At 44.3% G+C, this 144,179-nt stretch overlaps 4 protein-coding genes and 2 long non-coding RNA genes across 9 annotated transcripts; 5 read left to right on the top strand and 1 right to left on the bottom strand.

The window, feature by feature from the left end:
- The first annotated feature begins 50,415 nt into the window (after positions 1-50,415).
- Positions 50,416-51,680, top strand: LOC133901351 (uncharacterized). The gene is made up of 3 exons (XR_009906714.1): positions 50,416-50,432; positions 51,431-51,497; positions 51,586-51,680. It is a non-coding gene; the product is annotated as an uncharacterized LOC133901351 (long non-coding RNA).
- Positions 51,681-53,191: 1,511 nt separating this feature from the next.
- On the top strand, positions 53,192-56,710 carry LOC133901533 (uncharacterized). Its single transcript, XM_062342879.1, has 7 exons — positions 53,192-53,417; positions 53,908-53,976; positions 54,054-54,661; positions 54,764-54,995; positions 55,093-55,538; positions 55,584-56,397; positions 56,439-56,710. Exons 1-7 carry the CDS (start codon positions 53,192-53,194, stop codon positions 56,708-56,710), a joined length of 2,667 nt encoding a protein of 888 aa, XP_062198863.1.
- Positions 56,711-56,815: 105 nt separating this feature from the next.
- Positions 56,816-57,343, top strand: LOC133901532 (uncharacterized). The gene has a single exon (XM_062342878.1). The coding sequence runs from the start codon at positions 56,816-56,818 to the stop codon at positions 57,341-57,343; it is 528 nt and encodes a 175-aa protein (XP_062198862.1).
- Positions 57,344-61,337: 3,994 nt separating this feature from the next.
- Positions 61,338-63,495, top strand: LOC133901251 (uncharacterized). Its single transcript, XR_009906696.1, has 3 exons — positions 61,338-61,476; positions 63,030-63,303; positions 63,399-63,495. It is a non-coding gene; the product is annotated as an uncharacterized LOC133901251 (long non-coding RNA).
- A 5,932-nt stretch (positions 63,496-69,427) lies between these two features.
- On the top strand, positions 69,428-100,314 carry LOC133902491 (structural maintenance of chromosomes protein 6A-like). Of its 3 annotated transcripts, none has more exons than XR_009906869.1 (28): positions 69,429-69,626; positions 69,748-69,853; positions 71,970-72,103; positions 72,887-72,942; positions 76,867-76,953; positions 77,467-77,787; positions 82,635-82,754; positions 83,440-83,574; positions 84,698-84,774; positions 84,856-84,931; positions 89,905-89,979; positions 90,106-90,210; positions 91,258-91,424; positions 91,506-91,608; positions 91,740-91,852; positions 95,165-95,369; positions 95,435-95,563; positions 95,656-95,770; positions 96,564-96,649; positions 98,000-98,095; positions 98,493-98,629; positions 98,712-98,814; positions 99,049-99,128; positions 99,241-99,319; positions 99,421-99,478; positions 99,620-99,717; positions 99,835-99,922; positions 100,013-100,050. XR_009906869.1 is itself a non-coding variant. In XM_062344095.1 (28 exons), exons 1-28 carry the CDS (start codon positions 69,521-69,523, stop codon positions 100,068-100,070), a joined length of 3,120 nt encoding a protein of 1,039 aa, XP_062200079.1. In that variant the 5' UTR covers positions 69,430-69,520; the 3' UTR covers positions 100,071-100,314. The 3 variants fall into 3 exon arrangements, 2 of the variants coding, with proteins under 2 accessions (XP_062200080.1, XP_062200079.1); XM_062344095.1 differs by having other exon boundaries at positions 69,430-69,626; positions 99,828-99,922; positions 100,013-100,314; XM_062344096.1 differs by lacking the exons at positions 99,241-99,319; positions 99,421-99,478; positions 99,620-99,717; positions 99,835-99,922; positions 100,013-100,050 and having other exon boundaries at positions 69,428-69,626; positions 99,029-99,116.
- Positions 78,579-81,326, bottom strand: LOC133902492 (uncharacterized). 2 transcript variants are annotated; one of them, XM_062344097.1, is made up of 3 exons: positions 79,440-81,326; positions 79,242-79,360; positions 78,579-79,152 (listed from the first exon to the last, which is right to left on the bottom strand). In XM_062344097.1, exons 1-3 carry the CDS (start codon positions 81,301-81,303, stop codon positions 78,664-78,666), a joined length of 2,472 nt encoding a protein of 823 aa, XP_062200081.1. In that variant the 5' UTR covers positions 81,304-81,326; the 3' UTR covers positions 78,579-78,663. The 2 variants fall into 2 exon arrangements, with proteins under 2 accessions (XP_062200081.1, XP_062200082.1); XM_062344098.1 differs by having other exon boundaries at positions 79,476-81,326.
- Positions 100,315-144,179: the final 43,865 nt, after the last annotated feature.

Raw genomic sequence — 144,179 nt, 5'->3', positions numbered from 1 at the left:
CTGGCTGAGAAGGCTGAGCTGACTCTAACAGTGCCTCTGAGACTATAGCTGGGGCCGAGCTGGTAGAAGTAGTAGTACCCTAAGTAGCCATATCTTGAAGTGCTGCATCGAGCTCCTCGAAGGCAGGCTGAACAACTAGAGGAGTCTGAACAGATGGCTGCTGAAAAACCGGTTAGTTTATTTTCGCTTCAAGTTTAGGCCAACTATTGAACAAGGGGATCAAGTTTTCAAAAATGCCTATTCACCCCCTCTAGGCGACATCATTGTCCTTTCAACAACACATAGACGACAACTACTCTTGCCCATCGCCACCATTAGCAGGGTAAAAGTAGCCTTACATAGCTTCTTCCTCACCTGCGAAAACCTAAATATAGCACAATGACTACAAAGGTACTAAAAAACTTACTCAATAGGGTATATATATATATATACTCTCGACTTGAAGGAGAACGTATTAGGGTAAATAGAAAGAATGAGACTGCATGGTTAACATTTTGCATAAAGGCATTAACTTCATCATGAGTGAATGACTAAGCATACAAGCATATATCAAAAACCTCATGGACAACACATATAAACCTTAGAATCCAATGTAAAGAAAATCAACAACATTGCTCACACATCTCATCCATTTCCATAAGTCATATGATGCATCTCATCATGAGCACATTTCACCATTTATGACGAACAACTACGATGAATGTTAATGAACTATAAGCATGCTCATAACTAAGAGCAAGGCTATTCGAATGGTTTTCACACCCTATAGAGGAGTATATCTTTACCTACATGACATGGATCCATCTACTTGACCCTCATGACAACCTTTCTCATATACATTACCAACCGATTTGGACATGTGCCTATGGTGCCAAGGGTCCTCGCCATCCCAAATCAGACTTCTCCAATTTATTTTTCATACACACCATCAGGCCATGAGACAAACGGAGTAACACCATAAGATAATCTGCTCATCCTTATCATATTTGGATACGTGAAAGTATAGAAAGTGCTTAGGACAATGTTAATCAAAGGATGATCTTCTTAATCAACTCAAGCAGAGCTGCCTCCTAAAACCCACTCAAGTCTCACATCCATCCAACATCATTAACCATGAACCAACTGAACATAACCCAACTATTGATACATTCACTATATTGCGTGAACGATGGTGACATCTACCGCTCGGATTCTACCGAGAACCTAGAGCATGTAAACTCTTGGCCTTGCAATTCCATCCAGCACAAAGCAAACAAGATTGGACTCCACAAAATCTATAACACCGACAACATAACCTGGAAGGAATGTTGGGATGAAGACACTACCTCAGGGGAGAAGGCGCTCGAGAGGAAGGAGCAAGACAATACATCCCCATCATCCCCTTCATCGGTGGGGTGCGTGATGGCGTCAGGGCGTCGACCTCCCAGCAGGGGCATAGAGATCGGAGGTGCCATGCACCAACATGGTGGTGAGCTTCGGGCTGGGAGGGGCCGCAACAACAAACACTGTCACCTACAACCGTGCGTCGATTAAAAGTAGAGGAGGTGAAATAACAAATGGAAGGAGATGTGAAGTATGGAAGGAAGGATGTGAAATAACAGATGAAAGGATATGTCTATTATGAAAGGTAAATAATTGGTGATTGATAATATTTTTGGAAGGAAAATAGGGTCCAACTTCGCACGGTGACCAACTGCGCAGTATCAAAAAATTAAAAATATTTTGCCAGAATTACTGATGCAGCTATCGAATGTAGGTGCCAAACTAATATCAATCAATAGTCTGGATGAATAAAACAAAGTTCATGGTTACTCAATGCTGGCCACATTAGACAGCATACATAATTCACCTCCGCTATTCTTCACACAATTTCTATACATAACCAACAAGAATCCCTGAATTTCAGATGTGAAAGTAAATTAAAAATGTAGGTATATACGACATGTTGTTTCATTCCAAATCACATGTTTAGCTTGCAGTAATCGGAAGATAATGGTTGAATTAAGCCAAGTCTAAAAACCTTCATGTACGGATGTACCCACAAGAAATGTCCCTCGTGAGCATAATAATAATCCAATTCAAAAAAATCAAGATGACCAAGGATTCCTCTATCATTTATTCAGAGAAGCCCTCTACAATATGTGAGATCAACTCCAAGAAATTATCAACAAAAGCAAGGAATAGAGAATGAAATAACAGAATTCTACACATAGGTTACAATAACATAAAACTGACAGCTTCTTTCACAAAGGATTTTTTTTAATAAGAAGACAATTAGGAACAGTCCACCATTTATTCATAGAACTTCATAAAAATCATCACTTCGTGTGAGAGATTAACAATTAAGTAGCAGACTTACACAAACAATTAAATGTAATAGCTCATTCAACATTTTACATCCAAGCAATAACTCATAGTTCATCATTAAAATAAACTAACATTACCGAGCACAGCAAAATAACTCCTGGTAAGCAAATTTCTGCTCCTCGAAAATAAAAGAATCAGTACCCGAGTAACTCAGGGTCACCAACATACTCAACGACTTGGTCATATCTCACACGTATCATATCCTTTGTATCTGCGTCCTCCACCACTCCAATCTCATCCTCAGAGTTCATCTCTATCAGATGCCCATACACCACGTTGTGCTTCCCATAGAGCACAAGCACCCACCCATTCATCAGTGGTAGGACTATTTTCAGCATATCCTACTCCACTCCCTGCACCAACTCCGATCCATCATCCATCATTATGTCACGTGTTGTTGGCCCCACCACATCGACAACATTCCCTTTCATCAAGTACAGCCTTCTACTCAACTTCTCACTAACAACACAAACCCGAATATGGCTCTGTAACCACCGAACCATGTTACCATTACTACCACTGCTACTCTTTCTTTCATGGTTATCCCGGCCATTTATCTCCTTTTCATGAGCTTCCCTCTCTTATCTTTTCTCAACAGATCTTTTTTGCCAGACATTAAGGGTCTAATTGGTTGCCCACACGAGAGCAACCTGACCTGGCAAATGTGTATAATCTCATAAACAAGCATGTTTGGTTGGCCGCATGAACTGTTCCAGCCTAGCCTGACAGAGGCAAATGTAGGCCCGCGGCTTGGCCCGGTGGATGCCGGCTCATGCATCCGCTCATGCAGACAGGATACATGCCATGGTGGTTTTGGATACGTGCAACACACTCCTAAGGAGATACAAGGACCAATTACAAGAGCACATACGCGATAATTAAACCACAAGGTGAACACATTCCTTGTTGTTCATACTTGCTTGGTAAAGCATGGGATGTGTCGAATATTAGTTCCCGATAATATATCCATAATTGAACTGGGGTACCTTCGAGATTAGGGATCGAACACAAAATAAGACACGCGATGTAGACAGGTTCGGGTCCTCGGCTGGAGTAATACCTTACATTCTGTATGGAGGTTGATGTATATATATTCTCTTGAGTACAAGCAGGGTGGCTAGACCTATTACAAGGAGCAGATAAGATCTAAACTAAACTGGAGTTGAAGTCACCGAGTCTCTCCGAGGGTCTTGGATGATTGCCTCGAGTTGCCTAGGTGTTGATCTGCCCTAAGTTGTAGAAGTTCCCTGTCCTCTCCGAGGGTCATGGTCTCCGTCTTATAAAGGGGTTCTGGTGCCAACTTAGTCCCAGCCATAGTTTATAGGGGTCCTTCATCCTGTCAGTCAAGCCAAGTGCACCGGCGGAGCCGGGGCCAGCGGACGCGGCGGCGGAGCCAGGGCGACGGACGTGGCAGCGGAGCCGGGGGCGACGGACGCGGTGGCGGAGCCGGGGCCGACGGATGCGGCGGCGGTGCCAGAGCCGGCGGACGCGGCGGTGGAGCCAGGGCTGGCGGATGCGGCGGCCGAGACAGAGACGCAGCCGCCGCCCGAGCGTCCAGCGCCGTCCGAGCCCGCCCCGAGCACGCCGAGCGTGGGGCGGGTGACCGCGTGGCAGTTTTCGGGGACCTCGAGCCCCCCGGGGGAGGCTCACAGGGAACCCAGCGCCCAGCCGCCGCCCAGCCAACCCGCTGAACCTCTGTCGGTCGTGCTTGGGAGAGCCCGGGAGGTGATCCGGCGGCTGGAGGCAGCCGTAGCGGAGGAGATGGTGCAGCGAGAGGCAGAGCGTGCCGCTCTGGCCACGGAGAGAGCGCAGCTCACCGCGGCTTGGCGCGTTTTTGACTCCCGCCTCCGCGGCGTGCGCCGCCAACGAGGACAAGCAGCGCGCCATGGAGGAGGGCCGGAAGGCCTTGGGGGAGGCCCGCGCGGAGGTCGCGCGGGAGTGGAAGACGCTGGAGGACACCCGCGTGGAGGTCGCGCGGGAGCGAGAAGACGCCGCCCGCCTAGCCAAGGCATCGTGGCAGCAGGCTGCCGAGGCCCTTGCCAGGGAGAGGCAGGCGCAGGAGTGGGAGGAGTCGGCGATGAACCGCGAGAGGGCAGCAGAGGCCTTCAAGGCCGACCTAGCTCGGTAGAAAGGCGAAGTCGACCGGACCCGCGTCGAGCTCCAATACTGGGCGGAGGAACTCCAGCACGTCGAGGGGTAGCTCCAACGCCGGGAGGAGGATGTCTCGATCCGGGAGACCGACGCCGAAATAATAGCGGCGGACTTGGGCGCTCGGGAGGATCTGCTGGCCCGCCGGGAGGTGGAGGCTACCGAGGCGGCGGCGGCCGCTGCTGCTAGGGAGGAGCAGGTCGCCAAGTCCGAGGTGAAGCTGGCTGCCCGCGAGCAGGCCCTGTCCGTCCTGGCGGGGTAGGTGAAGCTGGCTGCGGGCCAGGCACCCGGCGCTGGCTCTGCCGGTGTGGATGGGGGCCAGGGACTCGAGGAGCCGCCGCCTCGGTCGAACGGGCTAGCCTGCAGCTGATGCTAGAGGACACCCTCTAGCGGATGCAGCGGTCCGTGATGGTGGCCGGGCTCGGGCAAATTCTCGTGGAGAAGAAGGGGGTGGCCCCGGTCGGTACGCCCTCGGCTTCCAGAAGGTCTGCGAGCGCCTCAAGGAGCTGCCCTGGGCCATCCAGGAACTCGCCGTCCGGGAGGGGCGTGGCTTGGCCCAAGCAGTGGCCGAACACGTCCTAGCTTGCTACCGGAGCCGAGACCCGAACTTCCCGCTGGAGCCAGCTCAGGAAGGGGTGGTTGAAGCCGAGGAGGAGGCCGCCCGGGAGGTAGTTCAGAGCACCGCCGCCGTAGTGGCGGCCAGTTTCAAGCGGGAGGCGCCGCCGCCCCCAGTCCCCAGGAGCGGCAATGAAGGCTCCGACTCCGACTCCGAGTAGGCTTTTGTAGTAGTTTTTTTCTTTTTCTTTTCTTTTTGACTTGATGTAATTATGGGAGTGATCCCTTAGAACAGCTATCCTTTTTGTGAATATAATGGAAGCCTTTCTTTGGGGTCACAACTCCAGTATTCTTCTGAGTGCTTAGTGTAGTTTCCGCTGTTTTCACTTGATGCCCCGAGGAGTACTCAGTCGGACTGACCCCGACCTTTCCTTCCCCGAGAACGAAGTCGCCCCGACCGTCCTTCTCGGTGCGTTCAGCCCCCGAGCCCTCGCGAATCTGCAACGGCTAAGTCAAAAGACAAAGGCACGAACTTCCTTGCTTGGGAGATAGATCGATCCAGCACGGAGCACGCCATGACCGGTGAACACTTTTCCACCTTGCGACCACTCAGTCAGCAGACTGGAGACACGCGAGGGCGGGAATGCGACCAAGAGTCCCCATGGTTCGGTGGTGCCCGGGCTTAGGACGGACCGGACCGAGCACCGACAGCCCGCCCCTGAGGCCTAGGCTCCGGACTACTCGAGCGGCTCGAGCGATAGGATTACCCAGGGCGCCCAGGGACTCGGTAGTGCTCGGGGCCCTAAAAGTAGACTGAACACCACGACCACCATGAAAGACTTCGATCGGACATTACCGCATGTACGGTACACCTTTCTACAGACCGTTTTGTCGTTCTAGGAAAAAGTGGACACGCGGTAGGGTTTTGTGCGCGAGGAGACCATCTCACCGGGAAGATTAGAATACGAGGGCCCTAGAGGACGACTCGGGAACAAAATATTATTGAATGTAAATTCGTCTGAATTTAACCACTCACCGGACAGCTGTCAGCCTTTCGGCCAACCGATCCAGGAGGGGCATGCGCTCCGAGCTCGGGGTGCCCGGGGACTTCGTTCCCACGGCCGGGGCGCCTGAGCATCAAGGGGCACATGAGGAGCCCGGGGTCAGGCGATCTCGACCACTCACGCTTGAGCGGTAGGACCACCCGAGGACCCTTGGGTCCGAGCAGCGAGCTAGGCACAGAGGCCCTCACGGTCGAGCTGCTTTTGCTTTTGATTGTCGATCTGTGACTTGAGAAAAAATGGAGAAATTCTTTGCTTGGCGCGCTCTGTTAGTGCGGTACTCATTATAGACTGCTCTCTTTTTCGACCCGAGACCTCTCGAATACCCAGACCGGCGGACAAGAGCAGACAGAGGCATATCCTAGAGGTCCTATGGTTCGGTGGCGCCCGGGTATGACAGACCAGACCGAGCACCGACAGCCCGCCCCTGGGGCCTAGGCTCCGGACTACTCGAGCGGCTCAAGCGATAAGATTACCCGAGAACCCCAGGGACTCGGTAGTGCCCGGGAGCCTGCCACGACACCGAACACCACAGCCTACCACAACAGACGTAAGCCAGCGGCAACTGCCCGCGTGCATACCGATCTGGATTCTTTTATCAGCGGGGAAAAAGAGAGAGTGAACTTTTCTCGCACAATCGAGCATCTCACCAGACAGATTAAACATATGGAATCCAAAAAAATGAAATTGACATATGATTGCACATTGATACACATACTGTATTGACAATTTTTTACAAGGTTGGGTGACTTACCCAGTTAGTGGTAGCCCCCGGTCAACTTGGGCGGGGGGGGGGGGTGGTGGGGAAGCCCCCGGCCTGGTTGACTTGAGCCGCGAGCATGGCCATCTACGGGTAGAACTTGCGCAGGTGCTCGATGTTCCAGGGGTTGGGGAGCGGTTGGCCGTCTTCTGCAGCCAGCCGGAAGGAGCCTTCTTGCGGGATACCGATCACGGTAAAGGGGCCTTCCCACATAGGGGATAGCTTATTCCTTCCTTCGCGTGACTGGACGCGTCGGAGAACTAGATCCCCCACCTCGAGAGACCAGGCCCGGACGTGGCACTGATGGTAGCGCCGCAGGCTTTGCTGGTAGCGGGCTGCTCGGACGGCGGCACGCCGCCAGTGCTCCTCCAAATAGTCGACGTCGTCGCGCCACTTCTGCTCCTGTTCACCTTCAGAGTAGGCATGCACCCGAGGGGAGCCTAGAGTGAGCTCGGAGGGGAGGACCGCCTCAGCGCCGTACACAAGGAAGAAAGGAGTCTCCCCGGTAGCGCGGCTTGGCGTGGTCCGGTTGGCCCATAGCATGGCAGGCAGCTGGTCGACCCACCCCTTCCCGTGCTTTGCGAGCACGTCGTAGGTCCGGGTTTTGAGCCCCTTCAGTATCTCCGCGTTGGCGCGCTCGACCTGCCCATTGCTCCGAGGATGAGCGACGGAGGCGAAGCAGAGCTTGATGCCGAGATCTTCGCAGTAGTCCCCGAACAGGGCACTTGTGAACTGAGTGCCGTTATCGGTGATGATCCGGTTCGGGACACCAAAGCGACTGGTGATGCCGCGGATGAACTGGAGCACCGTGTTCTTGGTCACCTTGTTGACTGGGACCGCCTCCGGCCATTTGGTAAACTTATCAATGGCGACGTAGAGGTACTCATAGCCCCTGATTGCTCAGGGGAATGGACCCAGAATGTCCAGCCCCCAGACCGTGAAAGGCCATGACAGGGGGATGGTGTGAAGAGCCTGAGCTTGATGGTGAATCTGCTTTGCATGGAACTGGCACGCTCTGCAGCGCCGAACCGGCTCGGAAGCATCCTGGAGAGCTGTAGGCCAGTAGAAACCTTGCCGGAAGGCCTTCCCGACCAGCGTGCGGAACGATGTATGGCCACCGCACTTGCCCACATGGATCTCAGCGAGAAGCTCGCCGCCTTCTACCCGGGTGATGCATTTCAGGAGAATGCCGCCTGCGCTACACCGGTAGAGATCCCCATCTACTATGGCATAGCGTTTGGACTGCCGAGCAACTCTTTCGGCAGAAGCCTCATCCCCAGGGAGGAACTTTTCCTTCAAGTACCCTCGGATGTCGTCCATCCACGAGGCATCTTGAGAATATTCAGCAAGCGCAGTGCACTCACCGGAAGGCGGCACCCTGACGGGGTTTCCCACTGAGGGCACCGCCGGGGTCCCCTGAATTGAGTTTGAGGTTTCCCCTTCGCCCTGTTCGGCAGGCAGGACGGAAGGCCGTGTGAGTCTTTCTTCAAAGACTCCAGCAGGGACGCGCGCACGGGAGGAGACCAGGCGGGAGAGGTCGTCGGCCAGAGCGTTGTCGCGGTGAGGGATGTACTGCAGCTCTAGGCCGTCGAAGTGCTTCTCCAGCTTCCTGACTGCCGCCACGTACGTCGCCATTTGAGGATCCGTGCACTGGTACTCTTTGGATACCTGGTTGACCACCAGCTGGGAATCTCCCTTGACCAGGAGGCGACGAATCCCGAGGCCCACCTCGGCTCGGAGGCCAGCAATGAGACCTTCATATTCCACCATGTTGTTGGATGCGCGGAACTGCAGCTGCACGACGTACCGGAGTTCTTCACCCGTTGGGGAGGTGAGAACCACTCCGGCCCCCGCGCCTTTCAGCGAGAAGGAACCGTCGAAATGCATGATCCAGTACCCGGGCGCATCGTGCCCGGGATATGCAGAGATCTCTTCTGGGACGTCCTCAGGGACGGGCGTCCACTCTGCCACGAAGTCAGAGAGTGCCTGGCTTTTGATCGCCTGGCGACTGACAAAGTGCAGTTGAACTCTGCCAGCTCCACCGCCCATTTGACTACACGCCCAGTGCCTTCTCAGTTCCGGAGGATGGGCCCCAATGGGTACGTGGTAACCACCGATACCTTATGCGCTTGGAAGTAGTGGCGCAGCTTCCGGGAAGCGATGAGCACGGCATAGAGCAGCTTCTGAGCCTGGGGGTACCTTGTTTTTGTCTCTCGGAGGACTTCACTGACGAAGTACACCGGTCGCTGTACCCGGTGGGCCCGGATTGTGGCTTCGCCCGAGAGCCTGCTACAACCCCCAGGCTCGGCGACATGGTCGGGGTTGACCGAGTGCTCGGGCTCTACTCCCTGGTCAGGAGGAGCCAAGTGCTCGGGCTCGACCCCCTGCTCGGGGGGAGCCGCGAGGACGGGGGAGTGCCCGGGGGCGACCGGGAGCTGGGACCCAGCACCTGACCCCGTGCACTCGTCGTGCTCCACCACCAGCACCATGCTTACGACCTGAGGAGTGGCCGATACGTAGAGTAGCAGTGGCTCACCTTCGGACGGAGCCACCAGCACGGGTGGTGAGGTGAGATACTTCTTCAGATCGCGGAAGGCCTGCTCAGCCTCCGACGTCCAGTCAAAACGACCGATCTTCTTCAGAAGCTTGAAAAGGGGGAAACCCCGCTCCCCAAGTTTGGAGATGAAACGCCCGAGGGCCGGCATGCAGCCGGCGAGACGCTGAACCTCCTTGAGTCGAGCCGGGGGCCGCATCTGCTCGATGGCCCGGATCTTCTCTGGATTGGCCTTGATCCCTCGGCTGGAAACCAAGAAACCGAGGAGCTTGCCCGTAGGTACCCCAAAGACACACTTCTCGGGGTTGAGCTTCAGGCGGGTGGTGCGGAGACTATTGAAAGTCTCGGCAAGGTCTTCGAGCAGGGTGGCGCGGTCTCGGGATTTGACCACGAGATCATCGATGTAGGTCTCGACGTTGCGGCCAACCTCGAATCAATAGTGATGCAGATAGCGCACTAGAAAGAAGACCCAGCATTGCGCAAACCAAAAGGCATTGACATATAGCAAGAAGTCCCCACCGGGGTGGTGAAAGCAGTTTTTTCTTCATCCTCTACGGCCATGCGAATCTGGTGATAACCAGAGTTTGCATCTTAAAAACACAAAAGATCACATCCCGCGGTTGCATCTACAATTTGATCTATGCGGGGCAAAGGAAAAGGATCTTTAGGGCAAGCCTTGTTTAGATCGGTGTAGTCCACGCACATGCGGAGCTTGCCGTTGGCCTTTGGGACGATAACTGGGTTCGCCAGCCACTCGGGGTGGAGGACTTCTCGGATAAATCTGGCATCAAGAAGCTTGATGACCTGCTCCCGGATGAATTCCTGGTGCTTAGACGCCTGCCGCCAAACCTTCTGCTTCACCGGGCGTGCGTCCGGACGCACAGCCAAGTGGTGCTCGATCACCTCCCTAGGGATCCCGGGCATGTCGGACGGCTGCCATGCAAACACGTCAGCGTTAGCCCGGAGGAAGGTGACAAGCACGCTTTCCTATTTGCCGTCCAGGTCACTGCCGATTCGGATGACCTGGGAGGCGTCTTCACACACCATGACCTAATTTGTAGGAACGGAGGCATCGGCGGCGAGTCAGGGTTTGGATGAAGAGGGTCCCGGGCCCCCTGGACAGCCTTCGACCTCGGCCTGAGCTGAGACCAAGGCCAGGTATGACTGCTCGGCGCAGGAGACAGCACCACCGGAGTCGGTGGTCACGGAGATGGGGCCTGCTGGGCCCGGCATCTTGACCGTGAGGTACGCATAGTGCGCAGCCATCATGAACCTAGTGAGCGCCAGGCGCCCGAGGATGGCGTTGTAGGGGAGGGGGAGCTCCACGACGTCGAAGAGGACGTTCTCCATGCGGAAGTTATCCCGACTCCCAAAAGTCACGGGCAGCTCAACCTGCCCGAGGGGCAGGGAGTGCCCAGGTGTCACCCCGCAAAACAGAAGCGACGGCTTTAGGCGCCTGGAGGGCACCTGCAGCTTCTTGAAGGCCTCCTTGGAAAGGAGGTTGAGGCCTGCGCCCCCGTCGATCAGCACCCTGCCGACCCTTACATTGCAGATGGTGGGGGACACTACCAAGGGTAGTCGCCCCATGCATGTAGTACTGGTGGGGTGATCGGCTATACTGAACGTGATCAGAGCGTCCGACCAACTCAGGGGCCTTGTGGCCTCTTCGCTCGGGGCTGCCGAGCATACCTCGCACCGCATGGTCTTGATGTCGCACCGCGAGTAAGGTGTATAGGCAGCTCCATCGATGAAGGCGACGGTGTGCTCGGGAGCTTGAAAGCCGAGCTCTGTGTTGCCGGGGGCATCCTCAGCGTCACCTCCCCCACGGGACTCGTCGCGCTCCCTTTGGCGCTACTCGACAAGGCCCTTGACCGTACAGCACTCCGTGAGGTCATGCCACCTGGTCTGGTGGATTGGGCACCATTTGCCTGGCTCGAGCCCCGCAGGAGCGGGGGCCCTCGCTGGAGCAGGAGCCCGGACGGGGGTCGAAGCCCTTACGGGAGCCGGAGCCCTCGCGGGAGCCAGAGCCCTAGGAGGGGCCCGGGCCAGGGCTTTTGCGAGCGCAGGCCGTCTATCAGCGGCCGCTCGACATTCTTGCCGGCGGTCGGGCTCTTGGGCCGGCCTATGGGTGGGGCCCTGGGCCGGCTCGACGGGGACAGCCTCGCGCCTCCTTCTCTTTTTCTTTTCCCGCCTGTCGGAGCGGGAAGAACTTGGTTGATCGGCGGCGGGGCGCTCGGGGCGCGGAGCGTGCCAAGCCCGCAGCTCCGCCGCCTTGGCGCACTTGTCGACCAGCGCGAAAAGTTCCACAGTGGTCTCGACCTCATGCGTACCTAGCTTCTCGAGCATCCGCTCGTCGCGGACGCCCTGCCAGAAAGAAACGATAACAGCGTGGGGGGTTATCCGCAGGATAGTGTTGCGGACCTGGCTGAAGCACTGAATAAAGCACCGCAGCGTCTCCCCCTCCTGCTGCTTGACGGCGTGGAGGTCGCACTCCAAGCCGGGAAGCGTGAACGTGCCCTGAAAATTAGCCACAAACTGGTGGCAAAGATCCTGGGGGTAAGTTCATGAGCCAAGAACGAGCAGAGCCCCTCAAGGCAACATGAAAATAATTAGCCATCACCTTTTCAGTGCCATCGACCACTTGGACGGCCGTAGTGTATATCTGGAGGAACTCAACGGGGTTGATGGACTTGTCGTACTTCTCTGACAGCTCGGGGCGGAACGGCCATTTGACCCGGCGGAGCTCGCTAGTGAAGGCACGACAGTCGGTGCCGTACACTGTGGCGCAGGTGGCGTTCCTGGGCGGTGAACACCGGCGAGCCGGGGAGCCCTGGCGATCATAGGCTGGCAAAGAGGAAGCCTGGACCTCAACTTCGGCCTCCTGCCGGGCCTCTCGCTGGCGCTCAAGAGTGACACGTGCGTCTTCGAGGCCCCTCCACTCGTTGAGACGCAAGCGGAGGTCCCGGGCTCCGGACGCGGCCAGGGGGGCGGCGCTCCGCCTGGAGGCCCCCCGGCCAGTGCGAATGTTACCCGACGATGGGCCGGTTCTGGCGGCGCCACGTGGGTGGTGGCACGAGAACTCTCGGCCAGCACCTGGCGGCGAGCAGTGCCGACTAGGACAGCGACTTCCTGGAGCCAGTGGCCCTCCGGGGTTTCCGCTGTCGCCTGGATAGGCGGATGCCTGAGGAGAGCGTGCGCTGCAAGCAGCGCGGTCCCAGGGCTGGCCTCGCCAAAGGCGAGCCTACACCGGAGAAGCGCCCGACGTTGTCCAGATGCGGATCTGGCGGCAGGAGTTTCGACCACCGGCTGGGGGTCGGATGGTGCACCGGCGACGGCGGCGGCGGCCCTGCTGGGTCCAGCACCCAGGTCCCCTTGGGAGGGGAACGCCGCGCGTGCAGATCGCGGCTATTGCTGGGACGCGGCAGCGGCTGGGGCCTCCTGTGCGAGGGGCTGCATTTCCCCACTGGAATTGGAGCCGGAACGCTGGAGGCGATGACCACCGGCCATTTTTTCTGCGGAAGAAAACAAACAAACAGATTCAGGGATGCTTCCCCCCTACCTAGCGCGCCAGCTATCCGAGGATTAACTCCAGTCGCAGGGATCCCGAGAGACCCCTTTTTAGAGATTCGGCCGGGGGATGATCCTGAATACGTTCGTCGGAGAAATAAATGGGAATGAATGCAACGGTCGGTGGTGGGGGTGTTGACCTAGTGCAAGAAGAAGTAAATGCACTGGAATTTAGACAGGTTTGGGCCGCACGGGGGCGTAATACCCTACTCCTGTATGGATACTATAACTGTCCTGAGGAAGTCCCTCAAGGATGTTGCTGGTTACAAGAATGTTGGTCTATCTAAGAGCTTGGGACTCCTTGTTCTTCGGCTAGGACTGGGCTCAGCCTTCCTCACAGTGTTTCTCTTGCGCTGTGTTCTTGTCTATCCGTTGCCTCTAACCATCTTCTTCAGCTCTCTTTTTCTATCTCTTATTCAGCTATATTGCTTCTGTGACGCCAGCTGCTTTAAGTACCCGCCGGCAGCAACGTGCCCCGAACGGAAGGAGGGGCACGAGTTCCGAGACACCATAAATGGAAAGGACATCATCATTTCCTCTAGGCAAAGTGACTGGGGGTGGAAAATGCGTCGCACGCCCGGTCATCCGTCACAATAAATGCCCTGGCAACGGGCGCCGTGGAGAGGGCCCACCGGGCAGCCGCAGAGCAGCCTGGCATGCCCGCCCTGTCTTGTTCCCCTGCCACAGCAACGCGACAGACGGAACGCCTTGGTCCTTATGACGTTATCTGAGATAGGCCGGATGGCACGGGACGGGACCCGTGCAATTAATAACCCCACGCCTCTCTGCCAGAACATGGCAGGAACTGACGCTGAGCGCGGCGGGAGCAGTTGGAGGTGACAGGCCATGCACGCTCATTAAATGCGGCCTCGGGCCTTTGACTGGTTGACACCTCATCGCTGGGCCCCTCGGGGGCCTTTCTGGGTCGTCGGGGTACCGAGTGCTCGGGGGTACTGTTCACCTCCCCGAGCACTCTCTACCGAGAATACCTTTCCTTGTCCTCGGGGTACCGAGTGCTGGGGGTACTGTTCACCTCCCCGAGCACTCTTGTACGGATCCTCGGGGAACCGAGTGCTCGGGGGTTGCCGCACGCAGCCCCGAGCACTCTCTCCCGGAACTTAGCTCTCCTTGTCGTCGGGGGACTAGGGTGCTCGGGGGTGACCGTACACTCCCCCGAGCACTTTCTTCCCGGTACTTGGATTCAGTGGATCATTGGGGAACTGGGGTACTCGGGGGCCACCGACTGTGGCCCCGAGCGCCTTCTCCCGTGACTTGATCTTTTCTCATCCTACAGGAGAGACCCCGCGGGATGGCGCCATGTGGCAGATGGCCGGCATGGCCTTGGGATTCGGGGACCCCCGGTTCCTGATACACCGACAACTGCCATACAGAAATCTCCGCCCCATGACCTCCACCCCTTCCGAGAACATCACCTCTCCTTCCTCGTTGGAGAATGACTCCAACTTGAAGGCTGCCGACGCATCCCCCAAGAAATTAGATGATATGAGATTGCTAACAGAGGCCTGGGCAATCTCGTCAAATCAAGAATGAGGGCTCAACAAACTTGAAGACAAAATCATCATTCCTCCCTGCAATTTGGCCAACTGGAGGCCAGCATCGGGTGAGGAATTCCCATCCTGCCAATTCAACCATGAGATTGTAGTTTTTGAGTCCTTTTTTCGCTGCGGTTTCAATGTTCCCCCTTCTAAGTTTCTTCTCAATGTACTCGATTGATACTAAATTGAGCTTCACCACCTAAACCCAAACTCAATCACCATGCTTAGTGGTTTTGCTCATCTTTGCGAAGTCTTCCTCGACACTGAGCTAAGTTTGAATCTTTTTTAGTATTTCTACCATCGTATCAGGGGTTGTGGTCTCCAACTGCAGAACGAAATGAAGAATTCCTATATCCTGGTTGCTGTAATCTCCTCCTAGCAAAAAGATTGGAAAAAACTTTAGTTTTATGTCTTTGATCCTGACCCCGTCGCCTCTCCCTTGGTCTATAGAGGTCCTCAGCCCCGCCCAAATTTGTCCTGGTTGAAGAAGCACTACGAACTTGACCATACTGCCTATTACGTCAAGAAGATTGGTGAACTTAAGTAGAGTCGCTTAACCGGGTGGCATGTGGCCAAAGACTTCATCAGTCGAAGGCTAAGCCCCTTGAAAGCGCAGGATCACTACACATGGGAAAACGCTGGAGACAATGATAGCTCTCTGGGACGCTGCCGGATGTAAGATTTAGTTATCCCTTTAATGCTCATTGCAGCCGCAATTGATCTCTTTCGAGTGACTTCTTCCTTTTTTTCAGCCCTATCTTTGTAGGACACCACTAATCGTTTGAACAAGTTGTTTGTTGAAGAGGGACAACAATGCTCTATCCAGCCCTACTCCCTCGACAATCCTCGACCACCGGTAAGAATTTTGCTTGGATTAGGAAAGAAGCACTAATTATTGCTTATTCGACCTAACTTGACCTTTTTGTTTCAGATTCTAGACTTTCACCAAGAAGACACTTCCTCTGGCGCCAGCGACAAGAAGACTACACTGACTGGTCAAGAGGCCAAAGGGTCTCCTCGATCCAAGAGATCTTCTTCGCCATATGACCAACCACCCCCCAAATGCACATGGGGAAAAAGTCCATTGGTATTGATATTGAGTCTTTCAATTACTACTTGCTCATCTACCTTTCTGGTTATCGAACAAATGATTATTAACGCCTAGTCCGCATGGGTGGCCTTCTTTCTGGGAACAACAAGTGCAACCCCTCAATCGCCTCCTCGAGAGACCTCCATGCCTGATGACTCGGCCATAGAGGTAACTCGCCTCGAGTTATCGTCCTTTTATTAGTCATTCTTTTCCAGTATTCCCTCAATAAGTCCAGGATGATAAATTACTATTGGCTGATTTTAGCAAGTGATTGCTCCCTTGACTTCGTCTTAATCCCAGGTCATACCTTCAACGTAGCTAGCCCCAATCGCAGTTGTGAAGTGGAGCCAAATAATCATTCAGAAATAGAAACCAAATATCGTCTAACGCCTTCTAATTACCAAGAGGTTTGGTTTGAATCTTCATCTTGACTAGTAGTTTTTCTTTTCCTTTCTCATCCTATTGATTGCAGGCCATCACTTCCGGAGAAAGGAAAAGAACAAACTGCAAGCGGGTTGGTCAGCAAACTGACATCGCCCTCTCCTGTCCACCTCCAGCTCCTTGAGTGGAAGATCCTGCCTCGGACGCACCTGAAGCAGACCCGCAGCCCAAAAAACTGAGACCTTAATATTGATCCCAATTGATGACCCTTGGGTGGCGATAGATGTTCTCCTCAAGGCCACATGTGCTTGAGTGGCTGCTGACAAGGCCCAATATTCGGAGCTTGACCACACGGACTGCTAGAAGGAGCTAAATGCCAGCCAAGAAAGAATCGAACATAAGTCCACTCCCAGATCACAAGTGTATGATTCAATCATTAGGCAACTAATGATAATCAATTTCTGTTTCCTTCTCTAGTTCTTGAGTCCTCCTTGAATAGCAAAGAGGCCCTCATCAATAATGCAATGGAAACCATCGACGATAATTTCAAATATCAAGAAAAGCTCAAAAACAATGTGAAGACAGTGAGAGCTAAATGAAAGACCATGGCTACTGAGCGAAATGTTGTTGCTGCCGAGTGAAATGCAGTAGTCTCAGCACTCCAGGCGCTGAAGGAGCAGACTCTCGACCGTATGGACCAATTGGCCTCCGTAAGCACTGAAGCAATACTTGGTATCCTCAAGAGTTACAACCCTGCACAAAACACCTCAGTAGTGACAGAAGGGTTTGACTGTACTGTAGAGGAGGCATTGGAATTTATTCTTAACGTCAAGCCTGTAGTTCCTACCTTTGTTGAGTCATTAGGTCTCTGCCTGCCTGACGATGATAGTGAGGAAAGTCCCATAAGCTGATGGCCTGTTTGACTCGAAACATTCAAAACTTGTTTTGTGGTCTAGGAACATTTGTAACAATACTGCTATTTTGCCTGTCTATTATGCTATTGCCTACTATTCCTTTGTCGACAAAATAGAATTAGCATAAGTAGATGCAAAAACTGATGAGTACATGCTATAACCATCCTCGAGACTTGCTGACTGAATATCTATTGATGCCCAAAAACTCAACTAGACAAATCATTAGATGCATTGGTCATCGAGTATACACACGAAGCAAACGCATGGATGAGAGAAAAAAAATTAGTATAAAACTAGAAAAAAAAAGAAATAGCATGATGACGATTTTTGCAAACTTTCACCAACTTGTGTATTTGACCAACATACGAACATGAACTCGATAAGAAACACAGATGGGATCAATTAGAACTTCAAAACCTTATGGGTCATTAGGTGTGAGATGTCTAACAATCTCTTATGCCATTATGCCTTATCAAGTGTAGTTGTTTGTTATTGACCCAAAACATGCTTCGGTTGGCTCTATCCAAAGTAGTCGACACGAAGCCAGATAAACTATTGCAAAAAAAACTTGTATTTTCATAATATGGTAGTACTATGTAGCTCACGTCTCTCTAGTCGAGGAGGAAAATGCTCGATCAAGGAGTAAGAAAGAACATACTTGTACCATTAAAAATATATAACATAGCCCATGACTCTATGCTCGATGACGGGATCGAGTGGAGAGTAAAGCCGTAGCATCAAAGGTATGTGATGTAGCCCCTGACTCTTTGTTTGATATGATAATGGAGACAGAGAGTTGTAGCATCAAAAGTTTGAGTAGAAAGTAGAGCATAAGCGCTAGAATTGAACCAAGTAACTCCCTGCTCTCTGATTAACATAATAGTTGAATAGACAGTGAAGTATAAGCATAAAAAAATATGCAACATAGCCCCCGACTCTCTGCTCGATGACTGAATCAAACGGAGAGTAGAGCATAAGTATTGACTCCTTCTTGACCACACGCTCACAAGCGTCAACCCCCAAGCATATGGCTTCAATTTTATCATAGTCACCGAATGAATCTGATCAATCGGGTAGGTGATTATTAAAAACCCACTCCTGCTTATGCTCGTTTTCACCGTAATCTTTGATTTGAAACATCATAATGACACCGCACCCCTCTTTGCAGAGATTAGACAATTCACAATGCCTCAACAATGCCTTGACTTCCTCCAGAAGCGTCGCACGACCAAGGCGACCTCGTTATCACACCCAGTGTTATCAGATCTTGACAGTGCCATTTCCACAGTATGACCCGTTTCCACAGCTATAAATAAGGAAAAATTGAGGTCATCTGTTCACACCCTATTTCCTTCATTTCTCCCTGCACACTGCCCAGTAGAAACTTATAGAGCCTGAGAGCAGAGCCTCCACTCCACCGTCGTCTCCCAAACCAAGTCCAGAAACCAAAGAAGTGAAATCTCTCACCCCCAAGGCCTCTCGCCATTGTTTCACCAGGAGTCATCATCATTTCCTCTAATGAGGAGGAAATGAGTGAGAGGCATGGGAGGAGAGGGGACAAAAAGTCCGCCGAAGGTCATTGACCCTTCACCAGGCATCTTCATCGCTACCTCGATGCCGACGCCATGGAGCAAACGGCATAGGAGTTAGCGACGTGGGCTGCACAAGGAGGAGATGAGGATGGTGGTGATCTTGATGAGATCATTGACCAATTCGCCGATGAGGTTTTCAACAATGGAGCCCCTAAGCCTTCAGTGGTGAAGAAAGTGTGGTCGTCTTCTTAATTGACCACCGCGAGATCATCTCCATGTCCCACAAAGGGTCACTCGACATCGCCAGCGCCTGTCAGCAGCTCCAGTAGGGTCTTCAACTCAGCCACTCTCCCTAGCCCTTATACTGGTCGGTGACTGGTTCCAGGGGCGATTAGCTGCCACCATGAGGAAGAGCATAAGAGGTTCCTCAACTCATTCGACGGAAAGTAAGGGTCCACATACTTCTAAACTCTTGGAAGTGGTGGATCTTCACTATTTGCAAGAGCTAGGTGGATCCTTTCTGTCAACTTTGTGCTAGCCATGCGGGTTAGAAAGAGAAAAGTATGTTATAGGATAGTTAGTCAGATCAAAATATAATGGACCTACCTTCGAGTTACCTTAACTATGAATGAAACTATCAGAGTTGGTCGATGTTCCATGAGTCCTCGAGTATCTCTCCATTTGGAGTAGATAATTATACTGATCCAGGTCAAGTAACTTCTACTACGATTGTCGGGCGAAGAGGGCTTCGATACCCTTCGGTTGGACGGCCAGCTCGACAGTGGGCCCAGCTACGGTTGTCCTGGGTACTGTTGTAATTATGGGATCATGCTCATTTGTACCATATTACCCCCGGATATTCCGGGAATGTAGTAGGTTAGGGGGTAAGATATGTAACAAGACACGTGATCGCCGGGTACGGGCTATAAATAGAGCCACAGTGTAACCGTGAAAGGTAATTGAAAACTGTTCCACTTCCAGTACGTGTCACTCTAAGGGACCTTCGCCACTTCCACCCCTGAAGGCCCACCTTGTCTGGGACTTCGATCCCAACAGTTGGCGCGTCCGCAGGATCGAACCCACGAAGGCATGCCACCCAAGAAGAAAGCGAAGCCACCTGGAGGAGCGGAGGCGTTACTAGAACTCCTAGCCGCGGTCAGACCTTCGGCCAATGGAACCACTCTGGCCGTACCAGGATCAAGTAATGCCTCAGCCGGGGGGGCTTCGGCTGGACAAGAGCAGTATTACGAAGTTGATACAGCGCCACAACAAACTGCCGATGGCCGACATGACGACACACTTCAGATAGACACGGAGCAAATGCCGATAATAGAGCTAATGGAGTGTATTTGCTTCGATCTTCCAGAAAAAGAAGGCGAAAGAGGGCGGAACGAAGAATGGAAGGAACTAGGCGACTTCGCGGAGTTTGAACATGATGAAGAAACAAACGAAGAACGAAATGCTAGGCTAGAAGCTGAGGAGTTAGAAAGGCAGATTGCGCACAAGAAGCGCATGTTGGATGGCCTAGCAGCAACCCGGAAAGCTACGCAGTACCGCCGGTGGGCAGACGAAGCAAGAAAAACGTTGAAAAAGATCCAAGAGGAAATCGATATACTCCAAGCAGAAGGCATGTCTCGCCGGCTGACGCCACCGGGTGATTTGATACGAGCTTCGCAAGAAGTTCGGCGAAGATCTTCCACGGGAGATCCTGAGTCACCCCTAGCAATGGACCTACAAAATCAGCCATGGCCGCTAGGATTCAAGATGCCCAGAGTGGTAATGTTTGATGGAGAATCAGATCCGAGAGAATTTATCATGAGTTTTGAGGCAGCCGTAGAGTCAGCTGGTGGCGATGGTGTAACCTTGGCGAAGGCTTTCGTATTGGCAATAAAGGGAATAGCAAGGTCGTGGTACTCCGCCCTACCACTGGGATCCATATATTCATGGGAACAGCTGCGCACTGCCCTGTACAGCAACTTCCAGGGGAACCGGGCAGACAACATCACCGCAACCGACCTCTTCGCGCTGAAGCAGCAACCAATAGAAACTTTACAGAGCTATATGCGCCGATTCGTACACATACGTTGTCAGGCGAAGGGATTGAGCGAAGATACGATCATCGATGCCGCAATACAGGGCAATAGAGGGGGGCAGTTGGCAGGAAAGCTCACCAGAAAAAGACCCACAAGCGTCTAGGAGCTGCTAAACAAGATGGAAGAATACTCAAGGTCTGAGCTCGATCATCTCCGAAGGAAAAATGAGTTTACGGCCTCAAGAGTAAAGCATGCACCACCTAAAGAGGCAGTTGGTGGCAATCAGAGAGACAGACCTCAGCGTCCAAGAAAACCCGAAATCATTCAGGGTCGGGAATGAATTAGACCAATGCGAAGAACTACCATCGAAAGATGCCCTTGAAGAAGTAAGATTGCAAGCTGCAAAAAACCTGGCCACTTACCAAAAAGAGACAAGAAAATGGAGAGATAGGAATGTATCCGAAAAGACCTTCGCACCCGGAGACTTGGTGTTGCGAAGATTTGGTACAGCAGCATCGGTTGGCAAACTTCAGAGTAAATGGGATGGCCCCTTCATAGTTAAAAGATCTCTGAGACCTGGTTCTTATCATCTAGCCAATATGGAAGGTGAAGAGCTTCCACACACCTGGAACACAGACAACCTTCGCAAGTTCTACAGCTGAAGATCGGCAACTAAAGTCCGAGACTCCATGTAATTTTTAATTTTTAATTTCGTAGTAGCTCTTGTAATCACATTGTAAGGGTACTGCACTCTTTTCCTCACAAGGGGACCCCTTCGCCAGGGGGTGAGGTTTTTAACGAGGCAGGAACCCATGTAAACAATGATAGTGCCACACCCGCAAAAATGTTGCTTGTCTTGAGTAATAGTACTTTTCGTTGAAGTGCGCCAGCCTAAAGAGATTGGCGCACCAATCGACGACTAGAACGCGGTGCGAAGTGTAGGCAAGCAAGCGTACACTTGCGACCTTCGCGGGATTGAAACAACCGCTAAGGGGCTAAGAGTGCCTGCCCCCGCACCGAAGGGAAAAACAAACCTTCGCGATAAAAAAAAATGAAGTGTCGCTGAGCCAACGAACTTCGCTAAAAGTCGGGGGCTAAGTGTGCCTGCCCCCGCACCGAAGGGAAAAACAAACCTTCGCGATAAAAAAAATGAAGTGTCGCTGAGCCAAAGAAAAGCCAATGAACTTCGCTAAAAGTCGGGGGCTAAGAGTGCCTGCCCCCGCACCGAAGGGAAAAACAAACCTTCATGATAAAAAAAACAAAGAGTCGCTAAGCCAAAGAAAAGCCAACGAACTTCGCTAAAAGTCAGGGGCTAAGTGTGCCTGCCCCCGCACCAAAGGGAAAAACAAACCTTCGCGATAAAAAAACGAAGTGTCGCTGAGCCAAAGAAAAGGCAACGCACTTCGCTAAAAATCGGGGGCTAAGAGTGCCTGCCCCCGCACCGAAGGGAAAAACAAACCTTCGAGACAAAAAAAATGAAGTGTCCCTAAGCCAACTAAAAGGCAGCGCACTTCGTCAAGGGTAGGGGGCTAAGAGTGCTTGCCCAAATATCAACCACCCACCGAGTTGAAGTAAAATCAAGCCTTCAAGGCTAAAAGTCGGAGGCCAAGATTACTTGCCCCCCCAGGCCGAAGTAACTTGCGAGTAAAAGTTGGGGGGGGGGGGGGACAGCGTTTCACAAAAATAACAATGATAATAATAAAAATATTAGCCCAGTACAATCGCAGGAAACTGCAGCGAAAATCGGGGGATGGCCTTCGTCAAAAAAGTCTAACCCGAAGATCCAACAAAGGTTCAGAACGCATCGCATCGTAGAAAACGCTTCGGGCGCCATGGTGCTAAAAGTGTAACAAAAGAACAAATCATAACACAAATCCGATTTATTCCACATCAGAATCAACATCTGGATCAACAAAATCCTTATACAAACGACTAAAAGAAAATTGGTAAGCAATGCCTTCGCTGGCATGAAAACGCGACGATGGGGCCGAATGGGCCCCAACTTGATTACAATAAGACGGCGACATAGGGGTATCTTCGTCACTACCACTTCGCCTGACTACCTGCGAAGAGGGACCACGTCGATAGCAAACTTGCGGTCTGTGCGAAACCGGCTCCTCGTCCTGAAGTTCAATCTTCAACTCAACGAGCACCGATGAGCCTTCAACGTCTCCTTTCGCTGCACGGCGCAGATTTCGTTCAGCTCATCGACTAGCTAGCATCGAAGGACTAACAGATTTCCAAAACGCTTTTGTCCTAGCATTCATATCGTCATACGATCTACACTTCGCATGCCAATACCACTCCAAATCGATATTAGCATGACGTCGGTGAAATGATTCCCAGCAGGACCAGGACACATAAAAATTGTCCCTCATCATAGTCAAAGGCACAGCTTCTTTGGCTACCTGCGTAGTGTCCGAAGGCAGGACCTGCACAGGGAGCGCAAAAAGGTCAATAACACTTCGATATAAACATATAATATATTACACAGCCAATGTGTCACATCGTCAATTACAAAAACAAAAGCATAAACAATACGACCCTTCGCGCCAATTCAGCCCACCTTCCTAGTATCTTCGGCTGTCGTAGTCATCGGTTTCGACGAGGTGTCATCCCTCGCCTTGGCCTAACAAAAATTTAATAATAATAAATACATTATTACCACACATAACCAATTTCATAATCTTCGACAAGACAAAACAAAAGTTAAGTCGCCATACTCTTTGTCGGTTCAATTCGGCCTCTCGAAGAGCGAGCTCGCGGCCGTGCTTGCACCAGTAATTGGTGGTGAATGATCGAGCAGTGCTCTTCGATGCCTTTGTAACGGCCGAAGTTGACAAATCCGAAGGGTACTAGAAGGAAGGTCTTTGGAGAGCAGTGTGATGGTCGCAACCCGTCATCTCGACATATTGCACGAGACTTCGGGTGGCAACCATGGCGCAGAAGTCGCCGTAAAGTTGTGCAGCTGGAAGGAGGCTACTACTGGTCTCATTGATCCAACTAATAAGTCCACCCAGTCCTACGCGTTCAAGTGATGGGGGAGTCACCGAGGCACCTATACCTTCGAAGGTACGGCTGATTGCTTCGCACGCGGCAACCGCCTTTGGCTCAAGCTCCCCAATGACATTAAGAGCATCGTCGTTGTAAGCCTTCGCTTCCTTAGTTCAATCTGCAGCAGCTCAGCTTTCTCTTTCTCCGACGCGCAAAGTGCTTGCAGTTCACAAACTTGCGCCTCGGAAGACTGCAGATTCTGCCGAAGACAGCTACATCCTTCGCACGCCGCGACATCTCGCGTTTCTGGCCCTCAGCTTTTTCCGCCCATTTTTGCAGCAAGTCAATCTGGGCCTGAGCGCTTCGGGCACGGGCTTCAGACTTTTCTGCTTGCTTACGTTGAGCTCGGGAGAGGAGCAAAACCTGAAATATCAAATGCAAGTCAGTAAAATGCCAAGTTTTTTTTTTCTTTCAATGTAAGAAAATATACGATATACCTTCGCTATAGCTACATTGGATGCATCGATCAACTCGCTTGAAGACTTCTGGGCAAGCGGAATTTCGAGCTCAAGAAGAACGAAGGTTCCAAAAATCTTCTTCGCATCACTGACCTCTCCGATACTCGGTTCAAAAGTGGCGGGCCACAAAGCCTCAGGCACAATGGCCTTCGCATCGAGTAGCCCACCGAGACCCATCAAACCCTTCCCTCTGCGGTGGGTTGGCGTTGAATCTTCGGTCTCGGAAGATGAGCTCGAAGGTGAGGAGGGCAATGAGTACACCGCCACCTTCACGTCGTCGCCACCTTCAGCTGCGGGCTCCTCCTGAACGGCGGGCTCGGTTATTGCTCCCGTCTCTGTCAATTCCTCATCGTCGCTCAGAATTAACGTCAGAAGATCGACGCGCGAGCAAAACAAGGACTTCGGTGCCTGGGCCTCCTGCGCGCCTTCAGAACTCTCCCGACGGGCCATGTCGCGAGAAGCAGCAAAGCCCTCCAGAGAAGTTTCTTCGCCGGGAGGCGGCAAAGGCAGCTCGTCATGTGGTCGGGCGAAGAGGGCTTTGATACCCTTCGGTTGGACGGCCAGCTCGACAGTGGGCCCAGCTACAGTTGTCCTGGGTACTGTTGTAATTATGGGATCACGCTCATTTGTACCATATTACCCCCGGATATTCCGGGAATGTAGCAGGTTAGGGGGTAAGATATGTAAACAAGACCCGTGATCGCCGGGTACGGGCTATAAATAGAGCCACAGTGTAACCGTGAAAGGTAATTGAAAACTGTTCCTCTTCCAGTACGTGTCACTCTAAGGGACCTTCACCACTTCCACCCCCGAAGGCCCACCTTGTCTGGGACTTCGATCCCAACATTGAGGGAAGCTCATTCACCTAGTGTTTTGAGTAAGCCTTAAGCATGTCGAAACCCGAGTTCTGACACCCTGCAAGATTGTACCATTGACGCGCTCAACCTGGCCATTAGTTTGAGGGTGAGCTACTGAAGTGAAATAAGTTTTTATGCCAAACTCTTCACAAAATGAAGTAAAGGTCCTGCTTCTGAACGGGCTACCATTGTTTGTTATTATCCGATGCGGAATACCGTATCGAGTAATTATTCTCCTCATGAACTTCTTGGCCACTTCTGCGGTTATCTTTCACAGGTTCAGCCTCGATCCACTTAGTGAACGTGTCAATAGCTACAAATACGAATTTGAAACCACCTTCAGTCCTTGGGAATGGTCCCAGGATATCCAAGTCTCAGATGGAGAAAGGCTAAGAAAGAGGAATTGTTTGCAGAGATTGGGCTGGTTAAGTAGTCTGCCTTCCAAAAAATTGGCAGCTTTCGCACTTTTTAACCAGCTCAAAAGTATCATAGAGGACAGTCGACCAAAAGAATCCTTGGCAAAAAAACTTTCCAACCAAGGTGCGATAAGACGCATGATTACCACATGCCTCTATGGATATTGAGCAATATCTTATTGCCCTCTTCCTGAGTGATGCACTTCATCAAGATTTTGTTACTCCCCTTTCAATAGAGCTTGCCATCTACCAAAGCGTATAGCTTGGACTTACAAGCAATTTTCTCTGTATATGCATCATCATCAGCGATCTCTCGTCCTTCGAGATAGGCTCGGAATGGAGTCATCCAAGTCAGTTCGCATTTGAGTAGTGCAGCTACCATGTCTCGGATCGTGCCTCGCTAAGCTAACCAGGCTGCTGGTCGAGTTGGGCAGCATCAGAGCTCGAGACTATCGAGACAGATGATTTAAGGAGTTTCTCAACGAAGACACCCACATGTGTTGGAGAATGTGAAGAAGCGAGCCTGCCGAGTTCATCAACGGTGGAATTGTCACCTCTTTGGATGTGCGTGACTTCCAGCCCTTGGAACTGTTGCTCGAGCTTTCGTATCTTGTTTAGATAAGCCTCTATGTTGTTCTCTAATCAATGGTACTCCTTTTGCACTTGGTTTACGATTAGTTGTGAGTCCCCTTTCACGAGTAGTCACTTGATTCCAAGCGATATAGCTACGCGGAGCCTATTTATCAGTCCTTCGCACTCTCCAATATTGTTAGAAGCTTTAAATTCTAATTGAATGATGTACGTAAGTTCATCGCCTGTTGGAGATTTGAGTATGATGCCAGCCCCCGAACCTTGAAACATAAGTGATCCGTCAAAGAAGAGCGTCCAGCGGTCGTCGACCATGTTTGGTTTTATTTCCTCAACATTTGTCCATCCGACGATGAATTATGCTAATACTCCTGACTTGATGCTCGTGCGTGGTGCACAATTTACCTCAAACTCATTGAGATCAATCGCCCATTGCGTAATTCGTCCAGCAGTATCCCTATTGCGTATAACATCCTTCAATGGATACGTTGTCATGATAGTGATCCTGTGCACTTGGAAATAGTGTCATAGCTTTTGAGAAGTCATTAAGATAGCATATAGCAACTTCTTCACTTGTGGGTATCGTAGTTTACCATCATGTAGGACTTTGCTACGCAATAAATCGGCTTCTAGATCTTGGCCTTATTTTTGGGGCATTCTTGTTCGACCACCAAGACAGTGCTTATGACTTTTGGGGTAGCTACAATCTATGAGAAAAGCTCCTCTTTTTCATTAGGCAGGGTTAAAATCACCGGAGATAATAAATACCTTTTTAAGTCTTAAAATGCCTTCTCTGTTTCTTCCATCCACTCGAACTGATCATTCTTGTTCAGAAGCTTGAAGAAGGGTATCCCTCGCTCACCCATCTTTGAGATGAATTGACTAAAGGCTACTATGCATCATGTCAATTTTTGAACTACCGGCAGTGTCCGAGGTGACCACATCTAGTCGAGAGCCTCGATTTTTCCCAAATTGGCCTCAATGCCATGACTTGACACAAGGAAGCCAAGAAGCTTGTCGGACGCGACACCGAACATGCACTTCTCGAGGTTAAGGATCATACGATATTTCTTAAGGTTAGCGAATGTTTCCTTGAGGTCAACAATCAATGCGTCTTAACTACAATATCATCGACATAAGCTTCAATGTTGCGTCCAATTTGGGGTTGTAAACAGTTCTGAATACATTGTTGATAAGTACCAATAGCACTCTTTAAATTAAAAGGCATCTTTACATAGTAACATACACCAAAAAGAGTACTAAAAGCAGTTTTCTCTTCATCATCTATCCCCATGCTAATTTGGTGACACCCCAAATAGACATCCACAAAACACAGCAATTCACAACCCACCGTAGAGTCGATAATCTAATCGATGCGAGGAAAAGGATCCTTAGGACATGCTTTGTTGAGGTCGGTGAAATCGATGCACATTCTCTACTTGTCGTTGGCTTTCTTTACCAAGACAGGGTTTACAAGCCATGTAGGATGACAAACTTCTCAAATGAATCCTGCTTTTAGGAGTTTGCCGACCTTCTCTTGGATGGTTTGCTATCTGTCTTCCATAAATCTTTGTTTCTTCTACACCACAGGTTTGATGTCGGGTTTCACAGCTAGTCGATGCTCGATCACCTCCCTAGGGACTCCGGGCATATCGGACAGTTGCCACGCAAATACATCTTAGTTTGCCCAGAGGAAAGTGATGAGCTCGAGTTCCTAGTTGGGATAAAGGTCGACCCCTATCTTGACCATCTTGGCTGGTTCAGACGGGTTAAGGGGAACTGCCTTGACACCATGACTTGCCTTCTTGTCCTTGGCACCATCGGTGGTTTCACCCTTTGTGGCGGCAACGAATTTGGAGGCATCAGTGAGGCTCATGAGGCTCATCGAATTTGGAGGCATCAGCAACCAAAACCTCGCAGGTCCATCAAGGGTGGTTAAAAAATAATTGGTCATCACCCTGTTGTCACCGTCGGCTACTCAAATAAAAATGGTATAGATCTGCAACCACTCGTTAGGGTTGAGTTTCCTATCGTACTTCTAAATCGGACCCGCTTTGAACTCCTCGAGACATCGTATCAATAGAAGCTCATGCATGAAAGCTTCACAGCCTCCATCGAATTCCTTGGGAGGAGATGGCGAAGGACTATCACACATGTTCCTTCAATCAGAGGAGCCACGTCGACCATCTCATCTCGGAGATCCATGGTCGTTGTACCGACGATCATCCTCACAACATTCCTCGCGATGGTTGTCTATCACTCTCCGTAGATCATGCCGATCGTGAGGAGTGTGATTCCTTAAGTGTTCCTGATTTCTGTGCCTATGGATAGGGCAGTTACAGTTCGGCCCATAGGGTTGTGTTCGGGTTTGACCACTCGAGCTTCCCGTCTATGATCCCTTGACTCAGGAATGTCTGCGTTCGTTGTTCCTCGAAGCCGCTAGGGTTGTTTGCTTGAGCCTCTTGGATTTGAGCTGCATCAAGCAAAGTCTTGAGTTGATTAACCATAGGGGTTAAGGGGTTCACTGGATCCAACTCAGGGAAGGATCTTATAATCATATGGGCACTCTGGATATTAGCTTCCAGGGTACTAAAAACATCATTGCCTAGACTTAGCTATGGTCATGCTGATGTCGCCCCGCGGTTGCTATCCTGAGGGGGTTAGTTCCTCGACCCTCGGGCTACTGGTGGTGGAGGGGTGCCTATCGAAAGTTGTCATTGAAGACAAGGAAGCACCTGACCTCATGTGGCACATCGATGAAGAGTTTTGTTAGGGGCGGAGATAGGTGGTAACTCGCCCGCAGCGTTGGCATCTCTAGCGGTTGCTGCTGCCGCTAGATCTTCAGGGACTTCCGTATCATCGTTCATCACAGCATCCAGATCTTCAGCGTTCTGCTGGATGGGTGCTTCATTGGCTCCGGCCGTAAACACAAATTGATTTGTTCGATAGCTCTGGCTATCAATGGAGCCACTATTGTCACTTTCCTGACTTTCATTGTCATTATTGGTGTCCATGAACTGGAGAACGTTAAGCTCCTTGGGATCCACTACCGGTGTGGATTAGCCCACCCTCATTGTCCTAGCGGTAAACCATAGTTCAGAAAGTGATCTCAGAGCCAGTGGGAGGTGATTCAAAGATGACCACTGTCGACTTGAAGTGATTGTAGAAACCGGTGTTGGAGAATCCGATGCAGATGCGTACTTGAGACATGATCAATCCTGAAAAATAGAAGAAGGCCCCTACCTAGCGTGCCAACTATCGAAGATTAGTTCCCGACAATTTGTACATAATTTTACTGGGGTACCTTCAAGATCAAGGATCGAGCATAAGACAACACACGCGATGTAGATAGGTCTGGGCCCCGGTTGGAGTAATACCCTATGTCCTATATGGAGGTTAATGTATATGTATTCTCTCGAAAACAAGTAAGGTAGCTATACCTATTACAAGGAGTAGATTGGATCTAAACTAAACTAGAGTTGAAGTCGTCGAGTCTCTCTGAGGGTCTTGGATGCTTGTGTCAAGTTGCCTAGGTGTTGATCTGCCCTAAGTTGTAGAAGTTCCCTCTCCTCTCCAGGGGTCATGGTCCCCGCCTTATAAAGGGGTCTTGGTGCCACCTTAGTCCCAATCATAGTCGATAGAGAATCCTTCATCTTGTCAATTAAGGAAAGGCAATCGAATTCAGCTTAGATACTAGTTGTACTCGAGTCGTTTAATTTGATCGAGACCTTCCTAGTATGGGCCTTCACGATTTCCAAATGTACCAGGTCTCATAGACTCGGGTCCGCAATATCCGAAGTCGTTAAAGATGTGAATAGGGTATCCTGCCCATATACGATGTACTCCCTATGTGTATATACCCTATAGTTAGATATTTGATAGGATGCTACTAAATTCTTGTGAAATTTTGTTGTTTAGGAATATGAGAGAAGCACCACAACATCATCTAGACGTCGCCCTTCGAAGCCCAAGTCTAAATCGGACTCCAAGTCGGATTTCAAATTCAGTTCAGATTCTGTGAACAACATGTTAATAAAATGGGTATAACTTTCGCATACGGAGTCCAATTGAGATGTTCTTATATTGCTAAATATCTTACGATGAGCCCTTTCCAACAGATTTGGTCCCACCCTTAGATTCCTTAGAAATCAATCAGAGTCGATGAAATAAGGTGATACGTCACTATTTTCGGCCATGTCAAACCCTATAAGCGTGTCGGGGTCCAAGTCCAGGTTATGTGCACCCCTTTCCATAGCTACACAACCCTAGGTCGACCTCCTCACATCTTTGTTATATATATTCGGTAGCCGTCACAGTTTAGACTTGTGTTTTACTTAGATTATTTTGTTTTAAACAATTTCAAAGAATATTGGTTTGTGGAACCCCAATTTGTGTTCTTCATTGGTAATTAGCAATATTCAGATTGCATCTACTGTGTTCTTGTTTGAGTTCTCGATTCGCTTGCAAGGAAAGCCTTCTTGGAGAGGTCAATCTCGTTCAGTATGGTTGATAATCACAGAGTAATGGTGTAGTGGTTGAGAGGGTTCTCTATCTATTCTAGTCAGAGCCTTTGGATCATCAACGTCGAAACACCACTAATTGACGTATCTCAAACCTTTCAGAAGATCGGACCATACTTCCATCGGGAGCGAGGACATGTCCTCCTAATACCAACATAAAATGAGGTCCTCACCGAAGGCACCAGTGGCGGCTGGCAATGGTGGTAGTGATGCATTCTCCGATTCCCTGGCGACTACGGTGGTATCTTTGAAGGTGTTGCCCAGGGTGAGGCCGTAAGGGACCTTATAGTAGTGGTCATCAAGGGCGGTAGACGTGTCAAGGATGAAGGAGGGGCCGCCATCACTGGATTTGGTGAGGATGGCTTTACGATATGGCGGAGGTGGCAGAGTCCGAGCAGGACGATGCTCGGTGTCGTGGTTGACCCGAGCAATGATGGGGCATGGTCGTGTAGAACGGTGAGCTTTGGGCAAGGAGGGGCCGTGCCAACAAACACCATCGCCTACACTTTGTGATGATTTTCGCCAGCTTGCGCTCAAAATGGTTCCGGATGGCTTCCTTGCCAATTTGGAGATCAAATCCACTCTCCAAGACGATATCAAAGTAGCTCAAAAGGATGATAAGGGCATGGCCCGAATCTGGGAGAAGATGAAGATCGGCAAGGCTATATACTTTTCTGAAGATAATCAGGGTGTTCTGTGGTTTGGAAACCGACTAGTGGTTCCAAGGGTCGAAGCACTTAGGAAGAAGATTCTTGACGAGGCTCATGACTCCTTGTTATCCATTCATCCAGGGAGCACGAAAATGTATCAAGACCTCAAGCGACAGTTTTGGTGAACTCGCATGAAGCGAGTAATCGCTCGGTATGTCTCCGAGTGTGATGTCTACCGAAGGGTGAAGGCCGAGCATCTCAAGCTAACCGGTACACTTCAGCCTTTGCACATTCCTTCCTGGAAATGGGGGGAAATTGGAATGGATTTCATTACCGGCTTGCTGAAGACCTCAAGTGGACACGACTCTATATGGGTGATTGTGGACCGATTGACGAAATCCACTCATTTCTTGCCTGTTAAGACCACATTCTCGGCCAAGCAATATGCAGAGTTCTATCTCACCAGAATTGTTTGCCTCCATGGGGTTCCGAAGAAGATCATTTTTGATCGGGGCACGCAGTTCACTTCTCATTTCTAGAGGATCTTCCAAGAGGCTATGGAAACCGAGCTTTTTCACAGCACGGAATATCATCCTCAGACAGATAGTCTAAACGGGTGAATCAGATTCTTGAAGATATGCTCCATGCGTGTGTTCTCACTTATGGGAAGAGGTGGGACCTATGCTTGCCATTCGCGGAATTCTCCTACAACAATAGCATTCAAACGAGCATCGAGATGTCACCGTTTGAAGCTCTATATGGCTGAAGGTGCCGAACGCCACTGAATTGGTCCGAATCTGGCGAACGGGCTTTCCTAGGTCCGGATTTGGTCAAAGAGGCAGAAGATCATGTTCTGAATATTCGCAAGAGTCTTATCACAGCTCAATCCTGGCAAAAGAGCTATGCGGATCGTCGTCGCCGAGACCTCGAGTTCACAATTGGAGATCATCTGTATCTCAAGGTTTCAGTGCTCAAGGGTGTTCGCCGATTCCAAGTCCCAGGCAAATTAGCACCTCGATACGTGGGACCATTCGAGATTGTTGCTTGACGTGGAGAGGTGGCATATCAACTGGACTTGCCTCTGTCTCTCTCCGCCGTGCATAACATCTTCCACGTGTCGCAACTGAAGAAATGCCTCCGAGTTCCAACCGAGGTCATTGATGTTGCACCTCAAGAGTTGCAGCTAGATTTGTCGTATTGCGAACGGCCGATAAGGATTTTGGGTGAAGCCGAGCGCAAGACACAGCGAAGTTCCATCAAATTTATCAAAGTCCAGTGGAGCAACCACTCGGAAGATGAGGCAACTTGGGAGCGTGAGGATAAAATCCGCTCCAAGTATCCCAAGCTCTTTGAGAGCTTGTAAGCATTGTGTAAATTTTGCACAATTGGGACCTCTTGCATGTCTATGCTCATCACTATGTTGAATAAAAGTATTGCATTGGGTTCCATCACTCACCACGTGATAGTTTCCCACAGTGTGGTACCCATAGCATGGTATCTCTCACAGTGTGGTTCCTAGCCTCATCGTCCTTTCCCCGACTCATACCGAATCTCGGGCGAGATTCTTTTTAAGGGGGGAGGTTTGTCACGTCCCAATTTCTTAATCATACGTTTAAGCAAAATTATGCTTCTTAAGCATTATGCTTAAATTTTGCATAATGGTAATCCGGAGCACTAATGCACTTCATTAATAATCATTTGGATGAGAGAGAAAGTTGGGGGAGAAAATAATGGAAAATGCATTGGAAATACCTATTCTCTCTAACATGTGGGCCCCACATGTGGCCCCACTCCTCACCCACTCCCACTCTCAAGTGGGCAGCACCCCACCTACCCTCTCTCTCTCTCCTCTACTCACTCCCCACATTTTTCCCCCAGCTGCTACAGCATCAGCCCCTTTCCTCTCTCCCTCTCCCACTCAAGCACTCTCTCTTTTCCTCCAAACTCTGAGCTCCAGTGGAGGATTCAAGGTATGCATGTGGTACCATTGCATTCTCTAGCTCATAAGCTACTTATCTATCCAATCCATTTTCGTTTTCGTGGAAAAATCGTGTAGTTCTTGAAGTTCTTAGCATTCTTGAGCTTATTGGAGCAAAAATGAAGTTTTGGTCGAATCTGAGCTCTAAAGTCGTGTTAATAGTTGATGAGCAGGTTCTATTACCCTTAGACTATCCCTAACATGTTCCCTTTAGGCTTGGAAAAGATCGCAACTCGAATCAACCAAAAATCCACTCAAGAGCAGTTTTCTAGGCTAGCTCGGATACTCTGGACTCACCCGGATATTCCGGGTTCAGCAGAATTTGTCCGATAAATTGTGTTCAAAATTGGTTAGGGTTTAGGGTGTGAGTTAGGTTTAGGATCCTTTGGATAGGGCATGTACACGTTTGTGTAGCACAGCTTTATAAAATGAATCAAAACACCCAAGTGCAAAAATTATGAAGAAACCAAGTCTGTATCGCTCGGATTATCCGGACAAACCCAGAGACTTTGGGTAGGTATGTAATCGTGTAGCCAAGAGCTGAGGAAGCAGTTTTTGGTAGACCTATTGAAGTATAATGGGAATGAATGTGAAGACAGCATCCTCTCCCGTCTATGGGAAATTGTTAAGTGTATGAAGCATTAGATATTTCGAAACATAAATTAATTGTGACATTATATTTGCACATGACTATCTAATTAACCATATATTACTTATTGTACAATTCATTTTTATTCTTGATGTCCAGCCCTAAAATCAAAATCCATAAATGTACAAAAATTGTGCGTGCGTGTCACAGGTGTATGGTTATTAGTCCTATATAATTCACCAATTGTGGCAGATTCGGACGATCTCCATCATCCACCCGACTTGATCTAACATTCACCATGCAAAGTTGTGAGGAACCGTCCAAACAGTATTCTAATTAATCATCAAGAGGATCATTATTCATAATACAACCTCGACGATTAACCAGAATCCTGTTTCGATATTCCCGACACGTGTTTTGTGCCCAAGGATCGGCACACATGCCTCCAACATAGTACATCACAACATAGCTTAATAAAGAGCAAGTAATAAATATTTATATTACAAAAATTAAGCATGCAACTGATTCCAACAATTTATAACAAAAGCGAGCTAGGAGGAGACAAAAACCCCTTAACTCCTAACTAACCAAAGATCTACGCAGTGGGAAGAATAAACTAGACAACAAAAGAGAGTGGAACCACATGCTCTTAGGCTCCACTCAAAAAGCTCGAGCTTCGGAGTAGGATGCACTACTCATGCCCGCCACCCTGATCGGCAGGCACAAAGTAGCCGAACACCGCCCCATCCTCAGGAGCCGGAGTACCTGCATTAACTTAAGGGCAGCACCCTGAGTACGAAGGTACTCGCAAGACTTACACAATATGGGTATATAATATCCCGACTCCAAGAATTATGCATTGAGCTGTTAGTAAGAATATAGATAGGCAGTTAAGTTAATTAAAGCGGTAAGCAACCTAGACATATGTGTGAGCAACTAACTTAATCAACATATATGAAATCACCCTACAACTACCAACTGATCATATGAAACTGTAAGCACAATAGTATCAATATATAACAAGTGCCATCTCGACCACTTCCCACATATCCGAACCACAAACCACATATTCGAACCATCATCCATAAGCGAGAACTCTACGACTGATACAAATGAAACCATAGCATGCTCATGACCGAGAGCGCGGCAGTTCGAACTGTTTTTACACCCTACAGGGGATACTCCTGGACCCACACGACTCGGGGACCATACGGCTTGTGCCATCCACTAAAGTGCACACAAGGGGGTACCCATGTCAACCTTTCCCAACCAGCTCCAACCGTGTGCGGCATGCATCACTCGGCGCGCGGGTACTAGAACTACTCCCGGAGAAAACTAGTACCACTTACAAACCCGCTCGCTCACACCGTCGATATTCAGGCCCCACAAAGCCACAGCTGCGAAGGTATTCGGCTCACCTTACCATTAGATATGCATGTGGTGAGTATGGTAAGTGCTAAAGCCAACTATACCAACGAACGACCTTAAATGATGCAAGCGGCCTACGGTGTCCGGGTTCCCATCTCGAACTGCCCCCAGACTTTTCTTGAGGGCAGATGACATCCCTAACACTGCCCACATCTCGTCTCATACTCACCACTCAACCAACCATAACACCCTCAACCATGTATTTGTGCGACAAAAGTAAATCCTATGCTCACGAACAACAGAAAATGCCGTCGTTCGACTTCTACCGAAAGACCTAAGCATGGCTAAGCATATAAGTCGAACTTGTACTTAGACATAACATCATCTCAAAGCTACAAGGAACGTGGATGAACAAGTAATCAATGTAGAAGAATGCAATTGGCATAGGTTCTACCCATTTGTTCCCGACATCGACTTCCTATACATGCAAACCTATACATAAGCATATTTTATCAATATTTAGACTTCATTCAATTCAACTGATAGGGTGCAATATGTTAGATGCTTGCCTTGCTGTTCAGGTGGCTGCCCAAAGTTTCCCTCGCTATCCTGGATCACCGGCTCGACGTTCTCTAAAAAGAATAACGCGTGCAATGCCATGAGTATGAATAAAGTGCAACAATGTATTCCACAATGCTTAACAACATGCTAGAAGTATAAGATATGCGAACCAATGCAATACTAAACGATCTAAACAAAAACCGGAAAATAACAGCCATACGGAGTATCCGGACTGGTTCGGAGTATCCGGGCTCGGACCCTCTGGGTGACCCTCCGAAAGAGGTGCTCAGTTACTGCCTTTTATTTGATTGACCCGGAGTATCCGGGTGAATCCGGATTATCCGGGTTCCGGATTATCCGGGCCATCCTCTGGGAAAGGCTTTCGGTTAGCATTATTTTAACTTGACTTAGAACCTCCAGGTTGGTCCAGACTATCCGGGATATACCGGACACTCCGAGTGAAGTTCCGAACGAAGGATAGCCATCAATCATCATTGCATATCAATAACAAGAATAATAATTGGACACATATCAATGTGAATTATACACCGTTGTGCGATGGAGAAGACCTACTCTACGAATTGCTGGTTCTAGTCTTTCTCCATTCCGTGTGCGCACGAACTCAATAACGAAGAAACATGAAGCATTCCTATAGAACAATTAATTGTTACATTTGCACTTCACAAACGAATTAGTTATAGTGAGGTTAGAAGCAAGTTAGCAATCATGAAACCGAGGAACTCCACGAAGTAGCTTAAGAGGCCATCTCAAGATATCATAATTCGTACCGGGGTTTGCTACATCCATGGCAAGCCAAAAGTTCTTGGAAATCCTTTCAAATTTGGGCTTATAGTTTACATAAATGGAACTTTGAACCACGCTAGCATAGGAAGCGGGTCTAGTACAAATGTAGTTCTATTATCCATATCCAATATGAACATAATGTAGCCGTCGAGGAGAGCATGGTGTTACGAAAGCGTAAACAACGACACTGACTGACAAACGATACAATCTTACCAACTTGCACATATAGATATGGTAGTCTATCCCAGGCCAGCTATCAAATATTTTTGCCAAACATTGGACTTCAAGATTTCCATGGAACGATGGCAATCTATAGAAATCAGTGACCGTCTGATAAATAGAAAGTTTAGAAATATGAACCAAAGAGTTAATATGTCAATGTAATAATTACACAAAATTGTAGGCTCAAGTAGTGAACATGTGTCACACCCGGTTTTAACGGCCAAAATCAGATGCGGCTTATGTGTGCCTAGGATGTTCAACACACATAAGGACGTCCCATGTGAAATAACTCTTATAGAAATTGACATATATTGTCTTCTATGTAGATATATGCAGCGGAACAGAAGCACTGGTGAAAGGACTTGGCGATTTGACCTCTGGTCAGCCGGGAAAGAACGTTGATGCCAATCGGCTACAGCGCAGCTGTCCGCAACGGTGATGACCGTGGTAGCGTAGATCGGGCTTTGACCGGGGCTAGAGCTTAGCTAGGGACTTAGTATGATGGTAAAACAGTAGTAAGTGAGGAGAAGAAGGGGTCTTCACCTTGCTTCGATAGTCGAGGAAGCAGGATTCGCGAAGAAGATGACATACCGCATCACGGGAGACGGCGCACGGATAGGGCAGTTGTGACGTCTAGGGCTTGGAGCATGGATTAGGGGTAGGAGAGGGCAAGCAACTCCTATTTATAAGGCTAGGGGCAGCTGGTTGAGGTGGAGTCCAAGTCGGACACGAGTCGGATTCGAGTTCGAGTTAGTTAGGATTTTCTTTTTCGCAGCTCTCTATTCCGAGGATGATATATCCATCGTTCGGACTCCAAATTGGACGTTTCTGGACTCTAAATTGTAGTACCCAAAAATATCTACACTTTGGTATTCAGTGGAACATCTCAAAATATCATCTCGATTTTCAAAAATGCACCACAAGATAAACTATTTGAACTCAAACTTATCTAAACAGCACTGATTTCGGGGGCTATAACTCCTAGCTCCATTATCTAAAAGGGGACTTCCATAGGTTCAAATCAAATCTCTCGACGAGACCTAAAACATTGGTATTGACAATATTTGCATTTAAGGTCATTTTTAACTCCAAAACTTCATGGAAAGATGAGACTATCCAGTACTCCGCGAAAATTTACAGATTTCGTTGATCCTTTTTATTGGGCCATCTAGAAGACTTGGCTAAGAGTTTAGACTTAAGCAAGATTGAGGCCAACAACATTTTAGGTATATATCTAGGGTTTAGAAAAAAGACTTTGGGTAGAATTTGAGAATGAGGAGACATTGTTTTTAAACAAGGATGTGGATAAGATTTGAATTGAACCAGAGAAGGATCAAGTATGATCAAGAATTGAATAGATGATGAATTCAAAGATTTTAAATTCCAACCACTAAGTTAGTTTACTATAGAGTTTTATAAAATCCTTTTTAAAATCTTTTTCACTCAAAACACCAAAGAGAAAGAAAAAGAAAAAGAATTCTAATGCATTTACCTGGCTCCTAACAAAACTCAGCATGCAATGTACACAAAATAATAAATTATTTTGATTAAGAAAATAGGTTTTAAACCTATGCTACTGGTGAAGCTATTCAATAATCTTAGAAAATTTTAAAAAGTTGTAAATTTTGAAAATCAGGGTGCTACAAATCTACCCCCCTTAAAGGAATCTTGCCCTCGAGATTCGGGGAGATCGAAAACGACATAAGGGATCTTGATCTTCAAGTTTTCTTCTCGATTTCCAAATTGTTTTTTCTTCTCAGTGTTAACCTCATTGCCCTGGCATACTCTGCTCACTTTGCTTTTGACAGCTTTCGCAATTGTTCTGACAAATCTTGATTGATTACCCAGAGTATGTTGGATTTTTTCTCAGATATTCTATTCCTGATATCTTCAAAGGTTGTAGTTGACTCTGATGTTCTGTTCTAACTTTTTGACATATGTCACATAGGACCATATACTTTGCTACACCACTCTTGTTTCCATACTACAGATAACAATCCTTGAGATCATGATACATCTTAGTGCTTTCTGATTCCTGGGAATTTCGTAGCCTTAGCACTCCTGATAAGTTTCCTTTATTTTTTTAATGATCTTCTCCTCTGTTGATTCACCTTGGCGGACCTTCTTATCCTTGAAGATTTAGTAAGGCATATCCTAATTCCGAGGAAAGCATACTTGTTCTTAGCAATCATTTCTGTGGTCGGAGTGCAGCTTCTGGGTACTGTCCTTCCTTTAGCACACTTTATTAGCGCATTACCTTTGCTGACTAGCCGTTTCCAATATCTGTCTTTAGGTTCTAGAACCAAGAGATTAGCTAGGAAGACTACCCCCTTAAAAAGGAGCAGACTTCTCTGACTTACATTTCCAGTTCTTGAGAAGTAGACAGACATGTAGCCTTTGACATGTAATATATCACTCTTTTTTTGGGTGCCTACTTAGCTTCTGTGAGCTTGATGGGATCTCATCGATTTTGACTATCTTGAGTTACAACTTGAAAGTCGTGACGGTCTGAATGTTGAACTGAGATCTTCATATGGGGTTGACGGTTGATCTGATTCTGAGCGGGAAACTTCTTGGGACATCTTTTGACCCAGCGTGTAGGTTCTCCACAGTGGACACACGTCTTCTTATCGTTAGGTACAAGGATCATCAAGGGACATCGATTGGCATAGCGTCTTTCTTCTTCACAACAAAACCACACCTCTCTTATAGGGGTACTCTGCAAATTTTCTCTCGACATGTGAAACTTCCTGGTTGACAGAACAAAGTGCTTGTTCAAGAGTGAAATGTAGCTGAGAACTGTTGTTTGCTTGATGGTCCTCAAAGGCTTTCTTCCTCTTCTTGTTGTTGCCTTGTTTTCCACGCTTGTCTTCTGTACCCAGAGCTTTGATGATTTGTAGCAGACTTTCTATATTCTGAGTCATGACTTGAAGGAATTGAGTCTGCGTCTCCAAAAATTATTCCTTGTTGAATTGAGGTGGCATCTACTGGATGTTATTGTTATTGTTGTTGGTACCTTTACCAAGCTGATCTTTCTTTGTGTTCACCATCTGATCGTGATTGAGGCAGAAGGTTGAGGCAAGAAGATAAGGGGCTAGAAGGAGAAAATCCAGCTATACTATTAACTATAGACAACGCATACCAGCACTCAAACAGAAAATACAAATCAGACAAGACACACAACACAAGCACTCACTACTAATATCACTCTAACATTTCTGAAGATTAGGGAAAATCTTCTTATAACTCAAAGAACTAAATCTGGGAGCAGCACAGAGGTAGATCTTCATGTCTTCAGTGTTGCGGTCGACGATGCTTCCTTGTAGCGAAGAGTCGTCAACTTCATGATCAGAATCTTCATACGAGGTAGAAGCATCGAATGAGATATTCAAGTGCATTTTTCTCAACCGGAGTAATTGGGATGGTTCAACAACTAAAAGTTTTGAAAAGGAGGGAGGGTAGTGTTGGAAATTAATTTTGCTCAGTAGATTCAAGTAGGTAAGTATAGAGAGAGACTAAGGGGTCAGAAAAGCATGGGGATGGGTTTTTCAAAATAGGCTTTTAAAATATAACTTTATGGCACGACCATTCTATTTAGGCTTGTGTCTTACAGTCAATATAGTTGATACCACCTCTATCACACCCGGTTTTAACGGCCAAAACCAGATGTGGCTTATGTGTGCCCACAATGTTTAACACACATAATGACGTACCAGGTGAAGTAACAAAAGCAATACTTTTATAGAATAAATATTAAACTCTTACAACATTTGACATATATTGTATTCTATGTAGATATCTGCAGTGGAACAGAAGCACTAGTGAAAGAGCTTTGCGATTTGACCTTTGGTCAGTCAGGAACGTCGATGCCAATCGGCTACAACGCAGCTATCCGCGACAACGACGACCGTGGTGGCGTAGATCGGGCTTTGGCCGGGGCTAGGGCTTGGCTAGGGACTTAGTATGATGGTAAAACAGTAGTAAGGGACGAGAAGGAGGGGTCCTCACCTTTCTTCAATGGTTGAAGAAAGAGGATTCGCGAAGAAGACGACGTATTGCATCACGGGTGGTAGCTCCGGCGAACGGTAGTGCATGGATAGGGCAGCAGCAGCGTATAGGACTTGGGGGTATGGAATAGGGGTAGGAGAGGGCATGCAACTCCTATTTATAAGGCTAGGGGCAGCTGGTTGAGGTGGAGTCCAAGCCGAACACGAATCGGATTCGAGTTCGACTCGGTTATGATTTCCTTTTTCACAACTATCTATTCCGAGGATGATATCTCCATTGTCTAGAATCTAAATTCGACTTTTCTGAACTCTAAATTGTAGTACTCGAAAAGATCTACAACTTTGGTATTCATTGGAACTTCTGAAAACATTATCTTGATTTTCAAAAATGCACCACAAGTTAAACTATTTGAACTCAGGCTTATCTGCGCATCACTGATTTCGGGGGCTATAACTCCTAGCCATATTATCCAAAAGGGGACTTCCATAGGTTCAAATCAAAGCTCTCGACGAGACCTAGAACTTTGGTATTATCAAGGTTTGTATTTGAGGCCGTTTTGAACTCTGAAACTTCATGGGAAGATGAGGATGTTCAGGACTTAGCGAAAATTTACAGATTTTGTTGATCCTTTTGTTGGGCCATCTAGAGGACTTGGCTAAGAGTTTGGACTTGAGCAATATTGAGCCTTAACATACTTTAGGTATATCTAGAGTTTAGAAAAGAGACTTTTGTAGAATTTTTTTAATAGAGTTTGAATTTGAATTGAGCTTGTAGTGAATTAGAGAGAAACCAAAAGATGAGGTTGAACAAGAATAGGAGTAGATAAGGAATTTGAATTTGGATTTAGGTAGAATTTGAGAATGATGAGAGATTGGCTTTAAACAAGGATTTGGATAAGATTTGAATTGAACTAGAGAAGGATCAGATATGATCGAAGATTGAATAGATGATGAATTCAAAGATTTTGAATTCCAACCATTAAGATACTTAACTAGTTTACTACAGAGTTTTGTAAAAACTTTTTCAAAATCTTTTTCACTCAAAACACCAAAGAGAAAGAAAAGGAAAAAGAATTCTAATGCATTTACCTAGCTCCTAACAAAACCCAGCATGCAATGCACACAAAATAATAACCTATTTTGATTTATTGATTAAGAAAAAAGGTTTTAAACCTATGCTACTAGTGAAGCTATACAATAATCTTGAAAAAATTTAAAAATTTGTAAATTCTAAAAATCAGGGTGTTACAACATGGGTATCACTCAATATATGGATCTCCTCGCAAACGAGCATCCATACACCCATGTTGAAACAATTGTAGGCCACTGGCTTATGAGCATCCAGTGTATCCTGGTGTTTTTCTTAGGCTTAAATCAAATCCGTACACTACATTGCCCCATATGCCCATGTTGGCAGGAAGATAGACCACAGCAATCAACGTTTGGAGATTAACTTGATCAATTATTTTCATACGTGGACATAATCATTATTTCCATACGTGAACATGATTATTATTTCCATACGCGAGCGACCTCATCCTGCAACGCCTAATAGCAGTGAATAGAGACATTGCATATCTGTAATGGAAACACCACATTACCCTCAGTTACACATATCAAAGTGACCCATAGAAAACCCTAACAAAACTATGATGGAAACCCTACGCTACTCACCTTAGTGCAGGGAAGGGGATTTGGCTCCCAGATCTCACTCCTCCGACGTGGAAAAAAACCCTAGCTAACCGTCACGGAATAGGCTCTTGGATGGCAACGAGCAGAGCGAGGAAGATGAACTCCTCGTTGAGATGAGCGATTGTGTGTATGGGAAGCCAAAGAGCAAGAGGAGATGAGCGGGTTTTATGTGTAGGAAGACAAAGAGTTGTGAATTCAGGCACACCTAAACAGCGGTTTTGTTATAGACATGTCTACCTTAGCAACAGTCTCATGGTACTCTATCAGCGACGAGTCTAAAAAAACCGTTTGTGACAGTCTGTCAGCTTTCAATGATTTTATAGTAGTGATTTAGCTATGCGTTCTACTTAGGTGGTACAAAACTTGCAAGGGAGCGTAGTGGGACGAGCCTTGCTATGAACCATGTGCGTGAGGGCTTCAGTGGCCAGCCCATGACGTGCTTTGATATTTCGTTGCATTTGAGGCCCATTTTAGGCAACAACTTGGGACATCCACAGGGGCGCGATCATTCGTTCGGTCTAGCGGGCTTGCAAGTACATGGGCCTTCTCGTGAAGAAAGTTAAGTCACCTATCTGTCTAATCTACTCTAATTCTAATCTAATAAATCTATTCTTTCTAAATTATTAAAAAAACACCCATATTACATATTATTAAAAAATTGTATAAATATGTGATTGTCTAACAGGGAGTTCAAACCTTGATTATGGATAAGGGCAGGTGTTGTTGGACCTTGTCGTGTGTCACGTGTAGCTCGTCATGTCTCGTGGACATCTGCATTGGCGGCGGCAGTGCCGAGTTCAATGGTGCAACGAATATGTGAGTGAGGGGTAGGCCACCACTATCAGCATTTGGTGATTACTGTAATCGATTATTTTCATACGCGAACATGATCGATTATTTTCATACATCAACAGGATCATTACTTCCATACGCGAATACGTGGGGCAGGCCATCGCTATTAGCGTTTAGTGATTAACATGATCGATTATTTCCATACGAGAACAAGGTCATCATTTCCATACGCGAACAAGATTCATTCTTTCCATACACAAATATGCAAGAAGATAGGACGCGGATCAAGTAGAATGCGCAAGGAGGCGTTGGAGGTGTTGGATGGGGTGCTCAATACCAAACGCATTTTTCATATTTTACCTCGCTCCATTACTGAAAAGAAATAAAATACTATATTCAACCTTGACTAGCAATTAAGCACAACCAATAAGGTGATCATACGTTACAACCATTCCTAAACATGAATCCTAACTATTATGAAGACAATCCACATTGTTGCAGCAGGAGCACCCCATATGTTCCATTCTCTTTTATCATAGCATAAGCCATAGGCAAAAGTTAGAATAAAGGTATGTTTCGCAGAGCTCTAGCTCTATGAATTCAGGTGACTGGAGCAGCATATACACCATGAGTATTTGGCTGAGCTATTTGTTTTCATTTTCAAATTAAAATTGAAGCTTAGGCTACTTTATTTTAGTATAAAAACTCTAGATCTGATGTGGGGCTGGGAGATAGAGCCGTGCCAAACATGGCATAACTCTATATTTGGTCGTGCAGCAAATAAAAAACAACTTTTCCTACAGCCTAAAATGAATGCAAAGTAAACATATTAAGGGAATTCAAAATTGAGAAACCAAGTGGAGAAGTGCCTTAGTTTTCATGTAATGAGGCATTAACAATAGTTGATTTATCTTGAAATCGGTTAGCATGTGTTCATGGACGCTTGTTCTTGTTCATGTCTAACTTGAGTTGGTGATCTTTGGAATTAGCGAATTCTTCTCTGTACGTAGAAAAATTACACACACCGAAAGCTACGCTGTGAACATCATATGTTCTGGTGTTCACCGGAAGTTCCGATGTGTGCAGTATATACTCGTCGAACTATTTCTTGCAGAGAGCAATTTTTTAGATGAAATTGGAGACCAATGCACCGGAGGTCCGATGAGTGTGGTGGCTACACCGAAGGGTATCACCGGAGCATTTTCAGTGCTAAAGCAAAACACTGGATGGTCCGGTGATGGACTTTGAGAGTGCCGGAGTATTTTCTGCATGAAGGAGATTTTTTGGCACCAAGTCTAATTATGTATGCCGGATAGTCTGCTACTGTAATTGTGAACACATGAGAAAGCACCGAACCTTTTGTTATATAGAGGTTGCAAGAGCGTGGTTTGGTGGATTGGCACACACCAGATTATCCAGTGATGGAAATGAGATCACTAGAAGCTTTCAATGGACCTTTTCTTGCAGAGAGCAAAATTTTTCGGGAACAGATAATGTTACACTCACCGAATGGTTCGGTATTCAGGGGTAGAACACACTAGAACATCCAATGTTCATATTTTCTGCCGAATGTACTCTGAGTTGAAGTTTTTGATTTTGTGCTAAGCTGGAGATGTTTTGGAGTGTGGAGAAATGTGTTGGCTTGTTTCATAGTATGAAGGTGACAGATGCAATTTGGTGGTCAACGGCGGGTGCTTAGTGCTGGACGATCAAGGAGGGCCAAATGGAGTCAATGATGATCCTAGCTATACACATGAAGGTCAGGTATAAGGGTCATTAAAGCATAAAATGTTGGTTTCATAATAACCTCCTCTACCTATTAAAAATGTCTCCAGCTGTTAAATAATTAATTAATATTTTGGGATGAATGAATTAGGTTAAGGCTTAATAAATTCACCGTTAATTCTTTGGGAGTCCAAAATAGGTGAAACTAATTTTGCTAATCTTCTTATGACTTAATATATCTAGAAAAATGTTTTCATGCATTACATGGCATATTTTATGGTATTTCCTCATATGTGTGTTGTAGCATACATATTTGCACTTCATTCATACTCATTATTGCATGTGCTCTCCCTTTTAATGAACGAAGAACCGGAGCGTGACGCGGGTGTGAGAGAAGGCGGTAGCGAGCTCCCACATTTCTGTGAATTCTGTGCGGGGAGTGTCAGGCAAACCCAAGTGAAGCAAGGCAAGCAACTTTCCTTATTATTACTTCTACCTTGAATTGTTGTTCATCCTTTCCTTATCATTCGGTAGAAGTCGAGCAGTGAATTGCTTCATCGTTCGCGAGCATAGGCGATATTTACTTTCATAATGATCACAATGTTGGATATAGGTTGATAATGGTTGGATGAGTGGTGAGTTTGAGACGAGATGTGGAAGGTGCTAGGGGTGTTATCTCCTCTGGAGGAAAGTCCTGGAGGTAGGCCGGGAGAGGAACCCGGACACCGTAGACCGCTTGCGTCGTTTAATCACCGACCATCGGTGTAGTCGACTTTAGCACTTACCTTACTCACCACATGCCGATCTAATGGTGAGGCGAGTCGAATACCTCTGTAGCTGTGATCATTTGGGCATGAACATCGATGATGTGAGCGGGCAGGCTTATAAGAGGTGCTAGTTTGCTTGAGGAGTAGTTATAATACCTTCACCTCGAGCGATGAATGATCCAAATGGTTGGGGCTTATTGGGAAATGTTGACATGAGTACCCCTTGTATGGATCTGTGTGGTCATGTAAGCCGTATGGTCCTCAAGTCATGTGGGTCTAGGAGTATCCCCTGCAGGGTGTAAAAATATTTCGAAATGCCGCGCTCTCGGTCATGAGCATGCTTCTGTCCATGTGCATCGGTCGTAGAGTTTTTGCTTGTGATTGATGGTTGGATATGTGCGAGATGCTGGAGTTGGTCTTTGTTACATATATGTTCAATGGTTTCAGTTATTTATGTTCAGTTGGTCTTTCGAACAAAAGCTCTCTCTTCTTTGATGTGAGAACCACGAGAAGACGCTCTTCGCCACCCATCAACTCCAAGGTGCTTGGCAAGCGCGTGGTGGTCCAAATTTCTGGCCATGCACTCCACCAATCACCAGGTGTCTTGGGCGGAGTTCCACCAGGTATTCTGTAACTTTCACATTCCGGAGGGCCTTATGGAGATCAAGAGGCGGGAGTTTATGGACCTCAAGCAAGGAGGCAGAACTGTGATAGAGTACGTGCAAGTGTTCAATCTTCATTGTGAAAGAACTGTGATGGAGTATATTCTAATACTTGATTCTATCAAATCTTCATTGTGAAAGAGTTTCTCAGTGAAAGATCTAAGAGATACGACATACATATTGGGTATAAAGACCTATAGAGATAGATTAAGAAGGTTGATCGAATTAAGCCAGAGTACGTACATTGACAGTATATTGAAAATGTTCAACATACAGGATTTCAAAAATGGTTTCTTTCCAATATCACATGATATCACTCCTAGCAAGAGTTAGTGTTACGATACCTGATGAGCTTGAGAGGATGAGTGCGGTCTTGTATAGTTCTGCTATCGGGTCCATCATGTATGCCATGCTTTGTACATGTTCAGATGTTTTGTATGCTCCAAGTGTTACGAGTAGATATGTGAGAGATTGTATCATGCCTATGTTTATATATTTTTGAATAATCGTTTATTTGGTTAATTGAGTAATTATCATTTACATTGATCAACAAGTATGTGACTTATTTGTGGAACTCTTTATTTCATTATGATGTTATTCTAAATGATCCCTAATCTCAAATCATTATATGAGACAATAATGATTCACAAATTAGCACATTGACTGATAGATGATCATGTTTTATGGATCATAGATATAGAATGTTGAATCAATAATGTAGACACATGTTAGAAAATATGGTGTTAGATTGACCCGCCCTGAGACACTGTTGGGATGTTATTTATTGTATCATTAGTTGTAGTCTCGAATGGTGTACCTGTAGAATCCTATGACCTGAGATCATCATTGATTACCAGAATGTGAAATAACACACTTAAGGGCCTCAAAACGCTATTCCATAACTGAGTAATTATAAAGGTAGCTTTCAGGTATTCTATGAAATATGTCTTTGGAATATGAGTGATCAAGATAGAATTTGTCCCTCCTAGATAATAGGAGAGATATCTTGGGCCCCTCAATGTGGATGGATTAAGAAAGTGCAGGGTCATACCAATGTGATTAAAGAGTTGATCACAAGATAATAATCCACTGTGAGATCGAGTGAATGGTCGAGCTATCACAAGGGTGACATATATCTCATCTTGAGATTAACTAGTATCGTATGGTAAAAGGATTGGTGCATGAGTATATTAAGGTTCAGCCGATATGATCTTTGTGTGCATTCGGGAGTCAATATGTCCTATTAAGTACCACTATTGACTTGCAATTCAGAAAGGATTTTCAGGTAGCTGCCGTTTACACATGAACCTAACATGTCACACACTTAAAGGAATATAATTTAAAAACTTGCATGATCAACTCTAGTGCAAATGAGAGATTGTTAGTGATATGTCCTAGAGGCGATTATATATGCAGACTGGATCTGCAATTGGGATTTAATATGATTAAATGCCAATTAGGATTTAGAGTTATGATAAACTTTAATGTGATTAAAGGTCCATTAGCATACTCTGTATAAGAGGAGGCCAGAGTCGTGCGCGTAATAGTTGATTCGACCACTGAAACCCTGGCCGTCACCTTTTTCTAAACTCCCTATGAAACCCTAGCCAGACGCGGTGCTAGCACACCCGCATACGATATTTCAGCGCTAAGAACACTACGATGAGATCGACTATATTTTCGTGGTCGACGAGGTGGTCGAAGTGATCGACTACTTCCTCTTCGTGAACGTGCATGACTCTTCTTTCGTTGTACTGTGTATCTAGAGGTAAACCATTCATAATTCCTTATTCACATTATTTTCTAGTTAAATATGGTAGAAAAATTTGATTTATAGTAGTATAGTCTATCGATTCCCAACAAGCATACCGTGTTGTAATTATCTCTCCTACTTAAAAATCTCTCCACCTTAAAAAACACGTAAGAATCCTTCCTCACACCTCAATTTTTCTTCCGCTCCCGATCTGTCCGCCCATTTTTTCTTCCGCTCATGATCCGTCCGCTGATTGTTTTCCGCTTGCCCCCCTCCTCCCCGCTTCCCCACGCTCGCCCTCCAACACCCCCCCCCCTCCCGCTCGCCGCTGCCACTCCTTCGGCTCGCTCGTCTGGCGCCGGTCCCGCGTCGCTGCCCCGTTGCTCCGCCTCCTCACCTTGTCGCCGCCCCATCGCTCCGCCTCCTCACCCCACCGCCACCCCGCATCCACCTTCTTCCTCACCCGCCGCCACCTCCTCACCCCACCGCCGCCGCGGATGACCGCCTCTGAGACGGCGACGGCGGATCTCACCAACGTAACCAACCGCGCGGTGCCTGCTCGACCGCCACTGAGACGGCGATGACGGAGCTCCACAGCGCCGCCGTCTGGTCGCTCTTCCCCGGCACCGCTGCCTCATCGCCCCTCGTCGGTGCCGCCTGCTCGCGAACCCCCACCACGCTTGGTTTTCTCTGCGCCCAAGCCGCAAGCCAGCCACCACCGCTGGCCTCTACATCGGATAAATCCGCGTCTCCCTCGATTCCTCAAATTGAAATGGATCCCCTCACCCAGCCTCCGCCTCCACCTCCATCTCCTCCGCCCGGTACCCACCGCCGGTGACCTTGGGCGAGCACACGACCCTGCTTGCGTGCGAAGTGCTCCTTGTGTTGAGTTCAGCACAGCACCTTGGCCGGCCATGCGGAGCAGTGGCGGCGGTAGTGGACGGAGTCGCTCGAAGGATCTGGGAGTCGCACGCAGTGGTGACGGCAGTAGTACCTGAACATATGCCACATCCCTCCTAGAACGACCCGGTGGAGTCAAAGAACGCCATGGTGTCGTACCTCGCTGGGAACCCGAACAGCACCCCGTTGGCCTCCTCTAGCTCTACTGCAGATGCAATGACAGGGACCACAGGACCCTTGGCCAGCGCCTGCATCTTCTCAACCACCTCCGGCAGCAGCAACTTAGGGACCCACCATATACAGAGAGGTATTGTTAGTTAATTCTGTTGAGATGATTATGGTAATATGTTTATTAATTCTTGATTTAACTCTTTAGAATTTAGAGTACCATCCTCAGATGTTGCAGGAGTATCTTTGTGATGGGGATAAGGAAAACTTTGTGTACTCAAGGTGCGTGCATTTTTCCCTTGTTACATGCAAATTATACTGTCCTTGAAAATTGTATGTGATTATCTCTATCTCTATCTTTACTGTCCTCGGTTGTCGGCGGGACGCCTTGGAAGGGGCAGTTGCGCTCCCTTCCCGGGCTAAGAACTGGGATGAGTTAGAGGAGTTCCAAACATCCAAGAAACGGGTCACCTCCAAGAACACGGGGATTTGCTATTTGCCAAATTTGTGTAACCTGGTTCTTTAACTTAGTGTCCTGGTTCATTAATTGTGTGTATTCCTATATAAATGAACGGAACCGGATAGCCATTTTCTCTCATAGCTACAATTGCGTAACTGAGCATTGATGCACATCATAGCTACTATTTGCCTGATCTGGTGCTTCGTTTCGTTTATGCCTCAATGCTTACCTTCTACCTTTTTAGATTCCTTCTAAAATATTGGAAGTGTGCAAGGAGAAGGGATGTCTTAGCAATAACCAACAAAGATGTAACTTTCTGATTGTTATGGAGATGGTGATCTACTTTGTATGTCCTGCAAGAAACCTTTATTTTTAGCACAGTTTCATCTTTCTCTTTGTTATGTAGAATCACTATTTCGACAATATTAGTGGTATTACAATGCCTGGGTATCCGGATAGTTGGATGGCTAATATACAAACTCTTTAGTTCATTTGTTTCCACATGCATTGTTCTCTTTTGGGTTTTCAAGAAGAAAGAACAGATACATTGTTGTTCTCTTTTGAGTCTATATAGAAAAGTGGGTGATTTTTCACCTCTGATGCTCCAGAAAGAAAGTGTTTTTCATTCCTTAATCTGCAAACTTTTGGTAAGCCCTTTTAGGTATTCAGTTGCGAGTGTCTGTAAAGTTGACGTTTTCTCCAAACTTCCATATGCTTGCTGTCTGGTAGCAATTGGAAGGCCAGAGAACTTATAAAGACAGTGTTACATATTTCTTTTGATTTGAGCATCAAAAATTCAGAATATGCTCGTGCGTTCAATCTGTCTGCTGCTGCTGATTCCTTATTTTCTGACATAATACAGACCTAACAATAGTAAGATGTTTCAATTTTAGAAAAAAGGGGATAGCATCATACCAGAAAAGGTAATTTTCTATAATTGTGACTGAGTGACAGTTTGGATTTACTTAAATTGTTTGGGCAATTGGTCTGTTTTGCTATCTTCTTTTTTGTTGATTTATTGCTGAAATATAAACTCTTTTGAAATTCGCCAGTCACTTGGATGATTAAATTAGTTATTTAGAAATTTTCTATAATTGTGTGATTTTTTTCTTAATTTGCCGGTTCTGCATGTATTTGGAACCATCAGGACATATGACTTAGACACCAATAGCAAGATTATTGTTCTGATAACATTTCATAGACGGCCGTTTCAGTTGTTGGAATCTGACTAAAAGAACATAGGGATATAATCTGCTAAAGTCTCACCTACCCCATTATAATCTACAATAGAAAATATACTTTTTGACACAATCTTGTGCTAAAGTTGTTATTACTCTTGGGTCAGGACATATGACTTAGACACCAATAGCAAGATTATTGTTCTGATGACATTTCACAGACGGCCGTTTAAGTTTTCACATTCCTATTATTATGATGTTCTTGATGAATGATGGCAAGTATAGTTAATTAGTAGTGTGATTTACTTGATTCATGTAAACATAGAAAACCTGTACCTACTGTCAGATCTGCAGATTTGATTTTTTTTTCTATATCAGTCTAAACTATCTTATTTAGGGCAAAAATCATACTTTCTACCTTCATTACTGTTTTGTGTATTTGATTAACATGAGTTACTATAAGTCTATTTGCAGCATGAGTTGAATGCGTCCCTATTGGTTTCTAAATACAGCTTTGATGCTACTAGCTATAAACAGAGCTACAAGTTTATAAGGAAAATAAGCATACAATTTTTACCATGGTTTAGAAATTAGCAGCAAACACAAATAAATCACAGGCATCTCCTGTCGATGCTCTCTTTTGTTTATTCTAGCATCTTAGGTGTTCAATGGTTTCCCCTTTTCCACTTGGCAGTATATATATCTTGTAATGGAATATTGGTCCTTTGTTGTCTTCATAGCAGATGGCGTCTTCGAAACGAGGCGGTGGTCGTTCGCCATTCAAGGACCTAACCAACACCCCAAACACAGGTAATGTTGATCAACTACTTTGAAAAGATCCCGTCTCATACTCCATAACTAACTACATGTTGATCAACTACATGTTGTACCTTTTTAGCTGGTGACAACAATAGCAATGTTGGTGGATCTATGACATCCGATACACAACCACCACTCGTAGATGCAAGAGAACGTAAGAGGCAAAGAGATAGGGACCGGTATGCGCAGAAAAAAGATGAAATACTAAAGAAGCGTCGTGAAGCATATTGGCGAAAGAAAGCTGAAGCCACATTTGTAGATGTCGATAAGCATCAATCAGTGACTTTCAGAATGATCAAATGGGATCAGGGCAATCCGCGCTTCCCGAACTAGGATGCACTCCAAATGCAAGAGGTGTTGTGCCCATACAAATTACTTGCAAGCATAATATCTACTTGATTTAACAAATTAGTGTATCAAATTTTGGTTCATTATGTTTGTAGGCATCCCCAATGTTGTTACGGAGTCATGTACGCCGATAAGTGGTACGACAAAGTCAACGTTTTTTTGAGCAACCCACCGCATGCAACAAGGAAAATATGCCTCCTGGCGAGAGTAGTTATTGGGAATCCCTAGCTCATGCATGTTTGTATTTAAATTTCAATACGAAGTCATGTAATGTTGTCTAAAGTTTTGTCGAACATGGTGCAGGTGACTTTACTACACCATCTGGTGATATTCATGGCCTAGACAACATAATGGAATTGACTCAGACTCCAAGTGGGTCTCTAGGTACAATGAATGGTTATCTGCTTCTATATTTACATATTCACATTCAAAATATAAAAGTGGGGCCTTGTAATGATAGAACTTTGAAACACACGCTCAACAAATACTCATATTCTTACTTGTTTCGACACATGCCAACATCTAGGTTCTTACATCTCCACTACTTAAAATATTAGTACATGGTCCCTTGAGTTATCCTGTATAAACCTTGAATGTCCTGCTATTATTTCTTTTTCGTTCCTTTGTTGGCGTGGACTGTTATACTTCTATAGGCTGGACCCTTGTTGGCCTTGCCGGCCTACATAGACATCTAGACATCTCTTGCCACATATATATATATATATATATATATATATATATATATATATATATATTAAAAATGTTTCTTTAAATACACTTGATCTAAGTTCTACATCATGCATACTTAAAGTTCGTACATGGTCCCTTGAGTTATCTTGTATAAACCTTGAATGTCCTGCTATCATTTCTTGTCCGTTCCTCTGTTGGCGTGGACTGTTATACTTCTATAGACTGGACCCTTGTTGTCCTTGCCGTCCGACGTAGACATCTCTTGCCATATATATATTAAAAATATTTCTTTAAATACACTTGACCTAAGTTCTACATCATGCATACTTTCGAATTCAATTAACACTTGACCTAAGTTCTACATCATGCATACTTTCGAATTCAATTAATGTACGGGCGCTCAGCTATTTATTATAATGGCATGTGATTTCGTTCCAGGAAATAAGAGTGCTTCTAATGCGAGGCAATCACAGCGTACTTGTGAAATTGCTTGCAAACAAGAACTAACAACAGAGCAAATCGAAGCAAGCCGTGCTAGGTATAGGGCACGTTATGCAAATATGACACCAAAGCAGAGACAAGCAAGACGTGATCGTGATAAGGCTAGATACGCATTACGTTGCAACACCCCAGAAAAAATTGAAATAATGCGCACGCATCAGAGGGTGCATTATGCAAATGTGACGCCCGAAGACAAGCAGGCAAAGAGAGATCGCGAAAAAGCATTGAAAGATTTGCGCCGTAACACTCGCCAAGATTCTATTGCCATACAGAACCCAATGTATGTCCCTGAGGTTGTGCCACTCACTGTGGATGCATCCGGTCCACATGGATCCACAGTCACACGTGATTGGTCGATTCTTGCGGTCACAGGTACCCCTATTTACATCCAGTCAGCTTGTGACCAGATGCCAGACGTGGAGATTCCCAATATGGTTGCCAGTCAAAGATCACGTATACAATGCGTAACACCTGGAGAAAGGCAAGCATTGTTAGCCCGTCGTAATGAGCACTTTGCAAAAACGCCAACAAAGAAACTGTCTGACTTGACACAAGAAAGTCCAACTGTATGCGCAGAAGACATCAATGGTTCAGAACCTCCAACACAATCAATCGTCATTAACAACGGTAATGTTCGTACTTGCATTCAGCTTTCACCAAATTCCAATACAAAATATAGATCCTTAAGTACAGTACTCGTGTTGTATTGACAGAAGATACCCCTGCAACCCCTGATACTAACAACGTCGCCACGCCTCCAACACGGCCACCAGTTAATGACGACAGTAGTTTCCTTGACTATATTCATTTTATATTTCAAATGAAATTCGGACCCTCATAAAAATTTATATTACCGTGACAGGTGATGATGATGGCGTCATATTCGAGGAGGACTCCGAAGATGAGGAGGGCTACATGTTCGGTGGTCAAGGTACTTTTGATATTTTTTTGTCTTCTGTCCATATCTTGTATAGCCTTATCTAACTATGATGCTAAAAATATCTTCAGACGGGGATATCAACGAGGATGTCAAATTCGATCAAGCTAACGACGACTCTGCCTCTATCTCTAGCGTACCTGATAAGTATGACCACGTGTACAGCAATATACCCCCAGCCACGCACATACTAAAGCCTATTGAAAACTGCCAATATTGCAATGCAAAGAAGTTTGAGCATGAGACAAAGGGGTTCTGCTGCCTTAATGGAAAAATTAAAGTATCCACCACAGATACACCACCCGAGCTCATGAGGCTTTGGTCGAGTGCAGATGCTGACGCTAGGCACTTTCGTGACAACATTAGGTTTTTCAATGGTCATTTCTCATTCACCTCACTTTACTGTCATCTTGATAGTGAGACAACTGATATGAGAAAACATGGTATCTACACGTTTCATGCCCACGGCCAAATGTACCATAACATACGATCGTTCGGTAGAGATGGTTCGGAACCCAAGCACCTGGAGCTTTACTTCTACGATGATGATCCCAGTCTAGAGCTTCGGTATCGCCACTGCCGCGAAGAGCAGTACCAGCAAGACAATGATGTCATCAGAAAGCTGGTTGGCATACTGCGTGGCAACTCGTACTCTGAACAACTCCGGAGTATGGGACAGGTTCAGGACCTTGATGACTATCGTGTGACACTGAACCTTGACCATAGGTTGGACCAGAGAACTTATAACGTGCCGTCCACTTCAAAGGTGGCCGCTGTTTAGGTTGAGGGGAGCGAGCGCCAAAGGCAGTTTGAGAATAGCGTTATCCTGCAAGGGAAGAACAGGGAAGTATATGGCATTAGGTCGTATCATGGATGCTACGATGCACTGTCATACCTTCTCTTCTTCCCTAGAGGCGAACTCGGCTGGCATACCGACATCCCAAAGGTTGGTGTGTCCATCGATGAGGTGAACGTGGCTCGTAAAGCTCGTGGTAATAATGATGAAGACCCAGGTTAGTGTTCTCAACAGATGGTGTTTGCACGGTCAATTCTTGGCACTGTACTCTCTTATGTACAACACTAGCTTCTAACATCATATGCTCTGTTCAGATTCTGGTGGCAGGCTATGCGTGTCCGTGCGTGATTACTACTGCTACAAATTCCAGATTCGGCCAGGGATATTCAACTCAATGTTGTTTGGCAAGCGTCTTTTTCAGCAATTCACGGTCGACACATACATCAAGATCGAGAGTTCACGACTGGACTACATATGGGCTCATCAGAGGGAGTTAAGGGCGGACCTGTACCAAGGCTTGGTAGACAACTTGCATGCCGGTGAGAGAAGAGCAGACGCTATTGGAAAATGGACTGTGCTGGCTACGTCATTTATTGGAGGACCTCGAGACAAGAGGCTTCGGTACATGGATGCTATGGCTTTAGTGCGGAAGTACAGGAAGCCGGACGTCTTCCTCACAATGACATGCAACCCAAACTGGGATGAGATCACGCGTGAACTCTATCCTGGCCAGATACCCCAGGATCGTCCGAATCTCATTGTGCGTGTTTTCAGGGCGAAGCTAGATGAACTAAAAAAATAGTAGCTTGAAAAGGACATTCTTGGCAAGGTGAAGGCATATGTCTATGTGGTGGAGTTCCAGAAGAGGGGCCTACCGCACGCCCACTTCCTACTCATCATGCTGGGGCGGTACAAGCTCACGTGTCCCGAGCAGTATGATTGTCTCATCTCGGTTGAGCTCCCGGAGAAGCATAAGTATCCAGAGCTGTACAAGATGGTCGTAAAGCATATGATGCATGGCCGTTGCAGTGTGCTAAACCGCGATTGCCCATGCACCAAGAACCGTCCATCATGCAAGAATCATTATCCGCGTCCTTTCAACGCGACTACCTTACAAGGCAAGGACTCCTACCCGGTGTATCGGAGACGTGAAGATGGCCGCTGTGCAATGGTTCGAAAACACCTGCTGGACAACAGGTGGGTCATCCCTTACAACCCTTACCTTCTGTGGCTATTCAACTGCCACATTAATGTTAAGGCGTGCTCGAGCATAAAGGCCGTTAAATACTTATTCAAGTACATATTCGAGGGCCACGACCGGGCCTCTATGACTGTGACCGAGGCTGACAAGGCAGACATCAACGGCAACATCGATGAGATCAGGCAGTATAGAGATGCGAGGTGGGTGACCCCTCCGGAAGCCTTGTGGAGGATATACGGTTTTGAATTGAGCAAGAACTCGCCACCTGTGATGCAGCTGCAACTTCATCCCCCAAACATGCACATCGTTTCATTTCAAGAGGGCCAAGATATCCGGCAAGTGGTAAATCGTGAATGTGCTGAGAAGTCAATGCTGACAGAGTACTTCGAGGCGAACAGATTACATGAGCATGCTCGGGGTATCTTGTACCGGGATTTCTCCGAGTGGTATACTTGGCAGAAAGGCAAGAAAAAAATTCTGGCAAAGAAGGGTTCGAGAAACTGGTGGACAGGTTGGTAGAATCGTGTCAGCTCATCCGGCGGAGGATGGTTGATGGTGAGATCCTACCGACCTTTCGTGAAGCTGCAGAGAGAAGGGGCCTGATCGAAGCAGACAACACACTAGACGAGTGCCTTACGGAAGCCGAGTTGTTCCAGATGCCACCATCACTCCGAAGGCTCTTTGCAACAACACTGGTATTCAGTGAGCCCAACGACGTGCGAGGACTCTAGCACAAGCACCTAGAGCCAATGTCGGAGGACTATTGCCGCAATAACTCATGCACAGTCGCTGTAGAACAGATGGTTTTGATTGATATCAGGAATATGCTATAGTCAATGGGGAAGGACATAAGGTCATTCCCTCTTCCCAAGATCGATGAGTCACATGACACGGCCAACGGTGTGCCCAGGGAGATCTTCGAGGAGTCCACCATCGAGCTCAACGTTGAGGACGCAACTCTGTCGAACTCCCTCAACACCGAGCAGAGGGCTGCCTATGATGAGATTCTATCTGCTGTTGATGCGATGAGGGTGGCGTGTTCTTTGTGGATGGACCTGGAGGCACCGGGAAGATTTTTTCTGTACAATGCGTTGCTCGCAACAATACGCGGGCAGAATAAGATTGCTGTGGCAACAACTACGTCCGGTGTTGCAGCTTCCATAATGCCTGGAGGAAGAACTGCGCACTCGCGCTTCAAGATACCGCTGAGTATTGCCGATGGTGCGTTCTGTAGCTTCACAAAACAAAGTGGGATTGCCAAGCTTCTGCGGACGGCTTGTCTCATTATTTGGGACGAGGCTTCCATGACAAAGAGACATGCGGTGGAGGCTTTGGACAACAGCATGTGTGATATAATGAGCTGACCAGAACTACCGTTTGGTGGGAAGATGGTTGTGTTCGATGGAGATTTCAGGCAGGTCCTCCCTTTTGTCCGAAAGGGGTCAAGGGCTCAGATAATCGATGCGTCGCTACGTAGGTCGTACCTTTGGGATTGCATGCGTCACCTAAAGCTGGTACGCAACATGAGGGCAAAGAGCGACCCGTGGTTTGCGGAATACCTACTGCGCATCGGTGGTGGCACCGAGGAGGCCAATGGTGATGGAGACGTGCGTCTTCCTGATGAGATATGCATGCCATATACAGGGGAGGACACTGACCTGTATAAACTTATAGATAACGTTTTTCCAATGCTTGATGATAAATATCAGATCCAAACTACATCACCTCGAGAGCCATCTTGTCCACACGGAACGATTGTGTGGATAATATTAATATGAAGATGATCGGTCGCTTCCGAGGTGACGAGGTTGTGTACCATAGCTTTGATCGTGCAGAAGACGATCCCCATAACTACTAATCCCCTGAGTTTCTTAACTCGCTGACACCTAATGGGCTGCCTCCACATGTTCTGAAGCTAAAGATGAACTGCCCTGTCATATTACTTAGGAACATTGACCCCGCGAACGGACTTTGCAATGGGACGAGGTTGGTGGTCCGAGGGTTCCAGAGAAATGCCATCGATGCAGAGGCAGCATGCTGGAAAGAGGGTTTTTCTGCCTCGGATCCCCCTATGTCCCTCTGATGATGAGATGTTCCCATTCCAGTTCAAGAGGAAGCAAATTCCTATCAGGCTCAGCTTCGCCATGACAGTCAAAAAGGCACAGGGGCAGACCATCCCCAATGTCGGCATTTACCTACCCGAGTCGGTGTTCTCTCACGGTCAGTTATACGTCGCGCTATCTAGAGCCACCGCCAGAGCGAACATCAGGGTCCTCGCCGTCCCGTCTAATGACAAAAAAAAAAAGAAGTGCTCAAAGCAAAGTGGTACGTATACAATGAACATCGTTTACAGAGAGGTCCTTACGGCATATACGAGGTATTTGTGGCATATTTGTTATTTATACTCTACATAATCATGATTTGCTCTTTTTGAATTCTATCCATCTAATTTCACTTATTTTCATTTGTGCAGGTCTCCTCCCTTGCATGTTTAGCACACATGATAGGGTTTGTTTAGCTATCTGAAGATTGTTATACAAATGTTTTTTTTTATCCTGCTTTGATGCTGTTAGTATGCAATAGAATAATTTTTCCGATCCGACACTGGCAGCTAAATTCATTGCTTGCTGGAATGCTTGATATTTAGTGATCACTGTTCAGCTATTGCAATAAGATCTTCGATGGTTGCACGTCCAATTAGATCAATCTTGATTAGAGGCTTGATTTTGAGCGTGATTTGAGAGATTGCAACAACAATTTGACATTGATAACATCTATGATTTGAGAGAATGCATAAACAAGTTGCATCTCTACAGATTTTGTCTGGCAATGGCAATAGAGATCTATTGACGGAATTATAATTCCAATACCACACACTACTGCTATATTGCCGTCTCCACCTAGATAGGATTCCACTGGCAGTCTAAAATTAGGAACCGCGATGCTTTAATTACATGTCGTAACTGCAAAGAAAAAAATATTTCACCTTGTTCTTGGTCAGGGTATTTAATTAATGTAGCTGCATGGTCTTTGCAAAAGGGCATCCTCCCAAGCATAAGATGAAAAAAAAAATTAATTCGATCGTAATTTATGTACCCATGATTGTTTGTGCAGTTATGTCGTTTGAAAAATAAGAACCACAATTAGGTAGGATTCCCATTTTTTTTATGGATGCCAAGATCTAGGCCTAGATGCACTTCTCAGGAAGAGGATAAAGAATGAGAGTGCGCCTCTAGAATAATGTTTGTTCTTACCTGTGTTCTTGAAAGCATGGGTTCATCCTGTAGCAGACCTCATTCCTTAAACGAGGATGAAGCAGCTGAAAACGCGAAGGTAAGCTATCGTCATTTATGATGTGGAACAAGCTTCAAGCTTTGGGAGGATGCTGCGCCATGCATCAGCAATATCTTTGGCTAGCTTAGCCTGACCTTTGGCAAATTAATGGAATGCGAGTCTAATATTAAGCTGTTTTCTGCTCCTAGAAACGAGCAAACTCTTCATTCATTATTCTAACTATGTGTTCAAACCTCTTTGTGGCCTCCTCGCTGCCTGCTTTCCACTGTACGCACAAGACATCATAGCTAAGCTGGATGTCAAGACCCTCTGTTTCCATCAGCCTGGCAAGATCATTGTTTACTTTCTCATGGTCCATTAAATGCATCATTCCTGAAGATATCATTCAGTTCAACTTACCAATAGCAACATAATGTAAAGTGTAAACACTAAAAGATGATACATCAGACGTGTAAATGCAATCTGATCAAATTAAACACTATAGGATTCCATGTCCATGAACAAGAAAGGAATATCACTTGAGTCTCTCATGCTTCGATGCTGGAGAAAATGGGGGCAATAGCCCCTTTCTGACTTTAGTAAGTTCTAAAGGGTGATGGGTGTAAATATTTAGTATTTTCTTTCATAAGTATTGAAATTAAAATTATGCATGTAGAACCTCCTCTACATTCTTGTTGTGGCATACATACGGTCATCAAATTGTTGAAGAATTCCTTAAAAAGGTCAAAATAGTTAGATGGTTCATTAGTTCAACTACCTTGACCATTTTTCTTTCCTTTTGAAATGAAACCTCACCCACCTATAAAACCTAAATAAAAGGCAGGTAAATTTTCTACAAAACAATCATGCTCATTTTCTAAAAAAAAAAGTGACAGGCCAAAAGGGCAGGGAGCCAAAGCTCAACCCACGCCAAATCAGCCTGTCGAGCTTTAGGGAAGGAGAATTTGATGCCTTAGAGGAGTTCGAGGAGGTAGTGTGGGCTCTGATATTTAAGTATGCTAATGCCCTTGTTAACTCGCGAGGTGGTACAAAACTTATGCATGAGCGTTGTGTGTTGCTCGCGGACGCTTCCGTGCGGCCCACGAAGCCCAAAGTCTCAGGTCCGTTGGATCTAATCGGATGGTCACAGTCACCCAACACGGAACAAAAACAATCCGCCGTGAAACCCTAATCCATTCACCATCATTCACTCCCGAAAAACATGCGACTGAAGTTGCGCGGCGGCACGGTGGACCTCCTCGTCAGCGCGCGCGTGCAGCGAAGATGCTGCGCGCGGCTTCGCCGAGGTGATCCGCCGTGGCGCAAAATGCGCACGATCAAAAGCATGGCGACTCAAGCAGTGGAGCGGAGTGGATGCGGGAGCTGAGGAGCGTCGGTGCCAACATCAAGGTGAGGGCGTTGTCGCAACAACGACATGCACTGCCAGAACAGTAAGAAGCAAAAGAAAATCCGTTTTTGTGCCCACCGATCAACTTCTAGGTTTTGGGATTTTGTGTTAATGGGGATTAGGGTTTCAGGAATTGGGAAATTTTCTTAGGGTTTTGCAATTTTCGGAACTCCCCTCCTTCTTAGGAATAATCGATGCAATATTTGTTGGATAGGAAAATAAAGGTAGGTGTGGTAACAGAATCCGCATAAAAAGGAGGATAACCGATGCGTTTCCAAAGGTAAGGCATCCATATTTATCTTCTTTTTTTTTCCTTTTTGATTCATCGGCCAAAATTACCCTAACAGACTACGGACTAATTGCTATAACAACATTTTGGCGCCTGTTAGCCCGCAAAAAATTGTCTTTTGGCGCCACATGTGTCTTTATTTATAGCTAATGCGGCTGGGTCATTTTTTCATCTCCACGCGTCCAGCCAAGTGTCCAACCAAGCAGTGAGATGGTGGTGCCCTGTCGTCTGCATGCGAACAGGAGGGTACAGGCCATGCTCCATTTCCTGAAAGCTATTCCATGAGTAGGCAAGTAGAATCCTCCATACCTATACACATGCATAACATTTTGTTATTAGTTTGATTCTGTTCCGGAGCTAATAGCTTTTCTGTTTGCACATATAGATCTCTGCAGTTCCATGAGGTGCAGATGGATCACATGTACCAGCGGTGCTGGATCGTGCGCGCAAAGGTCATCTGGAAAGCACCGATGCGGGAGGGTTTTGATGGTCATCCACTGCTAAGGGCCATTCTAATGGATCAATTGGTAAGTTAAATCTTCATATGACATTGTAATTATGTAAAAATGCTTTGCAAATTTTGAAGGAGAACAATTCATGATCAGCAAATTTAGGGGTTAAACTTTTGCAGTTCCCTGATTAGTTTAGACTGTTTGGTGCCCTTTGTTACTGATTTGTGTGCTAGGTCTCCGTTATAGGAGTTGTACCTATCTCTTACTTGTGATTATTTGTAGGATTTACAATCTATATTCTTGGAGGTGATGATACTCAGAATAATTTGGCTTCTCCTGAACCATATAGACTGACTACTAATGATATATTAATATATTAAACAAGATATTATGCTCATACTGAGGGGCTTTGATGAACTCGATGTTTTTTCAGAAGTAATAGCTAATTTTTCTATGCTCACAACTTGATACTATAAAATAGTGCATTTTATTATCTAATATGTTGGTCCAGCTTCATCTTGGTGTTTGTAATCTTACTTAGTGATGTTTCTTAGAAGTTTCGCACACAACGATTAATTCCTGGATTCTCTCCAGGGGTCAGATGTGTCTGTTTTTGAATCATGATGAGTAGTCGGGGAATAGCAACATGCAGGATACATATACTTGTTTGGATTGCTGCTGCCACACCAAGTCACCAACAACGTGATTGTAACATGAGTGCCTGTCCTGAAACCATTTAGTCTTAGTAGCAAGTAGCTTTAGCTATCAGCATGTATCTATGTGCATGTGGGTTAGTATTAAACTATGGCATCTTGTGGATGAATTGATCTTTGGTTATTCAGATGTGGGGGTGGAAAAAGTATATATAGAGCAATTCTGGTCTATGTGGCAAAAATAATAGAGCTGTATCTATAGTGCTTTATTTTCAGCCCTTAAAGAAATAGTCCGATATTCCCCCAATATATATGAACGTAGCTCGACAAAGTTGATCTTTCCTTTTTGTCTACTAATTCTTGTGTTCTGTAAACAACCTATTACAATAGCTATTGCAATGCCTAACAAACAAAATGGGCATAATAACAGAAAGATATATGCCACAATGGGAACATAACCTAGCTCACTTGTTGCTGCTCAGTTGTGGCTGCTTTCTCAATCAATTGTTGCTGCTCAGTTTAGACTTCACTTTAGTTATTAAATGGTTTTCATTTTTTATAAATGGACTAGAGGGCTGACTTGGCATTTGTTTTTGTGAATGAGTTATGTATATAATTCAAACTGTTGGCTTGGTGAAATTGTGACAGATATTCTTTGCAAATGTATTTTGCCTTATTAGTTTTCATGAAGCTTATCAATCTGATTTATATTTGTGGCAGATTGGTGTTTCTGTTGTGGATAGATTTACCTACTATTGTCCTTAATACTGTACGTACTGATCAGTATAGCAAATGCTAGGCCACATGACAATTTATCATCAGCTTCTGCATGTGTCATTTACTATTTATCATGTATGCTGTAATTTGAAAGTTCATATGCAATGGTTTCATATGAAAGATCATCTAACATCTGATCAAATATATCCCTGATTAGGAGCATCATCTTATATAGTGTATCAATTTTATGCCTTGTAGGGGACTAGGATGGAGGCCATCGCGTGTGGGTCTGATGCTGAAAGGTTCAATTAGGGACTCCGTGATAATCACATATATGACTTTGCCAACGTCGAGTTTGAACCAACTGTGACGCCGTACAGATTTTTTTGGTACCTAGACTCTGAGTACTACATGTCTATGATCACTCATACTACTGTGAACACCCCGGCAAGGCGTATAGAGTTCCCAATATGTCCAAGTGTTTTCATGGACTTCAACGACGTCTACTCACGCCCCCACAGGACGATAGCAGGTATAAAGTCATAAATACATTGCACTGATTTTTTTCTGATATAATACAATATATCCATAAATAACTCATTCCTTTTTACATTTTTGTGTGTATAGATGTTGTAGGTTTAGTGCTTCATGTGATGGATATTCAATATCGGTGGTTGTTCCCTAGAAACATTCCTGTTAGAGACATGGCGCTTATGAACACAAGGTTAGTTGTCTTCCAAAATTTCTTGCCTTTCGAATGCTATAAATGTAGACAAGTTCAACATCATGTATTCACCATACGGGAAAGTGTTGTCTCCGATTTTAATTTTTCATGTTTCTTGCTAGATATATTTTGATAATTAATGATGTGCATAGTAGTTCTGATGAATTTAGTTTTAAATTCATTACTTGCTTTTTCATTCAATAGTTCTGATTGGCTCTTTAGGATAAACATTGTATACGTTATATTAGTCTAACGTACAGCTGAGTTAAAAGCACTTGTACTGTTTTTCCTACCTCATTGTATCCAGAATTGCTTTAACTTGATAAAACTTCCTACTGGTCATCTTTCACACGTGAGTACTAGAAATTTGTTTCCTCAAGTTTCATTCACCTTTATATTCGCTTCGAGACTATAACAATTCTAATTCATTTCTTTCATCGATTTAATATTAGTTGAAAATTGCACTTTGGATTCATCTAATGGATTATTCTGCGATTTGGTGCAGTTAGACTCGAGGCCAATCTAATAGTCTTTTATAAAGTCAGTGTTGAAGGGATTCTTGTGTTTGTCCATGTAGTAAAGTCTCTTATCCATATTGAAAGCAGAAGTTTGAAAGTTTTGATCTATTTACTGTGTTCTTCTGGTTTCCACCACTTTTGGGCTTTGTCAATTCCTTGTACCAGTTTCTTATCATGGTTCAAACATTTGTAAATGTAGACAAGTTCAGGATCTTGTATTTCTTAGCTACAGTTAAACATTGATAACAGGTTTGATGTTGTTTTTCTGCACGTATGGGACATGCACATTGCACGCCATATCACACGTTTCAGAAGGGCCCAGGCCGAGCTCCATTGTTTGGCCGCCACATTTGTAAAGATAAACAGGAATATCGGTAAAATAGAATTCCAGTTCATATTAGATTGGAAAAGTTTCATCTATATCAATATTTATTTCGATTTTATATAATTTAATCCATCCTCAGGTGGCGTGGCGACCACCTATGCGAGCCATCTCATTTTCTAGCCTACTATTGCCTAAGCGAAGGAGCTAGAGGGTGAGGAATCCTACCATTCACATGACTCGATCTATAATGTGTTATTTTTTAATTTTTCTTGTAAATGTGTCATTGTAGATCTATGTGAGATTTTGATTAACAGGCAGCAGGTGTTGAGGCAGATTCGTCATAAAGTTCAAGTGATGTTGGCGAACAGAGAGAATGGTAATATCAACCAACACGTTCAAATCATGAATCACTAGTCAGAATTGTTAGTGTTGGGTCCACTAGGTAGAATAAACATTTTATTTATTCCCGTAGCTGCAACTTGTGAGCCTCTGCAACTTGTGAGTCAGAATAAGGGTCTTATGCTTAATGCCCCTGATGATACAGTAGAAGCTTAGTATGTTTGAGAGTATAGGGTTCTACTTGTTGGGAGTTGTCTAATGCACTTTGCTCTATTATAGTTAAGAACTGGGTGTCAAAGTTTGGAGTTTGCTTTGTCTGGATACCTCTATTTCCTGTCAAGTTTTGAATTATGGTACTATGTTATTCCTTTTTCCAATGAATGCTACATAACTATCTCATGATCAATCTTTTAGAAAGTTTGAAATGGCTTGTCGTTGGTTGACAATGGAAGCTGGTTCTGGGCTTTCTGGCCCTGTCATGTGTATTGTGTGGCATGAATCTACAATGGAGCTGATAGGGGGTTCTCGCTATCGCTTGCTGGTGCCGCCGTGGCCCCTGAGGAGGAGATGAGTATGCTGCAGAAGGTCGCCAATTTGATGTGGAAGAGTGATGGAAATTCATACCAGCATGTTTGGCCGGTAATGAAAAATTACAAACAAATTCATGTTTGGAATTTCGAGCATTTGTTTACCAGAGTTCAGTTGTCTGTTTAGTAGTTTGCTTCTGACAAAGTTTGCTGATTTGGAAGATTGGCTATTGTACTTGATATTTTTTCAGTAAGTACATTGAACGGTTATCTGCTTCTATATTTGCATATTCACATTCAAAGTATATCATTCATCATATACACACTCTCATGCCAATGCAAGATGCCGCTCAGGCAGCCTGTGTGTCTTGTGGTTTTCTGCGTTCTTGGAGATGTTATCCAGAGCTCATCCTTTCTACTGACTCACTACTCACTACGCATAAAGTATGGTACATCTAAAAAAGATGAAATAACAAGGGATTTTATCAGTAGAGTTGACCACATTATGCAGAACCACTCTGGCTTGGGGGTGAAGAAGTTTAGCCTTAATACCCACCCTTGTTCCAATCTACAATGGCAGGAACAACATGATAGGTCCTGTCATGTTTGAAGATTTCCTGGTCCAATTCTGGTACCATACTACCATCAATATCAGACTACTGGAATACAACAGAACCCCATCAGAAAATATAGTGCTAAAAGAACAGCATCCATACTGTAATAGTGAAACATGTTGTAGACTTCTCCTGGAACTTGCAAGGTGCTTTCTGTTCTATTCTTTTTGACAATATGATGTTTCAGTATAGTTGTAGTTGACCTTCAATGCATGGTATGTATCTTTTAGTTCTTTACCGATGCAAATGTATCCGGAGTACCAGTACACAAAACCAGCAAAGTGCATTCGAGGCAAACATCAAAACATTGTACAACACTAAGTGCCAGGTACAAGGGGATGGGCAAGCAAGCAGGCGGGCAGCGGTCCATGCACCATTCGGTGGTGGTTCTCAGCATTACCGGGAAAGTTAACTACTTACACGAGTAAACCAATCAGAGGGGGGGGGGGGTAGGGGGCTCTGCCTATCTAAATCCCCAACAAAATAATCATTAGCAAGTGGAAGAGGGCTACTGTCGGTGTATCAGGAACCGGGGGTCCCCGAATCCCGAGGCCAGGCCAGCCATCCACCACATGGCGCCATCCCGCGAGGTCTCTCCTGTAGGATGAGAAAAGGTCAAGTCCCGGGAGAATGTGCTCGGGGCCACAGTCGGTGGCCCCCGAGTACCCCAGTTCTCCGATGATCCACGAAATCCAAGTACCAGGAAGAAAGTGCTCGGGGAGGTGTACGGTCACCCTCGAGCACCCTAGTCCCCCGACGATCAGGAGAGCTAAGTTCCGGGAGAGAGTGCTCGGGGCTGCGTGCGGCAGCCCCCGAGCACTCGGTTCCCCAAGGGTCCGTACAAGAGTGTTCGGGAGAGAGTGCTCGGGGCTGCATGCGGCAGCCCCCGAGCACTCGGTTCCCCGAGGGTCCGTACAAGAGTGCTCGGGAGAGAATGCTCGGGGAGTGGAACAGTACCCCCGAGCACTCGGCACCTCGAGGACAAGGAAAGGCATTCTCGGGAGAGAGTGCTCGGGGATGTAAACAGTACCCCCAAGCACTCGGTACCCCGACGACCCAGAAAGGCCCCCGAGGGGCCCACCGATGAGGTGTCAACCAGCCAAAGGCTCGAGGCTGCATTTAATGAGCGTGCGTGGCCTGTCGCCTCCAACTGCTCCCGTCGCGCTCAGCGTCAGTTCCTGCCATATTTTGGCAGAGAGGCGTGGGGTCATTAATTGCACGGGTCTCGTCCCGTGCCATCCGGCTTGTCTCGAGATAACGTCGTAAGGACCAAGGCGTTCCGTCTGCCGCACTGCTGTGGCAGGGGAACAAGACAGGGCGGGCACGCCGTGTTGCTCTGCGGCTGTCCGGTGGGCCCTCTCCACGGCGCCCGTTGCCAGGGCATTTATGGTGACGGATGACCGGGCGTGCGACGCATTTTCCACCCCTAGTCACTTCGCCCAGAGGAAATGATGACGCCCTTTCCATTTATAGCGTCTCGGAACTCGTGCCCCCTCCTTCCGTTCGGGGCATGTCGCGACCGGCGGGTACTTAAAGCAGCCGGCGGCACAGAAGCAAGAGAGGCGAAAAAAGAAAGAGAGACGAAGAATAGAAAAACAGAGACCAAGTAGAAAAGAGCAGAGTTGAAGAAGACGGTTAGAGGTAACGGATAGACAAGAGCACAGCGCAAGGGAACACGGTGAGGAAGGCTGAGCCCAGTTCCAGCCGAAGAACAAGGAGCCTCAAGCCCTTAGATAGACCAACATTCTTGTAACCCGCAACATCCTTGAGGGACTTTCTCAGGACAGTTATAGTATCCATACAGGAGTAGGGTATTACGCCCCCGTGCGGCCCAAACCTGTCTAAATTCCGGTGCATTTACTTCTTCTTGCACTAGGTCAGCACCCCCCCACTGGCTGTTGCATTTATTCCCATTTATTTCTCCGACGAACGTATTCAGGATTATCCCCCGGCCAAATATCTAAAAAGGGGTCTATCGGGATCCCTGCGACTGGAGTTAATCCTCCGACAAATGCAAATGAGTGCCGATGAATCTAGAGACCAGTATTCATTGTGTGCCCTTTCCATGGTGACATGCCGATGGGCGAAGAAGAATTGACAGGCGTCGTATGCAACTATATCATGTCAATTGATGATGCTAAGACATTGGAGTAAGCTTCTTATATTCCATTTATTAACAATATAATGTACTTTATTTCGATGCTCATATTCTTAATCACAATTGATCGTTTTACAGGACACAATGGGTGCAAAGTTCGAAGCCTTACCTGATTTGCTTAAGTGTCCAGCAACTCCAAGCATCATTAAAGATGGATCAACCCATGTCCAATGCTTGTTTCAACATGGGTGTTCGGATTCTCGCATACACGGAACACAAAATGTTGAAAAGTGCCAAGAATACGGTTTCAAAGCACTATATGGACCTGCAATTCTGCGCGAGTTTTTATATTCTCGTAAGCATTCTTTGCTCATATTTTAAAAATCTTTGTTTTCTTTCAGATGTTGTCTAATTTTGGACGAGAATCAAAGTATAGAAAATAGCTCGATGTTCGAGAGTTGGTCAAATCGTTACAAAGTTGGACTTTTATGAACTATGATGTCTCACGTTGCAAATTTGTAAGGCTGCTTCCCTTTGTCCATTGGTGATGTTGTTTTCGGTATCCTAATGCCTACCTTTTTGCAGATTCTTATGCCATTTGCACAACATGGCATGTTCTTGCCTTTTGTGTTCGATCAGGAGGACAGAACTCTGATCGTACTTGACTCCAATCCTATTCCAGATTGGTGTAAAGATATGCCATACAAGCAGTACGCACATAAAATTATTCATATTACCAAGTACTATATGCTTGCCATGAGAGTAGCACGCCTTGGGTGGAATGACGATATTTATAGATAGCAACATATACTCCCATCTGGCACTCCAACGGATATATACGGGTAACTTGTTTTGAATGTCACTAGAAGCAATAAGTAATAAGTATGTTTATCTAACACATAGTTTACAATTCATTCTGCTGTAGGTATTTATTATCTGGTTTTTTCGTTTTACAATTTATGTGCGCATGGAATGGTAAAAAGCTACATACGCCAATCTGCACGGTGAGCATATTACTTTATCACATCATTGTATGTACATTTCAAGTTATATTACTATACTTTACACGTGAGATATATTTACATTTACATATATATGATACATGTGCAGGATGGCCAAGCATTGAGGAGGCACTTTTTGATCAGTCTATTGACGTACGATGGGAATTCACGTCAATATGTAATACCTGCAGGTGTACGAAAATATCTTAGCCGTATCGTGGGCAAGACGATTCGAAAAAGATAGTCGTAGAAATAAATCTATTCCTATAGACTTATTTATTTGTACTCAAAGTTGAGTCATATTTGTATTTTAAAACCAAGTTGCAAACTCTATCTAAAAGCGATTTTGTTATTTGTCATGATGCTATATATCTCGATAGTTCTGTATAAATTTGAGATCATTTTATCTAATTTTTATTTTTGTTGTAATAGTGTTAAAAAAGAGAGAGAATTATTAATCCCTAATCCCCGTTCCCCACTCCTCTCCGCGCTCATTTTGGCATTTTGGCGGTCTCCCGCCGCCGCCGCCCGAAAACACCCCCCCCCCGCAACCCCCGGAAAATCTTTAGCTGCGAGGAGAGGGAGTGGAGAAGCTCGGTGGCGATGGCGGGGACGATCTCTCGCGTCCGCCTCGAGAATTTCATGTGCCACTCCAGCCTCCACATCGAGCTCGGCGACCACGTCAACTTCATCACCGGCCAGAACGGCAGTACGCCTCCCTTCCCCCCTCCCACAAAACCCTAGCCCGCTCCCCGCCCATTTCTCTATATCTATTCCTCCTCAACCCCTTGGTGGATAATGATGCCCGTCTCTTCTCTCTTCTCTCGCAGGCGGGAAGAGCGCGATCCTCACGGCGCTATGCGTTGCCTTCGGCTGCCGCGCCAAGAACACCCAACGCGCCGCATCGCTCAAGGACTTCATCAAGACCGGCTGCAGGTTGCGACCGTCCTCTTTCTCCCCCCCCCCCCCCCATAATCCGTGAATCCTTTATCTATTTCTATCTAATCTTCGGGTGGTTTCCGTAAAAGAAAAAAAAAATCAATTTTAGGGCTAGGAATTTCTGAGGATTTTCCGTTAAAGCGTTGCAGTGTTAACTGTCGATATGCCTACCTGTGTGCTGGGGTTTGAGTTCAAGGTGATAACTTTTGGAGGGTTTGAGGTTAATTTGATTCAATATAGGCCCTGTGTCTTGCCTGCATATTTCAACAGATATGCTTCTTTTGCCTGTTTTGGGTTGCTGTGGTGGTGTTTGGCCACTTGGCATCAATGAATTTCGGGAATTCCATGAAAGGTGCAGTCTTTCTGTGCAATGTTGTAATAATTGCGTACAGAAGTTTGTCTTTCCGGTCTGATAAGCATTTGGAATTGGGTTGTATTTTTTTTCTTCTCGAATCGAGCTTTCCCCATTTCCATTTCAAAGAGAAAACGGAAGCACATTGATCAGTTTGCAGAGAACTAGATAAAGGATAGAGAACTAGACTTACGGGGAGAGGAAAGGAGAAAGCTCACAGGGATCGTGTGATTCAGACGAGTAACCACCAGGCAACCAGAGTACAGGGGTAAAGGGGAGAGAAATATTACAAAAACCGCTAAGTCTACAGATCAAGACAACAGCATCACATAAACTCTATTGCTCTGTTGCTGTTCATCCACTGCCAGCGTTCTCTTCATCTTAGTCTTCAGCTGGTTCTGGTGCTGGCTGCAACATTGGGGTTGAACTTTGGGGCTTTGTCTTCATCACTCTGGAAGCAGCAGCCAGTAGCGCCTCCACGCCCAGCAGAATAGTTTCCTGGAATCCACTTCCATACAAGCCTACCCAATACCGGAGAAAAGCACATGCATGATATATTATCTCTCAAGGATGCTTGCTGAGCTTTTTATTGAAACAAGCATTATTTCGCGCTTTCCATATAGCCCAGCAAATTGCAGAGACACCCAAAGTATAAAACGCTTCCCCACGAGGCAGCCATGATGATATCCAGGTCCAATATTGTGTTTGAGGTCTGTTATCAGCCCCTAGACAATCCCCTACTAGATCCCACACCAATTTGCTGATGGGAGACTCAAAGAACAAGTGATTAGCTGATTCTGCTTGATCACAGAAATAACATGTAGGATCTCCCTTCCATTTTCTCCTAACCATGTTATCTTTAGTTAGAATGGCTGAGTTCTCCATCAACCACATAAAGTTTTTAATCTTATGGAATTGGGTTGTATTTAATTGTACTTGGAACTTTGTCTTTATGGGCTGATAATCATTTGGAATTGATGGCCACTTGAGTTGCTGTAACAGCTATGGTTACTGAGTGCGCAATTCTGTGATAGCCATGAGTTACTTTTGAAGATGCAATCCTTGCAACGGATTAGGTGTCATTGGCTTTGATTTCATGGTCACTTTGATCTACAGCTCTTTAGCCTTGGCGTGTTTGTAGCTAATGCACTTTCAGGTTCTGGGTTTACCAATGTTCTGAAATAGTGGGCTACAACAGCTGTTCCATTGGCTTTGATTTCACGGTCACTTTGATCTTTTAGCCTTCGTGTGATTGTACCTAATGTACTTTCAGGTTCTGGTTTTACCAATGTTCTGAAATAGTGGGATACAACAAAGCTTTAGCTGTTCCATCCACTGCCCTCATGCTGAACTATAGAGTATGGATGTAATTTCGCACCACTATTGTCACAAGCACTGGAACAGTAATAGCGATTGGCTATAGCATGTAGAGATAGTGGAAACAGGGAGTGCCACATATCTTCACAATGGGCTAATATGTACAGTTACATGTGACTTACGAATACGGAGAAACACAATATGCTAGATATCCCTAATATCCACCTAAAGCTTGAGGCTTTTGCAATAAAGAATTTGAAAAGAAACAAAACTAAGATTTCTTGCACTAATTTTATGTATCGAGTGGATTTCTGCATCTGCCACGCATATTGTTTCTTTTTTTCTTTACAGTGCTCACTGAATGTTTTGTGTCTCTTCTTTGAGGGCAATTGTAATATATTGCAGCAATGCAGCAATTTATACTTTGTTCAATTTATATTGCAGCTATGCAGCAATTGTTGTTGATATCAACAACCATGGGGAAGATGCGTTCAAGCCTGAAGTATATGGGAACTTAATTATATTGGAACGCAGGATTAGTGAGTCAAGTAGTTCTACAGTTTTAAAGGATCAACATGGTAATGACACTTGATTTATCCTCCCCAATTGTTGGTTGTGTTCTTCAATTTTGAGTGCATTTTCTTGTGTAAAGTTGTTGACACTAAGTTGCCCAATTGTTGGTTGCAGGTTTTCATTCTACTTGTATTCTTTTTTGCAATATTTTTGTAGTTTTCCTTGTCAGAATCCCAGATTTCTCATATCTAAGTTGCATTTTTGTATTCTGATATTTCTTAAATTTTAGCTTCTTGCCTTTCTTATTTATTTAGTCATATTGGTAAGGTTGTTTTGCATATCTCTATTTTATGCTGTGGCTATCAATTTACAATATTGGTCCATTGCATCTTTTCTATTCTTAGTTATCTCGCTCTTTTCTACTTTAACAACCCAAGCCTGGTGGCTCCTTTCCAAGTAGGCAAGAAGTTTACACGCTCTTAAATCTTGATGCAAGACTCTTTACTGTGTATGTTTGCATGACTGCAGAAAATTTGCCTTCTCACCATATAACTGTAGTCAGATAAGCTTTAGGTGTACCAGTATTTACATGCTGTCTTCATTTCCATGTATTTGATAGTTAGAGGCCTATCAAGCAAGAAATGAAGTACTGCAGTATCATGAACATAATAATGGCTGTTGATTCTGAATACTGTCTGAAATGTGAAGTGAAAGTAAATATTGGCAGTAAATTTAGCAAAACAATTGATAGAATAGATATTCATTCTTGTTTATTCACTAACTGTATACGGTTCTTCCAAGAATTCTCGTGTTACATCAACTTTAAATGTCTGCATGTGCTGGAACAGGGAGGAAGGTGGCGCATCGCAAAGATGATCTCAATGAAATAATTGAACATTTTAATGTAAGTTGCTTGTTGGCTTATGGACCTTATGGTTGGTATGCTTAGAATGCTCTTGTTTGTTTCAGAAGCTTAGTTGCTCTTTTATTATTTTTCTTTCGTGCTGACTAGCTAGATATTCCCAAATAGGCAAAGCAAGAATGTAAAAAACACGGTTATTAAGTCGATAACTGCCAAACCATCGAGATGGGAAAATGTGCTAATGTCATCGAGGTGTTTAATTTCATCGCACACATTTCAAATAAAGAATGAAAGGTGTACCTTCAAATTAAAAGTAATAGGGCACGCTAATTGAAGGTCCAGATGGTATCTGCAAATTTAAGAAGCCTGGGGCAAATTCCTCCGTAAAATGAACTGTGTAAAACTTTCATTTGACACTAAATATCTAGTAGCCTCTGGGCAATCTCTACCATTAGTCTTCGACTCTTCTCTGCTAATATAAATAGTGTATTTGTATGTTATTGTTTCTTTCTTCTCCTCTCCCCTTTGTTGCTAACATATATGCACTCTGCGTAAGATACCGGTACTTTCAGCCCATGTGTCTCACTCTCCATGCTAAACACAACTTTCTACCATTCATCTCATTCCAATGTAACCACAATATAACTTTGTGAAGTAGTTCGCAACAATGGGCGTGAGTCCTCACAAGTAACTGTTGGTTTGCATGCAGTAATATTATGTATTACGCCGTCTGAACCAAACATGGTTAGTCTCATGTGTGTTGTGCTTATTGTCTCCCATCTCATAGCTGACATTGACTATGTCTGTTTTGAGCATGAGTCCACATATAGGAGCATTACAGAGGCAGCAGACTCAGCAAATCAGCAGGAAGCAGATGAGAGCAAAACAGAGCTGATTATGCATGAGACAGCATGAGTTGGAAGCCAATACAATTAGCAGTTTAGAGGAGAATGTTAAGGGTATAAGAGTCATATCCTAGTTTAGGGTTTCCCCCATCCACCTCTATATATAGTGCCCATTGGGCCTCAATGTAATCATCCTTCATTTGTCTATCTATACAAAGTTAACATGGCATCAGAGCCTGGTTAGGGTTATGTTAGATCTTGATCTAATCCAGTAACGATCCATCCTCTCTCTCCAGTCGCATGTCTCCTATTCTCCATTGTCCCGTCGCCTGTCTCTGCTATCGTCCATCGCGGAGGATGTCGGGATTCACCCGCCATCGCTGCCCGTAGGTTTCTGTGGCCGCCGCCGCCCGTCCTGTGGCTCATATGTCGCCGCCGTCCAGTTTTCGTCATGATCCGCTTGCCGCCGTTGCCTGTTAAATCTTCGCGGACGCATCGTTTGTCAAGTTCCCGTGGCTCGCCTGCCTGTCGGGATTTGTCTGCCCGCTGCCCGCTTGTCAAGTCCCACCCGCTTGTCGCGGCTTCCCTTCTTCCCTGTCCATTGTTCGCCGACCGGATCCAGCCGCCGCCGTGTCTGCCGATTGGATCCAACCACCGGAGCTCGTCGATGCCAATTGTCCACTCGTCCCGCCGATGGAATCTAGCCGCTGGCCGTTGGGGTCAATGGCCGTCATCCCCATCCTGCGACGCAATTAGCCCATTGTTGTGGAGATGTTGCTTCCTATCTGTCATGGCGCAGCAACGCCGGATTGTCACTGCCCATCCTCTGTCGCCCGTCAGGTCTGTCGCGGCGCTCCAATCGCACTGTCTGTCATGGGATCTATCCCTGTCCATCATCGCTTCCGTGGTGGTGGTGGTGCATGTGGTGCTGCTTCTAGTAGTGTTTTGCTACTTGTGGTTGTGATGCTGCTACAGGGAGCCATCATCGCGCGCTAGTCGTTATGCTTTCCTGTCCTTATGTTGTTGTCCATTGTCGCGCTCTCTATTGCTGCAGCCTCTCAGGGCTGCCATCGCTTTCACTGTCATTGAACCTCTTTCACTGCTGCACAGTTTTTTTGTTACATCCAAATCTGCTGCTAGTATCTCCAGTATGTTGAGTCATGTTTCCGTTGTGTTCGTTGCTCCATCCAAATCTGTTGTTAGCATCTTAATCTTTGTTTTCGTTGAGTCCATCCAAGTCTGTTGCATTCCTTTAGTTCGTCTTAGCCATGCGACTCCACAAATTCTGCTAGTCAGCCAATTTCCTCTTTTGTTTTGTGATTAGCTGAGTCCTGTTGATTTAGCTAATTCCATCGTCATCGATGCGATTTTGCCCTCTTGGTCCCTTTCGTAGCCATCTTGCTACACGGCATGACCAATGGTTGTCTTTGTCGTCATCATGATATTGTCTCACTGATTGCCATCTTGCAACAGTGACTTCTCTATTCTCCCTTCATCTTGATTTGACACATCTCACTATTCTCGTCGTGTTCAAAGTCTTTAAAGCAAGATTCATATTTGAGGTATTTGCTGAAGTACGGGTCGTGAAGGCAGTACCCACTTGTGGAGGAGTTTGTTTTACATCGACATTGTTCAAGAGTTGCATGCTTCGATGCCATCTTCAATATCGGACTTCGGATGTATCAATGTTTTTTTAGTCTAGTGCTTAGTGTCAACTCTTCAAATACAGCATCATTGCATTCACGTTGCATTTGAGGGGGGGGGGGGGGGGGGAGGGGTGTTAAGGGTACAAGAGTCATATCCTAGTCTAGGGTTTCCCTCATCCACCTCTATATATAGTGCCCATTGTGCCTCGATGTAATCATCCTTCATTTGTCTATCTATACAAAATTAACAGAGAATTATGGAAGTAAAGGGTCCATGTTGTATTACTAGTATGTTAGGGAAAGTGGAGTGCTAACATGTGATATGGCACGGTTTGTGGGGAGAGCGGAGAGGGGAGCAGAGGAGAAGATGGATTTGTGGTTTGGATTGGAAGGAGTAACGATAGAGCCTTTGATTGCCCTCGTCATCATGGTAGGGCTCTTCCCCAGTAGGAGGCTCTAATTGGCAAGAACTTGAGGAGTTTATTTCTTGATCCCCACCTAATGACAATCGATGGCCTTTTTATGAGCAGGCCTCTAAGCAAACCAACTAACAGACCAAATCTAATTAACCGTATAGCTAACAAACCAACTGAGTTATCTCATGTTCTGGTTGCTGCTGTCATGTCTAGCTCAGCCACTTTTGGTTATGTCCTCCCGATGAAGGCATCCACAACACATGCTAGTAGTCTAAGCATTCTTACCCAGGATGATTTTGCTAGGAGCAATTGAACTAGGAGTTGGGTTCAATTCAGGAAGAGTCCGAGGATCCTTATAAAAGGATCGCTATATACGTGGTTTGTGGGATACACAAGAAATAAATCTTTCTCCATGATTGGCTATCGCTCAACCCCACTAGTTCTATTTCCTCAATCTATGTCTATCTCCCTCTTCTAATACACTAATTCCCTTCAAGCCATGCCGTCTGACCTTCCTCTGCATTTTAGTTATCCCAATGTGAAACAAGGTTCACAACAATGTGTTTGTTGCTTCTCATTACTGGGCAGATAAGTGTGAACTGTTATCCTTTCTAGTTTCTTTGACAGCATGGAGTATCTTTATGCATGCTTGGAAAAAGGTTGTGCTCCTATCTCATCAAGGTGCTTCATATGTATAACTGTGGGCACTTAAATTTCCATTCACCTTGATGCATCAGTCCATGATGTGGGGTGTTGAGTACCTATGTATGAGTGCTTACTTATTTGTCAGGCAGGCCTTTGTATATACATGTGCGCAATCAATTAGAGAAGTACCTCCTTCGCTAATTTTTCTCACAAGTACATCTTCTGGCCTCTCACCTTTGCCAATCATACTTAGGAGTTAAGACTATGGTAGATTCTCACTTTCTATGCTTCCTCATGCATTCATTCTATAGATCTCTAATTGCTCTTCTGTATCCTGTTCTGCTAGAATACATTTGTAATGTGATAAATTGATATATTTTTTCTTCATCCTGACATATCTGTTTGATTCTTCAGATTGATGTTGAAAATCCTTGTGTAATTATGAGTCAAGACAAAAGCAGAGAATTCCTACATTCAGGAAATGACAGGGACAAGTTCAAGGTAATCAGTTTCATTAGGTTTCTTGCAATACCATCACATGCAACATGTTTTTTTCTGCAATTATTTTACACAATGGAACATCTGTGCCTTATAAACATCACTGGGCTTGTGTAGTCCTACGCTGGATAATTCCCATACTACTTTGGTCATTTTTTAGCTGTTTTATGCAGTGGTTTCGTGAAGCATTCTTCTTTTTAGTTATCTGTCTGCTATTGTCGAATGCATTTTCATGTGCCTCTCAGTGGATTTCGACATTGTATATTAGCATTCTTGCTAGACTGTAAGAGACCATTGTCTCATGAGAATGATGGTGCTTGATTTATTGACAGGCCAAATTTCTGAAGGTACCATACCATTTTAGATGACCTTGAGCCCTAATACGGTGTACAATTGCTGTTGAATTGAGTCCATAAGTGTGCCTTATACCTATGCCTGCTGTGTACTCCTCCAGTATAACTGACAACTGACACTATTCTAGTTTTTTAACGTCTTATACCTTGTGTTTTGTTGCAGTTCTTTTTCAAGGCTACTCTTCTTCAACAAGTAAATGACTTGCTTGTTACAATAAAAGAACACCTGAACAATGCAGACTCTATTGTTGAAGATCTGGAAAAGTCAATTAGGCCAGTGCTGAGAGAACTTGATGAACTCCGAGAGAAGATAAAGAATATGGAACATATAGAAGAGATAGCGCACGAGATTGAGAATTTGAAGAAAAAGTTGGCCTGGTCATGGGTTTATGATGTTGACAAACAAATTGAGGAACAAGCAGTGAAGCTTCAGAAACTCAAAGAGCGTATCCCTGCATGCCAAGAACGTATTGATCGAAATGCAGTGAGTTGAGATCTTTTTCTGGGAACAATTTTGTGTTGTCTTTTCCTTGGAAAAACTCAATGTTTCGTTGTACTTTTTAAAAACTCAATGTCCATATTTGATTAGCTAGCTAAGATTCAATTTCTTGTTGAGTAATGCCATTCCATTATCAATTCAATTCCAATTCCGTACCATTGTAAGCATTTTATTTTATTGGCCAGTCTTCCACCAAATATAAATTCACGACAAGGAATGTTATGAACTGCTGTTTTTCTATTTGCACTGGTAATTTTATCAGAGTACCAGACGATGAAGAGACATGTTTTAATGCATTTTGAATGATCATATATGAAATTTATTTTGATGAATGGAGTGAATTTAGATTAGTACTGTGTGTTTCTTTTGTTGGATCAGCAAGTTAGCACTTGTATATTGTAAATTTATAATACAAGGTGTCACCAAAACTCTTGATACTTAGCAACATTGTTGTTCTGAACATGTTTAAAACTTCTGCACTTGGTTCTTTCCTGGCCCAATTCAAGTAGTCATTTATTCATTTACCAACTAACCTGTTGAAAGGGAATGCCGTGCTTCAAGTTTTATTGTTTTAGCAGTTTATTTGATATTTGTCCTACTTCCTGGGTTCATGGTAGTTATGTTTTGGAATATGTGCTAAATTCATGGTTGTTACGGCGGCGTGGCGTGGCGCGGCGACCCACCACCTTCACGGCTTTACAGCGACATGACGCGTGGCGTGGCGACGCCATACACACGTGGCGAATAGAAACATTATAGTATAGGATATTAGCACAAAAGATAAATAGCAATGTAAATATAGCACAAAAGACATAGCACTCTCTCATCAATCATCATTCAAAGTTTCAAATCTCTCATCTCTCAAAAGTCATCCAATGCAAACTCATCGAAATCGTTTGAAGCATCCATGTTCTCCGCATCATCTTCAGTAGCATCCATTGATTTGTCACCAAAATCATCAACATCAACATCATCCACAATGATGTCTTCTTCCTCTCCTTCCTCCTCATCATCTTCAACCACTCTTTCTTCTTCAACCACTCTTGATATATGTCTTGCACGACGAGCGTAGGTCCTAGGAAGGTTACGACCTCGAAGCTCATGTGATGCACCAATTGCTTCATCAACTTGGTCCCATGTGATGTCCAAAGCACTAGAACATTGAGGTTGGGTCGTTGGATCAACCCATTCATTTTCCCAATCAAAGTCTTCCATAACCAAAGGATCATAGCTTTTACCCGCTTCCTCACGGTGTTTTTGGAACCTACTAGTCATTTTCCGATTGTAGGCAACATAAACCAAATCATTCAATCTTTTATGCTCTAGCCGGTTTCTCTTCTTTGTATGAATCTACGAGCAACCATAAAAGCAAGCGAAGTTAACAAAAATGTATTATTAATTTTGCTAATTGAAATGTGAAACTTGAGTACTTCACTTACAAATTCAAAAGTGCTCCAATTACGCTCACAACCAGATGATGAAGCACAAAGACTAACAATACGCTTAGCAAATCTTTGTAAGTCAATAGATCGGCCACCATACGCACGCCACCAATCAACTAAATTGACAATAAACATGCATATATTACGGGTTAAGGTGTAAATAACATGTTGTAATTAAAATTTAAAATCACTTACGAGGGTTCTTTGACTTCATAGTTTGAAGGGCCATACAATTCTTGAAGATGCCTCCACGTTGATCTTCGTAGAGCATGGATTGTTCTTCAATTTTGTTTCGAAGGGTCTCATCTTCCACCATTCGTGCAAGCACATCATTGAAACAACCCCTTAGGTGCCCAACATATTCATCATTCTCTTTTTGGATGGCATAGAATTTTCCTGGGTTCAAAAAGAGGGCAGCACCATAGAGCGGGGTGTCCATTTGCCTATCCCAACGACCCTCAATAATTTGTAAGATATTATTGAGCAAGCTTCTCTTGTTTTCAGTACAGAAGGCGGCCTTTATCCTCTCTTTTGCATGATTCATGAGAGAAGCAACCTCTGGCATGGCAGGCCTCTCATCACCATCAACCACCCTCAACACAATGATAAGTGGTAGAGAAGCTCTAAGGCAATCCTCAACAGAATTCCAAAATTCCCTAGAAAGCACAATATCATACACTTTTTTCCCGGCCTCTGTCTTTGCTAGTTTGCAACTCGTCCAATCATCAGAGGTAAACAGATATCTCAATGCATCTCTATGCTTGTGCAAACTTTGTAAGGTGAGAAATGTGGTAGCAAACCGAGTTGCTGCTGGTCTCACAAGATCCCTACCACCTGTCTTCTCCCTCATTGCACTAAGAAGTCTTCCATGCCTATAGATGAAAGTAGTGACATGACGGGCACGTGAGATAGGCTTCTTGAATGCCTTCAACTTTCCAACATCTTCCAACATAAGATCCAAGCAATGTGCAGCACAAGGTGTCCAATAAAGCGTAGGAAACCTCTCCATGAGAAGCTTTCCCGCTGCCTTATAGTTAGCCCCATTGTTAGTGACAACTTGCACAATTTTATCAACGCCAATGTCGCTTATTCTCTTCTCTAACAAATCAGCTAGCATCACTTGATCATGAACTTCACTTGATGCATCAATCGACTCTAAGAAGAAAGTCCCCTCCGGACTATTGACTAGGAAGTTGATCAAATGGTGCCCTCTCCTATCCGTCCATCCATCTGACATTAATGTGCAACCATATTGCTTCCATGCATCCTCATGCCTCTTCCTCAAATCATCTGTTTCCTTAACAACCTTCTCGAGTAATGGCTCCCTAAGCTCATGGTAGGTAGGAGGCTTGTACCCAGAACCATATTGTGCAGTGGCCTCTATAGCAATCTCAAATTGCCTAGAATTTGCGGCATTGAATGGTATGCCACACTCATAAAAGAACCTGGCCCACTCCAAGTTGACAGCTTCTCTTTCTTCTTTTGTCCTCATGCTAGCTTGGATACTGATCTGAGAAGGACCCTTCGAATGTCTTTCTTCCACAACCTCTTTTGGAGTTCTCCTAAGCATTGAACCGACTGACTTTGTGTTGGACTCTTTTGGTGTTCTGAACTTCAAAAAGCTAGATTGTTTCCTTTTGGCAGCTGTCCCTGAACTAGGATGCACAATGCTTCTAGAAGCATCTTGGGACTCCTCTGTCACATCAAGCACATCATCATCTTCTCCTTGAAGCTCTCCATCATCATCAAGCAGAAGTGGTCTCTTCTTGCCCTTCAAAGCAGCTTGCATCTCCTGAGCAATAGCTGGTGTGGTTTTGGCACACTTCAGAATATCTCCATAACCACCCACAAGATGCTCCTTGAGCCTTGTAATTCCTCCAGTTACAGTTCTATCACACAAGCAACACTGCAAGAGATCTCTATTACCAATAGTCGGCCAAAATGCATATTTCCATCCAGGATCATTTGACCTTCCTGGCTTGCGCTTTGGATCAGTCTTTGGATCATAATTTGATGCGGCGTCCGAGGCCTCCGCACTTCTAGTCCCTTGAGTAGCCATGTTCTGAAAACAAAGTGACAACAACTAAGAATTTCAGCAACTAGAGATAATTTCAGAAACATGAAGCAGGATCAGAATGTCTGACTCCATTGTTGTAATTTTATATGGTACCAGGTGCTCCCATGAAACAATTTAACACTTTATTTACGGAAACAAAACATAATTTGCAACCATTATGTCTCTGCGGAAACAAAACATAATTACACAGATTTCTAAGATAATATGTAGCCTCCACTGTTTGAGACTTACAGATTCCATTGCTTTAGATTTTCCGCATTTGCCTGCTGGTGGAAATATTTTGCTGGTTCAGCTACTAGTGCAAACAAATTATTTGATCTTACTTCATAGTATCCTATCCTAAACATAATCAGTCGTAAGGGTGATTTGTGAATGGCTGAATGCACAAAACAGAGAGGGGGTGCCGGGTGCGGCTGACCGGCCAAGCCCCAAGCATATCTTTGTTCTTTGACACCAATTGCTTGAGTGACCAGCCATACAGGCCAACACATACCGGGGAGCACGGCGCACGGGAGCAGAGAGGGATGTGTAGCACTGCGGCGGCCCGGCGGAGGAGGAAGTGCAGCGGCCCGGCAGAGGAGGAAGTGCAGCACTGCAGCAGCCCGGTGGAGGAGGAGCTGTAGCGGCTCCCGGCGGAGGAACTGCACGGCTGTGGCCCGGCGGAGGAACTGCACGGCTGTGGCCCGGCGTAGGAGGCTGTGGCCCGGCGGAGGAGCCTGTGGGCTTGTGCCCCGGCGGAGGAGGTACTGCAGCGCCCCGGCGACTGAGGAACTGCTGCGGCCCGGCGGAGGAAGAAGATGCTGGCCGCTGCGCCCCGGCGGAGGAGGAAAATCCTGGCCGCTGCGCCCCGGCGGAGGAAGAAGCGGCGCCGGGGGAGGATGCGGCGCCGGAGGAGGATGCCCGGCGGAGGAGGAAGCGGCGCCAGAGGAGGAAAATCCTGGCCGCTGCGCCCCGGCGGAGGAAGATGCGGCGCCGGAGGAGGATGCGGCGCAGAGGAGCAGAGAAGGTGTTCTGTTCTGGACTTGACTCTTCTAAATATCTTATCCTCTCCTTCCGATTTACGGCGTCCGCCATATGCAACGTGACGCTACCGGACGCCATAACGACGCCATAGCGACGCCATCCTTCTGTGGCGGACGCCATAGTTTTCGGCGGCATGGCGTCGCCGTGGCGAGGTCCAAAATACCGCCACGCCGCCATAACGACGATATGGCGACGCCATGATAACCTTGGCTAAATTCATATTTTAGATGTGTAGGAGGTCTTGAATGTTGATAGGCTGTTTGCTGAATTCATTTTGCCTTGTGTTCTAGGCCATAATGGTGGAACTGAGGAAAGAATTTATTGAGAAGAAGGAAAATGTCAGATCTTTTGTGGAGAAGACACAAGAAGTAAGGAGGATGAAGGAAAAACTGGAACATGACATTGGTGAGGTATGTTATTGGTTTAAATAGCGTCCAGTATTGTTGGAGATTTGTTTCTGACATGTCACAATAATTACCTGAAAATATTCTTAACCCTGTCGCTGCGGCATGTGATTTTCTTCATAATAGAAATATAAACTTGCACTGTCTTATGATTTTTAGGGAATTGCGCTGTACCTACCTGCACCACACGTGTTGCATTTCACTAATTCTTATTTGGTGTAAACTGCTGGCTGCGCCTCACTTTTGAGTCTTGGATATTTGCCACCTTACTTTTATTACTTACCATGGAATCATTCACTTGCATGGAATAGTAGAAATTTACTGTAACATATGCTAATACGAGCATCCATACCTTTTATAAATATATCAGTTGGCCGAGTAAGGAATTTAATTGAGTAAACAGGTGATACACTGGAGTAAAATTTGAATTACAGGCTCGAAGCATCCACACCTTTTATAAATGTATCACTTGGTCCAAGTAAGCTACTTAATTGAGTAAACAGGTGATACCGTGTAGTAAATTTAGAATTACAGGTCGGAAATATTATAAAATTACCTTTTTATCAGCAAATTTCCCAAATTTACGTTTAAACATAAACTGCACCTGTCCTTTCCTATTGGTTGGATGAACATGACTGCAGTGACTTTGTTAGTTGTCCTTATTAGTTATTCATGTTCCTTTTCTTTGCAGGCTGTGAAACTGAAGATGGAACTAGAGAAAGAGCATGCACGTGGTACACAAGTGTTAAACAAAATGAACAACCGTGTGAAACAACTTCAGGCGCAAGTTCATGATTTTAAGCTGCAGCGTATGCAAGAAACTCAGGTGAACCCTTTCTTCTTATTGTATTTTTCTTTTCGAAAATACGTTTTATCATAACAGCAATAGCTAGTAGCCAACATGATGGTTGTTGGTTGCTATAGACATAAGCAACTCTCTTTAGTTGTCCACAATTATCCATTAGTAGGTCAGGCCATGCCTGCCATTTGAGGTGGTTGCGTGCAGCTAGGGTTAGGGTGTGCATCAATAGAAAGAGAGAATGCAAGAAAGATATCTTTCTAATGCTTGCTTTCCTTTTATAAAGAACTAATCCCTGCCTTCCTTATATCTAATTTGGCTAACTTAATTAGCAAGGAAGTAGTCCCACCATGTCCTACGGTTTTGCTGGTGCTGTTGCTGTGGGCGCCTGACATAATGTTGGTCCTACATGACACGCTATTATACGGCGTGGCCAGTGGCAGACGCAAGATGGACTGCTAGTGGGGGCTCATCTCCTCCTCCACCCCCCCCCCCCCAGCCCCCACTGTTCTCCCTCCTTTCTCTCCATGGAGCACCAGAGGGTACCCCCCCATCCACCCCTGGGCGTGGCACTGTAGCTGCGCGCTACTGTATCACACAGCAACAACCCAAAAGATGTCTTAGAGATAATCCAGTCCATTCTATCCTCAAGTTTTTATGTTCCATAGCTATCAGGATTAGATGGTTTGTTAGATAAGACCAATTAGCTGGGATAGGATTAGCTACATTTGTTAGATGAATTTGTTAGGAGCCGGTCTATATAAAGGCATACAGCAGTTCTACTTAGGAAGCAAGAAATAAATAAACAAAGTCCCCGTAATTTAGGCTCACCAAGTCGCTCAGCTTGCTTGGAATGTTGAGTTAGTGGCTCGAGTTGCTTGCTGCTGGCTGGTTGGACAGCAATGCTCGGTTTTGTTTACAAAAATGGTATAGATCAATAAACTTTTTGCCCTGGTCAAGTTGCTTCTGGGAGAGGCCTTTGAGGTTAATATGGTTTTCTCATAGAAAATGTAGTCAGTGAAGATAGGTATCAGTTGTTCTGAAAGATTTGCACTGTTATGTTACATTCCTTTTGATTTCTTTTATATTATTTTGTCCTTAGAATCCAATTGATTCATATTATGTGAATAATTTCTTTATCAAATTGAAGGATGAAGCATCTCAAATTGAGCAAGACATGCAGGAATTACAACAGGAAATTAACTCTGCTCATTTAAATGTTACAAGGTTGTTTCTTTGTTCTTGTTACTTGTGTTCTGGGTAGCACCAAAGTTAACTTCTTATGGTTTGATGCTGCCTTGTATTTAGGTTAAAAGAGGAAGAAAATAAATTGTCCGAAGAATTACGGGGCATTATTAAAGCCATCGGTGACGTCGAAAAAGAGGTATTTGTTGTTGCATGACAATTAATCCTTAGCAGTTTTTTCTTTTTTTAGTAAGCAGTTTCTGCATGTAGCATTTTTTTTAACGGAACAGGCATTTCATTAGATCACGGTGCTAGACAAATCGCTATCAACCAAGCTCTGGACGAACAGCGGAGCCTCAGATGAGACGAGTTCCACTCCACTGCATCCATGCGCCGCTAGGGTGTGTGCTACACTATTACAAGCCCTTGGACAATAAGACACATTACAAAATGAAAAATTCAAAGTAGATGTTGAAGCTTGCATATAACATTGCTGGTCGCTGATAGGTTATACGTATTTCCTTCAATTGCCTGCTTAACCATGATGACATTCGTCTCCAAAACAATATTTGTCATACCCCTTTCAATTGTAGCTTGTACTCCTTTTGTAGTAGCTATCAGTTCGGCGTGGAAAGCATCCATGGCCGTCGTGATCATTCCAGCTCATGCTAACACAACCGTCCCATTATGATCGCGTGCACAGAAGCCCAGTCGCCCAAATGGCTGGCCTCCGCAAAAGCAACATCATTTTCAGGTCGTTTCCACATAGGACGTTGCTGTTGTATCTGCTTCTTCATGAAGACTTGTGTGTAATTTGAAGCCGTTTTGCGCACAATATGAGCTAGGCTTTCAATACTTTTCTTTGCTCACCCTCTCTAATGCTGTTGCGTTCACCCCACCAAATCCAAAGCAGAGTGATTGGTTGGATCATCTTCTTAGGTGCCATGGAAACAATTAGCTGCACAACTTCCAGAGCAGAACGACGCTCCTCAAGCTTCACTCTATCATCCTCCATTAGAAGCTCCCTCCGCAAGGCCCTAAAAACTTGCATTTAAAGAAAAGGTGACCCCCATCCTTATCTAATCTTCTGCAAACAAAACACCGAGGGTCTACCTCCATACCTCTTCTTTTCGGATTCGAACACAGGGCTAAGGTAGCATGTGCAAGTCTCCAAAGAAAGTGCTTGATCTTGCCCAGACATTGTAATTTCCATAGGTCCCCCCCAATGATCACTTGGACTCGGCCCTTGGTTAGAGCATGAACTCCTCCCACCTCCTTGTTTAGCCACATCATCACAGAAGACATCATATGTTGATCTCACAGTAAACAAGCCCTGACTATCATAATGCCAGGCCGGCCAGTCCCCTATGTCAACATTCACTGGAATACGTAGGAGTATCAGCATCTTGATGCCAAAATATATCATTCACTAAATCACGATCCCATGTCTCCGTAACTGGCTCGATGAAGTCTGAAACACGAGTGATCAAGTTACTTCCCCTTGGTGTGGCTGGTCTCCTTGTATTACCTTCCGGAATCCATGGATCAAACCAAACTCTAATCAAATTTCCATTGCCAACTCTCCACACTAATCCCTTGTTTAACAGAGGCACTCCTCTCAAGAAGCTCCTCCATGTGTACGACATCCCATGGACTGGTGTTGCTTCAAGAAGGGAAACACCACTGGAATATTAGTAGCATGCATGGTAGCAGTTTCTGTATGTAGCATTAGTAGCATGCATGGTAGTAGTTTCTGCATGTAGCAATTTTTGAATGCAAGTTACCACATTCACAACACATTCGTGCCCAAGCAAAATGTTTGCATGGGCATGAATGTAGGCCATGTCTGGTTGTTTGTTTCTTTTAAATAAGAGATCAAGAAAATGGAAAAGTTGCAGTTCAGTGCAGCACAAAAAATACAACTTGTGTTATCGCGTGTGTTCGAGGTTGATTCCAACATTTGGTAACTGAGCCTGTGTTGTCGATCCGAGCGTAATTATGTTGTCGTGGGCTCTTAGGGGCGCACAATCGAGGACTTCTCCGTGCCGAGGCCACCGTAGCTCACTGACACCTATGCGTTGGCCGCGACACAGTGATGATGGTGGTTGCGAGGTGGTCGTGTAGCGCGTCAAGGAGATGTTGCGCTTGGTGGTCTACCCCCACGCTCACTGAGTGGGCGCTCGTGATGCGCGTGAACCTGTAGGTGCAAGGTCTTTAGGAGGCAATTGAACCAGGCGGCAATGGCTACCGTGACGACAGGCTGGCGCTGTTTGCCATTCTCCGCGTCGTGTTGTCTTAGATGCTGTTCATTCGCCATCAAGGACACCGCCAATGACACTTGGGACGTGATCAAGACGATGCGTATCGGCGTCAAGTGTGTCAGAGAAGCGAACGCACAGAAGTTGCGACGCAAGCTCGGCGAGATTGAGTTCAAAGATGGCGAGTCCGTCGTCAATTTCGCCATGAGGATCATGAGCCTCGCCAATAACCTCCGAGTCATGGGGGATGAAGTCACTGATGTTGAGGTGGTGTGGAAATTTTGCAGGTTGTCTCGGGACATCTCTGGCAGGTTGCCATCTCCATCGAGACTCCTTGATCTGAGCATGATCTCGATCGAGGAGGTGACCGGTCGCTTGCGTGCTGTGGAGCAGTGGTAACAAGCTTGGCTCTTTAGGCAGTGGCGAGCAAAAGTTACTCTTCATTGAGTGGCTAGCTCGCATGAAGAAGTGCGATAGCGATGGAGGATCCAGTAGCGGCAGCAATGATAGCTCTCATCGTCGTCATGGCAAGAACCATGGGCGCGGCCGTGGCAACGGGTCGCATGACAGCAATGCCAACATGTCCGGCCAAGGAGGTGGTTGAGACCAATGTCGAAACTGCGGCAAATACGATTATTGGGAAAGTACCGAATTACCCATGAATATGTCGAGAATATGGCGGTTGAAGGGGTAATGTCGTAAACTGTAACAAGGGTGGTTGGGTACGGCCAATAAATAAGTTAGCACTGTAACCGGAAAGACCGGTGACATTAATTATAGTGCACAGTTCCCTAGCTTGTGTGTGCTTTCACTGAGCCTTTAGATTCCCTCGACGATCCGAAGGCCCACCACTTTGTTTGGTTATACAAGTTTTCAACAGTGGTTATTTATTAGACATAAGTGCCATTCACCCCTCTTCAAGCCCCTTGATGAACAGTGCCATTTGTTAAAAAAATCCGATGTTACAATTGGAAGCTTCACAACACACAAATAAAAGATTGGATTGTTTGATAAAAGTTGAGAACAAAAGCCTAGGTATAGCCATACTCATAGTTATGGCGACGTGGTGAGGCGCTACGACCCACCACCTTCACAACTTTACAGCGTCTATGGCGTGTGTCGTGATGACGCCATACACACTTCAGCATGGCGAATACACACATTATAGTCTAGGATATTAGCAAATGGCAATGTAAATGTAGCTCAAAAGTTATAGTCTAGGATATTAGGAAATGTAAATGTAGCACGTAAGACAAATAACAATGTAAATATAGCACAAAAGACATAACTCTCGCATCTCTCAAAGTCGTACTATTGTGTCATTGTGTGCTAGTGTGCTTAAGCTACTGCTATGTGTGCTAGCTGCTTAGTGTGGTACTCTGCTATGTGTGCTACTGCTTAGAGTATAGCTACTGCCTACTCCCTACTGTTACGTGTGCCTAGTGCAGCAATGCTTGAGTTGTGTGCTACACTGCTATTGGCCTACTGTTATGTGTCAATGTGTGCTTGGCTGCTTGAGCTGTGTGTGTGCTAAGTGCCCAAGTGTGCTACATTGCTATTGCTAGTCTGCTATGTGTGTGCGTGTGCTAATGCTACTAGCTTACTGCTATTCTGCTAGTGTGTGTGCTCATAGTGTGCTACTAGCCTGCTAGTGTGCGTGAGAGTTGAGACAGAACACTAGAACACAACATAAGAGGCGAGGAGCTACCCAATGGAGTGCGGATAGGGGCGGCTGACTTGGGTGATGTGGACTCGAGGGCGGGCGAGGGCGGCTGACAAGGACAGGGGCGAAGGTGGACACATCTCTAAGCAGCGGCGGCACCGCGGCTCATGGATTTGAGCAGGTGACAACGGTGGCGCGGCGCATGGCGAGATTTCAGTCACGGGTAGGCGGACGGAGACGTCAAGGCGGAGTGGCAGAGGTGGACGCGTCTCGGAGTAGCGGCGGCGCCGCGGCTCACGGATCTGAGCAGGGGCGGCAAACGGCGAGGAGTAGGGGCGGCAGACGGCTTGGTCTCGACAGCGGTGGTGACTCCAACTCGGGCTAGGTTAGGAAAAGGTATGTTGTCGAGTGCCTCAGTCTGTGCCCCACCTGACCTCTCCTCCCCCTTCTCATCCCCTCGATTGACTGTATGGCGCTCGCCACAAAGAAAAACTCGCCACACGATGCCTTATTGGTGCCACAGCGACGCCATGCCGATATGGCAGACGCCATACACTCCAGCGCTGTGGTGTCGCCATGGCAAGGAGCAGATCACTGCCACGCTGCCATATCGACAATGGTGACGGTATAGCGATACCATGATAACTATGGCCATACTTACAATCCACTACTAGTTCTTGATTATCCTCTAGGTTGGTACGGTAACGTGAATTGTATTCCTGTTTCAATGTGAATTCCTAATTGAACCTGTAAAAAATCCAAATATGACTGCACTTATATGTAATGTATGAAGGAAAGCACCGAAGCCATGCCCAATGCTACTTTGCTCTTCACTGTAGTTGACATATCATAACACTATTGATCCTTTCTTTTCTTTTATGCCACTTCCCCCTCATGAAGATTCGGATTTACTTAATTTTTTAGTAGTTTGATTGAAAGTTCAGATATTGGGGGAAAATACATGTGAGTCAAATATTTGACTCATGAAATCATGATTTGTTTTAAACTATATGCTCATATCATTTCGTTTGACCACATGCTCCAATATTTTCTGAAAAGCATTACTCACAGTTATCTGTGTCGTATGAAGTTCACAAGTACTGCTATAGTTTTGTGTTGTCAGCCTTTCTTGACAAAGAAGGACGTATTGTATATTTAATTACATTTTGTTATGATTCAAAGAAGGACATACTGCTAGGAGCATGTGGGTCTTTTGTCATACTGTATATTTAATTACATTTAACATTACAGGTAGATGAAGGTGCAACAAGGATTCGTTACCTGAAATCTCAAATGCGAGATCTTCAACAACGGCAAGGCAATAAGGTACATTTGATGCTTTAATAAGGACATATTCATATTATGATTATGTCACTTCTCCTCAGTACGTATTTTTTAAGTACTAGCCGTTTGTAAGCATCTTTGTTTACATATTATTGATGCTTCTTTCAGGTAACAGCATTCGGAGGAGATAGAGTACTGCAGCTCATGAGATCAATAGAGAGAAACTGCAGTAGATTTAAAATCCCACCTATTGGTCCAATAGGAGCTCATCTGGTATGAAAGTACTTACTATCTTGATTGTTGCATTGAGTTAGTTACTTTTGTTCTCTGTTGATAACTAGTATCTGGTTGCTGCTGGTTTTCAATAATCTCGGTTGGTCTCAGGGTTACCAATTCAAAAATATAAACCTAAATTTTCAAATTTGAAAAAACAGTTTTCGGCCCGTATTATCCTGTTTGACCAGTCATAAGTCATCACTGGTATCCGGTGAGAGACTGAAACTGGATATGGTGTGATCTTATGATGGTTCTAGTTTCCCAAACTCTACTGTGAAGTACTTAGTGTTACTCTGTGCAGTTGGCATACCCTTGAGCACTTGTTTCTTTGTGCTGTATTTGGTTATGGACTTCCACAATGCCATATTCTTTACCTTGTTTTATTGCCTTCCTTGTTTTGCTGCAACTCAAATGTTTGTAGGATGTACCTTCACTTCTTGCAATACCTTAGATATGCTATTTGTTTATCCACATCTTTAGAGGTGGCAGCCAAATTGTTCTTCGTAGCAAGAGGCCAATTACGTGTTCCATTAGTCCTCTGGTCAGCCCATTGCCTTGTCCTCCGTTCTTCCCAGTATCTTCTGCTGCTGTATTGCTGATGTTGACCCTGTAAATTCTGGCTTCGCTATGGCCTGGTCTTTGCATTAATCCAAGCAATTCATTAATCCATCTTGAAAAGGAAAAAATGATTACATCTTTTCTGCTGTTGATCTCTGTTCCTTTGAATCACTATATTCACATTTCTTCTCCTTGAATCAAATATCATGAATGCAAAATTGATTTATCGTTAGGTTAACCCAATAGCAATAGAAAATAGTAATCTTGATGTGATCTTACCTTGGATGATACTCATTTGGGCTACCATTTAGTTGTAGTTAATCATGTGCTACTTCCAGCGGGGCTATTTGCAATAATATTGTAATACAATGTCATGACAGCTATTATAGTTAATTATAATCTGTAGTATTGTCCTGAATGAAATGGAATGTTATAGTTGCATTACTTGTTCTGAACCTAACTTTCACAGTGCTTGTTGCAATGCAGCAACTTGCTAGCGACTCCTGGTCTGTTGCAGTTGATTGCGCATTGGGGAGGCTACTAGATGCTTTTATTGTCTCATGTCATAAAGATTCACTCATTTTACGAGATTGTGGGAAAGAAGCAAACTATCGAAATGTTCAAATTATTATATATGACTTTGCTGAACCACTGTAAGATGCTATGGCTTTCATTTTGTGCTACATGTTTGATTTCGTCTTAAATGAAATTTAATTCCATGTTCCTTTTTATAGATTGGACATTCCAGCTCATTCTCTTCCATCAACAACACACCCAACGATACTTTCAGTTCTTCATTCAGAGAATCCTACTGTACTAAATGTCTTGGTGGATCTGGTAATGCATTATGTAACACTTCACAAAAGTATTTTATTTATAGATGTCAATAACCCGTTCGATTCATTGTTTTGTCCTCCAGTTTTAAATATAATTTGATCAACAATTTGCTTAAAGTTCCTCTGTTTCAGGGTCATGTTGAAAGACAAGTCCTAGTTAAAGATTATGAAGTTGGCAAGTCTGTTGCATTTGATCATAGGATACAAAATCTGAAGGATGTATATACTTCTGATGGGTACAAAATGTAAGTGTCAATAGTAGTGCTCATTTTCGTTCAGGTTTTGGTCATACTCTTTTTCACTCTAGCCATTTATCCAGTAGTTATCATGAAGTGGTCTGTGTGTGGAATACCATAGTGAATCTTTACAAAAGCTTAGGGTCAAGGCATCAACAAGGGTCTAAAAGGAAATTACAAAGCAATCGAAAATTCAGCACAGTGGCTAGCTCCACAAGCAATCGACTAAAAAGTCGCCTGTCTAGAACTCAGCTCTGTCTTTTGGGAGATCCTCATAGTCTTCGCCTTTTGAGTAGCAACAAGATGGAGAGAGCAAGCGTGAGTATATGGAATACTCAACAAGTGGGAAAGTATGATGTGGGCCAAAGTAAAGAAAGGCTTAACTTAGGGATTTATTTGCATAAATGTCATTTTATTTTCAATTTTTTTATAAAGGCAACCTAATTACTAGGTGAAAGATTCTTTAAGACTTCAACCACCTCTAAACAAAACTGAACTTGAATCACAGTTCTTACCACTGTGATCCACCAGAACCAACCAAAAATCAACCCGGAACACTTGACTAATCATGTGATGAGTCTATGTTGTTCATGGTCGTGAGCATAACTGATATATCAGTTTTCACTCTGTAAAGGTTGTACATTTTACCCACAATACGTGTCTTTCTGTTTTGCTAAGTACCTGTTGGCCAATGGATGACTCATACACTTTCGAGGTGTGCGTTAGGAATCCACTGTAAAGCCTTTCTATCGCCTCTCAGCATGTGTCGACCTGCTGAGGATTCACCACTGTGGGAGTACACCCTTCACTCTAGAAGCCCCCTCTTGCGTCTTGTGGATCCAGGAAGTACACCTTTCCATCTTTGTATCACCAAATGATTTTCACCACGCTGAAAGGATAGAGAATTACTCGGCTAGGCCCGTCCCATATCAGACTTGTGGTACTGTTTTCATAGGTGGTTACTCCACGAACCGGTCCTTCACATAGTGTGGGCAAAACCGCTACCATCCAACATAGGGTAATAACCAATTATTCGACAAAGCCAACAATTTTACCTAGAACACATCCACAGGTCAACCAACATGCCAAACTTGCCCATACCCCACTTTCCATGTGTCTAAGCATTTTTACCAAAATTAACATCATGATTCACATTATTAATCAAAATCATCATTCGCCTATACTACCCATGAATAAGCAACACTAAGCCTAATCTACCCAAAACATGATAACCATACTACGAATACAAGGAATGCTGGGAAAAACTAGTAAACCTTACCAATTTGTAAAACAAAACTTTGTAAAAGTAAGCACAAAATGTTCAAGGACACTTGCCTTCTTCAAAGTGTTGCTCAAAATCACCGAAGTCATGGTATTGGATGTTGTCGAACGCCTTCAGGATGAACTCCTCTACACGCAAACAGAACAAGCAACACTAAGAACGAGTACTAAACAAAGCAACACATCAAATAAATGCTAGAACAAGGTAGAGCACGATTTTAGAATGATTTGGGCGCAAGAACTGCCCAAATCGAAGCCACAACGTGAAAACTACGGCTAAATGAATTTTTAAACGGCTGAAAATGACGAAAATTATTTTTCTGGAATTAAACCTAATTTTTAAAAGGTCCAAAACATTTATTTACAATTTTCCAGAATTATCTTATAGCATAAAACTGATTAAAACAATCTATAGAATTTATTTGCATTTTTAGGAATTAAAACTAATTTTATATGCATCAAAATAAATTAAAGCATTTATTTTACTAAATAAAACATATTTAAAACATTATTAGAATTATTCTAGATTTTCTAAAACTATTTTCCTAAATAAAAACATTTATTCTAACATTAAACTAATTACAGAAATTAAAAAGAATTTAAAAACATATAAAAACATCTAATCTATTGGGAAGAACTATTTTAACCCTTTATCTAAATCATTTTCTATTCTTTGGAATTTTTCTATTAAAAGAAATTTCGGACTTACGCGAATCATTTTCTAACGGGAAAAACTTAATTACTGCACAAGTTGAATTCATCGTGCCTATTGGGCTGCTGACTAGGCGAGAAAATTCTGACTGGACCGCCACGTAGGACAACTAGCACACATGGCAGCTGACGCGGACACACTGATTGGGATTAAGATTATTTGAATCTAGATCCTATGATTCTAATCGGATGGCTGAGATCGACGAATGCGAAAGGGTATGCGGGATCTAATCCAAACTGGACACTAAGGATTGGACGACAGGGAGGGTGCCTACCTCGGCTCCGATGAGATCAACGGCGACGGCGAGTTCGGGACGACGGAAGGCCGGAGAAGGACGAAGATGATGCTGCAGTGCTCGAGAGACGACAGTAAGCAGCGGAACATGACCATAAGACGACGATGAACTCGTTTGAAGGGTCGTGGGACGTTGGGGATGATCGGGACGGCTTAGTGGTGACGAGCTTCAACGGCGAGGTTTTGGCGGCTAGAGCTCTGCGCAGTTGTCAGAACTCAATGACGAGTGGCGAACGACGACTGGATGTTGACGGCAAACAGGGGCGAAGTATCGGTTGTCTTCGGGGATGTAGGGTGCTGGGAGAGGCACGACAATGACGACGGGTGCGGTAGAGCTATGGCGGCGGCGCAGGGTCTCTCTGGTGGTGCAAACTCGTCGGATTTGGAGGTGCAGGCGCAGTATAGCAAAAGGAACCTCGGCCGGAAGTCAATTGTGGGTTTTATAGAGGGAGGGTGAATCGAATCGGGCGGCTCGAGTTAATGGTGGGTGGAGGAACCTTGCCACAAGGAGCTTGTTTGAAGATTCGTGTTTAAACGGCAGACGGGGCAGCCGTTGAAATTGACGTGCCGTTCAAACTCTAGAGACCGCTCCCAGAGCGTTCGCTAGGACTGGAACCCTTATCGTGGTCCTATAGCTCGATCTCGTCGGATCTAGCCGTCGACAACATCGATGCAGGTGGGGGAGGGTGGGTGAGGGGAACTGAAGCGGGGGAGATTGAGGGGAGCAGGACGGCTGCCAACGGGATTGAGGCGGAAAGCCGGAGGGAGGGGAGAAGAAGGCCAGATGATGAGATGACAAGGCGATGGTGCGGCAGTCAGAGAAGGTGAGAGGCGCCCATCCTGGGGAGAGAGTCGGGGAGGGGAAGAGTAATAGCGACACGGGAAGGACAGGCTGGCGGCGGCGTATGCAGTGCTGTGAGTCCAGGACGCGCGTCCTCATGGGCGCATATGTATCTTAGTTTCACAAACGTCTTTCAGAAAAGAGATGATGATGCCCTCTAGATGATTCTGTTTCCATTGGCTGTTTCTTTCAGGTTTTCTAGAGGTTCTGTTCAGACCATTCTTCCTCCAAACAGAAAGGGTAGAGCTGGTCGTTTGTGCACTTCGTTGGGAGAAAGGATAGCAGAAATGGAGAAGGAAGCTACTGGAATTGACCAAATAATCAAAGAAAGGGTGGGCTGGGGAAAGGAGTTAGGTAGTGAACGAAAAGACCTCGAAGATAAAGTAAAAACTTTGAAGGTAAAATTCTGATTGCAGTGCAATTTATTTTAAATTGTATGATAGCTGTTCCTCTTATTCTGCAGAGAAAAAGAGAAGATGAGGAGTGGCGTCTGGAGCATAAAAAAGTGCAGCTGGATGACACCAAGAGGATTTCTGCTAACAATAGTCATGAGACTGTTGTGGATACCACTGAACTAGAGGCTGAAATGATGGTTTGTTCCCATTGATAACATTTTACTGCATTGCGACTGATCATTATTATCTAAGCAAGAACCTCATCAGCTTGCCATTGCCACTTCTGCAGCAATTGCAGGAAGACATTATGAACAGAAAATTAGTTCTGCAAAAAATTGATGTGAAATTAACAGGAGCTTTGCAAGACGAGAATAATCGGAGGGCTTCTTACAAGGACTTTATTGGTATAATCTCGTACCGACATTAATGTTGATGTCATCTGCTTCAAACTTGAGTTTTTTATACTTATTTCGATTTTTCATATTGGAGTTATGTGGATCTAGAGACCTCAAGAACACACAAATTTTTAAGTGAAGCTTCCAGATTATAAAACATTCAAAATAGAGGAGGCAGTAAATTTTTTGTCAGGATTTATATTTCAAAGCAGCAGAAGTCAATGCAATCATTTTATCAGTCAGTATGTTGCTCTTCCATAAACAAACTAATATCCGTTCTTATTTCTGGTGCTTTCTTGTTGTCAAACAAGAGAGAACAAAATGTAACGATGTATGTACAGCTTTTTGGCTTTTCCATCCTTTTTACTGAAATTATTTCCAACCTATTCACTTTTTAAATTTGCCAAAGATTTGTTCTAAATTAGGTTTAGCATTTTGAAAGAAATGTTTCCCCCCCAAAATTTACGAGTACCATTTGGTCTGCAAAACTTTTCATTCTGTCTCAAACTGTTAATAAACCCATCCATATTTGATGCATTCATATTTGATCCAGAACATTACACTATGCTTTTTGAATGCCTGATTGAATTCCCATATACTTCTGAAGTATGATTTTGAACTACAATATGATGGCAAAACCATGGATGGCATAAAATCGGGAAAGTTATAATGTTCATAAATTTGCTCTTACTGAAATGTGCTCTTTAATGCCTGATAGCTTACTGTTGTGCTAACTGTGACAGCCTGCTTGGCTGTGGCTGGTATTCTCTACACATACTAAATGCAAAATAATTTATTTCAGATTCTGCAAATGTTGAGATGGGGTCTATTAACGAAGTAGAGCATGAATTACAGATTGTTGAAGAGAAATTACATGCAGCACAGCAGGTGTGCCTCTCTTTCTCACAAGTAATAGTTTGAGTATTTTAGTCTTCATATTCTATGAGCTTTGATTATCAGGTGATAGTTTGACAATATGGTTGCCACAACTCTAGCAAAGTCTGTACAAAGAGCTGAATCTGTGACACCCGGGTCAGGTGCTAAGATAAAGTTGCAAACTGCAATTGTTGCAGTAAATTGAATGCCTACTTATGGAAATGTCTGGCGACTAATGTTAGATCGTAGATGCGACAAAGTTAGGCTTCAACCTGCACACCCTCAAAGTCACGAGCTTGCTCTTGCTATTCCTCCACATCGAGCCATCTCATGCTTTGTCTGCCGCTAGATCCAAGGACTGAAGAAGTTGGTGTTTGGCAGCGCCGTATGAGGATGATTTGGCTAATGGAGACAAACGGAAGTGGTCCCAGCCAAGTCTGAGAAGAAGGCTCAACTGCAGTCTTTGCAAGCAAATTAATACTAGGGATTAAGGCATGCTTTTTTTTGACTGGCATTAATTTGTTTTAAAAACTTGATCTAAACAATATAAGGTCTACCTTGGAATTTGTCAAGAACAAAAAATTATTTGCTTGAAATCCGTATTAAAAAAAAAATAGAAGTAACTTATAAAGCAAATGGTACTAGTTGAATCGAGCCAAGGATGTAAGACATAACCATATGTTAGGTTTTAAATTTGAATGAATTGAGTAGGCATCATCAACGGGAGCAGATTATTAAGTTAGGGTGAGGTGTTTTCTCTCTGGTGTGTGTTCACACCAGGCTTAATTAAATGAATGCAACATGTTTCAATTTTTACAGTTGAACAGTAGTTTTCTCTAGAGAAAAACTTCTGCTCGCATTCATTGTCTCCCTTTTTTTCCTGCCACCTGAAAAAACACCCTTCCCTAGGTGCTGTTGGTGTCTTGGTGTGTCCCAGGTTCAGGGTGCTTTTGTGCGACTGTGTTGGGCGGTAGCTGATGTTTCTTTCCTCGGTGTCTCCACCTAGGACTAGTGTAACATTTAAACTCTATTTCTTCTTCAATGATGAAATTGGCAGAGCTCCTGACATCCATACTACTACAACAACTTTTTGTACCAAGCAAGTTGGGGTAGGCTACGGATGAAACCCAACAGAGCTGCCATCCATATCAAAAAAGAAGAAAAGAAGAAAAACACCCTTCTTTCTTTCGCCACTCTTCTGTCTGCACTTTTTTTTTTTGGCTACTCCTATTGGTTCAGTGCTGTTAAATGCAACGGTTGGGGTCCTATTGTAGTAACAGCTAACTTGTTGCCTTTTGTGTCAAATTTACTTGACACGTGCACTCACTTTACTTATTTCATTGTATTTTTGAACCTTACCAGGAAAAGGCTCACTACGAGGATGTCATGGAAAAGAAAGTTTTAGCAGTTATTAAAAATGCTGAATCAGAGTACACAGATCTTCAGCAGCTTCGTCAGGTTATTGTTCTGTCACTGGTAGTAGTTAGCTTTGCACCCCCCCTCCCCCTCACCAAAAAAAAGAAAAGGAAAAGAAAAAGCACCGAATGGTAGATATATAATACTCTTCGTAACTATAATTGCCATGGAAGATTATACATTGGGAACTGCTGTACTAAAACCATCAAATTTATCTTATCATTTACGAAAAATAGATTTATATGACAGCCATGCGCTCAGTTTTGAAATATACCACTGATGTTGGTGGGCTTGAAAAAGTCTGTGAAGCATTTGTAACTACTAGATATATCAGATTCTCCTGTGATCTGAGTAGAATACCACTACTAGAGATGACAATTAGATAAATGGGTTTATTTGGCACTCACGTGTCCAGTAATGACTGTATATTCTTCTGTAGGAGAACTACAAGAAGGCTTCAATTATATGTTCTGAGAATGAAGTGGAAGCTCTGGGGGGTGTTGCCGGATCCACCCCAGAACAACTAAGTGCTCATATTAATAAATTGAAACAGAGATTCCAGCAAGAAAGCAGAAGGTTTACAATCAATCACTTGCTCATTTCTGCAGAATTAATAAAGAATATGAGTTCTAATTTGTTTCTAAAATATTCTGAGCAGATATACCGAGTCCATTGATGATTTGAGAGCATTGCATAACAAAAAGGAGCGTAAAATCCTAAGAAAACAACAAATGTATGCAGGTTTTAGGGATAAATTAAATGTAAGTACAGTACAGTTTGTTAGCTATGATGGCATCTTCCTTTCTTTTTGACTCATGTGGTGCTTAGAAGGCTTAATTTTGTTCCTTACCTAAAATTACAGGTATGGTTGTAACTTCGTAGTTATTGATCTGTAGGCATATTCAAGTACTGATAGTGGCATTTGAGATATTAGTTAGACGTGTATAATGCACTCTATAATGAATCTGTTTTCAGGTAAGTTCATAGTTTTGCAGGCATGTCAAAAGGCATTGGACTTGCGATGGAAGAAGTTCCAGAGAAATGCTGGTCTTTTGAAGCGGCAGCTGACGTGGTTGTAAGTATAAGTTTCTTGCTTGGATGCTTATCACTGAATTTTCTACTATATCTTATCCATTGCTAGAAATGACTAGCCCTGAGAGTTCTACCACCTTTCGACTGTATTGAAGGTTCAATGAACACCTGGGAAAGAAAGGTATCAGTGGGCACATCAACATAGATTACAAGAATAAAGTTCTGTCAGTTGAGGTGAGTCGCATGCACAAGATTTTTTTTTAATTTTTTTTCCTGAATGTATACATATCTGTTTTGGGAGCAATATATGTACCATTTGTTACGGTGTGATGTAGATCACAATGCCTCAAGATGCATCTCGCGATACTGTTAGAGACACTAGAGGACTTTCAGGTAGCTGCAGCTTCTAATAGTCTTGGTTGTAAGATTATATCATCAGATTTCTTCAGAATACTAAGTACCCTATACTTACAAATCATTTTGCTTAGTGTTCTCTAGTTGCAGATTTTTTATTCACACTGTCTCTTTCTCTAGGTGGAGAACGATCTTTCTCAACTCTTTGCTTCACCTTAGCTCTTCACGGAATGACAGAAGCACCATTTAGGGCCATGGATGAGTTCGATGTATTCATGGTGAGCAATCAGATGACCTTGTGAACCAAACTCTCCAGTTAATGATAGACCAAACTCTCCAGTTAATGATAGACCAAACTTTCTAATTGGTGACATCTCAAATTGGGCAGGATGCGGTGAGCCGCAAAATAAGCTTAGACACCCTTGTAGATTTTGCTGCTGCACAAGGGTCACAGTGGATATTTATAACCCCTCATGATATCAGGTCTGTCAATACAATCTCAAATAGCTGTTGTTTCAAGCTTCATTCCGTTTCATTACTGCCTCAACTGCTCATCTCTGTGTTTTCTCTCAGCATGGTTAAGCCTGGAGATAGGATCAAGAAGCAGCAAATGGCCGCCCCTCGCGGTTGACTATCACTGTGTTGAGTACCTTGTATATCATAGCCTTAGGGACCATCTTCGACTTGGAGTGCATCTGCTTGGAACTGCTACTTTGATATTCCGATTGTACATAGAGTATTTTGGAGCGCAAAACTTGGTCAAGGAAGTGTCTACATTGCTATTTAACGTGATCCCATATGTAAGACAATGCTAACGAGTGACAGATGTCTGTCTGAAGATACTTGATCGTGGTCGCAGGTCTTTCAACAGTCCAGATAGCTGACTGTCGTGCTGAGGGTGCGTTTGGCTGGCCGAAACGAACCTGTTTCTCCATGGAATCGGTCTTTGAGCCAGCCAAACGATCGCCTGTGAAATGTTTCTCACCGAAACTGCTGGGAAACCAGAAACGCCTCCCTGTTTCGATCAATTCGAGTCCAGACTGCCCTTGATTTCAAAATTGCTTAAAAAATTCATATTTTTAGTATCTTTTTCCTATAGGTTTAGACCTTCTAAAATATTCTAAAAAAATCTATCAATTTTTATGTAGGTTATATAATCTATAAGAACTTATTTTTAACTGGTTGCACTTAAAAAGCCTGAACAGAATTCAAAAATCAGCAGAAGACAGTGGTCAATTACATCACCATCCCCTCTTAGCAACTGACATGCCTTCTAGTTGAAACCGTTGTCCATACAAATTTGAACAACATGATCTGGGCCTACGTCTTGCAACATTGACTTGATTTCCTACAGAAAGAATTGCAAGCAAACGTATCTAGCTTCAATATGAAATTAGCATCCTGCGTCTGACCCGTCACATCCACAGACGTGGAAATACATAATCCCATTGCAGTATAATATATAGAAAGTTCACCACGCTAGCTCATCCTTGCCTGGCCTGTCCACCCGTCGCACATTATGGTTCCTTCTTCCATCTCAACATCTCCTATTCTATCTCCTTGTCATCAGCATCCAATACATAGCCACTTACCCCTCTCCATCATCTCTTGCTTAGCAGACTCATCGCTTGCCCTGAACCCGCAGCTATATCTAGTCTCTTGCCACCGCTGACCCACCCCTCCGTCATCCTCTGTTGTGGCACTGCCGACCCAGTACCCCCACCGTGCTCATACCTGCCACCTGCCCGCCTCTTGTCTGGAGGCATGCATGGCAGCTTCCATCTGTTCATCCTCCCGCGAACGTACTCATCTCTCCAAGTTGCTCTTTCCTCTAGCCTTAGCCTCCCCTCCTTGCTGTCCCTCAACTTCTCCTTTACTCTTTGCAGATAGTCGCGCTGAAAGTACTCCGATCCTTTACGTTCTGCGGCAAGGTTTGACATTTGTCCCACAATGTGCCATGTGTTCCTGGAACCGTGTCGCTCCTCCACCTTTCTTCTCTTTCTGGCAATGCCTACACCAAAACCATGTGCCTCTTTTCTCGCCGTGCTGCCAAATCTCATCCTGCTATTCCGCCATTTACCTCCAAACACCCTTCAAACAACATTGTTAATCAATCCATACAAGCTGTAAACAACACTATTTGCGCACGTAAACTTGCAAACCCAGCTTCTTTATTAGAAAATCGAGGACATACAAAACAAAACCGACCTCATACCTTGAAAACCGACGGTTTGGACCTTACCGCACTTACTGAGCTCTCCGCGGTCGATTTCCTGCAAAAACCGTAGGTAAGTCGAGCCATACATCCTTTCTTCTTTCTTCTTTCTCAGTAGAATGAGCACAATGATTGAAGAGCTGTCGGCACAATAATTGAACAGCATCCAATGACCGGTATTTAGTCCGGATTGGGCAAAATGGGCCTCCAAAAATATGCCTTTTGCATTTTCTCAAAAAAAATTTATTTGTCCTCTATTTCTCCGCTCAATTCTCAAAATTTATGAAACTTTTTGTGGTGAAACTAAAATTCATAGTGGTTCCATTTTGACTGATTTCACTCAATTAGGACTTGTAGATTTCAAATGAAAATTCTTTAAATTTTAGTATTTGATGATTTTTAATTTGAAAAATATAATAGATATAAGGGCATAACCAATTCAAATGGGTTCATTGTGAATTATAGCATATCTGAGAAAATTTTCAAATTTTTTTATTTTTTTAATTTGCCCAGTTTAAAACTCGGTATTCCTCTGTTTGTATAATCGCTACCCCTCGGTATAGTCAGTTTTCACAAAAATCAACCAAACTGGTGGACCCTGCGTGGGAGATCTCTACTCTTCTCTTAAGTACTGCAAAAAAGATAACATCTGCAGAACCTACATAATTAGTTGGGCACACATCCACAAAAGAGATTGCCGAATCACGTTTTGTGCATGCCTATAAGGTGAAGCACGCCTGCCAAGGAGGAGTGTTGGGGGCTGGTTGGGAGCGCCTTTTGCCCCAATGACTCGGATCTAAGGACACGGATCTTCTAGCTCGTACTTAGAGCTATCAGTTTCACCATGGATGGATGCGATCGGTTGTTACAGCAAAATGCTACCTTACCCGAATATCGCATAGTACACTGAAATACTATTTCTACAATAATTAGTGATTAATTAATGCAAATGATTGTAGCAGTGGACTCGTTTTGCTGTGCAAGCAGTAACCCCTGTGCATTAATCGAATTAATGTCATCATGGCTCTCCTCTCCCTTGCGCAAATTGAAAGGGAGAAAAGTGGGCGATGGTAAAAATACTCTTTTTTAGGAATATTGTTGGGTTCATGATCAACCTTTGACAGTTTTGTTTCCAAGATTATATAATCTCATTTTCACCAAATATGTGACAGTAGCTCATGTGATGTCTAATTGTTTTTTGGTTGCATCCGGTTCAGAAGAACTTTGTGGTGTGAAACATGGAGTCTTTTAGTAAAGGAAAAACTGTAAATTAAATTTAAATCTTAAAATGCGTGGATGCCTTATTTTTCTAAAGACGGAGTAACATCGCAAATTGCTTAGGTACATTGCATTGGGGACAGTCGCTGGGAGCCTTGCTTACCGTAGGAGGTGGCACAAGGCCCCACACTGGGCGCAGATTAGCGGCTCGCCTCCTCCTAAATACAGCATGCCCAGTTATGCGCGGGCGGCGGCGGCTGCCGCTCAGTCATGCGTCCGGCGTGGCCATCTTTGTGTGTTTCTGATTAATCTCTGCTGCTTACACGATGTTTGTTGCTGCAATTCGGAGCTCTGCAACAGTACATGAAACGGAATCCCCCTGTTGCGATGGGTGTAGCTGTTATCGGGTCAAGTCCTCAAAAGAAAAATTAATGTTTAAGAGAGAAAAGCTGAATCAGTTGGCGTCAGGGGGCATTGGCCGGACTGGAAAAGGTTATAGGACTAATTCCCAGTCATAATTTAATCTTCTTCGAGCCTTTCCGTAAGACCCATGTGCGTAAGTGCGTTCCACATATTGCAGTGATGGGAAGTTGGCTCCTTGGTTCTAGTGTAGATTGGACTAGAGGATTCGGAAGGAAATTATATGAGATTAAGTCTCACAGAAAGATTCTTATCTCCGTGTGATACGTGTCCTCTACTTCTCTCACATGTATTCAATCAGACCGTCGGATTCAGAACGAACAGCGTGGATCGGAGTCTCACAGAGGCCTTTCTACAGAGAGTCTCATATAATTTTCTTCCGGGGGATTTTGTGCCAAGTTAGTGCTTGAGTTAAAGTTATTATTACTGAAAAATTAAGTTGAAATGTATTTTAAATTATTTATGATGAGTGATTGATAAAGTTGTTTGAGTTAATTTGATGATTTTACCTTAGCTAGAGTTTTTACTTTCCATCTAATGATCTGACATTGAAAAGAATGGCTTCACCAGATGATTCGATTCTGATACTAAAAAGCAAAAAAAATGAAGTAAAACTTGTGACTTTCGATAATAAGCTCAGCGGATGGTCTGATGCTCTGAAGATTTGAACACCGAGCTTTTTCTTGTAGAAAATTGTTTTTCAAAAGAAAATAAAGCTTTGAACATTGGATGGTTCAGTGTTTGGGTTATGAACACCGGATGCTTTTACCGGACCTTATTTTCACAGAACTAAAAACTATTAACTTTTGGTAAAATACTCACCGGATGGTCCGGTGTTAAAGAAATGAGAATATCGAAGCATTTTCCAGGGAAAGTAAAAAACTGTTGACTTTTGGTAAAATGAGCTTGAACTTGGTAAAAAGTGTTCTCAATTGTTCTAGATAAACTTTGAACTGGGCATTTAGATTTTGACTAATCTATAATGAATTTGGAGATGGTATGGAGAAACATGTTTATTTGTCTCATGGTGTATATGTGATGGATGCAACCTGGCGATCGACGGCATGTGATCAGGGTCAAGCGGGGTGCTTGGTGTTGGACGATCAAAGAAGTCGAACAGAGTCGAGGTGATCCTAGAGGTACACGTGGAAGTAAAGCAAGGCATGAGATGAAGATTGATGAAGACGACGTGTTGACAAAGTCAAGCAAAGGGATACTGGTACAAGTAACAAAGCAGCCTGAGGGATCGGGAGCAGGAGAGACTTGCCAGCGATCAAGATCGCAAGATGGAGTACATATGTCGATATCAAAGCAGTTGTGTGAGGCGAAGCAATTGGTGACTAGTCACATTTTGAGAAGCGTGCTAAGGTTTTACGATTTGGCCTAAAAATCGTGAGAGGACTGGAGGTCCATGTGGCATCATCGTGAAGATTACGTCAAGACGAAACTAAGTCGTGAGAATGCCACGACCGTCCGATAAATGGAGAAGAAAATGAACCAAAATACATTCGATGGTAGGTAGGAGTATATTACAAGAGAGGAATATTTTAAGAAAAAGCTAGGAAATTTAGGGATCAAATTTCCTATACCAATAAATAGAGAGGTATGGCTATGGGAGGACTTGAACCATCCATTTGGGAGAGTCTAATGATAGGTTTTGAGGAGAGGAGAGGAGAGGATAGACTTAGTCTTGTAAGTTAGAGTTTTTGTGAGGGAAAAATCTTATAATCCATATAAAATAGGACTGACCTATTTGAGTAATGAAGTTTATGTTTTTGCATATGCTTGAGTTTCCCTCCTTCTAGTTTTCTTCTATTGGTTTCCTCGTAAGTTTGCAAGTTCTCGTTGTTTTTTTTTGTTGATTTTCGTTTGGGCTGAAATTTTAACATCTTGGGAGGTTGTTCTTCTTGATGTTAGAGACATATAATTCATATAAACATGAATATGTGATGGAATCTTAAATTTCCTTGTCTCTAGACTATCATCTTGGACAGTTTACTTGTCCAGTGATCTTGCCTTTGTTTGTTCATCTTCAAAGTTGTGAGTTTTTGGATACAATGACACATGGAATGGTCTTGAATGAAATCTATGGTTCTTATTTTATCCGTTGAGTCATATTACCTTGAAACTTTCATCTTGCTTTATCTCTCCGAGTATTTTACCTATTTCACAAGAAATTGTTAAGACGCCTATTCACCCCTCTCTAGTTGCCACTCTCGATCATACAATCGGTATCAGAGCCGGTGTGATCACTTGTTGACCTTAACCGGCTTTGTTATCCGTAGGGGATATGGCGAGAAATGGAAATATTCTCTTATTTGATGGTCGTGATTTTTCATATTGTAAGGTGTGCATGGAGGCTGATCTTCTAAGCTAAGAAAGTGCAATATAGGAAATAGTTGATTCCAACTATGAGAACCCCGCTGCTCAGACAACTCAGGATCATGGAGAATAGTACGAGGCCAATAACAAGGTCAGAAATATTTTGTTCATAAGCCTGAGTCGGAATGAGTTTAATAGGGTCCAACTCCTCCGTACTGTTCAGGAGATCTAGACTACTCTAAGTGTCTTTTATGAAGGCACTAATCAGATTAAGATTAGATGCCAAATCACATACAACCAAGAATACCAAATGTTTGTACATGGTTCCGAAGAGTCTTTGGATGCAATTTTTTCTTGTTCTGATGGGATTGTTAGCAATCTTCGATCAACTGATGTTTTGCCCTATTCTGACTATGAGAAAGCGATCAAGCTTCTCTATGCTCTTGACCGTAGCATGTGGAAAGTGAAGATCTCGAGCATTGAAGAGTCTCCAAGTTACGACACATTGACTTGTGATAAGCTCTTCAGCAAGCTCAAATCCACCGAGATAGCTAAGATAACTCGAATCGGTATCTGAAACCCCATGTCTCAGAATATGGTGGTTGTTTCCGGACCTAGTGGTGGCAATCAGTCTGCAGCTGGCTTTTTTTGTGTGGTAACACTTCATCGAGTGGACTCGCTTTGTCTTCCTTGGTTTCTATCACAGAGGAGCAAGTGGACTAGCTGGATGATGAGGACCGTGCGCTGATTGTGAAGAAGTTCACCCGATTCTACAACAACCGCCGAGACCGAAGGAGGGGTGGTTCTCGTGGCTGCTTTGAGTGTGGTGACACTACCAACTTCAAGGCGGACTACCCCAAGCTCAAGAAAAGGGAGGATGATGACCACGACTACAACAATCACAAGAAGCAGAATAAGAAGCCCTTCTTCAAGAAGAACCGCAACAAGATGGCCAAGAAGACGGCCAAGGTGGCTTCTAGGGCATTCATGGTGGCTTTTAGCGACATCGATATCTCTTCTAGCAAGGAGGAGAGCTCGGAGGAGGGTGAACCGCAAGCAAAGAACAAGAAGAAGGCTAAAGACTTCGCTGGCCTTTGCTTCATGGCAGATGACAACAATGACGACATCGACCTCGAGTTGGATCCCTCTGAGGTATTGCCTTCCTATGACCAACTTTCCATCCAAGTTGATATCTTGAACGATGCTCTCGTTAGCCAGGATAGGTTACTTAAGAAAGCTACGTGACTTGAAGGTTCTTAGGCCAAAATATGAGTTTGTCTCTACTGAACTTGCATTACTTAGGTTTTGGCCCGATGTCGAGGAGTGTGAGAGTTGCCTAATTGTCATGATTGAACTTGCCGAGCTTTGTAATGTGCATGATCAAGTTGCCAGTTAGCTTGAGAGTGCTGAGAAAAAGCTCCTTGAGGAGGAGTCTAGGTCTACTCTCTTAGGTGCTTGTAAAAATTACCCTTTGCTTTCAAAAGATGTTGAACTGAAAGATAAGTGGCTGAAGGAGCTAGAGTCTATATTGTAGAGTGCTGTGAGTTCTAAGAATGTGCAGCCGAATTGTTCCACTTGCACCATCTTTCAGGATAAACTCAGCTAGGTTAGAGGACAAGTTCAAAAGCTTTTGACTGAGATTAGATACCTCCTTTCTCTAGTGGAGAAGTGCTTAGAGGGCAAAGGGAAAATAAATTTGATCTTGACTAAAACCAAGATATGTGCTGACAAGGCGGGTTTGGCTCTTGGGTTGGGTTTTGAGAGGGTATCTTATAATGGAGAGAGTAAGACTATGTTCACCTAGAAGCTAAGAAGATCAAAATCAATACCACACCACAACCCATTAAGAAACCTATTCCACAACCCACAAAAAAGAAACCCGCATCACAACCCAAGAGAGCTCCACAGCCTAAGATGGGAGAGCCTGTGAGAGAGCACTAAGTGACTAGCAGTCGAGTTCCTAAGAGACGCTACCATTGCACCTACTGCTAGAGAGAGGGTCACTTGGTTGGGTTTTGCTTTTACCGTAGGACAGATGAGCTGTGTGAGTGGGAGTAGAGCACCCGGTACATGTACCGCCCCTCTGTTTGTGTACATGAGCCTTTTTTTTTTTGCTTCCAATCATGAGTCCCTAGCTCTTTTCAGTCTCTTCCTAGTGGTGTTGCCCGACGTGGATTTTATCATGACTCATATGGTTTTGGTTCACATATAAGAGGCTTTGAGTCACAATGCTTTGGTGAACCACATTTTCCTCGTCGTGGTTCTCGCCCCCAGCATGCTAATATTGATATGCATTCACCTGCTTTCATTACTTCAGGGCGGATGACCCAGTACTGGATTCCCAAGGGATTTTTGTCTAACCCCAATACTGAACCATCCACCTACTATTCTTCTCATATGTAGGTGGCAGGTCGAGGCATGTAGAACAAGTGGCTCATCGACTTCGGTTGTTCATGCCATATGACCAGAGATGCATCATGGTTCTCCAACCTCACCCTAATGAAGCGGAACAAGTACGTCACTTTCGGGGATGATTGAAAAGGAAGGGTAAAGGCCAAAGGTATGGTAAGGGTGAATGAGAGTTTCACTCTCAAGGATGTGGCTTTGGTGGAGCATTTGGGATACAATCTTCTCTCTGTATCTTAGTTGCTAGATGAGGACTTAGAAGTGCATTTGAAACACGATTCTTATCGAGTTCTTGATTCTTCAGCGCTTTGATTTGCAAGATTTCTAGAGTGGAGAGAGTTTTTAGAGCTAATTTTTCTAAGTCTCTTAGTTCTTCTCATTGTTTGATTGCTCAACCTTCTTCGTTTGAGTGCCCTATAGGAGACTAGGGCACATGAGTTTTGATTTGCTTACTCGTTTGAGTGCCCTAGTCTCGATCCAAGGACTGCCTAAGCTCAAGTTTGAGAAGAATCTTGTTTGTGCTCCTTGTCGGCATAGCAAGATGGTTGCTACCTCTCACCTACTAGTCAATCTGATGATGACTGAACGATCGGGAGAACTTCTCCATATAGACACTGTTGGTCCTTCTCGGGTTCATTCGGCAGGTGGGAAGTGATATATTCTTGTCATTATTGATGATTTCTCTGGTTACTCTTGGGTCTTCTTTCTTGTGAGTAAGGATGAAGTGTTCTCACACTTTTGGAGCTTAGCTTTGAGGTTGTTCAAAGAACTCCCTGGTGCATTGAAAATAATTCACAGTGATAATAACACCGAGTTCAAGAACTATCTCTTTGATTCTTTCTGTCTTGAGCATAAAATTGAGTATCAATTTTCTATCCCACGTGTTACTCAACAGAATGACGTGGTTGAAAGGAAGAACAAAACTTTGGTGGAGATGGCTAGGACGATGCTCTATGAGCATATAACTCCTAGAAGGTTTTGGCTGAGGCCATAAGCACATCGTGCTACATCTCTAATCGGATTTTCTTGCGCTCGATTTTGAATTTGACTTCTTATGGGTTGCGCTTTAGGAGGAAGCTGAAGGTTTCACATTTGAGAGTATTTGGTTGCAAGTGCTTCATCCTTAAGTGTGACAATCTTGACAAGTTCGAGTCGTGTTCTTTCGATGACCTTTTCTTGGGGTATTCTCCTTATAGTCATTTTTACAGGATCTTTAATCTTGACAATAACAACATCATGGAGTCATGTGATGTGACTTTTGATGAAGCAACCCCCTATTCGAGTTCTGTCTTTGAGTGTACAGGTAATCAAGAGATGAGTGATAACATCTTTGTAGATGGTGACCTTCCAACTCTCGGTGAGGACGAGGATGATCCACCACTTCTCTCCACCACAACTGTTTTAGAGCTAGCACCAGCTTCTTCTACTCCAGCAGAGGGTCCTACAACATCTACTTTCACTTCAGCTGCTCTCGAGTCTGCACCAGCACAGGTTGAGGGGGAGTTCACCTCTAGGCATGAGGCCCCTCAACACATTCAGCGGCGACACCCTTCACACATGATGATCAGAGATCTTGATGAGAGGGTAATGCGGTCTAAGACTGCTTCTCATGCTCATTTTATTGATTCTACATTCGTTGCTTCTTTTGAGCCCTATAATATTGGACATGCTCTTTCCGATTCGAGTTGAGTCCATGCCATGCATGAAAAGTTAGAAAATTTTAAGAGAAACCAAGTTTGGGTCCTTATAGAGCCACCTCCCAATGTTCACACCATAGATACAAAATGGATTTTCAAAAACAAATAGGAGGAGGATGGATCTGTAGTGAGAAACAAGGCTAGACTAGTGGCTCTGGGTTTCACTCAGGTAGAGGGGATAGACTTTGGAGAACCTTTGCACCCGTAGCTAGGCTAGGATCCATTAGGATCATTCTTACATTCGCGGCATCCAAAAGTTTCAAGTTGTATCAAATGAATGTCAAGAGTGCTTTTCTAGATGGTTTCATTCAGGAAGAGGTTTATGTCAATCAACCCCTAGATTTCGAGCACCCAAATACCCATATAGAGTTTACAAGCTTAGAAATGCTCTGTATGGGCTTAAGTAAGCACCTAGAGCTTGGTATGATAGACTTAAGTCTTTCTTCATAGAGCATAGGTATGTGATGGGGTCAGCTGATAAAATTTGTTCACTCTCAGGCATGGCAATGATTTCTTACTTGTTCAGATTTATATGGATGATATCATTTTTTGTGGTTCTTCTCATGCACTTGTGGCCAAGTTTGCAGAAACTATGAGCAGGGAGTTCGAGACGTCGATGATGGGCGAGCTAAACTTCTTTCTTGGGCTAAAATCAAGTAATGCAAGTAAGGTACATTCGTCCACTAGACGAAGTATACTAAGGATTTGCTGAAGAAGTTCGACATGAGTGATGCGAAGCCCTTGGCGACACCGATGGCTACCTCAACTATGCTTGATCCTGATGAAGATGGTGAGGAGGCGGACCAATGGGAGTTCAGGAGCATGATCGGCTCACTCCTGTACCTGACGACAACAAGACCTGACATTCACTTCATCGTCTGCTTGTGTGTTCGCTTCTAAGATTCACCGAGGACGTCTCACCGCCAAGTGGTGAAACGCATTCTGAGGTATCTCAAGCACACTCTCAAGCATGGGCTTTAGTTTTCTGCTTCCTCGTCGCTTTCTCTTCGAGGGTTTTCGGATGCGAATTTTACTAGTTGTAGAATTGACAGAAAGAGTACCTCTGGTACTTGTTATTTTTTGGTACTTCTCTTGTGTTGGTCTTCTCGCAAACAATCTAGCGTTACGCAATCTACTGCTAAAGCTGAATATGTAGCTGCCGCTAGTTGTTGCTGATAGATTTTGCGGATGGTTGCTACCTTGAGGGATTTTGGGTTGGTTTTTAGGAGTGTGCCACTTTTGTGTGACAACACTAGTGCTACCAGCTTAGCGAATAACCTAGTTCAGCATTCCAGAACTAAACACATAGATGTGAGATTTCACTTTCTGAGAGATTACAATGAGAAGGGAGACATTGAGTTGAGCCCTAACACCAGTTAGCCGATATATTCACCAAGCCTCTAGATGCTACCAGATTTACCTATTTAAGGAGAGAGTTTGGTGTGTGCCATCCCTATAGCCTTGTGTGAGGGCGAGCTATTCTTGTACATACTCTATCTTATTTTTGCTACATTTGCATTGCATTTAATTATGTAAGATAATCATAGTAATTGAACTTTGACTTGTATGTCTTTAGCATTTTCTTGTGCTAGACTTGAATTTGGACTAAGTTGAGTAGTTGTGCGGTGCAATATTTTAATCTTAAGCTCTTCTTGATGCTTTGACATGAAACATCTCAAGCAAGTTAGCTTTCCTTAAGATGAAATTTGGTAATTTTATGAATCATGTAGGCTATGAAATGCTACGTTCTTGATCACCATGTTCGTATTGCTTAGGTTTAGTCAATGCTTATGTTAAGGATAGTTTGATGAATATCTTGCTCTAGAACTTCTTAGTTCAAGATAGTGGATCGGGGAATATTGCACTATCCTTTTCTATCTTTGTTAAATATTTAGCTCATGATAGAACCTTAGAGGAACATGTGTTTCTTGTGTCGCAAAGGTACTACTTAACTTGATCTTGTGACCATTTTGATAACTTGTGCGAATTGAATAATCATAAAAAATTCAAGTTTCTTGTGCTCAAATGTGATCCAATATGGTTGCCTTGATGTCTCGAGGTCTTTGCCGTACCCATTCGCATGACACTTCATTTGGATAAGAGGCAACTTGAGGATAAAATGAAATAAAAAAAGTACCTAAATGTTTTATCTTTTGATAAATCTAAGTCTTGGTTTCATATGTGAGCGTTTGCAAAGCCTACTGTTATGAACACTTGTTTGCCTAGTTTAAGGTTGAAATTGGCCAGTTCTTAATGCTTGTATTGCCTCATCACGAGTGGATGCTTATGTGGTGGTCACTTTGAACATGATTCGGCTATGTGAAATTAAACGCGCCAATCTATTCTTTGGGTTTAGCTTGTAAAGCTTCATATTTTTATGTTGTTGTCTCTTTTTGAGTCTTTATGCGATTGTAAGCTCCACTTTCTACTTTCTGGAGCCCTTTGACGTTTTTAGCTTTTGCAAATGCTTTATGGTATACTTGTGAAAGCTCATTAGGTTTGCATATTCATGCATTGCATAATTTTTTGTACTTGATGTTTGCATTGCTAAAGTGGGAGAGCATATTCACAAATATAAGAATATGCACAAATATGCTACAAAGGAGGAGAAATGAGAAAATTTACAACAAACCTCAACAAAAAATGAAAAATATGCATTTATCAAGGGGAGCATTTGTTTACGAGTTTTTGAGTTTTTCTTGCTCTTTTGAGGTTGTGGCTTGTCTTTGCCTTTCTTCGACCTTTTGCAATCCTTCTTATGCCAAGTGTTGTGTTTTTGCTCTTTCTCGAGTTTTTGGTCACTTGGATGTGCTTCACTTCTTAAAACCAAAATCTTTATGCTTCGAGGGTTGTTAATACACATATCCAGGGGGAGATTGAGAAACCAAGTTGAAATGTGCCTTAGATTATTTGTGATGAGTGATTGACATTGTTGTTTGAGTTGATTTGATGATTTTACCTCAGAGCCGGAGTTTTTACCTTCGATCTAATGATCCGGCACTAAAAAGAATGGCTTCACCGGATGGTCCGGTGCTGGACACTAAAAAGCCAAAGAATGAAGTAAAAACTTATGACTTTCGGTAAAAATCTCACCGGATGGTCCGATGCTCTGAAGATTTGAACACCTGGCTTACAGAGAAGAAGTTTTTCGAAGGAAAATGAAGCTTTGAACACCGGATGGTCCGGTGTTTGGATTGTAAACACTGGAGGCTTTCACCGGACCTTATTTTCAGAGAAGTAAAAACTATTGACTTTTGGTAAAATGCTCACCGGATGGTCCGTTGTTAAGGAAATAAGAACACCAGAGCATTTTCTAGGGAAAGTAAAAAACTGTTGACTTTTGGTAAAATGAGCTTGAACTTGGTAAAAAGTGTTCTCGATTGTTCTGGATAAGCTTTGAACTGGGCATTTAGATTTTGACTAATCTATAATGAATTTTGAGATGGTATAGAAAACATGTTTGCTTATCTCATGGTGTGCAGGTGATGGATGCAACTTGGCGGTCGACGGTAGGTGATCGGGGCCAAGCCGGGTGCTTGGTGCCGGATGATCAAAGAGGCTGGGCGGAGTCGAAGATGATCCTAGCGGTACACGTGAAGGTCAAGCAAGGCATAGGATGAAGGTTGATGAAGACGACGTGTTGACAAAGTCAAGTGAAGGGGATATTGATGTAAGTGACAAGGCAATTTGAGGGATTAGGAGCGTGAGAGACTTGTCAGTGGTCAAGATCGTAAGACGGAGGACACGCATCGAAGCAAGTGGTGATTAGTCAAGGGGTAGGATTATAGGAGGACTTAAACCATTCAATTGGGAGAGTCTAGTGATAGTTTTTGAGCAGAGGGGATGATAGACTTAGTCTTGTAATAGTTAGAGTTTTTGTGAGGGAAAAAAATCTTGTAATCTATCTAAAATAGTACTGAATTCTTTGACTAATGAAGTTTATATTTTTGCATATATTTGAGTTCCCCTCCTTTTAGTTTTCTTGAATTGGTTCCTGCAAGTTTGCAAGTTTTCGGTGTTTTGTTGTTGATTTTCGTTTTTCCTTTTGGACTGAAATTTCAACACCTTGGAAGGTTGTTCTTTTTTATGCTAGAGGCATAGAATTTATATACATATGTATATATGATGTAGTTTTAAATTTTCTTGCCATTAGACCATCATCTTGAAGAGTTTACTTGCTCGGTGATCTTATCTTTGTTTTGTCCATGTTCAAAGTTGCAAGCTTTTGGACACAATAACATATGAAATGGCCTTGAATAAAACCTATAGTTCATATTCTATCCGTTGAGTTATATTGTCTTGAAATTTTCATTTTGCTTTATCTCTCTGAGTATTTTGCTTCCGCTTAAGATTTGAGGTGCATTGAGTGATGAAAATAGAAAAAGACTATCTATTTAAAAAAAATTATTGAGACTCTCTAGTCGCTACTCTTGATCATACCATTACAAAATGATAGGAGTGAGTCTACTTCATTTCAAAAAGGGCCCCTTATGGATGTATTCAATCGGTCCTTTATCATATAATCATATTTGAGTGATCCCAATCGACTTGCCATAGCTTCTTGTCGTTCTCAGCTTCACCCTGCAGGTTTTTCTCTTCTTCTCTTCGCAGGGGTCCGCCGCTACAACATCTCGTCTGTTTTGAAGACCCTCCTCTGGCTGGTATATCTGCTTGCTGATTTCACTGCAACGTACGCTTTGGGACACATGTCAACAAAATCGTCTCCCAAGCACCAGCTCGTGGCGTTCTGGGCGCCGTTCCTCCTCCTGCACCTCGGTGGCCAGGATACCATCACTGCCTATGCCTTGGAGGACAGCCGACTCTGGCTGCGCCACCCGCTAAATCTGTTTGTGAGGTTGCTGTGCTCTACAAGTATAGCATTGCAGGCTGGTCCTTGGTCCCTGCCGTGCTATGATCTTGGTTTTTGCCGCCGGGGTTATCAAGTACGGCGAGAGGATATGGGCATTGAAGCGTGCAAGCGTGAAGGATTCCAAATGGCCCCTTCGCCCTTGTATAGACGTCGAAAACCAAGATGACTTACAAGGAGGCTTCACCACGGGCGACCATTTTGCAATGTACGAAAATATAGTACTTATAACACACTCTTTGCTCTATATTGTCAAGCCTGTAATCATAGACGGAAAGGTCCGAATGTCACAGTGGAACTACTATAGGAATATGTGGGTTGCCCAGGGAGATGATGGGGTATCGAAATGGGAGCAGACTACGTGCCTGAGGGCGAGAGCAGAGCGCATCTGCAAGGCAGTAGAGGTGGAGCTCCCTCTTATGTACGACCTCCTGTACACCAAGGCAGCAGTGATCCACACATGGCATGACTACTGCATCCGTGCTATTTGCCTTGTTGCTTCCCTCGCCAGTCTTGTGGTTTTCACGACAAGCAATAGAGATGGTTACAGCACACCTGATATTGCTACCAGTTGCATTCTTTTGGTTGGGGCTTCCTCACTGGAGATCACATCAGCTCTCAAGGCGATTGGGTCAACCTGGACATATCCCATCCCGAGAGGCTGCAAATGGCGAACGAGCAGCTGTGAATGTACCTCCTCGCCGTTCACCGTGACCTTCTGCCCATTTCAGCTGGTGAGAGCATCTATGATGACACCCGCACTATTTCGCCAAGGAATGGTGTTCAAACTAAGTTGAAATGTGTCTTGATTTTTTTATAAGTGATTGATATTATCATTTATTTGGTTTGATGATCTTCGATTTTGCATGAGCTTTAATGTGATTTGAATTGATTTGAGATTTTATTTGAGCATAATGATTATGGACTAATTAGAATTGAAGTTGGAGATATGTGTTTGCTTGTCTCATGGTGTATAGGTGATGGATGCAACTTGACAGTCGATGGCGGGATGATCGGGGCCAAGTGGAGTGCTTGGTGCCAGACGATCAAGGAGGCCGGGCGGAGTCAAGGGTGATCCTAGCTGAACACGTGGAGGTCAAGCAAAGCATTGGAGACGGATGGAGACGGCGTGTTGATAAAGTCAAACGAAGGGGATGCCGGTGCAAGTGACAAGGCAGCCCGAGGGATCGGGAGTGGGAGAGACTTGCCGGCGGTCAGGATCGCATGACGGAGTACACGCGTCGACATCAAAGCGCTTGCTTAAGGTGTAAGCAAGGCGGCGAGTCACGCTTTGAGAAGTGTGCAGGCGGTTTCGCGGTTTGGCCTCAAAACCGTGGGAGAACTGGAGGAGTATGTGGCACCATCACGAAGCTTGCGTCGAGGCGAAGCTAAGTCGTGAAGGCGCCGCGACCGTCCGATGAATGAAGAAGAAAATGAACCAAAATACCCTCGGCGGTATGTAGAAGTGCACTACAAGAGAGGAGTATTTTGGGGAAAAGCTAGGAAACTTAAGAGCCAAATTTTCTAGACCTATAAATAGAGGGGTAGGGCTAGAGAGAGTTTTTAACCAGCCACTTGAGCCCCTTTGTGCCACTCATTTGAGAGCCTTAGAGCTAAGGTTTTAGAGGAGAGAAGGATGAGTGCTTAGCCTATGTAATAGGTGAGAGTTTTGAGAGATAAATCTTTATAATCCGCCTAAAATAGGGCTGACCTCTTTGAGTAATTTAGTTTATGTTTTTTCATATGCTTTAATTCCCCTCCTTCTAGTTTTCCTCTATTGGTTCCCTTGTAAGTTTGCAAGTTTTTCGATTTTCGGTTTTGATTTTCGTTTTGGTTTTTGGGCTGAAATTTCAGCACCTTGTGAGATCATTCTTCTTATTGCTAGAGGCATAAAAACCCACATACAAGTGTATACTCATGGGTCTTGAGTACTCTTGCCTCTAGATCATCAACTTGGAGAGGTTTCTTGCCCGGTGATCTTTTTATTTGAGCTGCAATATTTCACCTTTGTAGGGTTGTTTTTCTTGATGCTAGTGGCTTAAACACTCACATACTCATGTATTTGAGCGGGTCTTGAGTCCCCTTGCCACTAGACTATCATCTTGGAGGATAACCTTGTTCGGTGTCTATCTTATCTAGTTTCTTTGGAAGTTGCGAGTTTTTTTGCACAAAGACACATGGAATGGTCCTGAATGGAACCTATGATTCATATTCCATCTGTGGAGTCATGTTTCCATAGAAGTAGTCTTCTTACTTTGTCTCTCTAATTCTTTTGCTTCCGCTTGAGCGTTTTGAGGTGCGTTGGGTGAAAAACAGGAAAATGCCATCTATTTCGAAAGAAATTTGTTGAGGCGCCTATTCACCCCCCCTCTAGTCGCCATTCTCGTTCCTACACGTTCCTTCTCCAGTCAAAATGATAATCAAGGACTTGTGCCTGGACCTCACGACATGATTCTAAATTATAAATTTAAGAAATTTCACCCATGCAACACCGCTAGATTTGGCGAAGTTGTGCTGCTGAGAGCACGCAGACTTGTCTAGGGAATGCTCGGCATGGAGTTAGACCTCACCACTAAGCTTCCTATGATTATAAATAGAGGGGTATGATTATGAGAAGAGATGAACCAGCCATTTTGAGCCCATCGTGCCATCCATATGAGAGCCTTGTACTAGTGTTTTAGAGGAGATGAAGATAAATGCTTAGCCTATGTATTAGGTGAGAGCTTTGTGAAGAAAATTATTTGTAATTTGCTTAAAATAGGGCTGACCTCTATTGCAATAAAGTTTATTTTTCTTCATATTATTGTGCTCACCTCCTTCTAGTTTCCGTCTATTGGTTCCCTTGCAAATTTGCAAGTTTTTCGGTTTCTGGATTTGATTTTTGTTTTGATTTTTGGGCTGAAATTTCAGCACCTTGTGAGGTCATTCTTTTTCATGCTAGAGGCATAAAATTTCGTATATACATGCTTATGTGATGGAGTCTTAAATTCTCTTGCCTCTAGACAATCAACTTGGAGAGTTTCGTTGCTTAGTGTTCATCTTTTCTTTCTTTTTACAAGTTGTGATCTTTCGAGTGCTAAGATATATGAATTGATCTTAAATAGAACCTATGGTTCATATACTATCTGTGGAGTCGTATAGCATCAATTTTCTCTTGTGAAAACTTCTCTCTATTTTGCTTTCGCTTGAGTTTTGAGGTACGTTGGGTGATCCAAATAGAAGAAGGCCATCAATTTCGTAAGAAATTATTTGAGGGGCCTATTCACCCCCTTTAGTCGCTAATCTCATTCCTACAATTTGTATTAGAGCCAATTTGATCACTTATTGACCTTTACCGTCTTTGTGATCCGTAGGTGACAATGGAAAGAAATGAAAAGATTCCTCTGTTTGATGGTCAAGATTTTTCATACAGGAAGGTGCGCATGAAGGCTTATGTTCTAAGTCAAGAAAGTGCAATTTGGGAAATAGTTGATTCCAACTATGTGATTTCTGTTGCTTGCATGACTCAGATTCAAATCGAACAATATGATGCCAACAACAAGACTAGAAATATTTTGTTCATAAGTCTGAGTCGGAATGAGTTTGACAGGGTCCAACACCTCCGTACTGCCCGGGAGATCTGATCTACTCTGGGTGTCTTTATCATTTACATTGATTAGTAAGTATGCGACTTGTTTGTGGAACTATTTGTTTATATCATGATATTATTCTAATTTGATCCCTGGTCACATATCATTGTGATGATTCATAAGGCCATCACATGTATTAATTAATGATCACGTTTCATGGATCATAGGTATAGAGATACCGAATTAATAATGTGAATATTTATGTTAGGGAACATGATGTTGGATAGACCCACTTTAAGATACTGATGGGATTGTTACTTATTATGTGTCATTAGTTGTTATCTCAAATGGTGTACCTGCAGGATCCTTAGACCTGAGATCGTCATTAATTCCCAGAATGTGTAGTAGCTTTCAGGTTTGTCCTGAAACATGTTGTGGGGTGTGAGCGATCAAGGTGAAATTTACCCCTCCTTAATAATGAGAGAGATATCTCTAGGCCTCTTGAGGTAGTTGGATTGAGAAAGTGCATGACCATACTAATATGATTAAAGAGTTAATCATGATGAATCCACTACTTGATCGAGTGAATGATTGAGCTATCATAAGGTTGACACATATCTTGCCTTGAGCTCGACGGGCATCCCGAGACAAAGGGATTAGTGCATGTGTATATTAAGGTTCAGCCGATATGATCTTTGTGTATACTCAGAAGTCAACATGTCCTACTAGGGACTACTATTGATTTCGGTTTGGAAAGGGTTTCCGAGTCATAGCCATTTGTACATGAACCTAACGGGTCACACACTTAATGGGTTAGAACAAAACATATGAATTGAATTCATATATGAGTTTAATTGGATTGTGATCCATGAGGTGTTTGAGTCCTAAAGGGCTCCCAATGTGGGAGCCCATTAGTGAGCCCTATATAAGGAGAGGCGTGGGGTGGGGCGTGATGGGGAGAGGCACTCTAAAATCCTAGCCGCAACCCTCCACACGATCTCCTAAAACCCTAGCCGTGCGTGCGGTGTTAGCACATCGGCGCTCGGCGATTCCACCCAGTATGTGTGGATACCATAGAGGCGCTGCTTCTATTACGGTGTTGATCTCCTCGATGTTTAGATCTTAATGCTACTGCTTGGCTGGTTGAGGACCTACTCGGCTGGTCGACATACTTGCTCAGTGCTGGTCGCGAAGCGTGACGGGACTACTCAGAGCTGGTCGAGAATGCGACAGATCTGCTTGGTGGCTGGTCGAGGCACTGGTCGAGGTGCATGACCACCTGCTAGCAACTGTTCGCGGAGCATGATCACTTGCTCAGAGTTGGTTGAGAAGCGCGACCACCTGTGCGAGGTTGGTCATAGACCTGATTGAGAAGCTACTCAAGGAGTTTAATGCGCATGATATTGGGTCGGTCTACTCCAACTCTTCTTCCGATGCATTACACATCAAGTGGTAACGATCTATGATCTCCTACTTGTATGGTTTTCTAGGTGAATGCAGCAGAATTTTTATTATTTTAGTCTAGCATAGCCTACTCGTTCCTCAACAAGTACTGCGTAAGAGATTTGGACTACTCTTAGTGTCTTTCATGAGTGCACTAACCAAATCAAGGCTTAGCACAAGAGCATGTACAACCAAGAATATCAGATGTCTGTGCAAGGACCCAGAGAATCTTTGGATGCTATGTTTGCTAGATTTGATGAAATTGTTAGCAACCTTAGATCCACCGGTGTTTTTCCCTATATCATGAGTGGACGATAAAACTTCTCTATGCTTTTGACCGTAGCATATGGGAAGTGAAGATCTTGAGCATTGAAGAGTCATCCAATTATGACACATTAACTTGTGATGAACTCTTCAGCAAGCTCATATCCATAACATAGCGTTGGTTTCAAGACCTAGCGGTGGTAGTCCTGTTGGAGTTGGTTTTCTTGTGCTAATCCTTCACCCAGTGGCTTTGCTTTGTCTCCTTTGGTTTGTATCATAGAGGAACATGTGGACACACTTGATGATGAAGATCTTGCTTTGATTGTGAAGAAGTTCACCCACTTCTACAACAACAGAAGAGACCTGAGGAGAGGTGGCTCTCGGGCTTGTTATGAGTGTGGTGATACCACTCATTTCAAGGTAGATTACCCAAATCTCAAGAAGAAGGAAGATCACGGTCATGACCACGAGAAGCACAAGAAGAACAAGCTTCAATAACCGCGACAAGCTGGCCAAGAAGGCAGCTTCTTGAGCTTTCATAGCGACACTCAGTGACGTCGACACTTCCTCAAGTGAGGAGGAGATCTCGAAGGAGGAGGAGCTGCCCATGAAGAACAAGAACTTCACCGGTTTTTGCTTCATGGTGGACGATAATAACAATGACCCTGAGCTTGATTCTTCTGAGGTATCACCCTCTTACGGCCAACTTTCTATTTAGTTTGATACCTTGAATGACGCTCTTGTTAGTCAGGATAGATTGCTTAAGAGAGCGGTTCGAGAAGTAAAGGAACTCAAGTCTAGGCTAGAATGTTTATCTTCTGAGATTGAGTTGCTTAGGTCTAAGGCCAGGGGTGAGAAGTGTGATATTTGCCTTGTGGTCTTGAGTAAGCTTGTTGAGCTTCAGACTTTGCATAATCAAGTCGCTAGTTGGCTTGAGACTGCCGAGAAGAAGCTCCTTGAGTAGGAGTCTAGACCTACTCTCTTAAGCATTTGCAAAAATTGCCCTTTGCTCTCAAAGGATGATGTGAAAATCAAGCGCATAAAGGAGCTAGAGTCTATATTGTAGAGTGCTGAAAGTTCTAAAGATGTGTAGCCAAACTGTTCCACCTGCATCATCCTTAAAGACAAGCTCAGCTGGATTAGAGGGCAAGTTAAGAAGCTCATGGCTGAGAATGAGTATCTCCTTTCTCTTGTGGAGAAATGCTCAGCAGGCAAGGGAAAAATGAACTTGATTTTAGCTAAGACCAAACTGTGCGTAGATAAGGCAAATTTAGCTTTGGGGTTGAGTTTTGAGAGGGTGGCTTACAATGGGGATGGTAAGACAAATTTAGCTTTGGGGTTGAGTTTTGAGAGGGTGGCTTACAATGGGGATGGTAAGATGTTTTTACCACACCTACTACCTTTGAGGCCAAGAAATCCAAGATTAATACCCCACCACAACTCACAAAGAAGAAATCCACACCACAATCCAAGAGAGCTCCATAGTCAAAGATGAAAGTCCTTGTGAGAGAGCTTAGAGTGACCGGTAGTCCAGCTTCTGAGAGAAGATACTACTGCACCTAATGCCAGAGAGAGGGTCACCAAGTTGGATTTTTCTTTCGCCGTAGTAGGGATGAGCGGCGTGAGTGGGAGTGGAGTACTCAGGACATGTACCATCCTCCTTTTGGTGTACATGAGCCTTTTCCTCACTCTTACTCATGAGGTTTCAGTGCCTCTCAGTTTCCTCCTAGAGGTGGTGCCTGACATGGATCTTACCATGATTCATATAGTTTTGGTTCATGTGTAAGAGGTTTTGAGTTGCAGCACTTTGACGAACCATATTTTCACTATCATAGCATTCTCCCTCAGCGCACTATAGTTGATTTGCATGCACCTGCTTTTTTGGCTTTAGGGCGGATGACCCAGTACTAGATTCCTAAGAGGTTTTTGTCCAACCCTAGTACTGATGTAGCATCTAGGCCCCTAGGTAAGTAGTAAGTATTTCGGTCATTAATGACAACCATATCATTGTGTCTAACAAACTTATTTTGAAGGGTATAAAAAATTTTAGTTCACAATGATGATTGGGTATTCTTGGTTCGTAAGGCGATTATATTGACGATAAAAGGAGATGTGCATCAAGATTAATGATCTTCTAATTCTAAGTGTCACAAAGGAGAGGAAGGATACTTAGAGTAGTATAGGTCTTCTTTCTTAATCTTTTGACCGTACTATAAAGAGGGGCTAAGAGTAGTATATTGACTTAGTTGAGTCTAGACTTGGTTTGATGCACACTTGTGAAATTCGAGCACTAGATAGCTCATAGAAGCCCATGGTTGAGATGTCGTGAAGTTAGAGTTCAAGAAAAGATTGAATTGGACAGGTACAATGAATTTAGCCTCACCGGATAGTTTGATGATGTGACTTGTTCTCACTGGAGCATTTTTCTTGGTTTGAACAGAAATCACATGTGTTGACCGGATGGTCCGGTGATTAACATACATGCATTACTAGAACCTTTTCTTGGTGACACATGTCCTGAAATTTTTGAAGTATTGCACCAGATGGTCCGGTGTTATCCCCATGAGAGCATCAGAGCTCTTTCAGCAGAAGCAATTTTTTCCCATGAAACATGAAGTTGAACTGACCAAATTCTCCGGTGATGGAAAGATGGGAGCACTAGAGCTTTTCTTGCAGAGAAGATCTTTTGGTTCCAGAGGAAGCTACACTCACCGGATGGTCCGGTGAAGGCAAAGAGGAATCACCGAACTAATTTTTGCAGAGAGATTACTTCGGACAGTTTAAAGTTGCTTAGTTCACCGGATGGTCCGGTGATGGACAAAACAAGCACCAGAGTAATTTTTGCAGAGAAGGGTGCAGCTGTTAGAAAAGTGGAGGTTAACTGATCGGATGGTCCATGCTAAAGGTATGATCATCAGATGCATACACCGGACTATCCTTAGCAGTAATGGCTAGTGACAGCTGGAACAGTGTGTTTTTGATAGTTGTGCTCACCGGATTGTTCGATGATTGTGAGGAGATACTCACCAGATCATCCAATGTTAACAAAAAAAGTGGGTTCTAAGGCAATGACTAAATTTGGATCTTTAGCCCATAAATACCCCCTCACTTGGTTTCAGTTGGTCCTCTTGCGACCCTAGAAGAGCTCATACACTGTGTGTGTCATCAAGAAACAAGAGAGTGCACTTGAGTGAATTCCAAAGTTTTTAATTGAAGGTTAAGGACATCTTTAGTGCTTGGAGAGTAGCAAGTGTGGATCTAGCTGTAGTCTAGGCTTGATCTTTGTCAAGTGAAGCTATTGTCTTGTGGGAGCCCCGAGAAAAGCTATGTGCTTGGTTTGATGCCCGCCAATCCGAAGATGAAGAAGTGGTAATCATGAGTGAGCACTTGATATTTCATGACTTAAGGGGGAGCGATATCCTTTATGAATGCTCCAATGAGAACTAGGGGGAGTGCCAACTCCTCGATACCTCAGGAAAAAATCAGTGTTCTCTTGTCTATCTCCTTACTTTCCTGTTTTTACATTTGAGCATTTTACTTACTTGCAAGTTTTACTTTCCACATTTACTTTGTTTTCTAGCTTGTTTTTCATGCTTCCGTCTAGTTTGATCATGTAGCCATATTTCAATTTATCTAGGCTAAGGTTGCTACTTGTTCTAGAATTCGGTAGGAGTAAAAAAATTTAATTACCAATTCACCCCTTCTTGGGCCATTCGATCATTTGAACTGAGCCATCCACTTGTTATTCTTCTCATATGTAGGTGGCAGGCAGAGACCTGGAGAACAAGTGGCCCATCAACTCCAGTTGTTTTCACCATATGACCGGAGATGCATCATGGTTCTCTAGCCTCATCTCGACAAAGCGACACGAGTGCATCGTATTTGGGGATGACAAAAAGGTATAGAAAGGCCAAATGTTTGGTAAGAGTGAGTGACAATTCCACTCTCAAGGATATGACTTTGGTGGAACATCTGGGATACAACTTTCTTTCTGTATCTCAGTTGCTAGATGAAAACATGTAAGTGCGCTTCAAGCGTAATGCTTCTCTAGTTCTTGATTCCTCGGGCACTTTGATTTGCCAAATTTTTCGAGTGCGGAGAGTCTTTGGAGCTAATTTTTCTAGTTTTTTTCGTTCTTCTCGATGCTTATTTGCTTAACCTCCTTCTGAGCTTTGGATGTGGGATAAGAGACTAGGGCACATGAGTTTTGATTTGCTTTCTCATTTGAGTGTCCAAGGCTTGATCCGAAGATTACCTAAGCTCAAGTTTGAGAAGAACCTTATTTGTGCTCCTTGTCTGCATGATAAGATGGTTGCCACCTCTCACCCACCAGTTAATCTAGTTGACTGAATGACCAGGAGAACTTTTCTACATGGAAATCGTTGGTCCTTCCTGGATTCGTTTGCTAGGTGGAAAATGGTATGTACTTGTCATTGTTGATGACTTTTCTCGCTACTCTTGGGTGTTCTTTATTGTGAGTAAGGATGAAGTGTTCTGACACATTCAGAGCTTAGCTTTGAGATTGTTCAAGGAACTTTTTGGAGATGGCTAGGACGATGCTTGATGAGCATATGACTCCTATAAAGTTTTAGGCTGAGGCCATTAACACCTCTTGCTATATCTTCAATCGAATTTTCTTATGCTCGATCTTGAATTTGACTTCTTATGAGTTGCACTTTGGGAGGAAGCCGAAGGTTTCTCATTTGAGAATATTTGGATGCCGTTGCTTCATCATAAAGCGTGGTAATCTTGATAAGTTCAAGTCACGCTCTTTTGATGGGATTTCTTGGGATATTCTCTTCATGGTCATTCCTATGGGGTTTATAATCTTAACACTAACCCCATCATGGAATATTGTGATGTGACTTTTGATTAATCAACCCTGTGTGCTAGTTCTGTTTTTGAGTATGCAGGTGACAAAGAGATTGGTGAAAACATCTTTGTAGATGATGACCTTCCAACTCTCAGTGATGATGAGGATGATCAACTACTTCCTTCCATCACACCTGCTCCCGAGATGACTCCTGCTTTTTCTACACAGGCAAAGGGTCCTGCAATATCTACTTCCACTTCAGCTGCTTTTGATCTTGCACTAGCTATGTTTGAGGGGAAGTGGTCTCACAACGCGAGGCTCCTCGGCACATTCAGCGGATACATCCTCCTCAACAGATGATTGGTGACCTTGGTGAGAGGATAACAAGATCCAAATCTGCTTATCAAGCTCATTTTACTAACTCTATATTTGTTGCTTCTTTTGAGCCCCATGCTATTAGATACGCTAGAAAACTAGAAAACTTTTAGAGAAACCAAGTTTGGGTCCTTGTAGAGCCACCCCTAAATGTTCATACCATAGGCACTAAATGGGTTTTCAAAACAAATAGGGGGAGTATGAGTCTGTAGTGAGAAATAAGGCTAGACTTGTGGCTCAAGGTTTCACTCAAATAGAGGAGATAGACTTTAGAGAGACCTTTGCATCAGTAGCTAGATTAAAAGTCATTATGATCCTCCTTGCATTTTTAGCATCCCAAGGTTTCAAGTTGTACCAAATAGATGTCAAAAGTGCATTCCTAAATGGGTTCATAGAGGAAGAGGTCTATAGCAAGCAACCCCCTGGCTTTGGGCACCCTAAATACCCACATAGAGTATACAAGCTTCAGAAAGCTTTGTATGGGCTTAAGCAAGGACCTAGGGCTTGGTATGATAGGCTTAAGTCCTTGTTAGAACATGGGTATGTGATGGAGTCAGTTGATAAACTTTGTTCACCTTTAGGTATGGCAATGATTTCCTACTTATTCAAATATACATGGATGATATCATTTTTGGTGGCTCTTCTCATGCTCTTGTGGCTAAGTTTGCAAAAACTATGAGCATAAAATTGGAGATATCGATGATGGGTGAGCTCAACTTCTTCCTTGGACTGCAAATCAAGCAATGCAAGTAAGGTATATTCATCCATCAGACGAATTATACCAAGGATTTGCTGAAGAAGTTCGACATGAGCGATGCGAAGCCCCTGGCAACACCGATGGCTACCTCAATTGTGATTGATCTAGATGAAGATGGAAATGAGGTAGACTAGCGCGAGTACAAGAGAATGATCGACTCCCTCTTGTATCTGACAATGACAAGACCTGATATCTACTTTGTCATCTGCTTGTGTGCCTGCTTTCAAGCGTTACTAAGGACATCTCATCACCAAGTGGGGAAGAGCATATTGAGATATCTCAAACACACCATTGAGTATGGTCTTTGATTTTCTGCATCTTCTTCTCTCTCTCTTTGTGGTTTTTCGGATACATATTTTGCTAATTGTAGAATTGACAGGAATATTTTATGAATCATTTCAACCAAGATAGCTTTTCTAAAGATGAAACTTGGCAATTTTATGAATCATATAGACTATGAAATGCTACATTCTTGATCACCATATTCGTAATTGCTTTGGCTTAGTCAATGCTTGTGTTAAGACTCGTTTGATAGGTATCTTGTTCTAGGCTTCTTGGTTCAAGATAGTGGATTGTGGAACATTGCACTATATTTTCTGTCTTTGTCAAATGTTTAGCTCATAATAGAACCTTGGAGTAACTTGTGTTTCTTGTGTCACAAAGACACTACTGACTTGATTTAATTGAAAACTTGATAACTTATGTAATTTGAATACTTTTGAGAAATCAAGTTTCTTGTGCTAAAATATAATCCAATACGGTTATCTTGATTCTTCATGTGGTTTGCCAAAAAAAGCAAGCCCATGGTTGCTAAAGTCAACTTGAGGATAACATGAATCACAAAGAAATATGCCTAAACGATCAATTTTGTTTTAATCACTTGATCTAACTAAGTCTTGGTTTTAAATGTGAACGTTTGCAAAGCCTTCTAGCCTGAATACTTGTTTGCCTAGTTTGAAATTGAAGTTGGCTAGTTCTTAATGCTTGTATTGCCTCGGCTTGAGTGTTGCGTATGTGGTGATCTCATTTAACATGCTTCGGCTATGGGAACCTAAATGAGCCAACAATTCTTCAGGATTAGATTGTAAAACTTCATGCTCTTATGTCACTGTCTTCTTTTTAGCCTTTATGTGATTGTGAGATCCATATTCTACTCTCTCTATATCCCTTTGAAGTTTCTAGCTTTTGCAAATGCTTTGTGGTATATTTGTAAAAGCTCATTAGGATTACATGTTCATGCATTTCATGCTGCTTTTATCCTTGATGTTTGCATTGCCAAATGGGGAGAAAATTTGCTATACACAAAGAATCCCGCATAAAGGAAAAAGGGAGAAAATACTGTGCATTTCTCAAGGGGGAGTTTTTGCATTTTTGGCTTGTCTTTGCCTCTCTTCAAGCTTTTGTGATCCTTCTTATACCAAGTGACATCTTTTGCTTTTTCTTGAGTTTTTGGTCACTTGGATAAGCTTCTCTTATTGAAAGTTTTCAAACCAAAACCTTTGCGCTTTAAGGATTGCAATGCACTCATCAAGGGGGAGATTGAGAAACCAAGTTGAAATGTGCCTTGGTTTATATGTGATGAGTGTTTGATAAGGTTGTGGATTTGGTTTGATGATTGTTGGATTGCATGAGCATGTATATGTATTTCAATTATAATCATGACTAACCAAAGTTACAGAGAAAATAGAGTTGACGTGTTTTTTCTCTAAGTTTAGGAAAATTGTACACGCCAAATGGTTTGCCGCTTGGGGTTTGAATCTCTGGATGGTCTGATGTTCAGATGGTGTACACGCAGAAGCATTTTAACTCAGAAGAAAAAATTGAAGTACACGCTGGATAGTCCGACGATAGGCACTGTGAACACCAGAGCATTTCTTGCAGAAAGGTTATAAGTTGGATCTAGTAGACTTACATGCACCGGATGGTCCGACGGTGAGCATATGTACACGTCGGAGTATTTCATTCCAGGGGCAAAGATTGAAGTGTACACCAGATGGTTCGGAGATAGAGTGAAGTGAACGTTGGAGCTTTTCTTGTAGAGAGGCTGCAGAATGACTCTAGGGTAAATGCTACTCGCAGGATGGTCCGGCGATCATGCAAAGAGTACGCCAGACTGTTTCTTGCAGATAGGATCGAAAGTTTGACCGGTCTAATGGTTTGCACACGTCGGATGGTCCGACGCTCAGAAAGGGTACACACCGGATCATTTGACGTTCACAATTTTTTTGGGGTGTGTCTTAAGCTGAGGATTTTGATTTGGAACTAACTGGAGATGGTTTGGAGATACGTGTTTGCTTGTCTTGTGTTGTGCAGGTGATGCATGCAACTTGGTGGCCGACTGTGGGATGATCGGGGCCAAGCGGGGCGCTTGGTGCCAGACGATCGAGGAGACTGGACGGAGTCAAGGGTGATCTTAGATGTGCATATGGAGGTCAAGCAAAGCATGAAATGGAAGATGATGATAGCATGTTGACAAAGTCAAGCGAATATGATGCTGGTGCAAGTGACAAGGCCACCCGAGGGATCAGAAGCTAGAGAGACTTGTCGGCGGTCAAGATCGCCAGACGAAGTGCATGCATCAACATCAGGATGCTTGCTTGGGGTCAGAGCAAGTGGTAGCGAGTCACACTTTGAGAAGCATGTAAGACAGTTTCGTGGTTTGGCCTCAAAACTGTAAAAGGATAGAGTGCACGTGGCATTATCACGAAGCTTGAGTCGAGTCAAAGCTAAGCTGTGAAGGCACTACGGCCGTTCGATGGATGGAGCAAAAAATGGACCAAAATGCTCCAGTGGTAGGTAAGAGGCTATTGGAAGAGAGGGGTATTTCGGGAACAAGGAAGATTAAGAATTAAGCTATCTCCCTAGACTTATAAATAGAGGGGTAGGGCTTTATGGATAGGGTGAGTGAGTCATTTGAGCATTGAGAGATATGTTTTAGGGAAGAGGAAAGGAGAGCTTAGCTTTTGTAATAAGTGAGAGCTTTTTGTGAGAAAAACATCTTGTAATATGCTGAAAAGAGGGTTGTCCTCCGTAAGAAATGAAGAGACTGTTTCTTTTGATGTTTGTGTTCATCTCCTTCTACTCTCTTTCTATTGGCTCATTTGCTTTATTGCGAGTTTTTCTCTTTTTGGTTGTGTTTTTGTTTCAGTTGTTAAGATACAATTTTTCCACCATGGGAAACTATTCTTCTTGTTGCCAGAGGCATATAATTCATATACAACTGAGTTTTGAATTCCTTTACCTCTAGATCATCAACTTGGAGAATCTCTTCTAGTGTATGATTTTGTATTTATTTTGAAGGTTTTTTTTCTCAAGTTGCAATCTTCTTATGGTGATGACTCGTGAACTGAGTTTCATTGGAACCTAGGGTTCATATACAATCATACTAGCCATGATTTCCGTTGCGTTCTTGATTGCAACTTATTTCTTTCTAGTATTTGCTTTCACTTGAGTTTTTGAGATGTGTTGGGTGGAACTAAGGAGAAGACCATCTAATTTGAAAGAATTTGGTAAAGCTTCTATTCACCTCCTAGTTGACATTCTCGATCCTACACTGTTGGTGCAAATGTCGAGCTGGATTTGGACAGTTAAAAGGGCCCACGTCTTAGTTGAGTCTGCCTAAAACATTTGATGATGCATCACTTCTTTCTTGAGTTTGCCATCGTATTCGTCATGTGTCAACAACTTATAGTACTATTTTCGTGAAGTGCAATTTGTAACCTCATTTCCAAGTCAATTTCATCGCGTGCTGGCAAACCACTATGTAATCTTGCCAATTTGTAAGTCTTCGTGGTAAGTCCCATTGAAATCAGAAGCTAGTATCATTTTCCGGGTTTCACTATTCCGTTTCCGTGTCCTCATACCCCTTGTGTTTGAACTTGATCTGATACTTGTTTCATCCTCTGCAATCCTATGAGTCACTGGATTCTACGATCCTTGTGTATTTCTTATTAATTTCTACTTCTTCTGTGATGTTATTGTTGGGGAATCTAAACAATCGGACACACGAAATCGCTCAGATCACTCAACTCGTAGGTCTCAGGCAGACTGAAGAATTTCAGCCTATTGCTGTCAGCTAACACAGGCAGAACGCAAGCCTCAGACTCAGTGGTTTTGTGCTGCAATTGTTGCAGCGTTTTGTTCAACTTGTATTGCTTAAATAGAGAAAACAAAACAAAGACACAATTACATGACCAATTGAGGCGGAAAGTTAAGCACACAAATATCCTATTTTGCCATGCCATCCCACGACTGAAGATTGTGCTGTGCAGGTCCTAACAGAGAGCCAAAAAAACTAACAACCTACTGACTAAGACCTGAACTGAGTAACAAACTTGACTGAGATTCTAGTCTGACGATCAGAGATTATTCCATCAATTTCTCCCTTAGTGCATGCATTCCTTTAGCTCAACAACTCCTATCTTCCCACGCTGATCCTAGAATCTTACTCGATCCAGGGCCTTAGTGAGCATGTCTGCACGTTGTTCATCTGAACTGACAAACCCCAAGCTGACCCTTCATCCAAGCACTCCCGAATACAATAAAATTTGGTGTCTATGTGCTTCCTGTGATCATGGAAAACTAGATTCTTACTCAGGGAAATAGTCGACAGATTATCAATCTTTAGCTCTGGGACAATGGTTGGGATACCAAGAATGTCTGCAAGAACTCTTGCAATCCTTACTCCCTGACAAGTTGCTGCATCTCCTGCAATGTACTTCGCTTCACATGAAGATAGAGCTACAACCCGCTGCTTCTGTGACTGCCAAGATATTGGCATGTTTCCCAACAAGAATATGACTCCAGTGTAACTTCTTCGTTCATCAACATCTCATGCCAGATCTGAGTCACTATACCCGAGTGGAAATGGTTCATCACCTTGTTTCAAATAGTTCAAACAATAGTTGATGGTTCTTGCAACATATCTCAAGATATGCTTGACTGCAGCAAAGTGTTCTTGACTTGGTGCTTCCATAAATCTGCTGACATACCCTACAACAAATGTTATGTTAGGTCGAGTGTGGACTAGATATTGAAGACTTCCAATAATGCTTCAGTATAGAATGGCATCAACTGGTTCAGCATAACTCTTCTGGGAGAGTGTAAGGATCGGTGACGTCCTAAGAGGGGGGGGGGGTGAATTAGGACACTTAGAACTAAACCGGCTCAAAAAATAACACAAGATAAACCTATATCAATTTCTATCTAAATGTGTTCTAGGTTTATCTAGCGTGTCTACTCTACCGATTAAGGAAACTTGCAACCTATCTAGTAAGGTAAATTGCAAGAATGTAAATGCGGAAGTGTAAAGAGGGTAGAGAGAACAAACTCAGCACAAGGATTTTTATCTCGTGGTTTCGATGGCATGAATGCCACCCCTAGTCCACGTTGGAGCTCCACAAAGGATATGCTCCCGGTCGGCACCCGGTCACGGCCTTTGAGCCACCAAGTCACAAAGACAAGGTCTCTACCCGGATGAGCCACCAAACCACCAAGGCAAGGTCTCACCACTAGCCTCTCTTCCGGTTCCTTGCCGCCGTGATCACTTCGGAGCTTAAGCCACAAAGGCAAGGGTCTCCGCGTCCCCGCACAAATACCTTGCCGCCTCTCCACACCAAGTCGGAGGGTCAACAAGCTTACCAGCGAGTCACCAAGACTCCAAGGTGCCGACGTACCACTTGGTACAAGTTAGGATCACTCCTTGATCCACTCTCTATGCAGCTATCAACTAGCTACACTCTCTCTAGGCCTACAAGCACTAATCACTCTCTAATAGTATGCTTAATCGCCTTGGATTTGATCACTTAAGCACTTTGGTGGCTTGGATGTCTTCTCAAGTGTACATGAACTTCTCTGGACTCCAGCATCTTCAAATGACTGAGTGGAGGAGTATTTATAGCCTAGAGATAAAAATTAGCCGTTGGCTAACCACTCTCATTTTTCTGTAATCACCGGATAATCCGCTGGCTATATTCTTAAGATCACCGGATAATCCGGTGGGTTCAAACCCAGAGCCAGCTATCACTAGCCGTTGCACGGCAACATTTGTCCGGTGATAAACTCCGGTGAACAACAGTCATCACCGGATAATCCGGTGAGTACAACTCACCCGACCCTTTAAATTTCAGAACCTTCTGCAAGAAATACTCCGGTGATATTTTTGCTCTCACTGGATAATCCGGTGAGTTCAATTTGTCTGAGTTTCTTCACAACATTTCTCCGGTGGTCTGCCAGCTAAGTCATCGGATAGTCCGGTGACTGTAATTTTCCACTGTGGCCCGAAGCAATGCTCTCTGCAAGAAATAGTCCGGTGTTCATATTATGGGGCATCGGATAATCCTCTGAAGCACCGGAGTTATGTTGATTTTGAGCACCGGATTATCCTGTGAGGCAAATTTCAGCACAACTGTATTTTGGGCATAACTTTTCGCTCTGAACTCCGATTTTGATGATCTTAGGCTCTATTGAAAGCTTGTGAATAGATCTACAAGATTATACAAAAGTCCATCCCATTTGATCACATAAAAATTCATTGTGAGCACCGGATAATCCGGTGAGGCAAATTTCAGCACAACTGCGTTTTGTATTTTGGGCATAACTTTTCGCTCCGAACTCCGATTTTGATGATCTTGGGCTCTATTGAAAGCTTGTGAAGAACTCTACAAAATTATACAGAAATCTAACCCATTTGATCACATCAAAATTAATGGAACAAGTCCAATTCATTCATTTCTTTGTTTCGGTTTCGGTGACTTCTCTTTTGTTGCATCCATGAGACCTACTAAAGCATATACTTGACAAACATGTTAGTCTTATTGACTATATTGTCATTAATCACCAAAATCACATACATGCCCTTATGTAATTTAGGCAATCAACCTAAGGGCATGTTTCCTACAGAGAGCTTCGACCAAGTTTCCATCAGTGTTTGACAGACATTGCAGTTCATCATGCCTATTTTTCAAGCAACCTCAGAGCATATCTTGATTGTTTCAGTGAGATCCCCCTTTGATCCTTGATGCACATCTATGCCAAGATCGTGAGATAGTAGCTCTAAATCACTCATGTTGAAGAGTCTACTCATCTCACTCTTAAACTCAACAACATCATCCTTGATTGCTCCAGTAATTATCATGTCACCAACATACACTCCAATAACCAACTTGAATTGATTCTCACCTCTTGTGTACACTGCATGCTCGGTGTCACTTCTGTGAAATCCGAGACTCGTGAGACTGGAGTCAAGCTTGGAATTCCACGCTCGTGGAACTTGGCGCAACCCATACAAAACCTTTTTGAGCTTTAACACCTGGTGAGGATTATCAACATAAAAAAACCTGAAGGTTGCTCGACGTATATTTCTTCGGCAAGATCACCATTGAGGAAGGCTATCTTCACGTCCATGTGATGCACCTTCCAACCAAAATGTGCAGCTGCTGCTACCATCAATCGAATTGAGTTCAGCCTTGCCACTAGCGCAAAGGTTTCCTCGAAGTCGATTCCCTGCCACTGCACATACCCTTTTGCAACAAGCCGGGCCTTGTGCCTTACAATAGCCCCTTTCTCATCACACTTTAGCCTGTACACCCATTTTAGGCCAATGGCTCTCTAGCCAGCGGGAAGAACAGCGGGCTCCCAGGTCTTGTTCTCATCAATGGACTTTAGTTCTTCTATCATTGCTTGCCGCCATTCCTTCACGTGCTGAGCTTTAGCAAAAGTGGTGGGCTCCTCATTGACAGCCAGCAGAACTGCAGAAGCCGACTGGAGACAAGATCTTGGTGAGCCTGTCTTGGAGGTAAGGCCAGCCTGAGGATCTAATCCACCAGTCAAAATAGAGGAGTGCCATCGTCATGGTCATCATCGAGATCCAGTGTGTGCATTGGTGGAGACACAAATCCAATTGGATTCCTTGAGAGGCTTGGTGAAGTTGCTGCAAGAGCCATGGGCATGGCAACAGCAGGCACCATTTGTGGCATAGTCCTGTACATGATTTCAGTGATCACTTCAACCTAAAATAGCTTGCCGCTACCAGACAGCACCTCCTCACCGGATTTGCTCCAATCCCATTGAGCAGCCTCATCAAAAACAGCATCATGTGTCACGAACACGCGATCCTTAGCTGGGTCATACACCCGATAGGCTTTTGATCCTAGTTCATAACCAACAAACACTGTGGGCACACTCTGGTCTTCCAGTTTCTTCAGATTTGGCCGAACCACTTTGCATGTACCATGCAACCAAAGGTGCGAAGAAAATGGACAATTGGTGTCTTGCCATACCATGCTTCAAATGGAGTTTTGTTGAGGATGCTTCTTGTCGGGGATAGATTCAAGATGAACACGGCACTGGCACCGCTTCACCGCAAAATCTACCGGGGAGCGCCTTGGCCTTCATCATACTCCTTGCCATCCTAAGAATGGTTTGATTCATTCGTTCCACCACGCCATTTTGTTGTGGTGAATACGACACGGTGAGCTGCCTGTGAACTCCTTCTGCTACGCAATACTCCACGAATTCCCTGCTTGAATTCGCCACCACGGTCCGTACGGAGTGCGCCCAGCTGCGGCCGGACTTAGCTTCAGCTCAAGCTCAAAAATTCTTGATTGCCGCAGACGCCTTATCCTTTGTCATGAGCAAGATGAGCCACATGAATCGGCTCAAATCGTCAATGAGCAAAAGGAAGAACTTCTTCCTGCTTAGCGTCACTGACGTGATGGGGCCATAGATGTCACACAAGCTCAAGGATTCGCTCGGCTCTGTACACTAACTTTCTTGGGAATGATATTCGCCTTTGTTTCCCGACCAAGCAGCTATCGCAGAGCTACTCGACGTAGGCGATGCGAGGGAGTCCACGCACCATGTTCTTCTGAGCGAGCTCTCGCAGCCCTTTGAAGAAAAGATGCCTGAAACAAGCATGCCACCTCCATGCGTCGTCACCGCTTTGAGCAGAGAGGCAAACAGGCCTAACAATGTTCAAGTCGAGGAGGTAGAGGCACGAGGCTGACTGCTGTACCTTCACCAGGAGTTGACAACACTGATCGCGAACCCTCGGAATGCCGTCGTCGATGATGACCTGACACCTGACTTCATCAGGTTGTCCAAGACTAACGATATTAGTAGTGAGACAAGGAATGTAATACACCCCTGACAATGTGCGATGCTCGCCGTCCTTGCACACAGACAACACGACGCCACAACCTTGGATTTTCACCACCGATTTGACCCCAAAGCGCACAGTGCCGTGAACACCTGTGTCAAGCTTAGAAAATGCTTCGTGAGAACCTGTCATGTGGTTTGAAGCTCCCATATCCGGTACCCACTTGAAGTAACCATGCTTCCCTTTGGGTCCCAAATGAGCGAACACCTTAGCTCCATCCACCCGGAGTGGCACAAACTCGATTAGCGTGTGGCTTGGAGTAGAGCGTTCAATCGCCGCCGTTGCCATCAGTAGGGACTATTCATTATCATCAGCATTGGCAACGTGCACTTGCTCGTGATTCTTGGGCTTGCTACGGCACTCCCTTAACCAGTGCCCAAGTTTCCATAGCTCCGGTACTTGTCTGTGGAGGTAGCCCATCTTGCGCCCATTCCTGCGTTGCAGCTGCCGCTTGAGTGCCCTCGTCCTCTGGCATGTGGTTTCCCACGTCCTCTACTACTCGAGCCACCCTGATCACCAGATAGTTCACACCGCTTCATCCGTGCAAGCCACTCCTCCTTTGTGAGGAGGAGCTGGTCACTCTTGCCATTGCCATTGCCACCCAGTTGGTAGCGATCTTCTACTGCCCTGAGCCGGCCCATGACCTCCTCCACTAAGAGAGTATTGAGGTCCAACAATGTCTCAATGGAGATGGCCACCTGAGATAGCCGGTTCGGAATGACCTGAAAGAACTTCCGCACGATCTCACCATCGGTGATGTTGTCGCCGAGTACTCGTATGTTTGTTGGCCAATCCTATGATGCGCATGGAGAAGGCATCAACCGATTCCCCATGGCGTTTCTATGCGTTCGCCTCCTGTACACGTCGCACGCCGATGCACATCATTTGCACAGCCTCCCAGGCTGCCTCTGTCGTGTAGTTGACCGCCAAGGTTGGTAGCATCTCTTGCAACGCCGTGCAAAGTATGATCGAGAGCGTGAGATGGTCTTCTCGGTAGTCGCCATCACCTAGCTCAATAGCCTCCCACAGACCCTGAGCCTTGCAGTTCACCCTCATTACCATGCTCCATTCCTGGTAGTTTGTGTTGGTAAACATCGGATACACCACTGTACCAGATGCTTCCCTCACCACTCGTTGCACCACCATCTCCCCCAGTCCTGCTGCCCTAGCGGACACGCCTCCGGTCCCTGCCAAGCCTAGGAGGAGATGCAATGGGAGTGCACGCCAAAGAGGTTGAGGAGGACTCCGAGTGGATCAACATCGCTTCCCGGAATGATTCACCTGGCTCTAATGTCAATTGTTGGGGAATCTAAAAAATTGGACACATGGAATCGCTCAGATCACTCAACTCGCAGGTCTCAAGCAGACTCGCAGGTCTCAGGCAGACTGAAGAATTTCAGCCTATTGCCGTCAATTGACAGGCAGAGCGCAAGCCTCAGACTCAGTGGTTTTGTGCTGCAATTGTTGCAGCATTTTCTTCCACTTGTACTGCTTAAATAGAGAAAACAAAACAAAGACACGACTACATGATTACCTGACTAATTGAGGCCGAAAGCTAAGCACACCACGATCCTGTTTTGCCACACCATCCCACGACTGAAGATCGTGCTGTGCAGGTCCTAACAGAGAGCGAAAAAACTAACAACCTACTTATCACTAAGACCTGAACTGAGTAACAAACTTGACTGAGATTCTAGCCTGACGTGCAGGGATTATTCCATCAGTTATATAAATTGCAATAATATGCTATAGCACCGATTTGAAAATCTTGTTATGTGTCTCCTTGCTGCGATTTGTCATCAGAACTCTGCAGACCAGAAGCAAACTCCGACGATCCTGTGATTTTGATTTGCGGGTGTACGACTGCCATGATTTTTCAAAAAAATTGTGTTGTCGCATCATTTATGATTTCTTGTTTCTGTTCGAAGCGAAGGAAAACTGGATGATAATTAGCTACCATTTTGTAGATGTAATTACACTTTTGATTGGGCTGGGGGCTGGATGGGAGCAAGATTCTTCTATTGCCTCCATTTAGACATAAAGCTGTTTTAATGGCTGAATAATGGTGGCTGATATCATGAACTGGAGTAGTTACGGACCTCAGTACAGTTGCGCTTATTGTAATGGTTGTCTAAGAGGGTGGTGAGTATTAGCACATTACTTCATCAGCTACAAGTCATGGAGATGACATTTTCTTCTGATCTTCTCCTTTTGTATGGCTCTGGACACATTCAGTTTGAGAGCACATTTTGAAAAAAGAAGCATCTGTGCATGACAAGATGAAGTATACAGCTACGTACTAGTTGAAATTCCAGTAAAGTGACCTTCGAGTTCAAAAAACGATACAGCTACGGAAAGAGTCCTCCATCAAACAGTTCCTTTTGACGCCGATAGATTGACAAATGTTGAGTAGGAAACATATTTACGTCTATCTCAAGTTGCAAATGTGCAATGTTGAGTAGGAAACTTATTTACTCCATGGACGAAGGGTGCGGTTTTGATAGTTAGAGTCAAAACCGGGTTTTAGAGTTAAGGAATAAAAAATACATTCAAACAATAGTTGATGATCAACCGGTCGACATAACTGATACCAACAAACATTACTACAAAATCTATTTTCTGAGACATTTAGGTTTCATTTCTACAGGTGGTTCATAGGACCAACCGCCTGAGAAAGTGGTTGCGGCCCCGTGCGGCTGAGGACCGCCTGTGAAAACTAATTTTCACAGGCGGTTCCTTATGTGAACCGCCTGTGGAAATAGCTCCATTTTCCCAGGCGGTTCACATAAGGAACCGCTTATGAAAACGGACCATTTCCACAGGTGTTTCTTTATATGAACCGTCTGTGAAAATAGAGCTATTTTCATAGACGGTTCACATAACCGCCTGTGAAAATTAGTTTTCACAAGTGGTTTCTTATGTCAACCGTCTGTGAAAATATCTCTATAAATAGTGCATCGTCTCGGGGAGCATTCAGACAGGCTCTACTATTGTCCGAACAGTAGAGTAGCTCAAGTGGTGGCGGATTTGGAAAATAGGGGGGGAAGGTTTTGTTTTTGAATTCATTAGAGGAGCCAAATAAGGTATGTGTATCCCATCCCTAGCTTGTATTTTTTTTTAGGTTCAGATTTAGATTTAAGGATAAATTAGGGTTTAAATGTGATCTAGAGATGCTCATGGTTCTTGCCATTTAGATTATCAAATTAGCTCAAATTTGTTGCAATATTGATTTAATTGCGTAGATTCACATGATTTCTAGCATTATATTTTAAAAGTGTAGCTAGAATTTAATGTTTTTTAGCCTTAGAAGGTTTCATCATGAATGGGGATTTTTTTCTCTAGATCTAGATCTAGATCTCTAGGGAGAGGGGAGAGGGAAGAGGGGAGAGAGAGTAATGAATTCACATTATTTTGAGCCATAAATTTATGTCAATGTAGATTCAATTGCGTAGGTATATTATAATCATAACAAGCCCATTTTTTCCTTTTTAAAAAAAAATCTTTTTAATTCTAATTTTTAAATTAATTAATTGATGTATCTAATTTTGTGGTTGCAATTAAAGATAGACAGAGCATGGATGTATGATGCGCCAAGACATGGAGAAATATACATTAAATGACTCTCTGTTTTTATTGAAGCCACCGAGAAGGACGCTTTAACTAAGAAGACAAAAGAAATATACTGTCCATGTTCTGACTGCAAGAACCAGAAATTGTGGGACAAATCAAGTATAATCAAATCACACTTGATCTTGAGAGGTTTTGTTGAGGATTACAAATGTTAGTCCAATCACGGCGAACAACGTACAAGCGAACCAAATGAGGACATCGCTGCTGATCAAGTGGATGGTGATGATGAGGGAGCAGTCGAAGGCGACACTGATGTTATGATAGATGCTGATGCTGATTTTGATCTGGATGATGATGCTGATTTTGATCTGGAGAAAATGCTGCGCCACGTAGAACCGCATGTTTTAAGGGACACGAGAGGTTTAGATAATTTTTGAGGCGTTACAGAAGGCATCGAAGGAACTTTTGTATGAGGAACCGAAGGGTTGTGGTAAGGAGTTTACGGTGTTGCATTCGGTGCTTGAACTTCTAAGGTTGAAGGCCAGCAATGGATGGTCCGACAAGAGTTTCTCGGATCTGTTGAGTCTCTTGGCAAACATGCTTCCGAAGCCTAACTCCTTGCCCACCACCACTTATCAGGCGAAGAAGCTTATCTGCCCGTTGTCATTAGATGTGCAAAAAATACACGCGTGTCCGAACCACTGTATCCTCTACCGTAAAGAGTACGAAGCCTTGGATAGATGTCCAGTGTGCAATGCAAGTCGATACAAGAGGAATGATGATTGTGAGGACAAGATGCTTTCGCCAACGCGAAGAAGAAGAAGAGTAATGCTGGTCGTGACGATCTAGACACTTCTTCCAATACGGAGAAGAAGAGAAGAAGTCTTGCGATGGTGATGTAGTACCTACCAGTGATCTCCCGCTTACAACGTTTGTACTCGAACCCTAGGGACTCTGAACTGATGCGTTAGAATTTCGATAAGCGCAAGAAGGATGGAACTAAGCTTCGACACCCCGCTGATGCTAGGCAATGGAGAAAGTTTGATGCCATGTATCCAGAGTTCGCTAAAGAACCAAGGAATGTAAGGTTCGCATTGAGTACCGACGGAATGAATCCTTTCGGTGACATGAGCACCTCACATAGCACTTGGCCAGTGGTCCTGGCCATCTACAACATTCCTCCATAGCTATGCATGAAGCAAAAGTACCTTATACTGTCCATTCTTATCCAAGGACCGAAACAACCTGGCAACGATATAGATGTGTTTCTGGAACCATTGATGGAAGATATGACGAAACTATGGAACGAGGGGGTCTGGGTGTGGGATGAGTTCCGACGACAGTACTTCATGCTGAAAGCCATAATTTTGTTAGCATCAATGATTATCCCGCCCTTTTTTCCCTATCGGGACAGGTTAAAGGGAAGCAAGGATGTGCAGTGTGCTTGGACGAAACCACGTCTATGTACCTTCCGTACTCAAAAAAGGTAGTGTACACGCGACATCGACGGTTCTTACTCAGAACTCACAGATACCGCAAGATGAAGAAACATTTTGACAACACGGTTGAGGAAGATACTGGCCCGAAACCTCGCAGCGGGGCACTAGTGTTTCAAATGGTCAGTAGCATCAAGGTTATTTTTGGGAAGCCGTCGAAGGGTAAAAAGAGGAAGAAAAGTAAGACGCCGACCAGTACATTGTGGAAGAAGATGCCGATTTTCTTTAAGTATTTTCCCTATTGGAAGGACTTGGACGTCCGTCACAGCATCAATGTCATGCACGTTGAGAAAAATATGTGTGATAGCATCCTTGGCCTCTTACTGGACATACTGGGCAAGACAAAGGATGGAATCAAATCATGTAAGGACTTGGTGCATTTTGAAATCAGGCCAGAGCTACACCCTGAAGACAGACCAAATGAGAAACATTATCTTCCCCCGGCTAGCTACTCTCTGACACCTAAGGAGAAAAAGGCTCTGTGCAAGTGCTTACGTGGGGTGAGAGTCCCGACTGGCTACTCATCCAACATTAAGAACCTAGTCTCGATGAAAGATTTGAAGCTAATCGGCATGAAGTCTCACGATTGTCATGTGATGATGACGCAGATGCTCCCTATTGCAATCAGGGGTATCAAGCCAAGATACATAAAGGTGGTCATCACACGGTTGTGTCACTTCTTCAACGCAATTACTCAGAAGGTGATCGATGCTGAAAAACTGGGTGCTCTACATAGTTACTTGGTAGAGACTCTGTGCCAACTTGAGATGTGCTTCCCTCCATCCTTTTTCGATATCATGGTACACCTCTTGGTTCAAATCGTGAATGAGATAATTGAGCTGGGCCCTGTATTCTTGCATCAGATGTATACATTTGAGCGGTACATGGGCATTCTCAAGGGCTATGTACGGAATCGTGCTCACCCAGAGGGTTCCATGATTGAGGGCTACAGTACCGAGGAAGTCATTGAGTGTTGCATCGATTACATAAAAGATTCTAATCCGATTGGTGTACCTGTATCTCGACATGAGGGGAGGTTGTCTGGGAGAGGGACCAAAGGAAAGAAAAGATTCATCGATCATGATTACAAAGCAGTGGAAGAAGCATATTTCACCATCTTGCAGCAGATCCAGTTAGTGGCGTCGTACGTCGAGCAAATCCTGAATGAGCTCCACACAAAAAATCAAGGCCGCTCGTATGATTGGATCTTGAAAGAGCACAAGCGTCGCTTCACCACATGGTTCAAGAACCAAAATCTTCCGGATGGTGAATCTGTAGATAAAAAAAATGTGAAAATGTTGGCTTGTGGCCCATCAAATTTAGTTACGTCATGGTAAGTGTATGACATTAATGGGTACACGTTTTATACCAAAGCAAAAGATAAGAAGAGCACGACCTAAAACAGCGGCGTTCGAACAGAAGCCTATGACACAACAGGGGAAAAGGTCACCTACTATGGGTTCATAGAAGAAATCTAGGAACTCGACTATGGAGTGAATCTGTAGATCCCCATCTTTCGGTGCAAATGGGTCAAACACCCAAATGACGTGGCGATGGACAACTACGGCTTCACAATTGTCGACCTCAGCATTGTAGGCTACAAAGATGACCTGCGGGTACTTGCTGATCACGTCGCACAAGTTTTCTATATAATCGACCCCGCGAATGAAAAGAAGCACGTAGTTGTTGCCGGAAAATAAAGAATTATCGGAGTCGAGAATGTGGAGGATGAGGAAGAATACAATTAGTTCGACGATGTGCCGCCTTTCGGAGATCCAGAAAAGATCAAACTTGTAGAAGCAACCCTCGATAGATCTGTGATGCCGTACATGCGTCTGGATGGTGCAGGGAAAACAGTTCAAGGCAAATAGTGCCATCTTATGCGAATTATTTTCCAATGTGATAGAACCCAAAATTTGTATAAAATTAGGATAAGCTTTAATTTGTATCGAGGACTTGTATGCATGATGTAAGAGAGATTTTGCTTTAATTTATATCAAGGGCACGTATAGAGTAATAATATGTTTTAATTTATATTTAGGGCATGTATATGCTTTAATTTAAGATGCTTTAATATGTAATAGAAGAGTATTTCCCAAACAAGGAAAAATTTATTTCACATGTGGTTTACCTAATAAGCGCGCATAGCCCCAAAAACCCTAGCACTTTGACAAACTTTCGACCGTGCCATCAGGCTGTCCCTCCGTTTGCCGCCTGTGCTCTCCCTTTCCGCTGCCGCCCGCGCTCTCCCTCCGTCCGCCGCCCCCGACGAGGAGGGCCACCGCACGACGCCGCCGCCCCTAACGAGGTGCTGCCACCCGCGCCTCGTCCCCCCACCGAGGAGGACAGCGCCGACGGCGAGGAGGAGCCGCCGCCGCCGAGGAGGAGCCACCACCGCCAAGTTGGACCGCACCGACGCTGAGGAGCCACCGCCACCGAGTTGGACCGCGCCGACGCCGAGGAGGAGCCGCCGCCGCCGCCGAGTTGGATCGTGCTGACGCCACCGCCGAGTTGGACCGCGCTGACGCCGCCAGTGAGTAGCTCCATATCCCCCTCCCGGCCGAGCTGTCGTAGTCGGTTCTCCGGCCGGCCGTGTGATGCCCTGCTTTTCTTTGTGATGCCGGCCCATCGTGCCGTTGTGATGTCGGCCATCGTGCCGTTGTGATGCGGCCGTTGTGATGCCGCCGAGTTGTAGTTAATTTATTTTCAGATTCTGTTGGGTTCACGTCGGCGTTGAACAATTGTGAAAATGTTTGGGAAATACTGGAATGTAACCGTATTCATCAAGGGGAGCTTCATCATAGTACCCAGTCAGCACATAAGAAGCACCAGTCCTTCCAAAATTTCTTCCACCATGATACTGTTCACAACAAGTTAAAGTGTAATTCCATAAGAAATCCTCATATCTTCTCTGTTAAATTCTTTCAATGTATTTCATTGCAGAAAAAATGGATGTACGTACCATGTAGTAGTTAACCAATGACCCACCCTTTGCAAAAAATCGTAACACGAAATATGCAATATCCTCAGCTGAACACATAGCTACTTGATCGCCAAATGTTCTGAATCTGTATATGCACACAGATCCCAACGTTTGTTGATGATTGCCACATAGGTTTACATTGTTTATCTTTCTCCGGTGCTCTCTGGCATTTGGAGCTGGATTCGATGATCTGTATATGCACACGGATCCTATGTTGTCGTTTACCTTTTTTCACATGTAAGCTTTTCTTCTGTTGTTAACTGATTCTTTCTCAGTGTGAAGTTTTCATGTTTTGTGCTAAAGCCTAGTTTACTTCGATATATTGGGCAAATTGCTCCCGATTCAACTGCTGTTTGTGACAGACTTACCAGATGAAAATTTTCATTCTACCTTTGATATATTCTGTGATTGAATTTCATTCTACTTTGATATAAAGCTCTGTTCGAGTTGATGCCAGATGAACATACTCATGCAAATGGTACAGAAGTTCGTCCTGCATTACTGCAAACAGTGTTTGTAAGACAGCAGCACATTGCACATCCGAGATAACTGTTTTCGGTTTTTGCTTTGTTGCAGTTGTCTTTCACTCTACGTTTCATCAGGCCATATTCAGATTTTGCTATGGTGGTTAATTAAGATATGGAGTTAATTTATCCATATGGCTACTCTGCATAACTATCGAAGATGTTACATATAGTTCCAAAGGCCCAATATGACTTGGTCTAAATCAAGTTAGTTTATGATTCTTCCCATTATGTTGCTCTTATTATCCCTTGTATCTATAGCTTTGGCCTTTTGCCTAAAGAAACATAGTTTAATGAAACATAGTTTATCCCTTGTATCTACATTTAGCATGTTAGGGCAATACATTTGTATATGTTTAATGAAATGAACATATCATTATTTGGCTGAGAGGTAAAAATCTTCTGTAGTATTTGTGAAAGATGTATGTTTCTTTGCAAGTTTATTAAAACTGGACCATCTTTAGTCCCTAGAGGATTATTTTTTCTTGGCTAAAAACAACCAGCATGCTCAAGATTGGATCACACACAGGGGCGTGATCTGCACAACAAGTTGACAATAAGGATCAAGTCCGTACAAGTTGTTCTGCATCTCTGGTCGACCTCCTGCTCTCTAACGAGGGAGTACGAGTGAGGAAAAGACCATG

This window comes from Phragmites australis, chromosome 20, assembly GCF_958298935.1.
Source record: "Phragmites australis chromosome 20, lpPhrAust1.1, whole genome shotgun sequence".
In the NCBI taxonomy this organism is placed as follows: domain Eukaryota; kingdom Viridiplantae; phylum Streptophyta; class Magnoliopsida; order Poales; family Poaceae; genus Phragmites; species Phragmites australis.
This window is presented reverse-complemented; position numbering and strand designations above follow the sequence as displayed.

Bases quoted from the DNA above. Each gene is read 5' to 3' on its own strand.
- LOC133902492 (XM_062344097.1), bottom strand. From the start codon at position 81,303: ATGGCTACTCAAGGGACTAGAAGTGCGGAGGCCTCGGACGCCGCATCA. The intron at 79,361-79,439 runs GTAAGTGATTTT...TTGTCAATTTAG, and splicing joins TATGAAGTCAAAGAACCCTC to TTGATTGGTGGCGTGCGTAT. The intron at 79,153-79,241 runs GTAAGTGAAGTA...GGTTGCTCGTAG, and splicing joins ATTGGAGCACTTTTGAATTT to ATTCATACAAAGAAGAGAAA.
- LOC133901533 (XM_062342879.1), top strand. From the start codon at position 53,192: ATGCGCACGCATCAGAGGGTGCATTATGCAAATGTGACGCCCGAAGAC. The intron at 54,996-55,092 runs GTTAGTGTTCTC...TGCTCTGTTCAG, and splicing joins TAATAATGATGAAGACCCAG to ATTCTGGTGGCAGGCTATGC. The intron at 55,539-55,583 runs GTGCGTGTTTTC...AAAAAATAGTAG, and splicing joins AGGATCGTCCGAATCTCATT to CTTGAAAAGGACATTCTTGG.
- LOC133902491 (XM_062344095.1), top strand. From the start codon at position 69,521: ATGGCGGGGACGATCTCTCGCGTCCGCCTCGAGAATTTCATGTGCCAC. The intron at 82,755-83,439 runs GTATGTTATTGG...TTTTCTTTGCAG, and splicing joins TGGAACATGACATTGGTGAG to GCTGTGAAACTGAAGATGGA. The intron at 83,575-84,697 runs GTGAACCCTTTC...ATCAAATTGAAG, and splicing joins AGCGTATGCAAGAAACTCAG to GATGAAGCATCTCAAATTGA.
- LOC133901532 (XM_062342878.1), top strand. From the start codon at position 56,816: ATGGGGAAGGACATAAGGTCATTCCCTCTTCCCAAGATCGATGAGTCA.